This window comes from Gouania willdenowi, chromosome 10 (genome assembly GCF_900634775.1).
Source record: "Gouania willdenowi chromosome 10, fGouWil2.1, whole genome shotgun sequence".
Taxonomy (NCBI): domain Eukaryota; kingdom Metazoa; phylum Chordata; class Actinopteri; order Blenniiformes; family Gobiesocidae; genus Gouania; species Gouania willdenowi.
In genome coordinates, this window is record NC_041053.1 from 15,531,738 (window position 1) to 15,655,995 (window position 124,258).

A 124,258-nucleotide genomic window follows, 5' to 3' on the forward strand; every position below is an offset into this window, starting at 1 on the left:
TTCTTTTCCATAGAGGTTTCTTTTTAGCGTGGCTGAACCGCTCTTCTTCTATTTCCACATCTTGGCTTTCAGTTGGTTCTGTGCTTCTACCAGGGCGTTCTCCAGCAGGGTCACCTTTGCTTTCACCTGCTCCTCCAGACTGCAGTAGGCCTGCTCCTTTGACTTCACCACTTCTAACATGTTGGCGTTCACCTCCAACAGTTGCTCGTGTTTGATCACTTTGATTTTTGAATTTATCCTGCGCCTGCCTGAGATCGGCCCTCAGAACGTCGTTTTCAATTTTCTGCTCATGGAATTCCTTTGTGGAAACATCCAGAGCCAGTTTGAGTTGGGCCAGGGTCCTTCTCTTGTAATTCAAACAGGTACGTGGCAAAGAATTTCTTTTTTCTCCTCTTTGCACATGTGATACACCCTGGTGGTGCTTGGTCAGGTACCAGTGTGCAGCCTGGTTCACAGGGACTCACTGGTACGGTGGCTGGTGGATGGTTCACCTGTTCATCATCACCCTTGTCTCCAGGAGACGATGGTTGGCCTCCCTTCATCTTCTGCGTCTTAACCTTCTTCCTACGAGGTGGCTTTAGCAGGTGGAATGACGCCCCTTTGAATTTGTTAAATAAGGGCTCAGAATCCCCAAAGTCACTAAAAGTAACGTCCATCGCTGGTTTTTGATCCGTCGTCAACGTTTCAAGAAACAAAAGCAAGAGAATGTTCAACAAGAGTGTAGTTTTTAGAACTGTGAGCTTTGAGCTGTGTGTGCTACTCTAGAAGAATCTAGGCACTTTCAAGTCATTTTGCTTTCATCTCCTGTGTTTGTTTTCATTTCTGTTGTCATGGTTACAATCAACACAACATTCTAAATGATGATTTGCTGCTGCTTTGTTAACAAACAATAAAATAATGAAATTAAATAATTCTAAACAGGGTTGAGAACCCCCCCCCCACCCGAGAAAAAATAAATAAATAAAAAAAAACTCAGGTGAATTAAAAGCCAAGGATTTAAAGTGGATTTAAAGCAGGATTTGAAAGTCTTCAGTGCGGTGGCCGGTTAAATGTTACTTTACAGCAGGGTTTCTCAAATGGGGGTACGTGTACCCCTAGGGTTACGCAAAGGCACTACAGGGGGGACTTTAGGGAGAGAGTGGAAAAATAACAAATAAAATGTCAGTCTTTGTCCCCCCCCAGGCATGAGATGACTGGAAATAATAAAAATGATAAATAATAAAAAAATCTATTCAGTAGCCACTAAATCTATTTTTTTAACCTATGTGGGGTCACCTGCAATTTCTGAAAAATTTAATTTGTTTTTTGTAATTATTATTATTATTTATTATTAAAAAAACAACACAATCTTAAACAACTGTATTTCTATACTTTTACTTTGTGAATATAGTTAAACTAAAATGCAGTAAAAATAAATACATATCTGAGCTCAAACATGATTGAAAACTATCAAAATAGGGTCACGATCCAAAAAAGGTTGTTCACCACTGCATTAAATACTGTTTCTTTCCACTTATTTACCAAGTTAGATTCTTTAAAATGTGTGTTATCACTCGTTCATTTCATCATTATGCTATACTGTTTTTTTAAAATAGTTTTCTATGCAAAATGTTGTAGTTGAACAAAGGGGGTACGAGGATTCAGAAATAAGAGAAAGGGGGTACTTGAACCAAAAAATTGTTCTCACACTTTTTACTTTTTTGGGACATGAAAATAGAGGCTCTACTTTTTGTCATCAGAATATGTGTTAAACTAAAGCTACAGAATACACAAACCTTTACAAAAATTATAAAGTACAATTGAATATGCCACAAAACCAATAAATATACAAAACTTTACTCAATGAAAAATGTTTTGGTGTGACTGTGTAGCTACAAGTCTACAGCCCTATGAACTACACGGCCAGTATAAAAGCATCAGATTTCAAAAATAATGTAAAAACTGTTTATTTTAATTAGGGGGTATAATATTTCAATTGCTAAAATTGTCAAACAATGTGTTTTTAAGCAGCATGACTTGTATTTTAATGTAAAATAAGATTACTATACTGTAATATTTATTTAATTTGTGTTTACAAGGAGATTGTTTTGGGGGGACGCACGACCCCTTCATCCCTCACCATGATTTGCGCCCTCGTCCCCTTTGTCCAATTACAACATTTTGCCCAGAATACTGTGAAAAAACAACAATAGAGCACAATGATGGAATGAAAGAGGAATGAAAATTCATGGAGCTAACAGATTTAAACACAAATTTGACATAAATTGTTCATTGAGAGATTACTAAAAAAAGTGGGCAGTGCAATACCAATTCCCTTACGTTGGAATTCTGTGGAAAATCTGAATTCCGAATTTACAGTCAAAAAAATATCAGATTTTTCATGTTAAAGTCAGACTTCTCACTTTAAAGTTGGAATTCTGAGAAAAATGTCAGAATTCTAGATTTAAAGTCAGAATTCTTGAGGAAAAAAGTTATTATACTATGATTTTCATGGTCTGATCAAACTTAATAACTCAGTTCAAAAAAGCAAGTATTTTTATAAACATTTTGTTTATTCAGTTGTTCTTTCAACTTTTTGTTAATAAAACTTTCTTCCTGCATTCAAACGAGAAAAGAATAGAAAGAGCGGAGAGAGGAACGTTTTAAATCATCATGGGGGGGGGTTAGAGATTTAGAGTCAAACTTGAGGTTTATATTGTTCTAATGTTTGGTCTTCCTGGTAAACCACTGGCGGCTTCTTTTCCATAGAGGTTTCTTTTTAGCGTGGCTGAACCGCTCTTCTTCTATTTCCACATCTTTGGCTTTCAGTTGGTTCTGTGCTTCTACCAGGGCGTTCTCCAGCAGGGTCACCTTTGCTTTCACCTGCTCCTCCAGACTGCAGTAGGCCTGCTCCTTTGACTTCACCACTTCTAACATGTTGGCGTTCACCTCCAACAGTTGCTCGTGTTGATCACTTTGATTTTTGAATTTATCCTGCGCCTGCCTGAGATCGGCCCTCAGAACGTCGTTTTCAATTTTCTGCTCATGGAATTCCTTTGTGGAAACATCCAGAGCCAGTTTGAGTTGGGCCAGGTCCTTCTCTTGTAATTCAAACAGGTACGTGGCAAAGAATTTCTTTTTTCTCCTCTTTGCACATGTGATACACCCTGGTGGTGCTTGGTCAGGTACCAGTGTGCAGCCTGGTTCACAGGGACTCACTGGTACGGTGGCTGGTGGATGGTTCACCTGTTCATCATCACCCTTGTCTCCAGGAGACGATGGTTGGCCTCCCTTCATCTTCTGCGTCTTAACCTTCTTCCTACGAGGTGGCTTTAGCAGGTGGAATGACGCCCCTTTGAATTTGTTAAATAAGGGCTCAGAATCCCCAAAGTCACTAAAAGTAACGTCCATCGCTGGTTTTTGATCCGTCGTCAACGTTTCAAGAAACAAAAGCAAGAGAATGTTCAACAAGAGTGTAGTTTTTAGAACTGTGAGCTTTGAGCTGTGTGTGCTACTCTAGAAGAATCTAGGCACTTTCAAGTCATTTTGCTTTCATCTCCTGTGTTTGTTTTCATTTCCGTTGTCATGGTTACAATCAACACAACATTCTAAATGATGATTTGCTGCTGCTTTGTTAACAAACAATAAAATAATGAAATTAAATAATTCTAAACAGGGTTGAGAACCCCCCCCCCACCCGAGAAAAAATAAATAAATAAAAAAAAACTCAGGTGAATTATAAGCCAAGGATTTAAAGTGGATTTAAAGCAGGATTTGAAAGTCTTCAGTGCGGGGGCCGGTTAAATGTTACTTTACAGCAGGGTTTCTCAAATGGGGGTACGTGTACCCCTAGGGTTACGCAAAGGCACTACAGGGGGGACTTTAGGGAGAGAGTGGAAAAATAACAAATAAAATGTCAGTCTTTGTCCCCCCCCAGGCATGAGATGACTGGAAATAATAAAAACGATAAATAATAAAAAAAATCTATTCAGTAGCCACTAAATCTATTTTTTTAACCTATGTGGGGTCACCTGCAATTTCTGAAAAATTTAATTCATTTTTTGTAATTATTATTATTATTTATTATTAAAAAAACAACACAATCTTAAACAACTGTATTTCTATTCTTTTACTTTGTGAATATAGTTAAACTAAAATGCAGTAAAAATAAATACATATCTGAGCTCAAACATGATTGAAAACTATCAAAATAGGGTCACGATCCAAAAAAGGTTGTTCACCACTGCATTAAATACTGTTTCTTTCCACTTATTTACCAAGTTAGATTCTTTAAAATGTGTGTTATCACTCGTTCATTTCATCATTATGCTATACTGTTTTTTTAAAATAGTTTTCTATGCAAAATGTTGTAGTTGAACAAAGGGGGTACTAGGATTCAGAAATAAGAGAAAGGGGGTACTTGAACCAAAAAATTGTTCTCACACTTTTTACTTTTTTGGGACATGAAAATAGAGGCTCTACTTTTTGTCATCAGAATATGTGTTAAACTAAAGCTACAGAATACACAAACCTTTACAAAAATTATAAAATACAATTGAATATGCCACAAAACCAAGAAATATACAAAACTTTACTCAATGAAAAATGTTTTGGTGTGACTGTGTAGCTACAAGTCTACAGCCCTATGAACTACACGGCCAGTATAAAAGCATCAGATTTCAAAAATAATGTAAAAACTGTTTATTTTAATTAGGGGGTATAATATTTCAATTGCTAAAATTGTCAAACAATGTGTTTTTAAGCAGCATGACTTGTATTTTAATGTAAAATAAGATTACTATACTGTAATATTTATTTAATTTGTGTTTACAAGGAGATTGTTTTGGGGGGACGCACGACCCCTTCATCCCTCACCATGATTTGCGCCCTCGTCCCCTTTGTCCAATTACAACATTTTGCCCAGAATACTGTGAAAAAACAACAATAGAGCACAATGATGGAATGAAAGAGGAATGAAAATTCATGGAGCTAACAGATTTAAACACAAATTTGACATAAATTGTTCATTGAGAGATTACTAAAAAAAGTGGGCAGTGCAATACCAATTCCCTTATGTTGGAATTCTGTGGAAAATCTGAATTTCGAATTTACAGTCAAAAAAATATCAGATTTTTCATGTTAAAGTCAGACTTCTCACTTTAAAGTTGGAATTCTGAGAAAAATGTCAGAATTCTAGATTTAAAGTCAGAATTCTTGAGGAAAAAAGTTATTATACTATGATTTTCATGGTCTGATCAAACTTAATAACTCAGTTCAAAACAGCAAGTATTTTTATAAACATTTTGTTTATTCATTTGTTCTTTCATCTTTTTGTTAATAAAACTTTCTTCCTGCATTCAAACGAGAAAAGAATAGAAAGAGCGGAGAGAGGAACGTTTTAAATCATCATGGGGGGGGGGTAGAGATTTAGAGTCAAACTTGAGGTTTATATTGTTCTAATGTTTGGTCTTCCTGGTAAACCACTGGCGGCTTCTTTTTCATAGAGGTTTCTTTTTAGCGTGGCTGAACCGCTCTTCTTCTATTTCCACATCTTTGGCTTTCAGTTGGTTCTGTGCTTCTACCAGGGCGTTCTCCAGCAGGGTCACCTTTGCTTTCACCTGCTCCTCCAGACTGCAGTAGGCCTGCTCCTTTGACTTCACCACTTCTAACATGTTGGCGTTCACCTCCAACAGTTGCTCGTGTTGATCACTTTGATTTTTGAATTTATCCTGCGCCTGCCTGAGATCGGCCCTCAGAACGTCGTTTTCAATTTTCTGCTCATGGAATTCCTTTGTGGAAACATCCAGAGCCAGTTTGAGTTGGGCCAGGTCCTTCTCTTGTAATTCAAACAGGTACGTGGCAAAGAATTTCTTTTTTCTCCTCTTTGCACATGTGATACACCCAGGTGGTGCTTGGTCGGGTACCAGTGTGCAGCCTGGTTCACAGGGACTCACTGGTACGGTGGCTGGTGGATGGTTCACCTGTTCATCATCACCCTTGTCTCCAGGAGACGATGGTTGGCCTCCCTTCATCTTCTGCGTCTTAACCTTCTTCCTACGAGGTGGCTTTAGCAGGTGGAATGACGCCCCTTTGAATTTGTTAAATAAGGGCTCAGAATCCCCAAAGTCACTAAAAGTAACGTCCATCGCTGGTTTTTGATCCGTCGTCAACGTTTCAAGAAACAAAAGCAAGAGAATGTTCAACAAGAGTGTAGTTTTTAGAGCTGTGAGCTTTGAGCTGTGTGTGCTACTCTAGAAGAATCTAGGCACTTTCAAGTCATTTTGCTTTCATCTCCTGTGTTTGTTTTCATTTCCGTTGTCATGGTTACAATCAACACAACATTCTAAATGATGATTTGCTGCTGCTTTGTTAACAAACAATAAAATAATGAAATTAAATAATTCTAAACAGGGTTGAGAACCCCCCCCCACCCGAGAAAAAATAAATAAATAAAAAAAAACTCAGGTGAATTATAAGCCAAGGATTTAAAGTGGATTTAAAGCAGGATTTGAAAGTCTTCAGTGCGGGGGCCGGTTAAATGTTACTTTACAGCAGGGTTTCTCAAATGGGGGTACGTGTACCCCTAGGGTTACGCAAAGGCACTACAGGGGGGACTTTAGGGAGAGAGTGGAAAAATAACAAATAAAATGTCAGTCTTTGTCCCCCCCCAGGCATGAGATGACTGGAAATAATAAAAACGATAAATAATAAAAAAAATCTATTCAGTAGCCACTAAATCTATTTTTTTAACCTATGTGGGGTCACCTGCAATTTCTGAAAAATGTAATTCATTTTTTGTAATTATTATTATTATTTATTATTAAAAAAACAACACAATCTTAAACAACTGTATTTCTATTCTTTTACTTTGTGAATATAGTTAAACTAAAATGCAGTAAAAATAAATACATATCTGAGCTCAAACATGATTGAAAACTATCAAAATAGGGTCACGATCCAAAAAAGGTTGTTCACCACTGCATTAAATACTGTTTCTTTCCACTTATTTACCAAGTTAGATTCTTTAAAATGTGTGTTATCACTCGTTCATTTCATCATTATGCTATACTGTTTTTTTAAAATAGTTTTCTATGCAAAATGTTGTAGTTGAACAAAGGGGGTACTAGGATTCAGAAATAAGAGAAAGGGGGGTACTTGAACCAAAAAATTGTTCTCACACTTTTTACTTTTTTGGGACATGAAAATAGAGGCTCTACTTTTTGTCATCAGAATATGTGTTAAACTAAAGCTACAGAATACACAAACCTTTACAAAAATTATAAAATACAATTGAATATGCCACAAAACCAAGAAATATACAAAACTTTACTCAATGAAAAATGTTTTGGTGTGACTGTGTAGCTACAAGTCTACAGCCCTATGAACTACACGGCCAGTATAAAAGCATCAGATTTCAAAAATAATGTAAAAACTGTTTATTTTAATTAGGGGGTATAATATTTCAATTGCTAAAATTGTCAAACAATGTGTTTTTAAGCAGCATGACTTGTATTTTAATGTAAAATAAGATTACTATACTGTAATATTTATTTAATTTGTGTTTACAAGGAGATTGTTTTGGGGGGACGCACGACCCCTTCATCCCTCACCATGATTTGCGCCCTCGTCCCCTTTGTCCAATTACAACATTTTGCCCAGAATACTGTGAAAAAACAACAATAGAGCACAATGATGGAATGAAAGAGGAATGAAAATTCATGGAGCTAACAGATTTAAACACAAATTTGACATAAATTGTTCATTGAGAGATTACTAAAAAAAGTGGGCAGTGCAATACCAATTCCCTTACGTTGGAATTCTGTGGAAAATCTGAATTTCGAATTTACAGTCAAAAAAATATCAGATTTTTCATGTTAAAGTCAGACTTCTCACTTTAAAGTTGGAATTCTGAGAAAAATGTCAGAATTCTAGATTTAAAGTCAGAATTCTTGAGGAAAAAAGTTATTATACTATGATTTTCATGGTCTGATCAAACTTAATAACTCAGTTCAAAACAGCAAGTATTTTTATAAACATTTTGTTTATTCATTTGTTCTTTCATCTTTTTGTTAATAAAACTTTCTTCCTGCATTCAAACGAGAAAAGAATAGAAAGAGCGGAGAGAGGAACGTTTTAAATCATCATGGGGGGGGGTTAGAGATTTAGAGTCAAACTTGAGGTTTATATTGTTCTAATGTTTGGTCTTCCTGGTAAACCACTGGCGGCTTCTTTTCCATAGAGGTTTCTTTTTAGCGTGGCTGAACCGCTCTTCTTCTATTTCCACATCTTTGGCTTTCAGTTGGTTCTGTGCTTCTACCAGGGCGTTCTCCAGCAGGGTCACCTTTGCTTTCACCTGCTCCTCCAGACTGCAGTAGGCCTGCTCCTTTGACTTCACCACTTCTAACATGTTGGCGTTCACCTCCAACAGTTGCTCGTGTTGATCACTTTGATTTTTGAATTTATCCTGCGCCTGCCTGAGATCGGCCCTCAGAACGTCGTTTTCAATTTTCTGCTCATGGAATTCCTTTGTGGAAACATCCAGAGCCAGTTTGAGTTGGGCCAGGTCCTTCTCTTGTAATTCAAACAGGTACGTGGCAAAGAATTTCTTTTTTCTCCTCTTTGCACATGTGATACACCCTGGTGGTGCTTGGTCAGGTACCAGTGTGCAGCCTGGTTCACAGGGACTCACTGGTACGGTGGCTGGTGGATGGTTCACCTGTTCATCATCACCCTTGTCTCCAGGAGACGATGGTTGGCCTCCCTTCATCTTCTGCGTCTTAACCTTCTTCCTACGAGGTGGCTTTAGCAGGTGGAATGACGCCCCTTTGAATTTGTTAAATAAGGGCTCAGAATCCCCAAAGTCACTAAAAGTAACGTCCATCGCTGGTTTTTGATCCGTCGTCAACGTTTCAAGAAACAAAAGCAAGAGAATGTTCAACAAGAGTGTAGTTTTTAGAGCTGTGAGCTTTGAGCTGTGTGTGCTACTCTAGAAGAATCTAGGCACTTTCAAGTCATTTTGCTTTCATCTCCTGTGTTTGTTTTCATTTCCGTTGTCATGGTTACAATCAACACAACATTCTAAATGATGATTTGCTGCTGCTTTGTTAACAAACAATAAAATAATGAAATTAAATAATTCTAAACAGGGTTGAGAACCCCCCCCCCACCCGAGAAAAAATAAATAAATAAAAAAAAACTCAGGTGAATTAAAAGCCAAGGATTTAAAGTGGATTTAAAGCAGGATTTGAAAGTCTTCAGTGCGGGGGCCGGTTAAATGTTACTTTACAGCAGGGTTTCTCAAATGGGGGTACGTGTACCCCTAGGGTTACGCAAAGGCACTACAGGGGGGACTTTAGGGAGAGAGTGGAAAAATAACAAATAAAATGTCAGTCTTTGTCCCCCCCCAGGCATGAGATGACTGGAAATAATAAAAACGATAAATAATAAAAAAAATCTATTCAGTAGCCACTAAATCTATTTTTTTAACCTATGTGGGGTCACCTGCAATTTCTGAAAAATTTAATTCGTTTTTTGTAATTATTATTATTATTTATTATTAAAAAAACAACACAATCTTAAACAACTGTATTTCTATACTTTTACTTTGTGAATATAGTTAAACTAAAATGCAGTAAAAATAAATACATATCTGAGCTCAAACATGATTGAAAACTATCAAAATAGGGTCACGATCCAAAAAAGGTTGTTCACCACTGCATTAAATACTGTTTCTTTCCACTTATTTACCAAGTTAGATTCTTTAAAATGTGTGTTATCACTCGTTCATTTCATCATTATGCTATACTGTTTTTTTAAAATAGTTTTCTATGCAAAATGTTGTAGTTGAACAAAGGGGGTACGAGGATTCAGAAATAAGAGAAAGGGGGGTACTTGAACCAAAAAATTGTTCTCACACTTTTTACTTTTTTGGGACATGAAAATAGAGGCTCTACTTTTTGTCATCAGAATATGTGTTAAACTAAAGCTACAGAATACACAAACCTTTACAAAAATTATAAAGTACAATTGAATATGCCACAAAACCAATAAATATACAAAACTTTACTCAATGAAAAATGTTTTGGTGTGACTGTGTAGCTACAAGTCTACAGCCCTATGAACTACACGGCCAGTATAAAAGCATCAGATTTCAAAAATAATGTAAAAACTGTTTATTTTAATTAGGGGGTATAATATTTCAATTGCTAAAATTGTCAAACAATGTGTTTTTAAGCAGCATGACTTGTATTTTAATGTAAAATAAGATTACTATACTGTAATATTTATTTAATTTGTGTTTACAAGGAGATTGTTTTGGGGGGACGCACGACCCCTTCATCCCTCACCATGATTTGCGCCCTCGTCCCCTTTGTCCAATTACAACATTTTGCCCAGAATACTGTGAAAAAACAACAATAGAGCACAATGATGGAATGAAAGAGGAATGAAAATTCATGGAGCTAACAGATTTAAACACAAATTTGACATAAATTGTTCATTGAGAGATTACTAAAAAAAGTGAGCAGTGCAATACCAATTCCCTTATGTTGGAATTCTGTGGAAAATCTGAATTTCGAATTTACAGTCAAAAAAATATCAGATTTTTCATGTTAAAGTCAGACTTCTCACTTTAAAGTTGGAATTCTGAGAAAAATGTCAGAATTCTAGATTTAAAGTCAGAATTCTTGAGGAAAAAAGTTATTATATTATGATTTTCATGGTCTGATCAAACTTAATAACTCAGTTCAAAACAGCAAGTATTTTTATAAACATTTTGTTTATTCAGTTGTTCTTTCATCTTTTTGTTAATAAAACTTTCTTCCTGCATTCAAACGAGAAAAGAATAGAAAGAGCGGAGAGAGGAACGTTTTAAATCATCATGGGGGGGGGTTAGAGATTTAGAGTCAAACTTGAGGTTTATATTGTTCTAATGTTTGGTCTTCCTGGTAAACCACTGGCGGCTTCTTTTCCATAGAGGTTTCTTTTTAGCGTGGCTGAACCGCTCTTCTTCTATTTCCACATCTTTGGCTTTCAGTTGGTTCTGTGCTTCTACCAGGGCGTTCTCCAGCAGGGTCACCTTTGCTTTCACCTGCTCCTCCAGACTGCAGTAGGCCTGCTCCTTTGACTTCACCACTTCTAACATGTTGGCGTTCACCTCCAACAGTTGCTCGTGTTGATCACTTTGATTTTTGAATTTATCCTGCGCCTGCCTGAGATCGGCCCTCAGAACGTCGTTTTCAATTTTCTGCTCATGGAATTCCTTTGTGGAAACATCCAGAGCCAGTTTGAGTTGGGCCAGGTCCTTCTCTTGTAATTCAAACAGGTACGTGGCAAAGAATTTCTTTTTTCTCCTCTTTGCACATGTGATACACCCTGGTGGTGCTTGGTCAGGTACCAGTGTGCAGCCTGGTTCACAGGGACTCACTGGTACGGTGGCTGGTGGATGGTTCACCTGTTCATCATCACCCTTGTCTCCAGGAGACGATGGTTGGCCTCCCTTCATCTTCTGCGTCTTAACCTTCTTCCTACGAGGTGGCTTTAGCAGGTGGAATGACGCCCCTTTGAATTTGTTAAATAAGGGCTCAGAATCCCCAAAGTCACTAAAAGTAACGTCCATCGCTGGTTTTTGATCCGTCGTCAACGTTTCAAGAAACAAAAGCAAGAGAATGTTCAACAAGAGTGTAGTTTTTAGAGCTGTGAGCTTTGAGCTGTGTGTGCTACTCTAGAAGAATCTAGGCACTTTCAAGTCATTTTGCTTTCATCTCCTGTGTTTGTTTTCATTTCTGTTGTCATGGTTACAATCAACACAACATTCTAAATGATGATTTGCTGCTGCTTTGTTAACAAACAATAAAATAATGAAATTAAATAATTCTAAACAGGGTTGAGAACCCCCCCCCCCACCCGAGAAAAAATAAATAAATAAAAAAAAACTCAGGTGAATTAAAAGCCAAGGATTTAAAGTGGATTTAAAGCAGGATTTGAAAGTCTTCAGTGCGGGGGCCGGTTAAATGTTACTTTACAGCAGGGTTTCTCAAATGGGGGTACGTGTACCTCTAGGGTTACGCAAAGGCACTACAGGGGGGACTTTAGGGAGAGAGTGGAAAAATAACAAATAAAATGTCAGTCTTTGTCCCCCCCCAGGCATGAGATGACTGGAAATAATAAAAACGATAAATAATAAAAAAAATCTATTCAGTAGCCACTAAATCTATTTTTTTAACCTATGTGGGGTCACCTGCAATTTCTGAAAAATTTAATTCGTTTTTTGTAATTATTATTATTATTTATTATTAAAAAAAACAACACAATCTTAAACAACTGTATTTCTATACTTTTACTTTGTGAATATAGTTAAACTAAAATGCAGTAAAAATAAATACATATCTGAGCTCAAACATGATTGAAAACTATCAAAATAGGGTCACGATCCAAAAAAGGTTGTTCACCACTGCATTAAATACTGTTTCTTTCCACTTATTTACCAAGTTAGATTCTTTAAAATGTGTGTTATCACTCGTTCATTTCATCATTATGCTATACTGTTTTTTTAAAATAGTTTTCTATGCAAAATGTTGTAGTTGAACAAAGGGGGTACGAGGATTCAGAAATAAGAGAAAGGGGGTACTTGAGCCAAAAAATTGTTCTCACACTTTTTACTTTTTTGGGACATGAAAATAGAGGCTCTACTTTTTGTCATCAGAATATGTGTTAAACTAAAGCTACAGAATACACAAACCTTTACAAAAATTATAAAGTACAATTGAATATGCCACAAAACCAAAAAAAACACAAAACTTTACTCAATGAAAAATGTTTTGGTGTGACTGTGTAGCTACAAGTCTACAGCCCTATGAACTACACGGCCAGTATAAAAGCATCAGATTTCAAAAATAATGTAAAAACTGTTTATTTTAATTAGGGGGTATAATATTTCAATTGCTAAAATTGTCAAAAAATGTGTTTTTAAGCAGCATGACTTGTATTTTAATGTAAAATAAGATTACTATACTGTAATATTTATTTAATTTGTGTTTACAAGGAGATTGTTTTGGGGGGACGCACGACCCCTTCATCTCTCACCATGATATGCGCCCTCGTCCCCTTTGTCCAATTACAACATTTTGCCCAGAATACTGTGAAAAAACAACAATAGAGCACAATGATGGAATGAAAGAGGAATGAAAATTCATGGAGCTAACAGATTTAAACACAAATTTGACATAAATTGTTCATTGACAGATTACTAAAAAAAGTGGGCAGTGCAATACCAATTCCCTTACGTTGGAATTCTGTGGAAAATCTGAATTCCGAATTTACAGTCAAAAAAATATCAGATTTTTCATGTTAAAGTCAGACTTCTCACTTTAAAGTTGGAATTCTGAGAAAAATGTCAGAATTCTAGATTTAAAGTCAGAATTCTTGAGGAAAAAAGTTATTATACTATGATTTTCATGGTCTGATCAAACTTAATAACTCAGTTCAAAACAGCAAGTATTTTTATAAACATTTTGTTTATTCATTTGTTCTTTCATCTTTTTGTTAATAAAACTTTCTTCCTGCATTCAAACGAGAAAAGAATAATAAGAGCGGAGAGAGGAACGTTTTAAATCATCATGGGGGGGGGGGGTAGAGATTTAGAGTCAAACTTGAGGTTTATATTGTTCTAATGTTTGGTCTTCCTGGTAAACCACTGGCGGCTTCTTTTCCATAGAGGTTTCTTTTTAGTGTGGCTGAACCGCTCTTCTTCCATTTCCACATCTTTGGCTTTCAGTTGGTTCTGTGCTTCTACCAGGGCGTTCTCCAGCAGGGTCACCTTTGCTTTCACCTGCTCCTCCAGACTGCAGTAGGCCTGCTCCTTTGACTTCACCACTTCTAACATGTTGGCGTTCACCTCCAACAGTTGCTCGTGTTGATCACTTTGATTTTTGAATTTATCCTGTGCTTGCCTGAGATCGGCCCTCAGAACGTCGTTTTCAATTTTCTGCTCATGGAATTCCTTTGTGGAAACATCCAGAGCCAGTTTGAGTTGGGCCAGGTCCTTCTCTTGTAATTCAAACAGGTACGTGGCAAAGAATTTCTTTTTTCTCCTCTTTGCACATGTGATACACCCTGGTGGTGCTCGGTCAGGTACCAGTGTGCAGCCTGGTTCACAGGGACTCACTGGTACGGTGGCTGGTGGATGGTTCACCTGTTCATCATCACCCTTGTCTCCAGGAGACGATGGTTGGCCTCCCTTCATCTTCTGCGTCTTAACCTTCTTCCTACGAGGTGGCTTTAGCAGGTGGAATGACGCCCCTTTGAATTTGTTAAATAAGGGCTCAGAATCCCCAAAGTCACTAAAAGTAACGTCCATCGCTGGTTTTTGATCCGTCGTCAACGTTTCAAGAAACAAAAGCAAGAGAATGTTCAACAAGAGTGTAGTTTTTAGAGCTGTGAGCTTTGAGCTGTGTGTGCTACTCTAGAAGAATCTAGGCACTTTCAAGTCATTTTGCTTTCATCTCCTGTGTTTGTTTTCATTTCCGTTGTCATGGTTACAATCAACACAACATTCTAAATGATGATTTGCTGCTGCTTTGTTAACAAACAATAAAATAATGAAATTAAATAATTCTAAACAGGGTTGAGAACCCCCCCCCCACCCGAGAAAAAATAAATAAATAAAAAAAAACTCAGGTGAATTATAAGCCAAGGATTTAAAGTGGATTTAAAGCAGGATTTGAAAGTCTTCAGTGCGGGGGCCGGTTAAATGTTACTTTACAGCAGGGTTTCTCAAATGGGGGTACGTGTACCCCTAGGGTTACGCAAAGGCACTACAGGGGGGACTTTAGGGAGAGAGTGGAAAAATAACAAATAAAATGTCAGTCTTTGTCCCCCCCCAGGCATGAGATGACTGGAAATAATAAAAATGATAAATAATAAAAAAAATCTATTCAGTAGCCACTAAATCTATTTTTTTAACCTATGTGGGGTCACCTGCAATTTCTGAAAAATTTAATTCGTTTTTTGTAATTATTATTATTATTTATTATTAAAAAAACAACACAATCTTAAACAACTGTATTTCTATACTTTTACTTTGTGAATATAGTTAAACTAAAATGCAGTAAAAATAAATACATATCTGAGCTCAAACATGATTGAAAACTATCAAAATAGGGTCACGATCCAAAAAAGGTTGTTCACCACTGCATTAAATACTGTTTCTTTCCACTTATTTACCAAGTTAGATTCTTTAAAATGTGTGTTATCACTCGTTCATTTCATCATTATGCTATACTGTTTTTTTAAAATAGTTTTCTATGCAAAATGTTGTAGTTGAACAAAGGGGGTACTAGGATTCAGAAATAAGAGAAAGGGGGGTACTTGAACCAAAAAATTGTTCTCACACTTTTTACTTTTTTGGGACATGAAAATAGAGGCTCTACTTTTTGTCATCAGAATATGTGTTAAACTAAAGCTACAGAATACACAAACCTTTACAAAAATTATAAAGTACAATTGAATATGCCACAAAACCAAGAAATATACAAAACTTTACTCAATGAAAAATGTTTTGGTGTGACTGTGTAGCTACAAGTCTACAGCCCTATGAACTACACGGCCAGTATAAAAGCATCAGATTTCAAAAATAATGTTAAAACTGTTTATTTTAATTAGGGGGTATAATATTTCAATTGCTAAAATTGTCAAACAATGTGTTTTTAAGCAGCATGACTTGTATTTTAATGTAAAATAAGATTACTATACTGTAATATTTATTTAATTTGTGTTTACAAGGAGATTGTTTTGGGGGGACGCACGACCCCTTCATCCCTCACCATGATTTGCGCCCTCGTCCCCTTTGTCCAATTACAACATTTTGCCCAGAATACTGTGAAAAAACAACAATAGAGCACAATGATGGAATGAAAGAGGAATGAAAATTCATGGAGCTAACAGATTTAAACACAAATTTGACATAAATTGTTCATTGAGAGATTACTAAAAAAAGTGGGCAGTGCAATACCAATTCCCTTACGTTGGAATTCTGTGGAAAATCTGAATTCCGAATATACAGTCAAAAAAATATCAGATTTTTCATGTTAAAGTCAGACTTCTCACTTTAAAGTTGGAATTCTGAGAAAAATGTCAGAATTCTAGATTTAAAGTCAGAATTCTTGAGGAAAAAAGTTATTATACTATGATTTTCATGGTCTGATCAAACTTAATAACTCAGTTCAAAACAGCAAGTATTTTTATAAACATTTTGTTTATTCATTTGTTCTTTCATCTTTTTGTTAATAAAACTTTCTTCCTGCATTCAAACGAGAAAAGAATAGAAAGAGCGGAGAGAGGAACGTTTTAAATCATCATGGGGGGGGTTAGAGATTTAGAGTCAAACTTGAGGTTTATATTGTTCTAATGTTTGGTCTTCCTGGTTAACCACTGGCGGCTTCTTTTCCATAGAGGTTTCTTTTTAGCGTGGCTGAACCGCTCTTCTTCTATTTCCACATCTTTGGCTTTCAGTTGGTTCTGTGCTTCTACCAGGGCGTTCTCCAGCAGGGTCACCTTTGCTTTCACCTGCTCCTCCAGACTGCAGTAGGCCTGCTCCTTTGACTTCACCACTTCTAACATGTTGGCGTTCACCTCCAACAGTTGCTCGTGTTGATCACTTTGATTTTTGAATTTATCCTGCGCCTGCCTGAGATCGGCCCTCAGAACGTCGTTTTCAATTTTCTGCTCATGGAATTCCATTGTGGAAACATCCAGAGCCAGTTTGAGTTGGGCCATTTCCTTCTCTTGTAATTCAAACAGGTACGTGGCAAAGAATTTCTTTTTTCTCCTCTTTGCACATGTGATACACCCTGGTGGTGCTTGGTCAGGTACCAGTGTGCAGCCTGGTTCACAGGGACTCACTGGTACGGTGGCTGGTGGATGGTTCACCTGTTCATCATCACCCTTGTCTCCAGGAGACGATGGTTGGCCTCCCTTCATCTTCTGCGTCTTAACCTTCTTCCTACGAGGTGGCTTTAGCAGGTGGAATGACGCCCCTTTGAATTTGTTAAATAAGGGCTCAGAATCCCCAAAGTCACTAAAAGTAACGTCCATCGCTGGTTTTTGATCCGTCGTCAACGTTTCAAGAAACAAAAGCAAGAGAATGTTCAACAAGAGTGTAGTTTTTAGAGCTGTGAGCTTTGAGCTGTGTGTGCTACTCTAGAAGAATCTAGGCACTTTCAAGTCATTTTGCTTTCATCTCCTGTGTTTGTTTTCATTTCTGTTGTCATGGTTACAATCAACACAACATTCTAAATGATGATTTGCTGCTGCTTTGTTAACAAACAATAAAATAATGAAATTAAATAATTCTAAACAGGGTTGAGAACCCCCCCCCCCCACCCGAGAAAAAATAAATAAATAAAAAAAAACTCAGGTGAATTAAAAGCCAAGGATTTAAAGTGGATTTAAAGCAGGATTTGAAAGTCTTCAGTGCGGGGGCCGGTTAAATGTTACTTTACAGCAGGGTTTCTCAAATGGGGGTACGTGTACCCCTAGGGTTACGCAAAGGCACTACAGGGGGGACTTTAGGGAGAGAGTGGAAAAATAACAAATAAAATGTCAGTCTTTGTCCCCCCCCAGGCATGAGATGACTGGAAATAATAAAAACTATAAATAATAAAAAAATCTATTCAGTAGCCACTAAATCTATTTTTTTAACCTATGTGGGGTCGCCTGCAATTTCTGAAAAATTTAATTCGTTTTTTGTAATTATTATTATTATTTATTATTAAAAAAACAGCACAATCTTAAACAACTGTATTTCTATACTTTTACTTTGTGAATATAGTTAAACTAAAATGCAGTAAAAATAAATACATATCTGAGCTCAAACATGATTGAAAACTATCAAAATAGGGTCACGATCCAAAAAAGGTTGTTCACCACTGCATTAAATACTGTTTCTTTCCACTTATTTACCAAGTTAGATTCTTTAAAATGTGTGTTATCACTCGTTCATTTCATCATTATGCTATACTGTTTTTTTAAAATAGTTTTCTATGCAAAATGTTGTAGTTGAACAAAGGGGGTACTAGGATTCAGAAATAAGAGAAAGGGGGTACTTGAGCCAAAAAATTGTTCTCACACTTTTTACTTTTTTGGGACATGAAAATAGAGGCTCTACTTTTTGTCATCAGAATATGTGTTAAACTAAAGCTACAGAATACACAAACCTTTACAAAAATTATAAAGTACAATTGAATATGCCACAAAACCAAGAAATATACAAAACTTTACTCAATGAAAAATGTTTTGGTGTGACTGTGTAGCTACAAGTCTACAGCCCTATGAACTACACGGCCAGTATAAAAGCATCAGATTTCAAAAATAATGTAAAAACTGTTTATTTTAATTAGGGGGTATAATATTTCAATTGCTAAAATTGTCAAACAATGTGTTTTTAAGCAGCATGACTTGTATTTTAATGTAAAATAAGATTACTATACTGTAATATTTATTTAATTTGTGTTTACAAGGAGATTGTTTTGGGGGGACGCACGACCCCTTCATCCCTCACCATGATTTGCGCCCTCGTCCCCTTTGTCCAATTACAACATTTTGCCCAGAATACTGTGAAAAAACAACAATAGAGCACAATGATGGAATGAAAGAGGAATGAAAATTCATGGAGCTAACAGATTTAAACACAAATTTGACATAAATTGTTCATTGAGAGATTACTAAAAAAAGTGGGCAGTGCAATACCAATTCCCTTACGTTGGAATTCTGTGAAAAATTTGAATTCCGAATATACAGTCAAAAAAATATCAGATTTTTCATGTTAAAGTCAGACTTCTCACTTTAAAGTTGGAATTCTGAGAAAAATGTCAGAATTCTAGATTTAAAGTCAGAATTCTTGAGGAAAAAAGTTATTATACTATGATTTTCATGGTCTGATCAAACTTAATAACTCAGTTCAAAACAGCAATTATTTTTATAAACATTTTGTTTATTCATTTGTTCTTTCATCTTTTTGTTAATAAAACTTTCTTCCTGCATTCAAACGAGAAAATAATAGAAAGAGCGGAGAGAGGAACGTTTTAAATCATCATGGGGGGGGGGGGTAGAGATTTAGAGTCAAACTTGAGGATTATATTGTTCTAATGTTTGGTCTTCCTGGTAAACCACTGGCGGCTTCTTTTCCATAGAGGTTTCTTTTTAGCGTGGCTGAACCGCTCTTCTTCTATTTCCACATCTTTGGCTTTCAGTTGGTTCTGTGCTTCTACCAGGGCGTTCTCCAGCAGGGTCACCTTTGCTTTCACCTGCTCCTCCAGACTGCAGTAGGCCTGCTCCTTTGACTTCACCACTTCTAACATGTTGGCGTTCACCTCCAACAGTTGCTCGTGTTGATCACTTTGATTTTTGAATTTATCCTGCGCCTGCCTGAGATCGGCCCTCAGAACGTCGTTTTCAATTTTCTGCTCATGGAATTCCTTTGTGGAAACATCCAGAGCCAGTTTGAGTTGGGCCAGGTCCTTCTCTTGTAATTCAAACAGGTACGTGGCAAAGAATTTCTTTTTTCTCCTCTTTGCACATGTGATACACCCTGGTGGTGCTTGGTCAGGTACCAGTGTGCAGCCTGGTTCACAGGGACTCACTGGTACGGTGGCTGGTGGATGGTTCACCTGTTCATCATCACCCTTGTCTCCAGGAGACGATGGTTGGCCTCCCTTCATCTTCTGCGTCTTAACCTTCTTCCTACGAGGTGGCTTTAGCAGGTGGAATGACGCCCCTTTGAATTTGTTAAATAAGGGCTCAGAATCCCCAAAGTCACTAAAAGTAACGTCCATCGCTGGTTTTTGATCCGTCGTCAACGTTTCAAGAAACAAAAGCAAGAGAATGTTCAACAAGAGTGTAGTTTTTAGAGCTGTGAGCTTTGAGCTGTGTGTGCTACTCTAGATGAATCTAGGCACTTTCAAGTCATTTTGCTTTCATCTCCTGTGTTTGTTTTCATTTCTGTTGTCATAGTTACAATCAACACAACATTCTAAATGATGATTTGCTGCTGCTTTGTTAACAAACAATAAAATAATGAAATTAAATAATTCTAAACAGGGTTGAGAACCCCCCCCCCACCCGAGAAAAAATAAATAAATAAAAAAAAACTCAGGTGAATTAAAAGCCAAGGATTTAAAGTGGATTTAAAGCAGGATTTGAAAGTCTTCAGTGCGGGGGCCGGTTAAATGTTACTTTACAGCAGGGTTTCTCAAATGGGGGTACGTGTACCCCTAGAGTTACGCAAAGGCACTACAGGGGGGACTTTAGGGAGAGAGTGGAAAAATAACAAATAAAATGTCAGTCTTTGTCCCCCCCCAGGCATGAGATGACTGGAAATAATAAAAACTATAAATAATAAATAAATCTATTCAGTAGCCACTAAATCTATTTTTTTAACCTATGTGGGGTCGCCTGCAATTTTTGAAAATTTTAATTCGTTTTTTGTAATTATTATTATTATTTATTATTAAAAAAAACAACACAATCTTAAACAACTGTATTTCTATACTTTTACTTTGTGAATATAGTTAAACTAAAATGCAGTAAAAATAAATACATATCTGAGCTCAAACATGATTGAAAACTATCAAAATAGGGTCACGATCCAAAAAAGGTTGTTCACCACTGCATTAATACTGTTTCTTTCCACTTATTTACCAAGTTAGATTCTTTAAAATGTGTGTTATCACTCGTTCATTTCATCATTATGCTATACTGTTTTTTTAAAATAGTTTTCTATGCAAAATGTTGTAGTTGAACAAAGGGGGTACTAGGATTCAGAAATAAGAGAAAGGGGGTACTTGATCCAAAAAAGTGTGAGAACCACTGCTCTGCAGTATTTCTATGTAATTCTGTTGTCATTTTGTGTATTTTACTTTCATTTTGTAAGTATTTGTATCTATTTTGTCTCTTTCCGCTGTTGTTAAATGCATTTTTAAAGATTTTATTTTTATTATTTAATTAAAAAAAAAAAAATCAATCAAACCATCAAAGCGCTGATATTATTAACATATTAAACTTGGTAGTATTATTAATAACTATTAAGCAAGTTTTAATGAAAAAAAAAAAAAAAATAGTTTTAGTCCCGCCCCCCAAATCGACCCATGCAGCTCGGACCGGTTGTTTTCTGTTTACTGCTGCTGCAAGTGGCTTCATGTCTAAACAACCAACATATTAAACATATTAGACGCATACATTTTTAAGAAGAATGTTTATATTTCTAATTTAGACCTTTTTACTTTAAATAACACTGTATTCTATGTGTAAACTTGTGTTTTATTAATATTCTGTCAATCTACTTCATAAATAATAAATAACTTTCATCTACTGCTATTTGCTTTGCGCTTAAATGGATGTGTGTTCATTATTACAATTTCAGTATTGTTATGTTAAATCTGGAAGTTTAGTTGTAAATAGTAAAACATTTTAGTCACAAGTATTTAAATTAAAAATAATACTTGATGAGCCAACCCACCACTATGTGTCTATTTTTATCTGTATCTTGTTTTTGTGCAATGCCTTGCTCTAATAATATTAAAAATGTATATTTTGAACATGTTACTAAGATATTTAAATTAGCATTTATTTACTTGTTTGTAGTCTTTTATATGTGTATGTGAAACCCTTTCATCAAAATTAAATAAAATGTCACAAAAGTACTTTAGCTCATGTTTTCTCCTTATGTAAAGCATCTTTGTGGGTAGGATGAAGCCCACTATGCAAGTGTTGGAAATTATTCTGATATTAGCAATATTGTAAATATCAATTACTTGGTATTAAAAAACGCTGTATAAGGGGGCGCCAAAATAAAATCTCGCCGAGGGCGCCAAAGAGGCTAGTGCCGGCACTGCCGAGGGCCTCCAGTTGTTGTCTGATATTCTTAGTCATCAGCAAAAAATGAAAATGCTTTGCTTTGAACAAAGGTAAACACTTCCTGCCCTCTAGTGGCAAATTATATTTGGTTACTGGAACATTATCTTTAAAAAAAAACCTCGCTTTGGAAAGAACACGTTTTTATTGATCAACGTGAATGAGATTTATCCAAAGAAAAGAAAATATTGTACTACTATTATAATTCTTCAGTAAAACAGTCAGTTCAGGGAAATTATCTGGGAAACAATGCATTGGTTTGAGCTGTTAAAATGATTATCATGTTGTGGGACAATGATTAACTGCATTTAACAATCTTAGCTGCACTGTGATCATCAAGGATGAAGGAAATGTTTGGAGGGTGGTGACACTTTATGGTCTCAGGACAAGGGTAGTTTACAACTCAGATTATTGTGACTTTTATGAGCAGAAGTAAAATGTCCTCCTTGTAATCAGGGATGAGTCTGACTGAGTCAATCCTCCACAACGTGGCAAATACACTGTTATCCAGGTCAGGGGCGTGGGCGGCATCAATAAAGGGGACACTCTGGGGGGCTCGATCGGTGTGCCTGGGGGTAGCTTGCAGCGTCCCCTTGATGCCCTAGGCAGCTGGGGATGTGTTTGTCGTCCTTGGGTGGGCTTCTATTCCGGGTCCAGTCCCTGCTGGCTCTATGTATTCATCGAGGGCTGCCAACAGCCTATCAATAGACAGTGACCTATAGTTTTGGAAAAATTTAAAGCCCATTTTTGCTTATTTTTACCCTTTTTTGCAACTACATCAAACTTGCCATAATTGAACCTTTTTTGTTTTTTTATCACTTTTTCTTTGAATATTTTTGCTCCTTTTAATGCATTTTTTCTACATTACTCCCATTTTTGCCACTTCTCCATCAAATATTTCATGATTATTTTCAACCACATTCATGATTTGTCATGCCCATTATTTGCCAGTTTAAACTAATTGTTCCTACTTTTTAAATTACATTACCCCATTATTTTGGGCGTCACGGGCTGAAAAGGTTGAAAACCACAACTTTAGAGCATTCAATTTGGCCCACAGGAGACAGCAGAAATGATAAAACGTGAATTATTGTGTAAATTACCAAATAATTCAGTTGAGATATCTAAAATTCACAATTTTAGTGAAATGCCGCAATATTTCTAGGAACTCACAGTTTTCCTCATGCTTGTACAGTATAATTAGAATGCAGTAATTTTTGATTGCAAATTGTGGAAATAATTCTCAATTTTTCCATAAATCTTGCAATTTCCCAAAAAAAACAGAAACATAAAAACTACTTAAAATCAGGGAAGGCTCTCTGATAAAAGTATGTTCTAAGAAGTGATTTGAATATTGTTTCAGAGTCAGCAGACCTGATCTCCTTGGGCAGATCATTTCAGAGTTCTGGGGCCCAGACTGAAAAGGCTCTGTTGTGGCCAATTTAGTGAGGGGGGTATGTGTCGATTTTTGCGCAACCTTGTTCTCCTTCCAATTTTCAGATTCCAATATCTCAGGAACTACACCGCGTGGGAAACTGAAATTTGGTAAAGTTGTAGCGCTCTTGCTCTCTCTAATTATTGAGCAAGGCCCTGGGACTCTTTAATAAATGATATTGAATTTTTAATTAGCCTATCCCAACCACAGATCTATAAAGATGAAATAGAAACAGGAAAAACCATGCCCATTAAGAATTTCACCACAAATAATAAATACCAAATATAGATATCAAACTTATTTTCTTTTTGAATTAACCAAACATAAAAAACCACTGTTTAGGCAATCAAAGATTTAGGTAAGGTAAAAACAAAACACTCACAAAATGTGGGCCCACTGTAATAAAATAAAACAAGTTCAGGCCTGTATTTCAGGGTGTTCTCCTCCCCTCACTTCCACGTCGATGGAAAATGGCGAATCTCCGTGGTGCATTCAAGGTCCAGGCTCTCCACGTGGTGTTAGCTCCTCCAACGGTGAAAATCCTCTCTCCGACAGCAGCAGTTTCTCCTCTCGTTTCCCGAGCAGGACAGGTGGATGGCTGATTGACGCTGTAGCACTGAATCACTCTGCTGGACAAGCAAAGCTAAATGCTAACAGGCTAATGTTCATCCGTCTGTCTGACGTACAACTCTCACCAACTCGCTCACAGAGTCCGTTCAGTAGACTGTGTCGGGTTGACAATCTCACGTCCTCTTCTGTGTGGTTGGTCCTCTAAAACATGAACTCTTATCATGGAGTTCCTTTTTACTTTTCTCTGTCAACTTTATCCGCTCTGTCTCATTTTCTTTCTCTCCCGTTTTTTTTTTTCTCTTCTTCTGTCTCATTTTTTCGTGGCTGTTCCCTCCCCTGTTCAATTCTGGTCACCGCACATATACTCTTCAAACCAAACAAAACATATACTTTGCCTTATACAATTGGTTTAGTTTACATACAAAAATAAACATTCCTTTTCAAGTAACAGAAAAATACACATTTGTTTTCAACTGTACAGAGATTAATAAAACAAATAACCTCCTTAATCATTGAACATCTTCTAACATTTACTAACGCCCAAGCTTTTTTTTTCTACTGGGCTACAAAGTAATACAGCTCCACCTACTCGCTTAGAATATACAAAAATATCTGCTTCACATCCTATCTGGTGGACATGCTAGCTCCTCATATTTGTTGGTAAAGTGCCTTGCCCAAGGCAGTCTATGTACATAGCTCAAAGCTGATCAAATTACAGGGAGCTGAGTCATATACAAAGTTGTTTACTGAAGGCCCAAACATGTAGCAGACCCAAACCCCGACAAACTTTTTTCCAAATTTGAGAAGCTGGAATGTCCACCATATAGGATGTATAGCAGATATTTTTGAATATTCTGAGACAGTAGGTGGAGCTGTATTATTACACCAAATTTCAGTTTCCTAAATGGTGTAGTTTTGGAGATATTGGAGGCTGTAAATGGAAGAAAAATAAGGGCACAAAAATTGACACATACCCCTCTCACTAAATTGGCCATATTTCCAACTAAAAATGTACAGTGTGCCAATTAAATAATCATAGAACAATTGATAAATTTGAGACAAAAGTATGTCAGTCAGTCCGAGAATGAAAAGTGGTTTCTGCCAAGGCACCCTTTTTTACTGCCATGGCACTTTTTTGTACTACCATGGGCCACTAACCCTAACCCCTAAATAAAAACAGGACTGGTTCCTGGTCGATTGGAGTCTTTTTCTTCAGCTAGTTTTGTGTGAAAAATCTTTACTGTGATTAGATTATTAATGCTTAAAACTGTATGTGAGGTCATGAATACTAAAGTGTAGTTAAACACTTCCCAAAATTCATCTGTAGTACTATTCAGTCACTAAAGGTCACAATATCCCCACGCTCATTGATCAGAAAACCTCACTAATGCTCTCTAAGGCCATCAGCTCTTGTATGTATTATGATTGGTATCTGCATGTATGAGCATCAGTCTGGGTCACAGCCTGAGTCACAAACAAATAATTCACCTCAGAGTCGTCATCAGAATCAGAATCAGAATCAGAATCAGAATCATCTTTATTCGCCAAGTCTATGTTGTACACACGAGGAATTTGACTTGGTCATGCAGAAAAGGTCTGGTTTAGCTTCAGCTAGAGAATCATTTCATGCTAAATAATGAAACACTGTTCTGTGGGCTTTGATGGATTTGTTGAGCCCGGGCACACAAACAATGTACTCTTGTATGCTGCTGTATTCATCTCCCAACACCGTCAATAATGAAAAGATCAATTAATGCACCTGCACAAGATCTACTGTCAACTGACACTCTACACAGAGACCTCTTCCCAGGTACATCTACATCCTGCAGACCAATACATTTCTTCACCAAATGAATACATCTCAGCCCAATTAACAAAATTTATGCTCCCTGACTGGCCAGGTAATTGAGATCATGGATTAACTTATTGATTTGAATGTTGAGGCCCATGAGAACCCATTGTCTATAAAAAGTTAACTGCAAAATGTTTTTTTTTTTAGTTTTTTTTAATTAATCAACCTGATGGATGGATGTTGAGTAAAATGAATATCAATATATAACCAGTGACGTACTGTGAGCACTAGGGTAGGGTAGGCAGGGAGTTCCAAATTGAGACCACAAATGTCAACACCAATGACAATTTCATATGTTTCTGCTGGCATGTGTTAATTCAATTCAACTTTATTTGTATTGCGTAATTTACAACAAAGTCATCTCAATGCGCTTATCAAAATATACAATTCATAATAAAGAAAAAACCCAACAAGATCGACATTAACAAGTATTTAGCCATCTAACAAAATCAACGTCGTAAAACACCATTAAAGAAACAAACAATTATTTAATATGGTCTCCATACTCTCCCAACAAGATATATCTCATGATATGGCAGCGCATCCATTGTTTGTGTTGGAAACACAGAAACACGGAGAAAATAACAACAACAACAACTCAGAACAGCCTCAGTGAGGAGCATCCACAAAACCAATCCTTCCTTTTGTACCATTCACTGTGGAAAATACCAACAATGTTCTGACCTTACCTTTGCTGAAGGTCTGGTAAGGCAAGGCAAGGCAAGGCAAATTTATTTATATAGCGCATTTCATACTCAAGGCAACTCAATGTGCTTTACATGATAAAACATTCAATTGTTTAAAATCAATAAGAACATTTAAAATCATCAGTAAAATCAATAAGAACATTTAAAATCATCAGTAAAATCAATTAAAATCATCAGTAAAATCATCATTACATCAACAACATGACAAAAAGTCTCTCTCTCAATCATTTGCAGTAGAGAAAAAAAGTGCCTTTAACTTTGATTTAAAAATGTTCACATTGGATGCTGACTTCAGCTCCGCTGGCAGTTTGTTCCACTTCTTTGCAGCATAACAACTAAAAGCAGCATCACCATGTTTACTGTGAACTCTGTGCTCCACTATCTGATCTGTGTCCATAGATCTGAGAGACCTGCTGGGTTCATACCTGACTAACATGTCACTGATGTATTCTGGACCAAACCCATTCACAGATTTATACACCAGCAGCAGAACTTTAAAGTCTATTCTGAGGCTGACTGGGAGCCAGTGTAAAGACTTTAAAACTGGAGTAATGTGCTCTGACCTCTTTGTTCTGGTTAAGACCCGAGCTGCAGCGTTCTGAACCAGCTGTAGCTGTTTGATGCTCTTTTGGGGGATTCCTGTCAGAAGACCATTACAATAGTCCAGTCTGCTGGAGATAAAAGCATGGACCAGTTTCTCCTGATCTTTCTGAGCCATTAAACCTTTCACTCTGGAGATGTTCTTTAGGTGGTAGAAGGCTGTTTTTGTGATAGATTTGATCTGACTGCTGAATGTAAGATCTGAGTCAATCAGAACACCAAGGTTTTTGACTTGGTCTTTAGCTTTTAAAGATCGAGACTCAAGATAATTGCTGACAGCAGTCCTCTTTTCCTTGTTACCAAAGACAATCACCTCCGTCTTGTCATGGTTTAGTTGAAGGAAGTTTTCACTCATCCAGCAGTTTATTTTTTCTAAACAATCACACAACACCTCAATGGGACCATGGTCATCTGGGTTCAGTGATAGATATAGTTGTGTGTCATCTGCATAGCTCTGATAATCAACCTTACAGTTCTGTGAAATTTGTCCTAAAGGAAGCATGTAAAGGTTAAACAGAAGGGGTCCAAGAACAGATCCCTGAGGAACCCCACAGGACATTGGTAATCTGTCAGATTCAAAGTTTCCAATGCTTACAAAATAGCTTCGCTCCTCCAAGTATGACTTAAACCATTGCATTACTTTTCCATTTAGTCCAACCCATGTTTGCAATCTGTGCAACAAAATTGTATGATCTACAGTGTCAAATGCAGCACTTAGATCCAACAGAATGAGAACAGATACTTTTCCTGAATCAGTGTTCAACCTTATGTCATTGATCACTTTGATAAGAGCAGTTTCAGTGCTGTGATGAGAACGAAAACCTGACTGAAATTTATCAAATATTTTGTTGAATGTTAAGAATTGACTGAGTTGGTTGAAGACCCCCTTCTCAATGATCTTGGCCATGAATGGAAGGTTGCTGATTGGTCTATAGTTAGCCAGTATAGAGGCATCCAGTGTTCTCTTTTTTAACAGCGGTTTCACAGCAGCTACTTTCAGGGATTTTGGTACGGTGCCTGATTGGAATGAGCAGTTAATTATCTGACACAAATCAGTGACAATTGACTTTACAACAGTTTTAAAGAAGTTTGAGGGTATTGTGTCAAGGCAACACGTTGATGGATTCAGCTGCTGAACAGTCTCCTCTATTGTTTTTGGGTTCACTGTAATAAACTCTAACATTGTAGTTGACTCATCCCTCAGTGGTTGAAGCTGTTCAAGCTTTTTGTAATTTTGCTGGTTTGTTCTGATGTTTGACCTTATTGATTGTATTTTTTCATTGAAATATACAGCAAATTCATTGCATTTTCCAGCTGACAGTAATTCAGGGGCTATCTGATCTGGGGGGGTTGTGAGCTTTTCAATTACAGAAAACAACGTGCGAGAGTTGTTGACATTTTTGGCAATAATTTCAGAAAAGTATTGCTGCCTTGCTTTGAACAAGCCATCATTGAATTTTCGCAGACTTATTTTGTACAGTTCTAGATGAATTTGGAGTTTTGTTGATCTCCATTTACGCTCAGCTCTTCTACAGTCAGATTTCAAATTCTGCATTATCTCAGTCCTCCTCCAAGGTGTTTTCTGTGTGTTTGGTTTTCTCTTAGTTTTGATTGGAGCCACCACATCTATGACATTACAGACGTTTCTATTATACTCATCCAGAAGATCATCAACTGTCTCAGCACTCAATGTTGGTGTCATTGCTATGGCTTCCATAAACTGTGCACTTGTGTTCTCATTTATGTACCTTTTCTTTAAACACACATAACTAGGGGGAACAGATGTTACAGTCTCTAGGTCAAAAAAGACACAGAAATGATCAGATAGAGCTAAGTCTCTTACATCAACAGCAGAGATATCAACACCTTTAGAGATAACCAGATCCAAAGTGTGACCTTGAGTGTGTGTCGGACCAGTCACATGTTGTGTAAGACCAAAAGTATCCATTAAAGCATACAGTTCTTTGGCAGTATTGTCCATGTTATTGTCTACATGAATATTTAAGTCACCTGTTATTATTAAAAAGTTGTATTCAGTGCATACAACTGACAGCAGTTCAGCAAACTCATCCATGAATTCTCCAGAATATTTTGGGGGTCTATAAACGACTAAAAACAGAACTCTTGAATCACCCTTCAGTAAGAATGACATATATTCAAAGGAGATAAAATCACCAAATGTTATTTCTTTGCACTGAAATATTGATTTAAAAATGGCAGCAACTCCACCATCTTTCCTGCAAGTACGACACTTATTTAAATAAATAAAGTCTTGTGGTGCACTTTCATTGAGAATAGTATTACTGATACCATCATTCAACCATGTTTCATTAAGAAATAAAAAGTCCAAGTGATGTGTCAAAATAAAATCATTAATTATTAGTGACTTGTTAACAAGAGATCTAACATTAAGAAGAGCTAATTTTAAAGACTTTACTGGAGACACTGGTGGACTTTTTGGATGACATGTTATAGGAGTCAAATTTTTATCTCTATAAAGCTTTTTGCTTTTCTTTAATTTCACAATTTTACTTGTGTTACCTGTCACCACAGGAATTAAAGAAGCTGCATTAACTTCATAGGGCCCTGACTTTTTCTGGTTGTTCCTAAAAATAGAGCTATTGCAGTCCGGACCCAGCACACATCAGACCTGTGTCGCTCTAAGATGAACACAGCTGGCCTGAGGAGAAGAGTGATCCTGAGCCTGGTATCGTCGAGGAGGGATGGGTGGTGCAGATTGACCATGGTGGGGTAAAGGGTGGGGTGTCAGTCTTGTGCCAGCCAGAACCAGCTCATTCATCTGGGCAGTTAAATCCAAGAAGGCAGGGGTAGGAGAGAAGCTGGATGAGGTGGAAGTAGGTGAATTTTGGGGTGAAGCAGGTGGGTCCTGAGATGCGGGGGTTGGGTTGACCTCTTCATTTTGGCAATTTTTATTTCTTGCTGGAAGCTCATTGACTCCATGTTCTTTCCTTGTTGTTTTGTTCTCCGATGGTACATGTTGTCCTCTGTCTTTATCAGAACTGATAGCAGTGTGACTGGTGAAGTAAAACAAGTTGGATGTGAAGAGTTTTACTCCAGCCTTGTTTAGACACAGTCCATCTGCTCTAAAAAGATGACGACGTTCCCAAAAAATAGGAAAATTTTCTATAAAATTTAGTGAAAGGGCAGCACAAGCCGAAGACAGAAATTTATTCAAAGAGTAAATCCTTGAGAATTTCAGATCTCCTTTGCGGACTGGAGGTATCGGGCCACTGATGAACACTTTAGGCTGTAAACAGCTCACAGTTTTTAGCAGATGGGTGAAATCCTGCTTTAACACCTCAGACTCCTCCTTGGCTAAATCATTTAACCCAAAATGAATCACAACATTTTTCAAATGTGGGTAATCTGCAACGATATGCAAGATTTTGTCAGCCAGGTCTGATACTGTGTCATTAGGTAAGCAGATCACTTTCACGTTGCTGCTAAACATCTTCTGAGCATCTTTAACAGAAACGTCTCCCACTATCAGTGTGTGAGGTTGTTGCTTTGGCCTACCATGTCGCTTTTGTTTTCCTGAAGCACTTTCAGTCTTCGCAGTTCCAGAAGGTTGTGTGTTGACCTCATTAGAGCCAGATCCTAGGTCATTCAGCAGTGGGGCGAATCGATTACCCAGTTCTACATGAAACTGGGTTTGTGACTTGGTGATACTCCTGCCTTTAGCAGATGTCCACTTTTGTGCCTGGGCAGACAAGGGAGTTGATGTTGAGGCTGCAGTCTGCGAAGCCAGTGCAGGCCAGTCCGTCTCATTATTGATATCAGGGCGCTTTGCTCGGCCCGTTAGCCTTTGAAGTGGATATGACTTTTTCTTAGGCTTATCTCCCAGAGTATTCCAGGGAGGACTCGCACCTGTTGGCTTATCAACGGGAACAGGATCCTCCCTAGGCCTGATAGCTTTGTTAGCATGGGCTGGTAGCGAGTTAGCTTTATCCACTCCGCTGTTTTGAAACAGCGGCACAGTCGTATCATTATCATATCCACAGTGTCCATTAACCTCAATGTTTACTTGTATTCCTCGCACTGTAGTCTCCAGTTCAGTAATCTTTTGGAGGAGACTGCTGTATTCTGTTATGGAAAGAGCCATTCTTCTGCTAGTTAGCTTGCTACTTGTAGCTAGCTAGCTTGCTACTTAGCTTTCCAGTTGAGCCAGCAAATAAAAAAGCAGTAGATGATTACCTCAGAGCCAGAGTCAGATGGTAAATGATAGAGTTTGATGTTGAGGTATCGTATCATTTCTCAGAAGAAAAAGTTCATGTTTAGTAAATAAATTCCTCTGTGAGCTCCGCTCTGCTCTTTTGCTGCTGTCAGCTCAGCTGCCGGAAGCTCAGGTGTTGGTCTCCCATCTTTTAAAAGCTGTTGTTTTTCCTCAAAAAAAAGTTTCTTTATCATCTCTAGCGCTGTCATCCTGACTGTAGTGTTATCCCGCCCACTAGCGAGAGAAAGTAGCAGCAGCGGTCACGTGATACCGATTCACTAATGCACTGTGAACTTAGGTATAGCATGTAGCATAGCGCGGTTACGTAAAAAGGCAGCGTAGAGAGCTGCCTTTTTAGTTATTAATTAATTAATTACTTACTTACTTACTGCAGTAAGTCTGTTTTATTCTGTGTAACAGGCTGTTGCCAGGAACGCTAAATTCATAACATCAATGGTTATGTCCGTCCTGTCGGTATTTATTTCACTATAGCTATAACAACCTGCTCACAATATATTATCCCTTACATACCTCTTACCTGTGAAAAGTGATCCCACGAGATCACAACAGCGCTCATTAGAGCATCCATACGTTGAACTGAAGTTCGGCATCTTTTTCAGAGGCAGAGAGGGTGTGGAGCTTAAGTGTTGAGTAAGAAAACCAGCATTTTGAATATATTCAAGCACCTTGTATCGTAGCTACATGTGTGACGTTTTTAAAAAATCAAACAGTTTGGAAATTGGTTCAAAATTCAACAAATAATTCTACTCAGACATTGAGGAGTACCTCTTTTCGTTGTAGATGTCCATGCACCACTGCCTCCACCAGCACAGTTCCAAGATGGCGGCGCTACAAGAGCGTCTCTTCACATGCTGCGTCTACGTATATAATGTCTATGGTTAAAACACTCCGTATTCTTTTGTTGTTTCACACCTAATGTGGCAGTAATGTATAACGCTAGGAAATAGCTGGGTCTCCGCATTTGTCTACACGTACCGCGTCATGTGTACTCGGAGAGAACTGGTCATGTGACCTGGTACGTCACATCTTGTGATGTTTCTATCACACTATTGCGACACATTTCAATATGGAAACGTCTGAAATACCTCTTCATCAAAGCTTACAAACTTTTTTGCAATAATTGAGTGTTTTTTTCGAAATTTGCGCGTTTCCATTACCAGTTTTTATTGCGCTATTTAGATTTTGTGCATTTTCTAGGGTAATGGAAAAGCAGTTATTGATGTGAACAGTAAGACATTAGGATTTAAAGGTTCACATTAAGTTAAAATTTACCAGTACATGAACCATAAAATGTGAATACAATCGGACAAACATGGTACACGCTGGCATCAACACAGGATCCATGTATTCCGACGCACAGCAGTGTCTGAATGTGGGCATAACCCATCATACTGCTCACAATGCATCACACCATTTACACTGATGTCCACCCGATATATCATTACATGTGACCAGTACAAGACAAAACCTCGTCTGTAGTGATAGCATTTCAGAGCATGGTGGAGGCCGCAAGACGTTTAATGTTAGCCTAACCACTAGGAACAAGTGTATCATACTGTATCATATTTTTCCTGCAGTCTGTGCCTTCTCTTGATGCTGGAGCTGGTGGTTCCTGATTGATGGCCCATGGCTCAACTAGTCTGGAGCACTCGGATGGACTGATCAATGGTTCGCGGCTCAACTTGTCTGAAAAACTCGGCTGGACTATCCTTCTATCCTATTCTGTTTGCCCCTCTGTTCAATAACCCCAACCAGTCAAAGCAGATGGCTGCCACCTCTGAACCTGGTTCTGCTGCAGATTTCTTCCTATAAAAAAGAGGGAGTTGTTTCTTCCCACTGTCGCTAAGTGCTTGTTCATGTGGATCTTGTCGGGTTCTTTATTTCTTACTATGGACTTTATATTTTGTTCAGTGCTTACTTTGTTGTAATTTGCGCTATATAAATAAAGTTGAATTGAATTGAAAAAGTGGGCTGTGATTTATTAAGGGAAAAGTGCGTGCAGGTGAGCTATGCACGGTTTTATGAATCCGATTTTTTTTTTTGCCGTAGCACATTTTTTGATTTTTGATGTACGTTCACTTTTAGTGTAGATTCTACTCAATGTTTTATAAATGAAGCTCCTGGCCTTTCTACAATAAAAAAATGGATTTTGGTTGTGCATATGTTGTGTTGGCAATGGCTCCCTGACTGTGGTAACAGCCATCATAAATTACCGGTCTGTAGGTCTTGATAGGTCCTGATAGGGTTAATCAGCAGTTATATTCCTTCTCAGGATGCCACAAGCACTTACAAATGATTGTTTCAGCAGGGTGAGTAGCTTTGTGTGTCCACACACACACACACACACACACACACACACACACACACACACACACACACACACACACACACACACACACACACACACACACACACACACACACACACACACACACACGCGGTGATGCGGTGCAGCTCTTCCACATGCAGAGTAATGACTGTAATGTTTCTGAACATGGCGTGTTACCCTTGACCTTCACATGCTCAAAGCAGCAGTGTGTGCAATGTCACCGTCTCTCAATGACAGTTGAAATAATTACTTCTTCTGTTTTTTTTTTTTAGCTTATTTCTACATTCTTCATACTGCATAAGTGTCTTAATCTAATTTATAAGCTGACAATATAAGCAGAGTATCGAAGCACATACTGTGCTGTACTGATTGAATCCCCTCTTATTTGCATTGATTTTAAGCCGATTTAGGTATTCAGCAGAAAAAAAGTGGTTTTAGGGTGCACTTACAATTTTAAGTAAACTAAATTTATCATCTGTATCACAATAACTCTAAATCATTAGAAAGGTTAGCTTTATTTGTTGAAGTTTTACTGTTGTTAAACTTTAAACCTTCAGGGGTGGATTCACTAAAGGTTTAGTGCTATTAAAACGTGTGCAAACGTCACTCCATGCGCTAATAAGAAGTAGAAAGCCCAGGCAATCAGGTGTGCACCACCGCTGCTCTTCCCATTCTATTTAGCGCGTTTCCCTCTGATGAATATGCATAGTAGGTGGATCTCACAGGGGTAGCAAAAATATGGGAGGGGAAAATGCAAATCAATTTATGCAGGGAGAGCAATGCGATTCGTGAAATCTGGAACTGTTTGCTGTCATTGTTTTAGAACCAAAAATTACTTCAACTGAGAAGCAGGTGCAAACACACACGCAGAGATCGTCGCTGTGGTAAATGAGGACAGAAAATACAGCGGAGATTAACAAAAGGCTCCAGTTGTGTGTGTGTGTGTGTGTGAGAGAGAGAGAGAGAGAAAAAAAAAGCTGGATCTCTCCTCCACGGGTCCCTGTCTCACACACACACGCACGCGATCAGCTGCGCACATGCACCCATATGTCACTCACAGTGACATCCATGCACATTTGTCCTTGCGGGATGAATAAAGAATATCTATCTATCTATCTATCTATCTATCTATCTATCTATCTATCTATCTATCTATCTATCTATCTATCTATCTATCTATCTAGCTAGCTAACTAGCTATCTATCTATCTAGCTATCTATCTGCTGTAATACATCCATTTTTTAATTCATTTTCTCTACTCACACCTCCAATTCTGCTGCTTCACATTTTTATTTTCACTTCAGTGCACTCATGTTCACCCTTCATGTTCAACACGCTCATTTAAACAAGGGCGGTCTGCACCAGTTCTGCATATGCACTAATGATTGCTGCAATCTTAGTGAATTCCGTGCAGCAGGTGAGGAAACTGCATCACTAAAGGATTTAGAGAAGCAACTGGATTACCACCCTTTATTTCAGATCTTTGTGATTCTGCTCCTTAGTTTTTTTGGGCAATTTATTTTTATTTTTTATTTTATCAGTTTGCAATATGAATTGTTTTTAATGCGAAAGGCAGTATATGTATGCATACGATGGATGATAATTGTCTCATGAAAGATAAACAATAACATTCCTATTTAAAATGCCACTCTGCAAATAGAAGACAAAAACAGAGACCACCAGTTCATGCTAATAATCAAACCAAGTTATTTCATCATGACATTCTTCAAAAAAATATTTCTATCTGTTAATGAACTTTAAGATGTGTACATGTTGTTTTTCAAAAATATTGGTGTAGTATGCTGGATTAGTATTCTCTCTGCATCAGTTTACACTCCTGGCTTTCACATTGGTTAACTGAGCACAGACGTGCTTGATGCTCCTGCAGTAAAACTAATGAGCAGACAAACCAACATTGGACATGTTTAGCTGGCTTCACAATACTTTACGCACATATTTTTCTTCCAGCCGTTATGAAGGCGATGGTCACATGAAGGCTAAGGTTTCACATTTTATTTATATTAAGAAAATCACCAACAATTGGTTTGTCCATGATGGAATGAAAGTGCATGACATATATTTGAGTACAGAATTGCCACTGAATGTGTGAACAGTTCTAATTGCAATTGTTTATAGATGTAATTCATCACAGTGAGTGGTAGCAAACTCTCCCACTCATTGGATGAATGTGCATTCAGCGACTCTGTCTTCATCTTCATTAGGGCAGTGATTAGGAAATGAAGCCTGGGGGTGTCATTGGTTATACTGATGCGTCTCTCTGATGTACGTCACTCGCTTGATGCGCTTTCATCCTCTCTGCTGAACCATACTGTATCTGCTACATGCTACAGTGTGTGATGTCTGAGAAACACTGAAGTCCAATTAAACCTTCCCGACTAAAAGCATTACTGGGACAGATGTGTGGGCAGGGAGACAGGGTTCTGCTTGCACTGGATTTTCTATTAGTGTGAATGTGCTGCAAACATCCTGAGCTGGAACACTGTACGTACTGTATGTTCCTGTGTGTTATGGGCAGGCGAGTGTTTGGCCTATAGTAGCTTTGATATATATGACTTGATTACTTTGTACAACGTATTTCTTTTTCATGTTGTGAACTTTTTGTCCTTGTATCAGAAAATAGGCCTAAAAAAGCGACCTGACTGGTCTGCACTATTTTATGTAAGAATATGTTTAATTTAGTATAAGGATAATTAACATTAAGCTATTTAATATAAGGACATGCAGGGTTGGGGTCAATTAAATTTTTCATTTACCGTTACATTTTCAATTACCCATGTTAACTTACAATTCAATTAAGATTACAGTAAACAACGTTTTTTCCAATTACAGTTAAATTAAAATCATTTTTTTATGCTCAATGACTGAAGTTCATTTACAATTAATCACTATTACTGAGCCTGAAATAAATAATCTAATAAAAGTTAACCTTCCTCTTGTGTTAGCTTTCTGTTAGCATCTCTTAGGATAACAGGTCCTAAATTGGCTGTAAAATACACTGTCAACAATTTCCTATCCATTGGTTTCCTTGTTAAGCTTGCTAATCAATGAAAATACATATAGGTTTTAATCTTTTTGGTGTGTTTGTCTGAGCCTTTTTTGTGTCGTCAGTATACCCCTTGATTTTTATTTTTTTCTAAATGGTAAAATGTGGGAAAGCTTGATGTGAAACATATTTTAATAGCAATTAATTACACATGTGTAGAACTGTAACATAAACTGTAACATGGTTCTCCAGTTTTGCGTTAAATTATAATTGCCAATTTATACAGTATCTCACAAAAGTGAGAAGACCCCTCTCATTTCTGCAAATATTTAATGATATCTTTTCATGTGACGACACTGAAGAACTTAAACTTTGGTACAATGTAAAGTAGTCAGTGTACAGCTTGTATAACAGTGTAAATGTACTGTCCCCTCACAATAACTTAACACAGCCATTAGTGTCTAAACCACTGACAACAAAAGTGAGGACACCCCTAAGTGAAAATGTCCACCCTGGGACCAAAGTGTCAATATTTTGTGTGGCCACCATTACTTTCCAGCACTGCCTTAACCCTCTTGGGCATGGAGTTGATTAAAACTTCACAGGTTGCCACTGGAATCCTCTTCCACTCCTCCATGACGACATCACGGAGCTGGTGGACGTTAGGGACCTTGCTGTACACTGACTACTTTACATGTTATCAAAGTGTAATTTCTTCAGTGTTGTCCCATGAAAAGATAAAATTAAATATTTGCAAAAATGGGAGGGGTGTACTCACTTTTGTAAGATACTGTGTATAATCGTAATCATATAATACAATTGTCATGGCAATAACAATTCAACAAAGTCAATCATCTAAACTCAATTACAAATAATTTACGATTACGACAGCAACAGATTTTTAAAATTACAATTACGCCATGATTGTATTCATTCAATTACACAATTATAATTATAACTGACCCTAACCATGAGGACATTTAGTGTAAGGATAATTAATTATAGGGCTGAATACAAGGATATTGACAAATCATAAAGAAACATCACAATCCCGAGGAACTCCCAAACCAGCACTCTACTGTACATCCTATTTAAGATATTATAGGAGATCGAATAGCTCAATGATGAATCTAACAGGAAAATGTATAATAGATCAGTATTTAGGTCATTGTTTTTAGTGAATTCATCTTTAATGACATTATTTTAGGAGTGCAGGTGTTATAGATGTAAAGGAAAAATAATTCATTCAGACGATAATACAGTTTTTCGTATTTCTCATTGTCAAAATGGAGATATAGCCTACGTCAAGCAGAAAGCCAATCAGACAACAGCTTTAATTACCTGTTTATATCAACTGACCGCTTATCTTTTTTACATTGTGATTCGGTGTCACCTTTCTCTCATCCCCTCATCAATATAAGAGCTATAAAGAATATAATTTACAACAAGAACACATTGTTTGTTAATTTGCTTTGCACTAACCCAATCGTATCTGACATCAGTAAAAGGATGAAGGAAATTATTGGGTTGGAAGCTGCATGCAAAACACGTGTATTCACCAGAGTTGTCAGATGAAGTCCCACAACTATTGAAGCAAATTATGGTAAAAGTTCAGGCTAATACAATTAAAATATGTGTTGAGTATACATAATACTTGTTATTCTTTAAATATATATATATTTATATAAATACTGTATACACAGAAAATAAACAACTATACGTTATGCAATAACCTGGTTTATAAATAGGTATATTTCTAGAACTAATGCAACCTTTGCAAGTTACAGAATTGCTGTTTTTTCATTCTCGGACTATTACCCTTTGACAGTTGTGTCGGGTAATATTTGGACTTTGCTTTATTTATTTTTACTTATTGACAGAATAAAAAAGAAGCTGATTTTTCTGATAAAAAGTGAAGCCATTATTTTATGTATTTATTTACTGATAGTTAAAAAAAACTGGACAATACATTTAAAAAACAAAAAACAATAATTGGACGTAAACATGTGAAATCGGCACGGATTAGTTTATTTTCATCTTGATCTCTTTTGCAGGTTGATATCATTTACATTATTAGGAAAGCAGTATTAATGAAAGGTAGGTCACATCCTATGATCGTTCACAAAAGTGCAAGATCATAGTAAATAATGACAACTGCATATTTTAAAGTGCATTCAGAAAAATGCACAAAGCTCACATCATATTTTTCATTATTGTTTATGTTTAGCTAGACAAAAATCTCCATATTTACCCACAAATTTTTGTTTTAAGTTCATACAAAATTCTAACAAAATCAACATGAACTACAAAGTCTTTTTATTAAAGTGCATTTATTGAGTTTTTTTCTTCACTTTGCACCAAAAGCATTTGATGTTAAAACTTCTCCCTCCTGTGACTTCGACTTCATTGTTCAATAGTGTGAAAAGGGAAATCTAGCAGCAACTTCTTTCTCGCAGGATCTCTTTCAAGCATAGATTTCCCATGGCTGTCAGAACTGCGTGAGAGTGTGAGATGAAGTGATTCGCCACAGAAACCTGAGGTGTAACAAGCAACTTAGAAAGATCGTGTGGGTTGACCACAGACATTGGGGCAGCTTTGTTACAAAGTGCTTTACAGTTCATGGAAGAGACATTTATATATTTATATTTTCTCTGAGGCAAAGTTTTGAATTCATTTTCTTTCACTTTTGAAAAAAACATTCCCCATCTAAATCTCCCTTTTGTCATATGTTTGTAATGTCAAGTTTGAAAACAGCTTCTATTTCAATGAGTTGGATTCATTTAGTTTTTTTTTTTATCGCTTCTGGCCAAGCTGTTGTTTGGATTTGTCTTTGTCCTTGCTGCTGTGATAACTTCAATAACTCCTCTGTGGGACAAATAGGCACAGCTTATCTTATCTCTTATTCTCAAAAGGTGACTTTTGCTATTGCTTTTCTGAACATTTCTGTGTGTGTGCGTTTGTGTACTCACGTGGCTGGATACACAATGGAACAGGCATTGGAGCCGTGTTGAGTTTTTGGTTTGTTATTCTAATTTTTTTCTCATGGATTACCTGAGAACAGCTGTGAAACTAACACAGAAAGGGGAAAGACAAAAGAATCTTCTCTGTATCTTGTAATTTATGCATATAATGTAAAAGGTACAAATAGTAGCCTTTTGGATGGGTTGAATTTTACTTCCTTGGCTTATTTTGAACTTTTTTCTGTTCTTCCTCCACACAGTGTGCAGAGGTAATGGAGGTCGGAGGAGAAGCTTAAAGTGTTTGCAATTCAAACCAATAGAAACAGCTTCGGGCGAGGTGGGGCTGGTGGCTTGGGGCCTGCTGTCCTCCTGTGCTGGTGTAGGGGGGCGTCTCGTGTTATGGTGTGGGTGATCGTTGGCAGTCTCTGTGGGGGGAAGCTATGCTGGTGGCATTAGTGTGGGGTAGCGGGGCCCAGTTGGTGGTGCTTGTGGCTGGCGGGGTGGCGCTGCTTAGGCGGTTGGTGGCATCCTCTCTTGTCGGGGGGGAGGCGGTGCCCCCTTCCTGTGGACAGTGTTCTATCATTGGGCCATAGGGGCCTGTATTGGCCCTGGTGTGGATGGTGGTGCCTCTGTTGCGGGGTCGCTCCTCATTACGGTGGGTCAAACATTTGACCATTTAACAAAAATTAAATTGAGGGGTATACTGACAGAAAACCTACATTATATTTTCATTGATTACGAAGCCTAACAAACGTAAAGAGGATTTTCTGTTGTTTTTTGCTTTTTTAATCGGTACCGTCATTATAATTGTTGCACACTTGGACACAAAAGGGACTTCCAGGTGTGCATGGGTTTTTTTAACTCTCTTTTTAATCTGAATAACCCAGAAACACATTTGTCAGCCGCACCTATTTAATACAGGCCATTGGCTCGGACGCTCCCGTCTTTACCTGAGGACCCCTGCAGCCCTTTAGCTGCCCTCAATGCTGCCTGTGTGCATCCTCTGCGTACGTAACCATAATGCTGCATTCACACTGAATGCGTCTTCTGCAGCACCAGATGCATCTGCCGTACGAAACGTACGGCAGGATCCGCAGGATCAAAAAATGTCCCCATTCACTTCATACGCACTCCTGAAGCGAAACCCCGCCCACCAGCGACACATCCAACTCGGTGAGTTTCACTGCCTGCTTAAAGCGAGAAGCTGCGCTCCTTTTTCACCTCTCACAAACATAAACCATCAGTGAAAAAAAGCCGGTGTGATTAGCGGCTGATGCTATCCTAGCTCAGTGCCGACTTTCAAAGAGGAAAACACTACAGTGAGAACTTTTACCTGCTACTACCACCTCCTCGCTAATTCTCCTCTACGCCAAATCTTTCCTAGTCCCGTCCCGGTTATAAAGGGCGTGTCATACAGCTGCAGGTGGTCACCACAGCTTCTACTTCCATGGTTGAATGGGTGAACAGACCGGTGTCCATGTTGACGACCTGACGTCACCATCAACAAATACTCTGATTGGCTTTCGTCATGCAAAACAGTCGCATATTTTCAACTTTTGCAAATGTGCGGATGTGCAAATATGCGTAAAGTCGGGAGTGCGCTCGCACGGCCAACGCACTCGACGTGCGGATCGCACCGCACCGCCACACAGGAAAGATTTTGCATCTGGGATGCATCTATCCATTGACTTTGTATGTAATCTGGAAATACGGACATTTTGTGACGCATCTGGTGTGAACGCAGTATAATACTCATCCATGTTTTTAAGCTCCTAGGAGTGCGGACAGTCTAGATTTTGCTGTGCGCGGAGGCTAACATACCATGGCATGGAAGGGCTCAGCGGCGAAGGCACTTCCCTGCTCCCAACTTGCTGATATTGTAGGTTTTACATGTTGATTTGATTGTGCACAACAAAATGTTTTGTTTTTGTGTGATTTATGCTGCTCATTTAAGTTTTGTTTGGAAGTCTAAGCTTTTGTGTTCAATCAGACTGAATTAGCTGAACAAGCTAATATTTTAGTTATTTTTTATATGTATGTATTTCTTTTGTAATATGATTACTGTTGGATTTGGTGATTTGATATGAATAAAGATATTAGTGATACATTTGTTTGGTTACTTTAATGAATAGATACAGATGCATATACAACACCTTGTTTAAAAGTATGCAGTAGCCACAAAGTGAGGAAAAAAAACAAAGATGCATTAAAAATATGTGATAATCGTTAATTTCGTAATAATCGTTGATTAATCGAATCGTAGCACCCTGAATCGAAATTGAATCATGAGGTCCCTTAGATGGCACACCCCAAAAAGTAAGGCAATGTTCCGCGTCGGCATCGCTCACTTCACATTGTAATTGAACTTTAGTAATTGATTAAGTAATTGTAATAAACTTTCTGAGGATAAAAAATAATTGTAATTTATTTGTAACTGGAAATTATGCTGGTCACTCTAATCGTAATTTAATTGCATTTGAACATGGGTAATTTAAAACGAAATTATAACTGAAAAAAGTAATTGACCTCAACCCTGGTGGCTGGCACCACACTGTGCTTGGGGGGTGGAGGGTGCCGCCCTACGCTGGGGGGGCGGTAAAGTTTTGGGTGTGCTGTAGGGGTGGGTTCACACCGGACAGGCTTCCCACATGACACCTCTCCTCCCTCTCAGCTGGTCTGGCACACACATAACATACACCACACTATATTCCAACTCTTGGGGGGCTGAGGGAAGGTGGGGTTGTCGCCTGTGCTGCCATGTAATGGCACAGGGGAGGCACTCCCTCCTTAAACTGCCCTGCCAATCGCTCCAATTCTAAACACACCACAACAACAAAAAATAGTGCCAGATCAAATTATGAAACATTTAAACAACAGTCAATTTATCCTTAAACCAAATGCAATTTGGCTTTAGAAAACACCACTTCACCAAGTTTGCTTCTTGCTTCCTACAGGATAATATTAAATCTAAACTAGACACAGGTGGAGTTGAGGGTGATGTCATCATTGATCTGAGAAAAGTGTTTGATACTGTCAATCATCATATTTTATTATCAAAGTGGTAGTATTTTAACTGTTCTATGAATGCAAAGAGGTGATTTGAATCATACCTCTCATCAAGGTCTCAGTGTCTGATGATTCATGACCAGAAATCAGCATGACGCGATAACAATGGAGTTTCACAAGGATCAGTGTTGGGCCCTTTCCTTTTTAGTATGTTTGTCAATGATCTTCCGAGTTGTCGCCCCTTGAAAGTAATCTGTAAGTTCTATATATTCATGCAAAAAACAGTGAACAAGCTGTCCAAGAATTAGCTTCAGCCATGCAATGTGCATCACTGGCTAGAGAGCTCTCAGCTACACCTTAACACCTCAAAAACTGTTTGTATGTACGGTATTTCTCTAAACGAAAGAACAGCAACAGTGATCCAAATTTTTTTGAGATGGGTAAAAAGATCAAAGTGGTTAAACAATTTAGGTATCTAGGTGTCACTCTGGAATCTTAACTTAATTTCAAACATTAGGTTAAAAGGATTTTAAATAGAATTCAATCTGTCCAATTTTAGAGGTGTTGGTTTGCAAGGAGGGTCCAGCTTTGAAGGTACACAGCTACAGAAGCAGACACAGACGGAGACACACAGACATGGAGAGGCATAGGTTTCTTCATTAGTTTTCAATGACAGCCCTCTCACTCCTTCGGTGTCGTGTGTTTCAGGGAAAGTTCCTTAAATGTCTCCTGTGTCTATAGACACGATTAGAAATTCAACATTAATCCAAGTGTCCTTAATGTTCTTACTCCTTGATAATATATTTTCTGTGAGCCAGTTGGAGCCATCTGTGGGCTCTAGAAATGCTAAGGTAGAAAATGTTCACTAATCCCAGAGGGGCAAATGAATGACAGCAGGGCTTGAGCTCACAATCTCTGTTCTGAGAGGCAGCGCTGCTGACCTTTATGATACTGGCTGTCCCCATGATTTATGAAGAACTTGATGAAAGCAAAGATGTTCTTATCAAACTAACAAAAGGAGAAACATAAAATGACAGTAACATTAGGAATTCACCGAAAAGTAAAACACCTCCTCAGACAGCAGAATTGTGACTCTCCTTTTTTTCTCCCAACACCACAATAGCTCCAGGCTTCATGAACTTTCAGCCCCCGATGATTTCTGTTCCTTTTCCATTTTGTAAAGGCAAACACTTGCCAAAGGCTGGCCTGCCACCAAAATTGAAACTATTGATTTTAAAAGACTGGACTGAGATGGGGGTTGATTGAAGTCTCTAAATTGCCCGTAGGAGTAAATGTGTGTGAGTGGTTGTTTGTGTCTGTGTTGCCCTGCGATGGACCGGCGCCCTGTTAAGGGTGTACCCCCGCCTATCGCCCAGTGTGAGCCGGAGATAGGCACTGGCAGACCCCCGCGACCCTGAAAAACATAAACAAGCGCTTGGGTCTGAAAATGGATGGATGGACTGAGATGTAGAGTAGCACATCTGCTGTTGTCACTAAAAGATGCCACCCCTCAACCGCTACCTCCACTCCTCATGACATGCTGTCCAGCATCATGGGCTAACGTAGCTACCAGAGGGCGTTTATAATTGGTTTTCTATAAAATTCTGAAAGCAGCAATCTGTTTTCACTGATGATTTTAAATGTTTTGTTGCCGACTTGAATGTTCTTATTGATTTTAAGATGTTGTCTGTTTCACTTTTTCATCATGTAAAGCACATTGATTTGCCTTGTGTATGAAATGCGCTATACAAATAAATCAACTTTGCCTTGCCTTGCCTTGATGGTGGTACATGGTAGAAGGAGATAGAAACAGGGCTCTGTTTGTCTTTTTTTCTCTCTCTCATTTTTTTCATATAGAGGATGATGTGGATCAATGAGTGTATGGGTTTTTGACTGATATGGTAAAGGCAGTTGCCACCCTGTAATGGTTATGATAAGGAGTGTTTGTGTTTTTAAAGGAGAATTGGACAGGTGCCTTTTATCATCAAACGTGCTCTGTTTCAATGTCTAATTTAATTAAACTGTCCACTGCTGTCTTTGTTCCTTTTATCTGTTTTTGTGAACACACAGTTAAGAATGTGACGCTAAACAGCAGACTCCTAACAAGAGATGTTAAGAGGGAAGCTGTGGTTTTACACTGACATCAAAGATTATCAGCACATGCACCAAGCCCCTTCAGAAAATTGTCAATCAGTGATTTCACAGCAGGAGTCCTTACTGAGACTGACAGCTGAAAACACAAACTGTGTCACCGAGATTGTTAAAAAAACAGAACATTTCAAACATCTGTCGAAACGTTTTGTTATCATACTGATTTAGCATTGTGAAATCCCAACCAAGATATTTGTTTTAATAAGATTATTTGTGTGCAGAAATGGTATTTCTTAGGTGTTACTATACTTTGTTTAACACATACTTGGTTGTGTGTAATTCTGGAGGGTGTTTTTAAACAGGGTTCCGGGACTTCTCCTGTAAAGCACATTGAATTCCCTTGTGTATGAAATGCTTTATACAAATACATTTTCCTTGCCTTGCTTAATCAATATCCCTGGTATATGTCGTAATCAGTAACCCTGTGTCGTAGCAAATTATCTAATAATGTTCAATGATACATTTATATTTGTCATGTGTGTATGATTAAGGGGATAATTGGCTTTTTAACTCTGTGCCTGTTTTCTCTTCTTCTTCTTCTTCGTCTTCTTGGGGGTAGCCATTCTCCTTCACACATCTTATCTTATACATATCAAAAGACTCAAAACACACACACACACACACAACCACACACACAACCACATACACATACAACCACACACACACACACAAACACACACACACACAACCACACACACACACACACACACGCAACCACACACACACAACACACACACACACACACACACACACACACACACACACACACACACACAACACACACACACACACACCACACACACACGCACACACACACACACAACCACACACACACACACACACACACACACACACACTCATCCACACACACACACACACACACACACACGCACGCACACGCACACACACACACACACACACACACACACACACACACATCTAACTTTCACTGACCCCCCCCCCTGGTCCCTTCTTTTGTTGTCTGTGGAAGGAGGAAGGTGGGTGGGACGGTGGGGTATAAATGTGTGGGAAAAGGAACTTTTGACCCCTTCTTCTTCTCCTGCTCTTCGCGCCCTTTCCCCTGGCCAGGGGAGACCAATGCTTCGTCCAACCCGCTTTGTACCTTTTCATTTAGTTTAGATTAAATCATTTTTTATTACTTCATCATCTCTCCTGTCTGGTCTTCATCATTTATCACCACAGAGTGTGTTTCCAAGTCAAAGATGAGGTAACCGTAAATTTCACCGTAACACCCTGATACATGTGAAGCAACAAGCTCAATCAAGGTTCTCTGCTTCTTTTACAGCAGGACTGCTGTGGATGCGAAAAACATATGACTATCTGATTCCGTCTTCTTTTATTGACAGTGTTTCCACTCCTTTTTACAATGCTGTGTGTTTATTTACTATAGAGTTCCCTCAAAAATGATTCTACGCAAGCATTCAGGTTTCAACATTCTGACCACACTCGTAGAATCAGTGTACAGAATCTGCGAGAACCCATGTGTCTAACCTTGGGCTTGAACCCAGGGTTCTGCTGTGAGGCAGACATGGTAACAACTACACCACCAAATGTTCATGCTTCGATGGACAATCAGACCAATATTGGTATTAGTTTATTGTGTTAGCTTAGTTGCTCAGCTACAAATCAGATTCATCTGCAGATTAGTCAGAGGGAATGTCTGCTGATTACACAAAAATGGAACAAAGCACTGGGTCAGGACTGGTTATTGTCTGTGTGAGGGTGCAGGAAGTCTCCCTTATGACTAATAGGTCTGTGCTTTAAATTATTAGACTAAACACACAGCCAGGCACAGAACAAGATCCTTCCTCTTCATTAACAGGGTTTTCTAAAGGTACATTTTCCAAAGCAGGCTCTTATTGCTCTAAACAAAGGACAATTGTGCTCCTTTTTCTTAAAAGCACCAATGATAAAGCGCCGACAAAGCAGCAGCAACAGGTGAAGTGGTGATTGACATTTTATAAATAAAAAAATATTTAAAAAATATATAATTTTCTTACCGGTGTTTGGTTATAAAAGCGTTAAACACTGCGCCTGCACACACTGGTACTTCATCTCAAGGTGTTATCATATCCAAACACATTAAAAGTACTTTCAAAATGCACCCTTGTTTTGTTTGTAGTGACAGGTACACAAGATATTTCAGCAAATGTAGAGAAAATTGCATTTTCAGTTGTATGAGCATTGCTTTTATTTATTGGAAATACATGAAAGATTATCAATGCTCTTCTTACTACTCCTTTCCTTGTGAAAGCGCAAACGCTGGAACTCTTAGACTAGTGTCAAATGTAGGGACTTTATCTTGTTTTATTGGAGAGTTTTATGATGTTTTAGAGACTCTGACGTGAATGCATGTACCACTCTGTAGTTACTGCTCTGAACACCAGCTGCTGCCTGCAGCTCCTCCCCGGCCACAAGGTCACAGAGGCAGCTGCATTCATCTCAGCTGTCCCTCAGAGCTGAATGACAACCACCACTCCACATCCAAAATGCAAAATGCATTGCGTCTGTTCTTTTCGCCTTGGATAAGCTTCTCGTAGGTTTACATGGAATTTATCCCATCTGTTCTGACTCTCCCTCTGACACCAATATGTGGGGCGGACCCTATGCAGTCACGGGGATCCGCGAGGGCTCAAAGCGGACGGTCCGTTCCACCCGAGTATGTTTGGGACTTTAGACGGTTGCTTCTCTATGTCGGTCTTCATTTTTCCACTTGCTTTGGCGTGTAACCGTTGTGCCTAATGCTGTGATAGATGCTTCTCCTGCTGGAATGTCCGCCATTGTAATTTACTACAGAGGACGAGAACGTGCATTGAATTTAATCAGGCAGCCAATAGTAACACCCCAAAACAGCTCATGGAGCACTTTGTAAAAAGATCTCTGATTGGCTGAAAAAATGGATTTTCTGAATTTTTAAACCTCTTACAGAGCCAAGAGAAGGAGAAGAGGTTTAATGTCCACTGAGAACACTTTGAATTACAACATGCTCAAAGGTGTTTATGGATTTTTGACCAAATGAAGTAAAAAAAAAACAAAACAAAAACAAACAAAAACAAACAAAACTTACATACTGCAGCTTTAAGACCATTGTAGAAATGTACCTAAAGCAATTGCACCTGTACCAGCCTTGTATGTAACATCAAATGTGTTTAATAAATTATCAATAAATAAAATATGTTCCCATTTATTTGGGAAAAAAACGAAGCATATATAGCAATTGAGACATGCAGATATCGCAATTCACAGTGATATGGAAGTGCCATGTACAGAATGTTTGCTTTATTTGTGCATTGGTCCCCATATGTAGTTATACACCTTTGTAATAATACTACATGAATAATTGTTTTTAAAGAAGAAAAAAAAACATTTCACTGAACCACAAACAAGAGCGCAAAGACCCCTTGGGGTCCTCGGAAACCCAATTGAGAATCACTGTTATACAATTTTGGCAAATTGGTTATGCACCACTTGACATTTGTGTATTGGGTGGAGAAAATTGGGTGTTTTATCCACTGATGACTTAGTGACGTGTGTTATTGTTTCTAAGGCGGTGTTACTTATTCCTGTGCTTCCATTTTGTTCTGGGCTGGTTTCATGCGCGCGCACCCCCGGTGCTCTTTAATTAAAGCGCGCACAGCACCTGCGTGAAGGTACAGGCTCGGTGCGTGGCTGCTCCGTGGCTCTGGGAAAACTTTAACAAACCAGTGCTATAATGCCACATTAGCTCTATGATTTCCAAACACACAGGGCTTCATTGCTGCAATTGTCCTGATGTGTGACGAAGGAGAAGAAAGCGACAGCGGCGGGAGGACGCAGGTCTCCGGGTCTCCCTCCCCGCCTCTGTCCGTCAGTCTTCCCCGAGGATATCCCTCCTCTCAGCGGCCCTCGGAACTCTTCTCCTCCGCCTGTCCGCTACTTGGGGAGACTGACCCTCCTTACCTCGCCTCTACCGACTGTCTTCACGCGTCTTCGGACATTTGCGGGGACTCCACGCAGTTCTCCCCGCAAAAGTTCGGTTCCCGCACCGGTGAGACTGACTCTATGTTTCAATCGCGGTCGGAGGTGAAGCTGGACGCGTCTCACGACCACTACGATGACCCGTTCCCAAAGTGGAGAAGAGGCGTTCAGCACCGCGGACAGCGACTGTACCGGGCCGAGGACCATGAAGACCACGGAAACCACTGCGTGGAGCTCATAGACACTAATATTAGCTCAGAAACCCGGCAAACGTAAGTCCTCTATTAACAAATGAAATGTGCTTATCACATGACCCGTTCTGAGGGATTCTGTAAAATGTGTGTAAATTGATGAAGTTTATTTCTGTGAATGAAAGCAAAGCTATTTTGGGAGTAGTGCATTGTGCATTTGATCAAATGCTCCTAATCCCCCTGGAATGTCAACACGAACAGGTTGTTTCAGGCTGTGGGACAGAGATTATATTTTACGTGGATTACATCTCTTGTAGATTATTAAAATGTGTCTTTTTAGTTGTGTGGGTCTGCTTTTAAACAATGTGTAATGATGTTGTTTTAGTATCTGTATAATGATGCAGTTTGTCAATCTTTCTTCTCTCGAGTTCCACTTCTATGACATTCAAATGAGGTGTGCGTGTGCGCGTGCGTGTCTCCTCGGTGCCTAATTTCTTGCTCCTCGGGTTGAGAGAGCGTATCTTGATTGGTTCCACCGCTTCAATATAAGCACCCTGTCAGTATGGACTCAAAGTGCGTGCGTGCGCGCACTATGAATATATGAAGGTAGATATGTTGCAAAATGTGAGAGCTTGTGTATTAAAAAAATCTACACACGTGAAATACATTTCATATCACAAATGATGGGAAAGTGTTATTTATGTCATTATTTGCATGTTTTTTTTTTTTTTTTTTTTTTTTTTAATTACTCATCAAATATCAAATTACGCATCAAATGTCATTTACAACCACAACTCTCCGGTTACAACTTCTCGAATCTGCCGCTACAGAAACACAAACGACTTTTCTCACGTGAATCTGCGTTGCTCGAGTTTTGCAACACATTTTGCGAGATGGCTGTATAGCGAAACAGATTTGTGCTTGTACAAAATCTCTCTTTATTCTTATAAGACAGTTTGCATACATGTTCACTGTTTTATTGCTTCAGATTGTAGATTTTGTAAAATACATTAACCGCTTGGCCACTGCATCAGCTGTCAGCTCTCGATCCTCATCGCCACATAGGTTTACCTACATTTAAACGAGGAGAAGCACTCTCCATGACTCTTTTTGTTCAGAAATGACTCCTCCTTCAAACAATCTGTGGAGGCAAATTTCAGCATGTTGCCTTTACAGTGTTTCGGTCATATAACTCCTGTGCCCTTATTCACAAAGCATAAGGCTAAAAGTAGCTCTTAGTGATGTCACTCTTAGAAAAATCTTAAAATTCGAGGAATTCTAACATTTTTCTTAGAATTTCTCCTTGTTAGGATAAAAGTATTTCATAAAGCATCTTAGGCGCTAAGAGAGCTCCTACTGTGAAAAACTGTTAGGAGTAGTGAGGAGGACTTTTAATGATCCTATAAGTGTCTTAGACAGAAAACTAATAGGACTGAGAGATATTCTCAGCAATAGTGATTTAATAAGACACTAGCGGCTTATATTCATAATAATTATTATTATTATCATTCTAGTGTTTGTGGTTGTTTTTTGTTTTTCCGCACCATCCACCAAGTCACATTCCTTGTATTGTTTTAAAATCAAATTGGCAGTAAAACTATTCTGATACCAGCTTTTCTCACACAATAGCATAACATAGCATAACATAATAGCAGCCTTGTACTGCTGTAGGATTTGTTCGCTCCCTTTTTACAGATTATAGGCAAATTTGACAAGACAGTCGCACAGAAAATAGCAGACAATCCAAAAAATGCAAAGTACAGACATCATGATATACAAATGAAATTCTGGACGTAATGTCAAATTTGATCAGGGATCAGATAAGTAGTGAAATACAAGATGCTGAAATATTTGCTTTGATGGTAGATGTGAGTAAGGACCTTAGCAAAACGGAACAAGTGACTGTGGTGGTGCGCTACATGAAAAATGTTAGTGTTGTAGAAGAATTTCTCCATTTTACACAAGCTGACGGTTTAGATGCAGAGTCACTTTTCGCTACGATCAAAGACAAGCTGAGTAAATGTAACATTGTTCACACCGCCTGCATTGCTCAGTGCTATGACGGGGCTGCGGTGATGTCCGGTGTTCACGATGGGGTCCAGGAGAAAGTCAGAGAACAGGTCCCTCAAGCTATCTACATTCATTGCCGTGCACACCGCCTCAATCTTGTTTTGGTGGACTGTGTCAGAAATGTAAAGCCAGTGGGGGATTTTTTTTTTGTTGTTATAATGCATGACCTCTACAAGTTTTTCACGGGGTCATTTGTCCATGCCCACTTTACTAATAAAAGGAGCTATAGCCTACTTAGCAGCCCATTGAACTTCATAAACTGTCCAATATGTGCTGGTCCTGCCAGTACAACTCACTGTGGGCAAGGCAAAAAACACTCCCTTCCATTATTGCAACTTTAAATGGCATTAAAGCGCAGCCAAATCCACGCAGATCAACTGACGCTCTCATTAATCTTACTCATTGATGCTGAAAAATATCCTCCATTTTCTCTTATTTGAGGATCTTTTTCACACAGCAAAGTTCATGTCAGACACGCTGCAGTCCCCTGAGTTATTGCTGGAGATCGCGCATTTGGTCATCATGAGCCTAACTGAAAAGTGCACTGAGGAATCTTGGAGAGCCTTATGGAGCAAGGCAGAGGCTGTGTACGCAAAAGTCACTGTTGTAAAAACCGCCGCAGCTCCCACAAGAAAAGAGACAGCCTCGTCATCTACAGGACTATGTAGTTGAAACTCTACGGCAATCATCCATGGTATTTGCAGACGGACTCCGAACATCATCATTCTACCCTGTCATTGACCGACTAGTGAATAAAATGACACGGTGGTTTTCAACAGAAGCAGGTGCAGTTCTCATTGGCACGTCAGTCCTCAACCCTAATAATGCCACATTCCTTCAAAAGGAGAGCCTTGAGCCCATGGCGCAGTTTTATGGGCTTAAAAAAGACAATATACTGGCTGAAGTGCACCAAATGCTCAGACTCTTGGAATGTAAAAAAGAACAAGGTGAAATTGTCAGCAGCACGCAGGATTTTTTGTCCATGGCTAAACTGTACAAAGACTAATTTGAGGACCTCAACTAACTTTTACAGATTTCTGTCACACTGCCTGTAACCTCTGCTTCACGTGAGCGCAGTTTTTCCACCATGCGGCGCGTTAAAACGTACCTGAGGGACAGAATGGCAAACCCTCGACTCAGCAATCTTGCTTGCCTGTCAATACATGCAGAAAGAACCAAGGCCTTGGATGTACAGAAGATTATCGATTAATTTGCACTAAACCACAACAGACGCATTGTTCTCATATAAAACAAGGGTGAGTAAATGTTTCTATGATGTTGCACATTTTGGATTTATTGTCTGATTATTGCAAGGTGCACGAGTGGCTGTCTGGTCACATTTGCACATGATTTTTAGGTTTATATTTTTTGCCTTTCCCTGTGGTCACAAAATGCTTTAGTATTTTGTTAAATATTATTCAAGCAAATTCAGTTAAAACTGCATTTATACCTAACATGCTGTGTTGCATACCTTCTTTTATTGAAGAAAAAAATTAAAACCTCCTTATAAAAGTAATAGTATTGAAAAAAAATAATCTCATCACTCCCACATATTAATCCCGCACCCCCTTAGCACCGGGAGAGAAAAATCCTGGCGCCGTGCCTGTCACTAGAATTATAACTACCTGCTAACAATATAGTATCCCTTACATGTCCATGCACCACTGCCTCCACCAGCACCATTCCAAGATGGCAGCGCTGTAGACGCCTCCCTCCACAGTCGATTCGGCGTCTACGCATATAATGTGTTGCAAAACTCAAGCAACGCAGATTAACGCGAGAAAAGTAGTTTGTGTTTCTGTAGCGGCAGATTCGAGAAGTTGTAACCGGAGAGTTGTGGTTGTAAATGGTTTTTGACGCAAGTAAGTAAAAAAAACATGTGAATAATAACAAATAATATATTTTCCCATCATTTGTGACATCAGTTTTTTCACGTGTGTAGATTTTTTTTTTATACAAAAGCACACATCACATTCTACAAGCTCTCACATTTTGCCACTTATCTACCTTCATAAGAATACTCCAGCCAGAGAAATTGGCTTGCACAGCACAGACACACTGTCATGCTTATTAGTCAGATACAGTTTGTGAGAGAGGGTTTTTTTTTCCCCTCTAAAGTGAATTGCTTCACTCTGAGATGAAACAAACGGGCCACAGTTTTCATTGTGGAATAATTTAAAGCAGTGGGACACGCATTATGACCCTAATATCCGCACCAAGTGGTACTAGCTTGTAGAATGCCAGATGTGATTTCTTTTTTTTCTTCTGTGTAATCACAAAAAACAGACAAAGAATTAAGGCACATCCTGCAACAGAAAAGGCAATATTATTTTTATTATTTTAAATCCATTTTTCCCTCCCATCAAGAGCCAGTTGTCCAAGCTCTTCCTGCACAACAAGTCAAGCTAAATCAACCCATCACCCCAACCGCAATCCCGCTCATGCAACAAGCCTCATCCATTCAAGTTTCTAACACTCAAGCCTTTTCAACCTTGAGTGAGGCTTCCAAGAACCTTGTGAAAGCTCTTGCAGAAGAAGAACATGAGGTCTTAAAGGAAGACCCCCTCAACTACAATGATTGGAAACTTTTTTTCTGTGCTCTGATGGATAAAAAAAAAAACAACTTGAGAAAATCGCTTTTTTTTATGAAAGTATGTTGTTGGCTCAGCCAACAGAGCTATTGATGGGCATTTTCTTGTAGGAACAGAAACATCTTATCGAGCTGCCAGGGACATACTTAAAGATTGATTTGATAATTAATTCATAGTTGCTAACAGCTGTTTCATCAAAGCATAGCTTGGTTTACCAGGCTTGGTTTGCCACCAAGATTACGTGGCTTGGCACCTGTGTCATAATTTTAAAAGATGTGATTTAAAAAAAAAAAAAAAACAATCCTAATTGGTGGTGCATTAAAACAGTGGTTCCCAACCTTTTTCCTGTGTACCCCCTTTGCATTTTTGTCAAATCAGGTCCTCCATTGCTTCATATGTGGTTTCATATGTGCATTGGTAAACAGAGGTGGCAAAAGTACTAGGTGCTTAATACTCAAGTAAAAGTATCGATACTTGAACAAAAAAATTAGTCTGGTAAAAGTATTGAAGTTGCTCCCTTACTTGAGTAAATGGAAAGTACAAGCTACTAAATGTACTTAAGTTTAAAAAATAAAAAGTACAGAGAGTTCTTGAATGCCAAAATTTCATGATTTTTTGGCTTGCAAAGATCGCACCGCATCCGCCATGAGTCATTCTTAATGCCAACAAATTTGAAAAGTTTTCTGGGATTGGTCAGATATGAATGACTCATTAATCACTCATGAGCAAATGTGCAATCACATTTGCACCCTCTACATTACAACCTCCTACAGCCCTCTCGTGGCTTGGTGGCAAAATTGTGGAGCAACTTTACATTCCCTTGACAAAGAACTCTTGTTGGTCAACCTCTGCATCACGTCAATGCCATAGCTACGGCGTACCTCCTGATGCAGTAGAATTATTCAGGCTTTAGGCTGAATGGAGGGAGTTACTTAGTATGAATCATGGCTTGGTCTGCAATAACGATTGCCTCACACTGTTTTCAACTAGTGGCTAACTATCAACAGTTGCTGGTGCGAGGAATAGATGTACGATTAGAGATTTTTGCAAAAATATTCAGACACCTTTTGTGAGGGCAGTAAACAAATAGATTTTCATTTTAATACCTAGAGCTACCAACGACAGCCGTCAACACAGACAGAAGTTGTTCACAAGAAACAAGGAGCACCAATGCACCAGTAGATACATGACACCAACTGTTATGGCCCCCTCTAGGATGTCTTATCAAATGGCTTAAGGGGGAGCAACTTAAATGACGCGAAACACAAATAAAGATGATCAAAGTATTTATTTATATAAAGTTCTTAAAGTAGCAATAATCAAAAATAACTCAAAGAAACAAAGGGACTGGAGATCCTGGCCAAATTGAACAAAAGTAGGGAGGACACTGGGCCAACCCTATACAGGGCCGTCACACCCAGCCTCCACCCTCTAAACTACAAAAAGTTACAAAAACACTAAATCTATAGCAAGTAGTATGAAAACAGGACTACCAGTAATCGTCAGTCCAAACTGAAATGACAGACTTACAAAATGTCAAGTGGGGAGCTGAATGGACTCTCCCCACGTCTGCTGATGGTCGAATGCTGGTCCTTTCAGCCCTATTGTACAGCTCTTCCTCTCTCTCCCCACCTGCTTACTGGTGTGAATCAGGTGTGTTAGGCGATAGGGATGAAGGGCAGGCTGGGAGGCCAGGAGGCACCAGCCATAACGCCAACTCTGGTTCATTTAATTAGATTAGTTCAAGTGTTTTTTGCAATCTCCAAATTTATGTTGATTTATTTATGTATTCATAATGTTATATTCCACCAGTACACCAGCCATGTGACTTAATGCATTGCTCCTATCGGCCAGCGAGCTGTTCTCCAACATGAATCCATCTGGAGTCCTGACAAAACAGACCAGGACGCTCTGTGTGTGATGGGCTTTTTGGTGTCTTTTGTCAGGATATCAATTCTCCTGCCTATAACTGTTAGCCAGAAGGCACCTGACAAACATATTCAAACCTTAACCAGAATCTGTTTAAGTATAAAGATTTATTACCAGTTTGGACACAGGATGGTTTCGTTCTGGTCACAGCTGTAGCCCCCACCTCTCATGCAAACAGGATAAGAGGCCTAGTTTCACACAACACATACTTAAATAACGGGAGGGCGGTCCTCTGTCTCTTACAATGATATCATCATTTGGTGATCTGAAGCTGTTATCTTCACAGTCAATGGGGGGCTGCTTCCAGTCCCTCTTGATTTAGTCAGCAATACAAGCAACAGACTTAATTTGAAACACCTCTGTCACTTTGGTCTTAAAACTTTAAGAAAAAGCTGGCAAAAAAAAAAGTTATTTTTGCTCGAGTAAGATGTTTGTGTATTTATTGGTGCATGTGATGGTTGCATGGATGGATACATAGTTTCTGTTGAACATGCCTGCTGTGTTTAATCAATTGTCCACTGCAAACTTGAGTTTGACTTGCTTTTAAGGCTGGTAGCTAGTAAATATTAAACTTGGGTTTTCTCCTAGCTTCTAGCTCTGTACACTCTTTCATTATTTACTCCATCCTCTGACTAAGCACCCCTTTCATTGTCTAACTTATCTACTGCAGTTTGTTTGACATCATTCATAGTTTTTCAACCTTTTTACTGTTTCCAGGGTGGAAGCCATGCATCGCCGGCACACCACCCTGAGGGAGAAGGGGCGTCGCCAGGCAGTGCGAGGCCCAGCCTACATGTTCAATGAGCGTGGCTCACCCCTCACTGCAGAGGAGGAGAGGTTTCTCGATGCTGCAGAATATGGAAATATACCTGTGGTCCGTAAAATGCTGGAGGAGTCTAAAACTTTAAATTTCAACTGTGTTGACTACATGGGGCAGAATGCCCTGCAGCTAGCTGTGGGTAATGAGCACCTGGAAGTGACCGAACTCCTACTAAAGAAGGACGGTCTGGCTAGGATTGGAGACGGCCTTCTTTTGGCCATCTCTAAAGGATACGTACGAATAGTCGAAGCCATTCTTGCTCACCCAGCCTTTGGTGGAGGCCTCCGGCTTGCTTTGAGTCCATTGGAGCAGGAGATGCGCGATGATGATTTTTATGCATACGATGAGGATGGGACGCGTTTTTCTCATGACGTTACGCCCGTCATCCTGGCGGCTCACTGCCAGGAGTATGAGATCGTCCACATACTTTTGACAAAAGGAGCCCGCATTGAAAGGCCCCACGACTATTTCTGTAAATGTACTGAATGTGTGGAAAATCAGAAGAAAGATGCTTTTAGTCACTCTCGCTCCAGGATGAATGCCTATAAGGGTTTGGCTAGTGCGGCGTATCTGGCCCTCAGCAGTGAGGACCCTGTGCTCACTGCCCTCGAGCTCAGCAATGAGCTGGCAAGATTGGCCAACATCGAGACGGAGTTTAAGGTAAGAGTCTGTTTTTTGTTTGGTTTTTCGACCTAACTGTATTTTACTTTTTTACTGATTACCACAATTTAGAACCAAAAACTATCAGTCTCTGAAACAACTTTGCTGGTATTGATAGTGATATTCATGCATCTGAGATTTTACTACAATGAACAAATGTGCATGAAGTTACTTTTACTGTATGTGATTATGGATAGGGGTGTCCTGATCCAATATTGATATCGGATATTGGTCCTTTATCAGCCAGAAAACGAATATCAGATTTTATCGGACTGCATCTAAAATCTCTATAATATATATTGGTTTTTTGGATTTATTTTTTCAATATTTTCTATTTTTTTGAAATTTATTTTATTCAATCATAGAATATTTTTATTCGAAAAGGTAAATTAAATGTAATACATTGGTTTATAATAAATAGGTCTGTTTTTTTAATAATCAAGCTTTTTCTTACATTCCGCACTACAAAATAAGTAATAAAAGTATATACGATTCGTGCTGATATCGTATCTGATCGATATTGGTATCAGTCAATACTCAAGGCCGCAATATCGGTCTCTGTATCGGAAATGAAAAAGTTGTATCTGGACCTCCCTAATTATGGAGGAACCTGGAATGAAAGAGAAAAGCAGAGAGTGACGCCACAGCAACAAGTTTTCTCCATTTATACATTTAAAGGAAAATTTAGACTATATGGTGTCAGCGTAGAACTTTTAACGCTGCTTTTTCCAATCACCTGTATATCAGTCAATTTTTTTCTATAATCACTGGATTCATTAATGTAATAAAGACCCTGATAGATGTTGTAAATAAATAATCCTGATACATGTAAAGCTACAAGCTCAATCGAGGTTCTCTGCTTCCTTCACAGCAGTACTGCTCTGGATGCAAAAATACATCAATACTTAACCTTAGCTCCTAAAATTTGTGTCAATCTGACAATGGCTTTGACATGTGATGCACTTTTAATGGCAACCAACCCAGGGATTTTGATAACATTTTCCTTTTACTTCCCATCACAGTTAATTGTTTGGTAGCAACATTTAAAAAAAACAGCAACTGAACTCCAAATAAGGCATGATGACTAAAAGTAATTGTAACAAAACTAAGTTGTGTGTGCGTAATACAATCTGTGTGTCTGTACCTTGGTTTGTGTGTGCGTTTCAATCAGTGTGTAGAATTTCGATTTGTAAACAAAGTTGTCCCTGCGTAATACAGTCTTTGTCTGTATTGACATCCATATGCATGTGTCATTGAACCGGGACACTCTATTGGCTGTCTCTGTACATGTGACTTTTGGAACACATCCAATCTGTAACTTTTTGAAACTTGTAACTCGCGCAATATCGCTAGAAACCAACAGTTGTCGCTAGTACCAAGTGATAGACCTTCCAATCGGAGGCCTTTCTCTTATATTATCTTCCCTGGTCACAAGTGTTCTCTTATCACAGGCTTGCAGAGTGGACTTAAAACAATATATTAGAAAGAAAAACCATAAAGAAACATCGTTCATCATATCATTACTGACACAATCACGGACTTTTCTGATCTCATCCAGTTACACTTTGTTGCTTATTTGGCTTCCTGTACTATTTCTTTAGTTTTGACTTTGTTAATGTAAGCATGCTCATATAATTACACTAACAAGGTAAGAATGATGCGAAAATGTTCCCATTTAAAGTCTTCTCTTCCTCTTTTTGCCTTTGTCTGGTGATGTCTTCTGAAATGTTTTTCTCCCACTAATTTATTTCTTTTGGTCCTTGGTTTCTTCACATTAGGTCTTCTGCTTGGCATTCTGTTTACCTGAGGGACCCGGGATGTGTTGAAGCTCATCTGTTTCATTAGCATCTCAATATCACACTCTAGTCTTCTCTCTTTAGTTGTCCATTCTTTTTCACATCAACTTTTCATTACATTAGATCATTAATTATTGTTTAGGCGGTCTGCCAATGTCCTCAGTATGTGTTGTTTTATTCAAGAAAATACCACAAGGGAAATCAAAATTAAACGGCAGCTCTTTAGAGACAAAAATCTGCATATTAGACAACTATTTATGCACTTAAAAAGACATAATACATTAGTTTAACTGTGCGCAAGCAGGTGTGAAAAAACACCACTAGTTGTGCAAGAAGAGGGGTGGAAGTGGCTTCCAGATAATGTGACAAAAATGGTCTGTTGTTTTGTGTTTAACAAGCAGACATGAGAGCTTGGTCTACTTTCTCAAACTCATAAGAAAGTGAAAACAAATACAGTTCTGTACATCAGAAAAATAAAAATCCACTTTGTTGAAGTTTTAAAGAAGCCACAACCTTATCTTGACACTAAAATGAACACTTTTACAGCAAATGCATATTGGTTCTAAATATCGGTTTTCTTGATTTGTAATAATTAATATCATCCCTGAAAAACACAATATAGATCATCCTTACCATAAATAGTTCTAAAATGTTAAATGCTTGTCATTGGAGGCAGTTTGTTTCAGTTCAATGCTCTTCAGCTCAGTCTTGTTTTGTCTTGTTCGACTCATGTTGACCCACAACAGCCCAGTCTTGTCTAGGTATGTGGATTAAAATAGGACGGCACGGTGGTGCCGAGTTTATATTGTACAATAGTTTATCTCAACAAGCTACATCCTAAGCTTGCTGCAATACAGTACCAGAGCATTTATTTTTTATTTTTTGTAATTTTTCTGTCCATCATTCATGCCGTTTAAACAGAAGCTATGCCTGTATGCTCTTATACAGAGCATATACTCTTACACATTTTTAATTTTTAACTTTAAAGGAACTGCACACCAGGTGTTAGAGTGGTTGTATCCTTGTTTTAATTAATTCAGCTTCAGCAGAACAGCAGGGTCTCTGTGTGTCTAAAGAACAATCATGAGCTTTATAACTTTGTTTAGTGTCTAAACGATCCCATCAGGTAAATGTATGCTGCGCTTCGTCAAACTTCAGGCTATGAGATGTCATCTATCAAAGATTATTACCCTCGGTGTAAAACCTTTTTTTTTTTTAGTTCAGTCATGTTGGCTGGTTTGAAGCTGATGCTAGTTCAAAGGCAGGTTTTATGTTCAGACTGGCAGTAGTTATTACGTTTACAGTAACTCAATGTGTGTTTACAGACAATATATCTGAAATACATATACACACAATCAAAGATGGGCTTTTATTTTATTTACGTCAAAAGTATCAGTGAGCTCTTACCATTTTTTTTATCTTCCTACCCAGTTTGCCTCATGTTTTGCACAGATCACCCATGAGTAACCATTCTCACCGCTTTGTCTAACTGCATCGTTCACTTTATATAATCTCATTTCCTGAGGCAAATACCTTACACCTTCAACTATGATTGAATTTTCCTGTGTGTTTGAATTACTCTGTGCATGGATTTGCTTGTTTGTTTTAAGTATCATATCATGTGATTACTGGAGAGAAAAAAAAAAAAAAATACATATACAGTACAATGCCCTGCTGTTTTTCCTTACTGTGAAAAGATTTTAAGTGAATTAATTTTTTCTATAAGCTTAGAGCAAAATACAGCAATTGTTGTTCCTCAATATTTTAAAATTATTTTGGAGTATTCCTTTTTCGGGTTTTCTTTTTTCCTTGGGTAGATTCAAGTTCTATACACAGGAGAATAAGAATTTATTTTTCTATTTTTTATTTTTCAAGTTTCTATCTCTCTAAAAAAGAAAAGTTCTTTTGGGGATTATAACATTGAAACTCAGCAAAAATGCCATAGATTTTATCCAGGACCATGATATTATGACATTATTTTATTTTAGAATTGAAAACAATAAATAAGGTTTTAAGAAAAATTAAATAAATAAATATCGTGTACTGTATATCAAGGCTGTGTGAGTAATCGCACTGGTTCTTTAAACACTGATTTGTATTCCAGAAGGACGATGTCCAAGACATGAAGATATCCTAGGAAAAGGGTCATATGCTCGTCGAATATAAAACAAGCACATTATCTAGTACAAGCTATCGTAAGGGTTCGCACAAACGCAAAGTCTTGATTCAAGATGAACAACATGTTTAACAGTAGGTGAGACCAGAGAGGATAATTTATAAGCTGGGGTGAAATCTCCATTTTACCAGTAGCCCTGTGTGAAGTTTTCACTTTTACACATTATAATGGTCACAGGCTTGAACACAGCACAAACATGGTTAGGAATGCATAATAGGAGTCATACCTCTGGGAAACCAATGCAAGCTCCAGTCCAATAAAAGCATCTCTACTCAGCCAAGTGTCTTCAAACAGAACAAGGCAGGGGGATGTGGAGAGGTGAAAAGACTCACTAGATCTGTGAAACATGATCTCAGTTGCTAGTATATAGGACTATTGCTAAGGCAGGTAGCCATATAAGCAGCAGTTGGGTAATATTGATGCAGCTGTTCTTTTATAGCTTAGCCTTTGTAAAAAGAGCAATTTTAACTATAGGAAATTTTTGTAATCAAGTTTTCTACTGAAAATTCCATTGACATAATTTTGTTAAAAGAGTGAGATATATATTGGTTTCCTTTTTTAGAAAATAAACATTTTTATTTTTAAATGCACATTGTGCAAAGCAGCAACCGGCAATTACATCTCAGGAAATGTGACCATTTTTTTCTTTAGTATCAAAAACACAAGGCATTAATTAAAAATATGGGTAGGAAAAAAGAAAAAAAAAAAGATACTTTTGGTGATATGTTTTAAGTGCAACTGTAATGGGGGTGGGGTGTTGCTGGGGAAGTTTGAATAACAGTGAATTGACCAAATGTTTATGGAGGGAGAGTAAAGCGACCGGGTGTGAGCACCTCTTAGTTACCAAGGAGGACAGCAACTGCAGAAGTCACAAATTTATTAAAAAGATTAAGGTAAAACAGATTAAAATGCCCACAAATTAAAATCAATGTATGCTAAAATCCATTAACGATGTGGGCTAAGGAACGAATAAAATAGGGGAAAAAGTCACTGTCCACAATAAAGTGCAATGTGCAGCTACGCCCAGGTCCTCCGCTCTCCCTTGTCCCAAGGCGGTAGATCCCACTGGTCACAGGCTCAGGGTCCCCTGAAAATGCAAAACATAGGCCAGCACGGGGGTCCGAGACTACGTCCGAAGGAGGGGTGTTGCCACGTCACTTACAGGGCAAGGCAGAGTTCCTCTCTGCCTCTGCGTGTATGTGGCTCTTAACACTCCAATCAGTCTCGATACTTCCCGCTGGCTCCAGCCCTCCACACGCTGGGACACCTACACAGAACTACCGCAGTCAAACATCCCACAACAATAGCCCCGATCTGTCCAACAAGTGTTACTACGTTCCCATAGGGTACTCACACGGAAGGCAGAGTCCTCCTCTGCCCCTGCGTGTATATCGCCTCGCAACACTTGTGATCCCGGCGTGCTTGTGGTCCCCGATGCGTGTGCCGTCCTGTGCCCTGGGAACCTGGAGGGCAGAGTCCTCCTCTGCCCCTGGGGAGGACCCACAGCTTCCCTGCTGCTCCTTCTCCTGTCTGTGTCATTTTTCCTCCCCCTGCTCCTTCTCCTGTCTGCCCCTTTTATTGTGCTCCAGCCACAGGTGCTGATTAACCTCAGGTGTGTTGATTGGCCTCAGGGGTTGGACATAGTCATGTGATGGGGTTGATCAAATTACAGCATGTGACTGGCAAGGTTCATAAAACAAAAGCTAAAATGCACTGCAAAAATAAAACCAATACAAAACACACTAAAAACACAGCACACAATACAAAATAAAATACCATTTCACAGCAGGATCACATAACAAGATCTGACTTGAGTCTCTGCAGGGTTCGAACTACAATTATGATGTCTGCTGTATTGGAGCACATTAGGAACCAGAGCTTGTTGATATTTTATCATCAATGACTTGTGAGCTAAATTGCTCAACTGCCCAGCTAGCTTTAATATGTTAACATTTTTTGTCTTCTTAATCCTAAAGCACTGTGGTTTTACAGATTGAATAAACCCTGTATGACTAACGTGCAGTTCTAAGCATAATTACAGAGCCACGCATCAAGGAGTCGTAATTAACAGAAACCTGGTCCTCCAGTTAATGTTAGCAAGGTACATTAATGTTAATCTCATTAATTTGCGCTGCCACTACATGAACTTATGACAAACTTACTTACCACTATTAACTGCTGTAGCACTGTCTGTGTCCTGGTTGAGAGATACCACATCACGCCTCTTTAGGAGGAGACCTCCAAACACTTGTAATCTAACTTATGCTAATCTTTCTTTCTTTCTTCCTTCTATTAAGCTTTGTCCTTTGATTTTATGTACTCGAGCATTATACTTTATTGAGCGTAGCGCTTTCTAGTGTCATTTGTGTAGATTTAACTTGTTTGTTAATAAAAGTTTTTACTCAACTAATTGTCTGTAGTTCATGTATCAATATTGTTTTGCTATAGAAAAGTAGATAGATTGACATGAATTCATACCCTGAGCTATTATGAATAACTGCTAAAAAGCAATTTGCTACTAGGAGTGTCACCTAAAATAAACATCTAAATTCATAATACAACCTACTAAACCTTCTGCATTGCTGATGTTGGAGTAAACCGAGTGTCTTCAGTGGAGATGCTGCAGCATTGAAGAAATACTGTTGGGGTATAAAAGGGCTGTTTTAGTGAACACACAATGGTGTTCACCTTGATGTCCAACGTAAAATGCTTCCACGCTTTCGACATTTTCAGTCTTTTCTTAGTGCCTTTATTAAGGGTTAAACCCATTGTAGCATATATCTAAAATGTTTTTCCTATCACCCACTCCTACTTGAAAGAATTACTAACAGATAACAAATCGATGTCAGCTGAGTTGACAAACCACTACAAGCTTTTGTGAAATTATATTGTAAGGAAATAGAAACAAAGGTGATTTTTAATTAGATTTAGGCAACAAGCATTACGATGTATAATGTGATAACATCTGAAGTGATGGAAGTGACTGGGGCAGGTGAAGAACATAAAGACAGAAGGCAAAAGTAAATAAAGAGAATGTGACATCCAGGTTGAGATATACACACAGAGGAATGTAACAATTCCACTGAAGGAAATATGAATTGAAATTACATTTAAGTTTTACTGGTCTTATCATTTCAAACTAATACCTCTTGTCCATTTTCATGCAGAATGACTACCGTAAGCTGTCCATGCAATGCAAGGACTTTGTGGTGGGCGTGCTGGATCTTTGTCGAAACACTGAGGAAGTTGAGGCCATACTGAATGGGGACGTAGATCAGTGTCCACCCAGTCCCTACAACCGACCCTGCCTCAGCCGAGTCAAACTAGCCATCAAGTATGAAGTCAAAAAGGTAAGAATAGCAAGACACTCCTGTTTCATAGGAGGGGCGGGGTCAACAGTGACGGTTAGTGACGTCACTGATCCAAAGAGATGTCACTGATCTAATCTCAGCCAATAGCAAAATGAAATTGCAATAGCCAGTGTTCAACCCATAGAGAGCATTCACACTGACATTTTACAATTAAAATGCTACATTTAAATACTTTGACTAAAATGGGAGTTGGGCCTAGGATTAATAAACTACATTACTTCATACCTAATCATATATGTATTCAGCAGAAAAAAGGGGCTTTAGGGTGTACTCACACCTTAAGTCATAACCTTAGTCTCTTTTTCTGGACTCCTTCAATTTAAACCTTCATGTCCATGATGACAATTTTTCAGTAAGCAAATTAAAAAGCTCAGTTATGCCACCTTTTCTTTCCATATACCAGGTCATTTTCAGTATTTTAAAACTCCAAAATGTGTTTTCGAGGGCCCTGCCCTTGCAACAGCTTAGACAGTACAGAATATATGTAGATTTTTGTTCTACCATATACAGTATTAGGAAAGCATGTCACTCTGGATTACAAAGTAAACAGTTCTACAGTTCACTTTGTTCTGAGCTTAATTTTTGAAAATATCTTTCCTCAGTTTGTTGCACATCCGAACTGCCAGCAGCAGCTGCTCACTATCTGGTATGAGAACCTGCCAGGCCTCAGGCAGCAGTCCGTTGGCGTGAAGTGCTGGACTGTGTTGGGGGTAGCTGTAGGACTTCCTTTCCTTGCCATCGGCTACTGGATAATGCCATGCTGCAAGGTACAGAAACACGTTTGTATTTATATTAACATTTGTTAGTATACAATTACATCATCTTGAAGTTCAGACGAGGTGTTGCAATGCCTGATCTTGGGAAGGCTTGGGTTCACTTTTAGTTGGGGGTATTTATGAAAATGTGCATGTTCTGACCGTGTTTTGGTGAGTTTTCTGAAGTAATTGTTTAAAATTTAATTGAAGCTTTTTACCAATTCATGTGATAAACTCGACTACACTGTGTCACTTAGTAAGTAACTACAGAGAACCATTGTGTAGTGATGTTATGAGATGTGCCAAGGCTACCAAGCTTGTGTCAAGTAATGGAGGGGGCGTTTCTGCAAAGCGTGCTTCGAGGCTTGCTTCATTTTGGGGAGGAGCCAAGCTGATGACAAATGAAGCTTCGGTGCACTGTTATTTCTGAATAAAATTTCCCCTGTTCTGTACATAATTGTCCAAGTTACACATGCATAATCAGTGACTTCTTCCTAGTTCAACAAGTGCTTTCAACAAGTGTTTGCCATCTTCCTAAGGTAAGTAAGAAACATTACACAATGTATTAGTATGTTGAAATACTCATGGCCTAGCAGTCAGAACAGGGCTGGAAGAATTTTTGTAGTACCAAGGGGCTGTGTTCAAATCCTGTGTAAACAACTTTTGGGAAAATTTACACCGATAATACATCGAAAAATATTTATATTACATATGTGATTATTTATGTAGAGAAATATATTATTCAGACATTTTTGTGATTCATTGTCATTCACAAGAGCCACAAAACTTCCCAACAGACACAAAAATTCAATGGATCACAATTTATGTGGTGAAGATACAGCTGCCTGTGATTAAAAACCTGGCCAGGAGGTGGAATTATGTGCACATGAAGCGTCGAGAAATTAACTACTCCAGCTATTTTTATACTATGTTGTTTGTCTTCTGGGATGAGTAGGACCACTTCCAGTGGAGCAACATAGAATCCAAGATTCTCTTCGCAGTGTCTATCATTCTTTCCCAAAGCCACACCAGTGGGAAACATGAGGTGGGTTGAACTCCCAGACACATCTTTGTTCACTGAGATACCTTTGTATACCCAGGCCCTGTTGGCTGTTGTTTCTCCCATGTTCCTTACTTGCGTCAACGAAGTTAGCGTCAGAGTCAGACCACAACTTCTTGGCTGGGCCTCTCATGGTAAAGACACGCCTGAGTGCGTTTATGCAACTTGATGCATTGATAGATTTGGTGAGCTCAACATGAACCGCTCTTGAGCTCATACAAGAAAACATGATAGCCCATCTCTTACTTTCCATCTGTCCTCCGTGGCTCTGCCTGGCTGCAACTGACCAAAGACCAAATACGTCCAGGCCCACATATGTAAATGAGGGGCATACCTGTAGGCGTTTGGAAGGTATATCTCCCATGTGTTGTTCTCGAACTTCCGTCTGCGCTTCCTGCACATTACGCAGTTGTGGAATACTGAGTTTATGAGTCTCTTGCCACCCAAGATGCATAGTTCTGCTGCCCTTACAGCTCCCTCTGTCATGTGACAACCTTGGTGCTTTGTTTGTTCATGATGGTGGCGTGTCAGCAGGAGAGATACATGACTGTCTTTGGGCAAGATTACGGAATGTCTTTCACCAATTTGAAGTGAAGGTGTCGCAGTCGGCCTTCAACACGGATCATGTCATTATCGATGATCTGGTTGAGCTGTTGGAGACAGCTGTCTCTAGGAATTGGTTTTTGTGCTTGAAGAGCTGCAATTTCCTTGGCAAAGGCTGACATTTGTCATGCTTGTAGAACAATGTGCATTGCTTGATCCAGTTCATCTGGGATGCGAGGACCTTTACACATGTGCCATCCAGAACACTCATTGGTTTTGCTCATCTGTTTGCAGGATCTTGCAATATCAACAAGAAAGGCTATGCCTCTAAGGAGTGAGCAGAGGCTGGAAAAGCGATGGAAATGGTCTGGGTTGAGCTTTTACTCATTCAGGTAGGTTTTATAGGTTTTTACTCCTGGTTTCAGTGTCATTTTCAGGTTCAATCAGATCAAATCTTTCACTTGCTTGTACCATTTCTGCGGGTGGTAATCTCAGGAAAGATGGTCCAAAGAAATAAATGGTCTGTGCTAGGCAAGATGCAGGAAGGGACTTCAACGCATGGTCGGCAGGGTTTTCCTCAGACTGAACATAATGCCATTGCTCTGGCTTTGAAGATTGGTCTATATGTCAAATCCTGTTGTAGATGTCAATCTAAAACCTCTTGGTTGCATTATGAATATGACCAAGGACCTTACTATCACTATGGAAATGTATAGCGTCAAGCTTGATGTGTAACTCATCCTGTATGAGATCTGCCATTTCGATGGCTAACAGCCACACACAGTTCCAACCATGGGATGGTTGGCTCTGATTGGGGTGCTAGCCTCCCATTTCCCATGACAAATCCAATCTTGTTTTGTCCATCATTTTGAAAAGTTCTCAAGTATGTAACCGCACCAATTGCTCTTATTGATGCATCTGAAAGCACAGTTTGATCAGTATGCTCAGCCTTGAGAAGGGACATGTTTGAGTAAGTATGTGGCACATGAAGCTGTTTGAGTTATTGGAGTGATTCTCTCAAAGTGTCCCACTTTGCATGTTTTTCCTCTGGGAGAGGAGTGTCCCGGCCTGAGAGTTGAGAGCAAAGCTCTCTTAGGAGAGACCTTCCCTGGATGGTAACTGGCGCCAACAGACCCAAGGGATTGAAGTTACTATGCACCACTGACAGGACCCTGTGTGAATGGCTTGGGTTCTGTCGACACAAGGTAGGTGAACGTATCAGCGAATATCTCCCAGAGGAGACCCAAGCTGCACTGTGTGGCTGGTTTCTCTCCGGTGAGGTCCAAGTCCTTGATGATTGTTGCACAATTCTCAGGAGGAAAGGCCCTCAAGACGGTTTGGCAGTTGGATGCAAACTTGTGGAGACGAAGGTTTGATTCCTCCAGAGAGGCCTGTGTTCTTTTCATTAAGTCGATCTCTTTGTGGGCAGTTGATACAGAGATTAAGCCATCGTCAACATAAAAGTGTCTTTTTACAAACGCAACAGTGTCAGCACCATACTGTGCACCCTCCAACTAACCGAGTTAAATTCCTTGTACTGTTTTTAAACTGTACTTGGCGAATAAAATCTATTCTGATTTAATCTTCTCAACCAATAATTGCCACTGCTGGAGAAGGGCTGTTACCGAATACGTGAACTCTCATCCGGTATTCAATGACCTTCTTAGTGGCATCGTTGTCCTGGTTCCAGAGGAAAAGGAGAAAATTGCGATGTTCTTCACTCACTTCAAAGCAGTGGAATATCTGTTGGATGTCTGCTAACACTGCTACCATCTCTTTTCGTAAGCAGAGAAGAACCTCGATTAGGGTGTTATTCAAATCTGGGCCAGTCCACAACACATCATTAAGAGCGACACCACAATACTGAGCGCTGGAGTCAAATTCTACCCTGATCTGGTTGGGCTTGCAAAGATGGTATACTCCAAACGTAGGAAGATGTCAGCATTCCTCATCATCCTTCAGTGGTGGTGCCACCTCAGCGTGCCTGTTTTGGAGGATCTTACCCATAAATACCTAATACTGCTCTTGCATCTCTGGTTTTCTTCTCAGTGTTCTCTAAAGAGATGAGAACCTGCTGAAAGACTGCTCCCGGTTTTTGGGAAGATGCTGTCTCGGTTCTCTGAAAGGGAGTGGGGCAACCCAGGTCTTTTCTTCATTTCTGTACATGCTAACATTCATTTTTTCCAAGAAGATTGTATCCTTGATTGATGGAGCAGGTCTGTTGTCATATTTTGTTCAGTTAAACGCCGTTTTTCCTAGTGTCTCTGTCACTTCGGTTGCTCGGTCAACACTATCCTGCTTTCCCTTGACGTGCATGTAGCTTGTACAGGGTTGGAAACGAGTATGACGACCGCCTTCCAGCACATTTGTCTTAAAGCTGTTCATTATCAGCTTACAAACACTTCCCAGGCACACCTCCCCCACTACCACCCAGCCAAGGTCCAAGCGTTGAGCGAGCGGATCATTGTGTGGGCCGTTCACCTGCTGTCTGACCTTGTGCACTCTAAAAACATCTCTCCTGAGTAGCAGCAGAGTCTTTGCCTTTGGATTGAATTCCGGGAGGTGTTAAGTGATATGCTGGAGATGGGGTTGATGTTGCATAGCACTTGGTGTTGGAATCTCTGACCAATTGTTCGGGATCTCCGTACACCCAGTGAGTGGTGGGAAAGAAATGATCACCCGGCCGTCCAGCGACTCTACTTGGATTCCTTCAGCACGTCTTCCTGACGTTTCTACTAAACCAGAACACATTCTCAGCTGATATGGGAATGGCTCTGATCGTCCATTATCACATAGGCATTGACAGCCTTGTGCCTAGCATCCTTTGAATATACCTTTGCAAGGCAGATCTTTCACAGGAGTGGTTCCATTGGCTCTCGCCACAAACTTCTGTGCAGCTGGAGTCCATAACAGCCTGGCTAACAGCCTCTTCTCCCTTGCCGCCATCCTCTTGTGGTTTGTGTTTGTGTTTTGCTTGAGGAAACATCAGTTTTGTGTACTGAGAGTTCTGTCATTATTGAATTTCCATGAGGCACGTCTCTCTGGTTTGGTCAGGGTTGCAGCGCTTCCTCGATGCATTAAGCTAGGGTTGTTTCTCTTTTAAGCTTCATGACACACAGATCTGCAGAAGTACTCAAAAGGAGGGAACCGACCATTGTTTTCTTCCTGGTATATTGACCCGGCACACAGCCACTTCTCTTTAAGTGGGAAAGGTTGTTTTTTCTGAGATTGGTGAGATGCCTCGTGAAGTGTCCAAATAGGACAGACCCGTAAGATAGCCATCTTCTTTGGCACCAAAGATCTCGGTCTACAAGTCGCCAAGCTTATGTCACTTGACATGGCCTCTGTTGATGAGCCTTGGGAACCTTTCCAATTGCTGAAAGAGCAATCTCTGGTGCAGCATAACAGTCATAGAGACGTTCCCACGCTTTGTGCAGTGAACATATGGTGATGTGTGCACGTTCATTGGTTCAGGGATGTAAGGTTGAATGATTTTGTTATCGTGTTGAGGTAAGTATGTTTTCCTGTTTCCATCTGGGTTGTTTATTGTTCATTGGTGTTCTGTTTTGACTTGATTTTTTGTTGGTCGAGGTAACTACACATCATTCTTTGCTTTAAGTTCTGTTTTGGTGTTACTTGATAACGGTTGTGGGCTGTCCACTACAAGAGATTGCTACATTAAGAAGCTCTCAAATGGCTTCCCAAGGGGTGGTCCCTCAGCAGGTGAGTGTGGTGGCGTGCCAATGCACCGTACAGGATGAGCCAGCAACCACTAAGTATGCAGAATTAACTATTACTTTCAGGGCAATTTGAGAACGAACAGTCATTGGTGTGTTTCATTTTAGTTTGTCGTCAAAGTCTATTACATTTGTGGCTTCTGCTGCCTTTTCTAAAACCTGTGCTTCCACTGCTGTAGCTTCTGCTTCATGCTTCAATTCAATTCAACTTTTTTTATGTAGTGCAGTCATCTCAAAGCGCTTAACAAAAAAAACCCCCAAAAAAGTCCATTACACTGTAGTTGCAACACTTCCAGCTTTGCATGTAGTCTTATTTTTTTTTTCAAACTGTATTTCAGTATCTCTTCTCTTCTCTGCCTCTGTAGCACTTGCTTCCAAATCCTTACTAGCCGACTCTATCTTCAGCTTTGATTTATTGGCTGCTTACGCTGCTCTTATCTTAGCTGCCCTGGACTTGGCTCTGGCATGTCCTGCTGTGCCTGCTGAAGAGGCTGTTGATCTGAAACCTGAGGCTGATGGATTTTTCACTTTTGGAAGCCATTTGTTATTTTAATAATACTGATCTCAATGTCTTTTCACTTTATTCTCATCAAAGTGTAAAAGCTGCAGACTAAACACCAAGCTAAACTCAATTCAAAATGAAGAGGTGAGTCGTCGTTGTAATTGAAGACTGATTTACTGATGACTCCTTCACAGTGACATGGAGTGAAAACTGCAATAATAAATGCAGAACAAATCTTGTATCATTATTTTACAAACTTATCATTGCACTGTATACAAAGCCATTAACTAGCATGAACTATCCTGTAATTAGTAGGCTTGTAAAAGTGTTTTTTTAACCTTAACTTATTAGCTATGTTTTAAACAAATAATCTTTATATATATATTAACTTAAACAAGTACACAATCAAATTAAACAACTTACGACATTGGTTTATCAGTCATTTCCTGAGGATGGAACTGGATTCACATGCTGATCTGACATGTTGGTGCCTTGCATTTCCTGATCTGACTCACAGGATATCATGTGACCTTCAACTAACACAAAATACCTTTCAAATAAAAATAATTGTAAAACAGTAGCTGTTAATACAAAATAAACTTATGTCTTGTGGACATCACTATTTCTGAATGCAGCTATGCTTTCATTGACAGACTACGCGCTTTTGGTCTACTTGTGCACAGGAACGTGTCAGGAACCTGGACCGGAGAATTCGTGTAGGAGAGAAGCGCGTATCTCCAGGCGTGCAAAAAATTGCTTAAGTCCAGATGGGAGAATAGACCCCTTAAAGAGTAACTAAACCCCTGTTTTCTCCTAACCTGCCACTGGGAGCGAAATTCAAACAATATGCAATTACTGCTCCTGGAGCAGTTAAGACACGCCCAGTCGATACTAAAAAAAATCTCCAACGAACAATCCATGCTTTAACGAACTACTCATTATTCAATGTACCTCTCTGTTCACTTTTCTACCACCTATTCACTACAGATTGTAGAGCCCACAGGTGATTTTTTATAAAAGGGGCAGGGCTAACGGTGCTTGTTTGAGATGCAAGATGGCCCCAAAACGTCACATGATCTTGTTCTTAGCCAGTAGCAAAAATCAATTATAATAGCCACGTTTCAACCCATAGAGTGCAGTTACTGACATTTTACAACTATGTATGATAAATTGAAATATTTTCACTAAAATGTTGAGAGTTGGCCCAGGATCAATCAACAGCACTACTTCATACTCAAATACATTTGGGTGGTTTTGGGGTTTAGTTACTCCTTAATCTCTGTGTGTTACCTGTTATGTGTAGCTCCTGGTGCTGCCGACCAAACCAGATGTGGGAGGGTTCCATTACCCAAGTAAAGACGGCTAAATTAAAATAAGTGTGTCGAGATTATATGTAAAAATATAGTTGATGTTAACATACTTTCCAAATAAGATACATATTATAGTTATTTTGTTACTGATGAACATTTGGTTTGTCTTGCAGGAGGAGCTTCCAGTATATAAGTAGTGAATGAAGCTCCTCTGATGAACAGTACAGTTTAAGCCTGGAGAGAGCTGTATGCTCCAGAGCTTCTTTGCAGAGGCCTGCTAAATGGTTTTGCTAAGCAAGTTTACCTAAATTTGGGTTTCTTTTTGATAGCTTGTCCAATTCAACATTAGTTTTGGCTTATTTTTGTATTTTTTGTATCCATTTAATTTTTCTGCATCTACAAGCACTTATTGCACCAGCACTCTGGGGTTCCTGGAAAATAAAAGGGTTGAATGAGAAGACTGATTCTGACTCCTGCTTTCATCACAAGCCTCCAAATCTTATAGTTGCAGTTTTACCTTGTACTTTGTAACTTCGGGCACTGCGGCCCTGACATGGATAGATTAGGGGCAGAGGATAAATTCAGTGGGATAGAAATGTTTTTTTTTCATGGCTCACAAAAATTAAATAAGATAAACATACTGCATTACTGCCTCTTTGAATTTTGCAAATCCTCCAACTTCTTAAGCTGGCTTGACTGATTTCTCGAGAGACTATAAACATGTCAAAAAACCAAATCCATTCATCATAGCAGTTGCTAATATTCTGCACAACTCTAAAGTGATAGTCTAAAAAAAAACAAAGATTCCCACTTTGTGAAGTTTTGTCTAATCATTGTTTGATTATTGAGCTTGAGGCAATCAATTGTAAGGAAATCGTAATTTGTAAAATGACATACCGCTAGACCGCCACCCGGATAATCCTCTACCTTGTACCTAGTAATGTGTGGCAGTCTGTTGGTGTGTTATGCAAGCATGTGCAAAAACTCAGTCATTTGGAAGTACGTTTTCAGGACCCTAGGAGTGACTCGTGCTGAGTGTGACTGATTTTGAAATTTGCAACTGATGACAAGTGTGAAGATGAAGAGTGACATGCTGAGAGAGCTCCTCCATAGCTGAGGGACAAACTCAATCAGGAGGACACATCTCAGTGCGCCCTCAAACAAACTCCTAATGCTATAGTCAGTTTTTGTTTTTTGAATGTGTTGCTCGGTGGTGCATTGTTTTGCTTTAATGCCTGTTATATGAGAATGTGAGAATAAGCATGTATAGAAAATGTCACAAGATAAGGAAAAAATACTTTTTCCAATCTGCACTGTGAATGTTTACATTACATTAAAATATATATCTTTTTTTTGTGGTATTAGATTAGAACACATTTTATGACTAATTTATGCAGAAAAAAAACTAATCCTAAAGGGTTCACATGCTTTTTCTTTCTGATTATAGGCAGTGTTGGTCAAGTTTCTTGGAAATAGTAATTAGTGATTACTACTCCAAGGAAATAATCAAGTTACTTTACCTATTACTTATTTTCAAAAGTAACTAGGTACTTTAATTACTTTGCTTTATATAATTAACAGTAGATCTTTCAGCCTAATTCTATTTTTTTGGCATGTTCCACATTAAAAATGTAATCAAATTAAACAGTCTCTTTTTAAATCTAGTTTTATTCAATATTTTAACACATTACATCAAGCAAAAATGAAATTTAATGCAACAGTTTCTGACTTGAAGAAAATTGGTAAACATTTAAACTTATTTACTGCATATTCCACCATATTTGTATAAAATAAAACAACTTTTCCTTCTATTAACTTATATATCTGACTTTCTCTGTAGCAGCTTGACTCCATTTTTGGCCGGTATTTCTTTCTATGATGCGTCAGAATGATTCACAGTTCACGGTGGAAATTGGCAACATGTCCACAACAATTAAATCAGTGACTAGCTTCAAGAGTTCAGCAGCACTATTTTCATTTGTTTAGCAGGAGATTGGCCCTCGGTGTTTGGCTTGGTGAAAGTGGATGTTGTAGCAGCAGTGGGATTTGGGACTGCTAAGTAAAACTCAATGACTAACATTCCTTGCCAGGTGCTTGCTCAGATTTGTTCATGTGGATCTTGTTGGGTTTTTTATTTATTATTATGAATTTTATATTTTGATAAGCACATTGAGATGACTTTGTTGTAATTTGCACTATACACATAAAGTTGAATTGAATTTGAGGTGGAATTCTTTGAAGTAGATACATATTTTCTTGTTTTTGTCATCTTTTACGGAGTCAATCTCAAATAATTTTTGGTACTTCCAAGGTGCTTGGACATGCTCTCTCTCACTCTCCAGTTTCGTGTGTGTTGTTTACCAGTGATGTTGTGCCGCTTACGTCATTGGCTTAAGACTGGATTATAATGCGCTATAAAACACGACACGCCCAATAAACAGTAGTTAGAAGGTTTTTATTTGGTAACGCAGCCTGCTTGCTGGAAAATACCTGTAATCTAATCATTGTTTCTTCAATTATAATTCCTTTCTTTACTTGGTAAAGGCAAGGTAGGTGATTTTCAAAAGCTAGCATGATTTTGAATGTAGCGTCATTGACTGCCCCCTCCCCCCTCCCCTCTGTGCTCTCTCACTCACATGCACGAGCACCGCTGCTCCAGAAGCAGACCTCAGCTCATCACTTGTATTGTGTAGAAACTTTGTTGTCTCATGTCTCATTCAGCAGTAAGTAAACACTAAACTTAATCATTATATATGTTAAAAACTCAGGTTTAAGTCCGTCACCGGTGATGCGCTTTGTGGGCTCGTGCACACGAGGGGTTGAGAACGAGCAGAGAGACAGGGAGACGTGATTGGTTAGAAAAATATGAACCGTCTTTTTTCATTGGTCAAACTTATTACAGGTTTACAGCTGCTACAGATGACAGATTTTCTTTGTTCCTTTTTCAGAGCACATAAGATCTTAATTTCTGTCAGGACATAAAGACAATTTCAACCAAAAACTTTTTTAAATGTATCTGGAGAAAATCACCTACCCTACCTTTAATTGGGAAAAGTAGTCAGATTACAGTAACGTCTTACTTCTAACGCGTTACTGCCCATCACTGATTAGAGGACGAGTGGACACGGCAGACACAGTTTGACCTTGTGAGATGTCATTCCACACCCCATTTCCTACTTGAAGCTCCATCTTACTACCAGCAGACATTATGGTGAGAAACCCACAGCGTGAGCGGACGTCACACAGCAGAATGGCCTCATGTAAAATGGCTATTAGTTTGTGGTGGGTTTTGTTCAGGGTTTGTGTTCTCCAGCTGCTTTGTGATGATTGCATCAGAGGAACATACAGATGGTTAGAAACACTCAAAGGAGGGTTTTATGAGTTTATCACCAAACCTTTTGTGCATTTTTTTAACCTGGTGGTTTGTAATGTATATGGCTCTTTGGATCACTGGTTCTAATGTGACACTATGCTTGTAGAGAGGAGCGATATCCTGTTGGTTGTTAATAATGAACTCAGCATGTTCAGAGAGCAGCATGGCCAATGGGGTTGGAACTGCACTGTGCATGCATGTGAGTGGGTCTTGGCTTTAATTTCATGTATAGCCTTCAGATGCATTCTTCACCCTGTATATAGAAAATCCTAACTCTGCTTCTTGCCGAGTGTGCACTGAAAGTTATCAGTGCTCAGGCAATCCCATTATTTTCAACAGCTGCTGTTTTCTTGCTTTGATTGTTGCTCACGGTGCATTTCAGCTTCTGCTCTCTGAGGATAAAATTCCATTCAGACAGTATGTATGGCCTCACAAATAAAGAAAAAAACTGTTTTCATTTACTAACTTTTCAAAAATAGTTTACATTGTGTGTATGTTATTTTTAGATGATGCTGAAATATATTTTTCCAACTGTATTTAAAATCCCTGTTAAGGGTCAACCTTCAATTGTTGTAAATACCCTGTTCATTCACATTGTAAAGTTTTCAACTATTTAAAATTACTCCCATTTTCAGGTTAATTCCAATAAAAAAAATCCTTTAAAAGTTTATATTTTTGAATTTCCAGTACATTTGGGAATGTACTGGAAATTTCCCACCTCTTTACAACCCTAGTGTTGATTCTGTTGATTTTTAGCCAAACCAATATTGACTAGTTTTCATGCTAACTTATGCCTGTAAAACGTTTAAACAAGTGTCTCCTCTCTATTGAAATGTTCACAATAATATGCTTAAAAATGCTATTTAAGTATTATCTGTGAATTTTGGTGAATATTTAAAACCCAAATACCTAAAAGAAGCTATACATTTTTAAAATATCACTGTATTCTCACCAACAGCTTGGTCAAATCCTGCGAAGCCCGTTCATGAAGTTTGTGGCTCACGCCGTCTCCTTCACCCTCTTTCTGGGTCTTTTGATTCTCAATGCTTCAGACCGCTTCGAGGGCGTCAAGAACCTGCCCAACGAAACCATCATAGACCACCCGAGGCAGGTCTTCAGGGTCAAAACCACCCAGTTTTCTTGGACGGAGATGTTGATTATGAAGTGGGTGTTGGGTAAGTCGCCTTCCAATTCCCTCCTTAGTCCTACTAGATGCATCTGTAAAAGGTCAATGTGCATGTTTAGTTCTATTTGTCACTCAGATTTGTTTATTCTTTTTAATTTAAGTTTGACTTTTTTACATTTTATATTCAGTTGACGTTTTTAATCATATAGCCTCCAAACTACTTACTATACTTACAGTACATTTGTTAATACTAATAAGGTTTGTCAAGTTATATGCATATACAGTAATTTTGTAATTAGGATTAAATAAAGTAAATTGGAGCAGTAGACATTAGTCGTCATCTGTCATCAATGTTTCTCTTGTTATTTGCTCTGAAGTGTGATCAAACTGTGGCTTTACATTGGGCACAGTGTTAAAATAGTTGACCAGCGTGGACATCATTCTGAGGTCTGTCCGTTTCATTTCACAAGCTGCAGCTGCCGTGCGCACCGTGGCACACAGCTGATTTGCTCCGTGACACCGCAGCCACCGCCCTCCAAGAAAAGGAGTGGACAGCAAGGAAAGAATATAAATAAATGTAACACAATTTGTCACATCGAGAACTTGTAAATTTGAACTTATTAGAAATGCTGATGGTCAGTCTTTTGGCGTGCATGTGTAGCTTGGACTGGAGGAGGTGTGTGTGTAACAGGGCTATGATGGGCAGGGTTGGGTTCGCCTGATCTGACATAACGCACGTAGCCACCATGACTGGCTTCATTACCTGGATTAGTTTATTCAATATCCCATTCAAGGTCCGTTGGTAATGCTTGTCCGGAGCAGCATTGGTCATGTCTAAATCCGTTCGCCATGGAGGTAAATTGTACAGGTGCAGGTTTAATCACGGTTGTTGGGTTTGTTTGCTAAAGGGAAATTCCAGCTGCTGCAACTCTTTGTGCTGCAAGTCTTTCTCGTGTTTGTACTCACTTGTTAGTGCATTACCGCCACCCAGTGGTCACCCACGAAATTTTGAAAAATACAAAAAAAAAAAAAAGCAGGGAAGCAGAATCGATTATTAAAATTGGCACCCAAAAGATTGAAAAATTGTAAAATAGATTTTTTTCACCACTCTTACTCATTGATAGTTTGTATTGTTTGTAATTGTAATTTTTAAAATGATCAATAAATATATATAAAGGTCACACCCTCGATGGGCCGTAACAGAGTTTTTGTAGACGTAAACAGGAGTTGCATTAATCAGTGATTGATTGCTCAAAAATGTCTGTGTAGTGAAATAACAAATTTGAGAAGCAGAAATATATTTACTTTTTGGAATGCACTGAGATGATTTTTTCTGTAAAAGGAAAAAATAAAATTTCAAGTTACTAATTGAGTTTCAAAAACAGTAAATTAAATTTCAAGTTGTTACTTTCAAATTTAATACCAACTATTCAAAATTAGTTTCTAGTGGCACAAATCTCAGCGCATAGAAGCACAAAAAGCAAAGTAAAAGGATCAAAGGAGTGAGAAACTCTGTGGATTGTTTCCTGGAGTCGCAACCTGTCAGACCTCAGCTGCTTCCCATGTATTAATGTTATTGCGTTAATGCACACATAACTTCATTATGTGTGGGTTGTTTATGTTGTGCACATGTGGTCCCGTTTTTTACTCACGGACATGGAATAGAATCCTCCTCCATCACCACCCCCGCATTTCCACCTCATACATGCAGATTGTTTGGCAGCAGGTGCATGTATTTGGCTGCTCATGTGCACAGTATTAGCTTGAGGTAGACAGAGTAATTGTAATCTCAGCGCCATGCTTTGAAGACCCAGTAATTGTTACAGAGATGATACTGGTCATGGTGCCTTTTCACTGATCAATGTTCCCCTTGTTTTTGTTCCAGATAGAGAAAAACAGGGGCTGCATTGAGGAAATGAGGTTTTGTGTGGATGCACCTGTGCTATAAAAGGCATGTCTGTCCGATTCACCCATTTAGAAGTTACTCAGACATGTGCATCAGTATTTTTCACCACTCAATTCAACCAGTAATATCATGAGTTTACAAAGTGTTTTTTACACATTTTTTGTAGCATCTATTTATATAAAATTATTATTACTATAAACACTAATAGACATTTTCGTATTCATCAATCTTTTTAACACAAATTATTTTACCAATATTCTAGAGATGTACCGAAATATGACTTCTTGGCCAAAACCGAAAAAACTGAAAATGAGGAAACCAAGCCTGAAAACCGAAACACAGAAGTAAATTATACCAATTGTTTTGCATTTACAGCTGTGATTATGTACTAATTACACTAAAATTAAAGCATTGCAATTGTATAAAGTAATGGTAATGCTTCAAAGAATAAATCAATACAAATTAAACGCTGCACAATACAAAATACAATGTTCAACTTGACTCCACTCATGAGTACATTAATTAATGATGTACAGGCCTAAAATTGACTGGAATGCTGAACAATAGTAAAATAAAATATATGCTCTCATAAAAGCACAAAGTATTAAAGTTCTTGATGAAGAGTAGCTCCAAAGCAGCAGCTCCAAAATCAACTTCCGTTCATTCTGCAACAAGAGGACCAAGACCAGGAGGAGATGCACACATTACTCCTATTCTAAAATCTTTGCACTGGTTTCCTGTTAGTTTCCGCATTGATTTTAAAATTATTTTATTAGTTTATAGGGCACAACACGACCTTGCCCCCGACTACGTATCAGAGATGGTTTTAGTTTATCAACCCAGCTGGACCCTCGGATCCTCTGGTACAACTCATAACTTTTCCAAAGAGTAGAACTAAAATGTTTGGAGACTCCTCCTTCAGTTTTTGTTTTTAAACGCAAGCTAAAAACCTATTCATTCAGTCTGGCTTTTATGTACTGCTTTATGATTTTTATCATTTTAGGGTTGTTAATTTAAAGAAAAAAAAAAGGTTATAATTTTAATGTATTTTGCTTTGCTTTGTTTTTTTCTGACTCTTTCTTAATTATTTTATTAAATTTCTTCTGTGTGCATTAGTCTCTAATCCTTTTTATCATTTTAAACTCTTGTCAATAAGAGTAATAAGCACATTTCTGTGAAGCACTTTGATCTACAATTCAATTGTAAGAAAGATACTATATAAATAAAGTCTGATTGATTTTTTTGCTTTATCACAGTGAAATCTGTTCCTCTTCATTTTTCTCCTTGTTTGGTGCACGTCTCCATCAATCTTCGTGCGCACTGCTTTATTACCACATCCAAGTGATGGTCTTTTTAACTTAGATCAAGTACACTCGTGATGAAATGCAGTGAATCTGAAAAGATCTTGGTGTGCGGACAGACTCTTTAGCATAATGTATGCATATGACGCGTACATTGGATTATTTGGAGGCACTATGTGCACGTCAGGCCACAGTGTACGGCTCAGCATGGACACCGGACACAGAAACATAAATCCCACTAGTGCTCAGATATGTTGAGATACATATATGTTGGATATACATATATATCCAGGAACCGCGCTTACCTCTGTGTATGCTTGCTTCATCACATCTTGTTTCAGTCGTGTTGTTTCTGTAAAAAACATTTTTTTGGCGTCTGAATTTTTGGTCCATCACTACAATAATCCCACTTGAGTCCTTTAAACGAAGTGGTGTACATCATCACTGAAAGCATCACTGATCAAGCAGATTGTTCATGAAGTCATAAAACAGCCAGAAACATGACCCAATGGCCTTCGTCTCATATCCATCCTTCAGCTCATGATCATAGAGATGATCATAGTGATGCATAGTGTAGGCTTCATAAATAAATAAACCAGATATAATCTACTTGTTCAAAAATGACGAAACGAAAGTCTGTTTTGATTGCCACTGGGAAACACTTTGTTTGCTGACATTATGGGAAAAGTTTTGCACATTGCATCGTGGGATGTGGAGTCCTGTAGACGGATGCATAGAAGGATTTTTACTTCATTTTTACAATTATGATTGTGTTTGCCCCCAATATCTCTGCCAAAGTGACTACCCAACACATTTCTGGTGTTTTTTAATTGACCGAAAGTTGTGGTAAACAAATAGTGGATGTTTATTATGGGGCTTACATTCCAAGCGAATTTGAATGTCTCACGGAGTGAGGTCATATCACGGGTAATTCAAGAAATCACAGGAGAAATGAAGTAAAAACACTTCTATGCACGTATTTACGGGACTCCACATCCCACAGTGCATAGTGCCAACCTTTTTTGACAATGCCAACAAACCCAATGTTTACAGTAAAGATCAAAACAGACTTTTGAACAGCAATTTCAACCTTTCACATTTGTTTGAGTAAATTATTTTAAATTTCTTGATCTATGAGGCCTACACTATGCTTAATCTGTTAAAATTATGGTTTCCATCAGGTTTAATGGAATTTACCCGTTTGATCTTCAAAGGTTGGGTTTTCAAACAGCGTGCGGTGAATTGTTTACTGAAAATGTCCCTGCTTTATTCTCCTTTGTTTTGTGCATAATTCAGACATGCAGGCATGTTTATCTGAATGACTGAGAGCAGGTCTGACTTTAAGTGCTTTTATCATTAGGCCCGAGTGCCACGAGCTGGCGAAGGGCCTCTTGCTCTCGTAGTGGCCACACTACGAGGGAAGGGGCGGAGCCTATGCGAAAGCCCATCAGTGATCAGGGACCCTTGTCATGTCGTAGGCATGTCCCTGCGCTTTCCGAAAATGTATAGTTCATGGTGCTCAAAAAGGGGCAATCATTGGGTTGGATTATTTTTTTTTTCTTTGTTTCCCGGTGTCTGAACCAACTCACCTACTTTTTACCAACTGAACCATTATGTAGTCTCAAAAATTCCAACAAAATTCAGCTTCTCTACTTTCTGTCTATTTCCGAATTACCAGCGTCGTAGTATAGGCCCCATTAAATGTAATTCATTGTAGAATCATGAAAAATGACACAGAAGTAAAAAAAAAAAAATATCAAGACCACACCAAAAAATACACAGTAAGTTCAGAATCTTGAATTGAAAATTGCCAAATTGCTGTTTTTGCTCACATTGTATTTTAACGCATTTCTCCTAGGGCGTTTCACTGACGGGATTCAAAATTGCTGAAGATCATCTAGAGAAGTGGGACATCAAAAGTTAGCCATGGATTTTTGATAACTTTCACGGTGTTTGCAGGGCGGAGCTGTGAATCTTGGCCTAATGTTTTTTCTTAAAAAAAAATGCTCCCATTTGTACATAAGAAGTTGGATTTGCATCAAATGTGACTCAGTTGTTAAAATCCCAGCCCTAAACCAGCTCAATGTGGAAAAATAGACATTGGCGCGTTATCGCCCCCTACAGAGTGAAGAGAATTTAGCTTGGGCGAACGTATTTTAACGCACTTTTCCTAGGGTGTTTCACTGACGGGATTCAAAATCGCAGGAGATCAAAAGTTTTGATAACTTGCATTTTGGCCAAAACCTTTTGAAAATTTTAATATTTTGAAATTGCTCCCATTTGCACATGCAAACTTTGATTTGCGTCAAATGTAAATCAGTTGTTAAACTCTCGGCCCTTAACCAGCTCAATGTAGAAATACGGAAATTGGCGCGTTAGCGGCCCCGACAGATTGAAGACAATTTAATATGGGGAGAAAAAAAATCTAAAACGTTTGGAACTTCTGTTTTAGCCTCTCGATCAAAAAAGTCAATGATGCTTTATTTTTTATCGTGTTATTGTATATCGAGATACTCTCCATTTTGTGTTAATAGGATATTGGCCAAATGCGGCAAAGGCAGCATGGCAAATGCGGCGCAGATTGCAGCGGTGAAGGCGGCACAGGAAAATGTGTCGTGGCAAAGCCGGCGCCGCAAAGGCGGCATGGCAAAGCTGCGCGGCGAAAGCGGCGCAGGAAAAGGCGTCGCGGCAAAGGCAGCACGGAGAAGGCGGCGCGGCAAAGGCGAAGGCTGTTGATCGCCTTTTGTGGCTATATTTTCACCTTTTTTTTCCATGATTCTACATGTTTTAGGGATGATTTGGTTGGAGTGCAAGGAGATCTGGAGTGATGGGCCCAGGGAGTATCTCATGCACCTTTGGAACGTCCTGGACTTTGGCATGTTGTCCATCTTTGTGGCCTCTTTTACTGCGCGCTTCATGGCTTTCCTCAAGGCATCCAAAGCTCAACAGTATGTGGATATGCATGTTCCTGATGAAGATCTCAGCAATGCGTCTCTGCCGGATGAAGTGGCGTACTTTACTTATGGTAAGTACTAACCAATGGTAGCAGGGGTTGAATATTATCATGATCCATTTGACAAGTTTTTGTATTAAATTAGCCATCTTTAAATGTTTATTTACACAGAAACATTTTGACAAATGTTAGTGTAGCAAATTTGGTTTCTGGGTTGTGATATGTTTAAAAAAGAAAAAACCGCAGAGGGGATATTTGTAAAATATTGATAAAAATTGCTATTGCTTATGTCTTTTGATTAGTTAAAAGTAGTTAATTATTGCTATTTTTCTTTCATTATGTCAGCCTCTAATCAAATCGTAGTCTGCAGTATTTAGTCCTTTTGAAGCAGCTAATTTGCAGCTGTTTTTTGTGCTGTTTTATCATCAAAACAGAAGGTGAAACCTAATTGTGCTTTCACGCCGGATGCTTTTTGGGCATCAAAATCGCGCCCAACTCCCCCTAGTTGACGCTTGTGCTCATTGAATCAGGTTAGGAAGAGAGGGCGTTTTGGGAAGGGGCTTCTCTTTTGCCAGATAAAAGTTTAAATAACTTACCTGAGACACCGACCTCACTAATGCTCCTCCAAACAAGGTCCTTTCTATTCCTGTCTTGATAGCAATAGTCCGCTGGGTTATACAGCTCATAGCGAGCACAGCATAGTTGTGTTGGCTTCCTGTTGTCATCGGGGTCCTACAGTCCTGTCACGAAATGCGTCACTACTGTTCAGTTGGAGGAAGCTCCTAATTGGTCTATGTGCCGCGATTCCAGCCAAAAGTTCAACAATCTCAACTCTAGCGTCGACAGCGTTGAGGCACCAGACGCATGTCAAAAGCTTCAAAACGCGCCACACAGGAGGCGGGGGACGGGCAGCTGGACCTCTTGACGCTCCTAGAAGCGTGTCCACCATATATTGTGTATGTAAACCTGACGCTGTTGACGCTTTTGGCTGTGAACGTACCATAACTATTGCACAAGTAATGCACAAAGTCACTAGCAGGAGGTGTTGTGAACTAGGTTAAACAGCTGAACATAGGGATTTTTCTATTTTTAAAACTGATCCATATTCAGTAGGGATGTAACAATTCACTCAACTCCCGATACGATTCGATTCACGATACTGGGTTCACGATACGATTCTCTCACGATTTTTTCATTTACAAAATGGGACTGTAGACAATTTTTTTTTTTGGGAAAAAAACTAGAAAATACTGTATTATTTTCCTTTTATTTTTCATTGTCAAAAGAATTCCTTGATAAACTATTCAAAACAATGCAATTTAACTAAAAATAAATCTTGAATTAAATAAATAAAGGAATAATACAAATGAAAATGAAGCCTATTAATTTAAATTCTGGTTCTATAATAAACTATGCAAAACTGCATAATAGTTCTTTTTCTTTTAAAAGTGCAACTGAAAATGTATTTTGTGCCTTAACAATTGGACTTTAAAAAAAAAAAAAAAAAACGTGATTACACTGATTTACGTCATATTTGTTTGGACCAGCAGAGGGCGCTGGTAACACAGTGGTCGGTTGGCATGCAGATATCTTGCAGTGAAGAAGAGAAGCTATGCTAGCAGACATAGCTAATAGAAAACCGTGACTTTTACAGATATTCAAGTAATATTACAGATTTTCTTTCGGTGCTAAAGGGGTAATGAATCATTTATTAACATATTTAAGAGTAGAAGGCGGCCAGAAAGAAAGTATTAGCAGACTCCGCCCGCCGCCAACACTTCCGGATAGCGCCCTCTGCTGGTTAAAAAAAGTACTGCGATTCAATTGTCAGAAAATCGATATCAACCGTGACCCCTATGAATCGATTTTTAACTGCCTTACGATTAATCGTTAAATCCCTAATATTCAGGATATTGATCTGGATCATCCATAGAAACTATTTTTCGAGTTGGATAGTTCTCAGACAAATAAATGAATAAATAAGATAATGCCGGCAAAAACATAACTTCTATGATGCTATGTGCAAAAAGTAATCACCTGAATTTGTCGGGAGGGGTTTGTTGTAAATGTATAGCTTCTGATTATTTGATTTGATAATAAGCTGCCATTTTTACAGTTCTGGTAGCTGTGGAAAAAGCTTATCTCCAGAGAGTTCTCCACAGCTTTGTGCTAAACATTGATGTAGCTTGAAGACCATTTAGTTAGCTCATGTTATTGATGCTTATTGACTCTACTCCTTCAGGGCCAGCAGAGAATCCCGACCTCCTGAAAACAGCTGATATAATTTACAATGCAGATGTTTATAGATGGAAACTATTGGCGCTATAAGTAATTGTCAACTGGCACAAAGCAGCAGTTTAGTGACAAGAAATTCAATTCTTTTCAAATTCAATCTGCCTAATTACGTTTGCAGTCAAAGTGCATTTGACAAGCTCCAATAAATAGGAAGTTTCTAAAATGTGGCCGAATGATAACAGAGCTTCATCAATCACTAGCAAAGATTTCTAAAGTAAAATAATGTTTGTTTAAAACTGTAAATGCGTTCACTTTAATCTAACAGGATCTAGTTGTCATTTTGTAACAGTCACACTGATATAACTGTAAAGTTTGACCAATGCTTGTGCACATACATTAGTATGATTAATCAGAGTTGCGGTCAATTACATTTTTCAAATACATTTACGTCTTAAAATATTATTATTATTAAATTGTTCAATTACAACTCAGTTACGATTAGGGTGACCGCCATTTTTTCCAATTACAACTAAAATTACAATTATTATTTTCCCCTGAAAGTCAATTGCAACTATGTTCTCAATTACTAAAGTTAAATTGCAATTAATTACAATTACAACCTGAAATAAATAACCCCATAAAACATATTCTTCCTCTTGTGTTAGCTTTTTGTTAGCGTCTCTTATGATAACTGGTCACTTTGACTCATGTCTGTAATTAGCTGTAAAATACACTAAAAAATATTATCTATCATCTAATTTGTTTTTATCTCTTGGTTACCTTGTTAGGTTTCCTAATCTTATTATTATTAATATTGGTATTAATGTTTTTGGTGTGGGCATCTGAGCCTTTCTTCTGTCAGTATACGCCTAGATTTCATCTAGGAACTGACGGGCAGTGGAAAAACTTGATATGAAACATATTTTAATAATTGTTAACTATGTATATGTAAACCATAGAACTTCAATATGGTTCCCCAGGTTTTTGTTGAATTAACTCATAAAAGACAGTTTTTATAGAATATCCGTGCCAATTACAATTAAAAAGTTAATTATCTGAATTCAATTACATTAAAAAAAGAAAATGTGATCATTATATTAGCAATGATTTTTATCAATAACAATTACAACTATGCCATAATTGTAATCAATTGCGCAATTCCAATTATAATTGACCCCAACCCTGTGATTAGTACATCAGTAGCAACACGACTGTAGTATTTGATCCTAGTAATACTGGAAAGCCCAACCATGAGTTCATGTGCTGAACAAAATGACAATATTTCCCTGACTAATGGATGCAGACAAACCCAAAAGCATGAGTTAATAAAAGCATCTGAAACACTCTCAGTCCAAATTCAGGCCTCATTGTCCTGGTGTTAATTCCTCTCAGTAGCTTGGAATGGAATATTCTTCAGTGCTGCCATCTGGTGGTTTGACTTTCCCATGATGCAACAGTAAATTAGATGGGAGAGGCAGCTTTTGTAGTGTCAGCGGTAATGCCTTTCTCAGGCTTGCAGAAAAAGTGGTGTGTGTTTTTTTTTTTTTTTTTTTAATCTCAGGTTTTTAATCATAATCATACGCGTTAAACAGTTTTCTGTTTTCCATCGACCTCCCGTTTTCTGTCATCCAAATAATCTGCTATTTCATCCAGTCACATATTCCAAACACCTGAGTTTGCACTTCTAAAATACATCTACTGCTGACAAATGATGTTTACTTGGTTAGTGAGCAATTTAATCAAAAAGTGTTCTGTGTTAGCAGAGAGAACTGATGATTTGGGGCCTATACTATGATGCTAGATTTCCTCTTACCACGCTAACTTCCGGGATTTAATCAGTGTGTGCTGGACTACAAAGTTGGCTAACGTCTAACGGAGCTTAATCACCATGGTAACCTAGACTGAACACCCAACCTGGTCGGTACTAGGTTTTGTCCTGGATAAGATCTGAGCAAGTACTAAAGTCCCGCCTCTTGACCAATCAGTTCTCTGAGAAAATGACCTGTCAAGTAAAAGGTGATTTGTGAACACGTCTCTGTTTGGATCTGATGTGACACTGACAGAAGAGAGAATATTTATCATTTCATTTATCGATGACATCTGATATAGATTTTTATCTGATGGACTGATAAAGTAAAATAAGTAAAATATGTCTGCTGATAAAGCCTGCGTGCATTGGGCACTTTTAGACTGGTTCATTAATTAATTAATTCATGTATACTGGGTTGATGCAAAGAGCCTCAGTCCTGTAAGATAATATAAATAAATACAATTTAGGCTGATCTGTATGAAGGCAGCATCAGAACCACAGACACGGTAAAAGAGAAAGTGAAACTGATCAGAGTGTCTGTTTATTCTCCATTTACAATCTCACTAATGGAAGTATTAACACTCATTAATTCCTGCATTCCTTCCTTCCTGCTTTTACTGCAGCAACAATGTTGTTTTTGGTGTGAATTATAGATTTTAGTTCTTCATATTTTTAAAAAATCTTTCCACAATTGTGACATAAATTGTTCTCCACAGTTTCTCTGGGATTATGATTGGTCTGATGCTGTAATCTCCTCCTCTTTCACAAGAGTGCGCACGTAGCCTGGCTAAAATCAACTCGCTTAACTTAGTGAGTTTTAATCTAGATTCATAGGACAGCTGGTTAGGTTAGTTTGGTTAGGTGAAGCCCGCTCAAGGAGCTATATTCAGGATTATATTATCTAGCGTCGTAGCATAGGCCCTTCATGCCCAATCACTGTTCGCAAACTGCAAAGCCTGGCTTTTTCGTATTACTACCATAGAAATATAGCAGCTGTTTACTTGACTTGGTCACTTCTTTTCATGCCGAACAGCAATGCCAGATTTTGCTTGGTCCCATCTGTGCAATTTGCAGTATTATGCTCCGTTTTAAACCATAAAAATTGCTATTTAGTAGCCATCTGTTGTTCATGTTGGCAATAACATCTCATTTTTATTCATTTCTTTATTAAAGAATTGAAACAATATAAATGGACTATACCTGCTGTAGATTGAACAGTTCCTACGCTGCTATATCTTAAACCAGTGTTTTTCAAATGGGGGTACGATGTGTATACCTAGGGGTATGTGATGGCACTACAGGGGGTACTTGAGAGAGAAAGCGAGAGAGGAAAATAAACAAATGACAGCATTTCAAATATAGGGTTGTTTAAAGTTTATTTTTAGTTAAAAATGCTAATACTGAATATTACCCAGCAACTCACAAAAGCACACAAAATAAGAAAAAATATGCAAAATAATAAAAAGAACAGACAAACAAAAAAAACCACACACAAAATGATGATAGAAATTATCTGGATTTGAACATGAAGTGAAAATACAAAAGTCTTAGAAATAAATCTAATCAGGAAGCACTAAATAACTAAATACCCTTTCATTCCTTATTTAGAAAACTCATTAATTCCATCATTATGTCCATCAAAATGTTGTAGTTGGACTTGCATTCAAAAGTAATAGAAAGGAGGTATTTGAGCAAAACAAGTTTGAGAACCACTGTCTTAAACCATATTGGTCACCTGTTTGACACAAACAGGTGACCAATATGGTTGATTTCTTTAAAATGCCTGTATTATATCTTAAAGACCCTTGTTTATCTTAATTATTTTTTTTAGTTTGTTTTTCTTTTATTTAAAGTAGGGACAATACATATTAATGTACATATACTGTACATGTAAATATGCAAGATTTTAGCCAACAGCTAATTTCCATCTTTAGTCCTTTTTCTAATACATCTTTCCTCACCCCTCAGCCAGGATCAAGTGGCGACCGTCTGACCCTCAGATTATCTCTGAGGGACTTTACGCCATCGCCGTCGTCCTCAGTTTCTCACGCATCGCCTACATCCTGCCAGCTAATGAGAGCTTCGGCCCACTGCAGATCTCACTGGGACGTACCGTCAAAGATATCTTCAAGTTCATGGTCATCTTCATCATGGTGTTCGTGGCCTTCATGATTGGCATGTTCAACCTGTACTCGTACTACCTGGGAGCAAAGTACAATCCTGCTTTCACCACGTGAGTTCACAAGGGCACGTGTGTACATGAGTACGAGTGATCACTTTTTACCATCATACGCACCGTGCTGTAGGTAGTAGTAGTTAGCACACACTGTAATTGTATGAATAGCTCTACAACTGAAAATTGGTCTGCAAATGCAGCAGAATTCCACCTTTTCTAAAGTATAAGCTCTTATACCCTGCCTTCCTATTGCTGCTATGTTATAGATCAGGGGTGTCAAACTCAATTTAACTCAAGGGCCAAATACGGACCAGTTCAATTTCAAATGGACCGCAGGTTTTAGGTGGGAAAACAAACACTTTCAAAATTAATGTGCCCAAGTTTGCACTTCCAGTTATAAATTAGACAAAGTATGGAAGACATCAACAGTATATGAGCAATAAGTGACAGATACTTACATGTATTTTGATATGTTTATTTTTTGACCAATTTGTATTTGATTTAGGGAGATTTTGTGGAGTAGTTTAAGAAAAAAATGCATAGATTTGGGAAAATTCTTTCAGCCCTGCCCTCTCTTTTTCTATCCTCCCTAAAATAAAGTGATTCTTACCCTTCCTTAGGGAGGGCTGGTGATGGTCACAATGATCCAATAAAATAAATAAAACATGCACTGCTTTCTTAAAAAGATTGCACTTCTTGTAGTGTTGACCTTTGACAGCATATGACGAGAGAGAGAGAAAAAAACAAAAACAAAAATTTACAACTGAATTATTTATTAATTTACACAATGATTCATGTTTTCTCTTGTAATTTTCACTTTCTCCAGTGCATGGCCGAATCGGATCAAATCAAACTTTATTTATAGAGTGCTTTTCATATATACAATATAATTCCAAGTTCTTTACAACATTAAAACCTTACATGCAACAAAAATATCCCACGCAAACAATCCATAAGAAACCCCAACAACACTAACACAAACCCACACACACACACATAGAATTAAGATGAGGACAATGACACATGACAGTGGCACATGATACCTGGCTGCTACAGAGGATCTTGGAGGGAGGGATGCACTGAAGGGCTGGATTTGGCCCCCGGGCCTCGAGTTTGACACGTGTTATAGATAAATCCTCAGATGGTCATAAACCATCTCTTGATCACTTCAGTGATGTCGTTTTCTGGGTTCATTAAAAGATTAGATCCTGACAATCAGGCTGTTGAATAATAGTGATGAAATTAAAAACTGAGATTGAAATTTCAACAATTATTAGGGAAGGGGATTTTTCTATTATTGAAACTAATCCAGAATCATTATATTCAACCAGATCCCCTTTAAATTTTGATGCAGTCTTCCAAAGCATAAGGTTTTCTTTGATGAAGATTTAGTTAAAATCTGTTGAATACTTTTGGCATAATCCAGAACAGAAATAGAAACAAAAAAACAAACTGGTGAAAATATTATCCTCTTGGCAGAGGTAATGACAACAAAAAAAAACATAAAAATATGCAAAACAAGAATAGTAATAAGTAAAATGACTCCATAAAACATACAAGATGACAAGCAAAAAATTGCAAAATGAATCCAAAACAAGAAGCGCCCACAAAATAGGAAGAAAATAAATAAATAAATATGCGGGCAACCTACTGATTAAAATGCATATAGGCCTAAGTATGCAGTTATTGATTAATACACTTTTTTTGAGTCTGAAAGTAAAATGTCAGGTTGCAACAGAAGGGAGCACAAAAGATTCCTCTGAAACTACCAAAGACCAGCACTACAGGGGTGAAATGCATCGACTGAATAAACAGGTCCAGATAAAAAGGGGTAATTGAGGAACCAACTTCACATAACTGAGTCATATTTAATAAAGATTGGTCAAATACAAACAGATATGAAATTTAGAAAATTCCCCAATGATGAAAGAGAGTGATTTTTAAATTCTTGAAACTGATCTAGAATCATTTTATTCATACCATCCAAAATGTGATGGAATCTTACGGCGTACGGTCTATCTTTGGTTCTAATTTTATTAAAATCCATTCATATTTTTTTGGTGTAATCCTGCTAACAGACGATCAAACAAATAATTGATCGCCGGTGAAAATATTACCTGCTTGGTGGAAATAAATAAAAGGTCCAGGATGATTGCATTCATACACACAAAATTAGATAATAATGTATCCTTTTTAATCACGGTAGTGAGATTCTTTCTCTGTATTTAACCCATTTTCCCCGAGGGGTAGCAGTGGGGCTGCCACAGTGTAGCGCTTGTGCAACATCCCACAGTGATGGCCCAGGTGAGATTCAAACAGGTGACCCTCCAATTACAAGCCTGCTTCCTTAACCACTAGGCAACCACTGCCATGGTTTTGAGGCCATTTGTCATAGTGTGTTCAATGTGATTGAATGACTTTGTTTTCATTGATTGGTCATTCCCTCTGTTCATTGGCAGTTCATTTGGTTTTATGTGATGTGTTTTTATTTAGTTTCACATTGAGCTTCCACTTGTGTGTGCGTAGGTGGCTTTTTAATGTAATATTTATAATTAAAGTGAAGGAGACCCCAGGCAGAATAGCTCCTGCAATAATTCAGGAGCTAATGGCTCAATAAAATTAAATGAAAACTTTAAAAGCTTATTCAGTGAGTGTAAATACAGAGGTTAAAGATTGACGTGTCCTAATGAATGTCATGAATCATTTGAAGGTTTTAGAATAGCAAATAAAAGTTGCAGAAATTAGAAAGTTATCCCTAAAGCGAGAATGACTCCCGTAGGCAGAGCATCATTCCACATATTACAAACTGGCACTACTCAGAACTCAATATCAGCATCTGTTAGCCCCAGACAAGAGGGGTTTTTTTTAGGTTGGAGGGTGGAGAATAGATAGCACAGCCTCCAATATCAAAAGAGTTCATGGTGGCTGGTTTTCAATATTGAAATTGAAGTGTTGCATGGTGTGTGAAGATAAAAGTCAGCAGCGTCAACTCGTCTCAGCCAAACATTTATTTGCTCTGCCTCTACTCTTGGGGGGTATGCTACGAATCTAGATATTTATATCCTGGATTAATCTCCGCTTCCCCTTCAGAGAGAAGCTGTCCTACGGATCTCGATCACAACACGCTAATTTAAGCCAGTGTTTTCATCCTGAGTACGTGTACGTTCACATAAAAGGGGTGGAGATGGCAGCGTCTGACCAATCAATGGAGAACCTGGCAGAGCGAGCGTCTTTACAGGAGGAACAGCTTATGATCTTAAACAAATATAATGAATTTAAAACCATGATGAAAGCAAAGATCCAATCCACTTCATCACTTGCTCCCGACCAGGTTAGGAGTTGCTTAAGTTTCAAATTATGAATAATTAAAATCTATAATTCAGAGCAAATACAACACTGTTGTTACAGAAAAGGCAGGAATGAAAGAACACAGGCAGGAAGCTGTGACACTGTTAATGAGTAAAAGCATGAGATTATTTATGATATTGATCCATTGGATGATAAGCACATTTTTCTATTCAAGTAGACCTATTTATCACACACACTGGGATGAGAGCACATTGTTTCACAGTCTGTAGTATGTTCCTGCTGATGCGGTCAGCCTCACTATAGCGTATAAATTAATTAATTAATTACTTCACCCGTCCGCTCATACGAAGACAGGCTTCATCAGCTGATATAGATCAGTTCTATCTGATCTATATCTTTCCTATAGGATGTCATCGGTAAATGAAAGGATTTCCATCAATGTCTAAATATTCTCTTTCCTGTCAGCGTCAGATCAGATCCACACAGTGACATGTTCACACATTACCTTTTATTGGACAAAAAAACAAGAATTTGTTTTTTATTTGCTTATTTGAAAAGCATAAGCCTCAATAAATGATGAACAGTTAAATATATGTTGTCACTTTAAAAAAAAAAAAAAAAAATGGGAAAATGGATAATTGCTCAAGAAAAGCAGTAATTTGATGTTATCTACTGATCTGCAGGCATGTGTCATTAATGATGCACACTGAGTCTATTAAAGCTTTCATTTCCTCACATTTTTATAATTGTATCACATGCAGCACAATGCCATTACCTTTATCTTACCCTCTGGAAATCCTTAATGTCCCCGGTTATGTGATACACATAACCATGTTTGAGAACCACTGCATCAAAGGAACTGAAAATCATTAATCATTAACATGTTGCCCTAAAGGAATAATACATTTTCTAGAATAAATGTGATTCAACTCATTCACATCACATGTTTGGTTAATTTCCAAGTTCCAAATTCACACACGTTTCATGAATAACGGTGTTTGATCAGACTTCCAGCGCAACTGCTCTGCTTTCCCCACACATTTTTGCAATGCATACAATAGCTTCTCTGCTGAGCCTCAGCACTGGGGTCTTAGTGAGTTAAAGCCACAATTAGGCAATCTGATGAGCAGGCTTACATGGTGGAGAGTTCAGAAAAGGGGGTGGAATGTGCAAAAGATGGTTGTCACATTCTGACATTCTTTTTTGCACATTTATTTTTACTGCTATTTAGGAAATGAAAAGTAATTTAATGTTTGCACCAAAGTGAAATCTGCCACTCTAATAGAGCATCTGCGACCACCAGGGGGCACTATGGTGATAAATGAGACAGAATTACAGTAAGTTGTGTTTGTATGAAGCCAATGCCAGACGTCTAAAAGCCAGTGGAAACCAGAGATCAAGCCTGAGTGCCAGCAGGATCAGGAAAGCTAGACTGAGCAAGAGTAGACCAGATAAATAATCTATCCCTATCCTGTATCACTGAAAAATAATAATGCATTGGATTTTATATAGCATTTTATCATAGACACTCAAAGCACTTTGCAGAATTAAGGCATTATTCTTTCACTCCACACTTAGTGGTGGTAAGCTACTATTGTTGCCACAGCTGCCATGTGGCAGACTGATAGATGTGAGGCTGCCATGGTGCGCCATCGGCCCCTCCGGCCACCACCAACACTCACTCACACACTACATTCATACTAAGCAATCTGGGTGAAGTGTCTTGCCCAAGGACACAGATATCACAAGGGCGACTGCAACCCCACTACCGACCGTGGCTCAGGTGGTAGTGGGTCGTCTTTTGATCGAGAGGTTGGGGGTTCGATCCCAGTACCTGACTATGTGTCGAAGTGTCCTTGGGCAAGACATTGAACCCTAAGTTGCTCCCAGTGGTCGACTAGCGCCTTGCATGGCAGTCCTGTCCCACTGGTGTGTGAACGTGAGAGTGATTGGGTGAATGAGCTGATATGTAAAGCGCTTTGAGACTGCTTCAGTGTGGTGATAAAGCGCTATATAAAATCAAGTCCATTTACCATTTACCACTATGGCCCCTGGAATTTCTCAGTGGTCTCCCATCCAACTACTAACCAGGTTCAGACCAGCTTAGCTTCTGAGATCTATTGGGTATGCTTAATTCAGGATGTGAAAAAATGTGTAAACCCCCCCCCCCCCCCCCCCCCCCCAAAAAAAAACAAACAAAAAACAATGGCAAGTACCAAGTTTAACTCAGTCTAAACCTCTCTAAATTCCTGCTCCAGGCAATCCAAAGTTAAACAAACCTCAGGCACTTCTGCCTCTGGAAGGATGGTGAGGAAGCGGGTATCTGAGGAGCATCCATCTGCTGGGTCTCTGCATGGCTGTTTCATTCTGTCAGGGGCTGGCTAGGTGTGTGTTGGAGGACCCAGCTGCAGAGAAGGAGGCAGAGGCAGGAGTATGACAGTGATTGTCCATTTAATTAAACTAAAAAATTCCCCCAAAAACCTGATTAATTCAGAAAGTATACAGGCATGGGGAAAACTGGAAACAGCGAAAATAAAACTGGATGGGGGCAAGAGTGAAGAGATGAGACAGCACTGAAACAGCAGCCATTCTGTGTCTAAACAATTAGCTAAATAATGAGGGAGGCTTGATTAGGAATTTTGGCCACACCTAAGTGCCAAACAGGAGTGAGCTAATCACTCACAACCCAAACACACTGACATCACTGGGAGGTGGGGAAGTCGAAACATGCTCGTTGGCTGGTGAAACCAGAAGCAGTGATATAGACTGGACTTTTATAAAAGGGTAAACATGACAAATTCAGAATAACTTCATTGTCTATTTTTTGTTTTGCAAAACACAGAAACATGTCTTTAGCTTGCATGTGCAGAAATCTGTAAAAAGTGGTCATTAAAAAACAAATTACATCCAGACGGAACACATTGAAAACATGTTTATTATGTTCGGGGAATTTCTGTCAGAAGACCATTACAATAGTCCAGTCTGCTGGAGATAAAAGCATGGACCAGTTTCTCCCGATCTTTCTGAGTCATGGAACCTTTCACTCTGGAGATGTTCTTTAGGTGGTAGAAGGCTGTTTTTGTGATAGATTTGATCTGACTGCCGAATGTAAGATCTGAGTCAATCAGAACACCAAGGTTTTGACTTGAGTTTCTAACTTTAAAAGCTAAAGACCAAGATACTTGCTAACAGCATTCCTCTTTTCCCAGTTACCAAAGACAATCGATTGTCCAGTTCAACATGAAACTAGGCTTTTGATTTGGTGTTACTTTTGCCTTTAACAGATGTCTACTTGTGCGTCTGGACAGACGAGGGAGTTGAAGTCGAGGCTGCGCTGTGAGAAATGGATTATAGGCCAGTCCGTCTCATTACTGATATCAGAGCGCTTTGCTCTGCTCGTGAGCCTTTCCAGCAGACATGACTCATACTGCACTCATTGATGAAACTAAAAAAAAACACAATTTTGTTGTTTCAGCTCATTTATTTTGTTTGATTCAGTCATATAACAAAATGAATTCAAATTGAAAAACTGCTTCTCGTGTCAAATATTGTGTGGCAATTAATTGAGATTAATTTATTACAAAGTCTCGAATTAAATAGATTTTTTAATCTAGTCCCACCACTAACTAAAACAGACACTTAACAGTATGGATGAGGGTTAGGGTTAGATGCAGGAGGCATCCTCACTGTTAAAACTTACAGGAAGTTGTTGTTTATGTTAACTGATCATTTACAAGTCTTTTTCATATTTGTCTTATTGACTCATCATGTATTTCAGTGTTTCATAAACTGCCATGAAAATAAGTCTGTCCATGTGTTTGCATATGTATGAATGAGGAAACTCTATAGCTACTGTCATCTATCATCTTCTTCACTACAGGGTGGAGGAAAGTTTTAAGACTCTCTTCTGGTCGATCTTTGGCCTTTCTGAGGTGATCTCCGTGGTGCTGAAGTATGACCACAAGTTCATTGAGAACATCGGATATGTGCTGTACGGCGTCTACAACGTCACCATGGTCGTGGTTCTGCTCAACATGCTTATTGCCATGATTAACAGCTCATACCAGGAAATTGAGGTAAACACAGAGACAGTCTATAAATGAAGGAAGGACTTAAACTTGTGTTCTGTTTCATGTCTTTTTCCATCAAACGGGTTAATTCCATCTTACTTGTTGATCTTTAGAAAGCGTAAGTGTTATAGTGTATTTTGCTATTCGACCTTTGTTGTCAACGGTTCGTTTGAAGTCAAGACATTGTTGCCATTAAAGAAACCTCCCCTTCAATACTCATCGGTTTTCCCTTAACAGGTTCCAAAATGTGTTAACTGCATGCCATATTCTAACAAAGCCTTTGTCCACATTGTTAACTGAACTCATTCTAAGGAAATAATGTTTGAAACAAAAACCTTCAGAACCCTAACCTCTGCCAAGCAACAAATATTCCCTTTGCCAGATATTGGCAGTTATCTGAATCAGTGATGCTGATCATGGTACAATGATCATTCACACTTTCAAGACTTGGAAGTAATTTGCATCCTTTTTAATAACGATATGAGAGGCTTGGGCGCTGTGTGGTAAATGATCGGTCAGTTGATATGTTTCGATTAGCACAAGAAAGAAGTGCAAATGGATGCTGAAGATGACAATTGAAGGCTGGTCTGGCAAATCGTATAAAGGACTCGTTCTTGAAAAAAGGCGTGAAGAGCTGTGTGCATGTACAGATTTGAATAGTGGTGGGCCGTAATGGTTTCTGGCTTATTAAAAAAATATGCTTCATTTCGGTTCGGGACGTAGACAAAGAAATAACCTACATTAAGGGAGGACACTCAAATCCCTCCTAAAAACAGCAAAGGTTGAATTTTTTTTTGACATCTTTCTTGTCATAATAGTGTTCTCTAGTGCTTTTGAGTTTGCCCATTAATACCACATTTGGTTTGTCCATAAGCTAAAGGTCAGCTGGGAACTGTGTTTTACAGGATTCTGTGTGAATTCTTGGTCCTCATTGGTGAGCAGATCCACTTTGTGTTTGCAGGAGGATGCTGATGTAGAGTGGAAGTTTGCTCGAGCGAAGCTGTGGCTCTCGTACTTTGATGAGGGACGGACATTACCTGCCCCCTTCAACCTGGTTCCCAGCCCCAAGTCATTCTACTATCTGGTCATTCGCATCAAAACCAGCTTATTATGCCTCTGCAAGTCCAATGCCCATCCCCTCAACAATGAGGTGGAGCTGGGCATGGTCAGCTCACAAGTCAAGGTTAGTGTCAGAAACTCTTATTTAGTTTATTGGGTATTGTGCTGGGGTTACACAGAGCCCAGACATGTTACGAATGCCAGGAATTTTTATTCATGACAGAGTTCCTCACATTTCAATGCCATGTATGACGCAGTTTGAAAAATGGCACAAGTCAGTGAAAAATTGTCACGCTCAATGACGCTCGGTCACAGACGAGGGCGTGCTGTGGCGAATAGGCATATTTAGCTTGCCACACACCCAAATTCATCCCATCATCGCATCTTGGACAGTTCTCTGTTGGAACTCTGGGTAACCCCAGCAATTTGATTACAAATTTGGTTGCCACCCTCATGCACAATTTAATCAAAACCTGAATCATTTTGACAAGGTTGAGATTGTCTTTATAACTACTTTTTCAAAGTAAGTAGCCAGTCAAAACAATAAATACAGTTTCCTCTTTGGAAGGTTGATTTCTCTTTTGTGAAACTGATGAAAAAAATAAGCCCCTAATGGTTGCAACAGGCAGTCACTTAACAATTTCTACCCATGCAAAATGGAGTTTTCTTAAGTAAGATTTTTTCAAACTCATCCAACATAGATGTGAAAGTTTTGAAATTAGTGGGATGTCTTGTCTTTCGAACACACCCACACCTAGCCAAAAACGGGATGTAAAAAAAAAATCATATCAGGCCAATTTCTCCTAATTCTCTGTGGTTGACTTCAGATGGTCTCATTGCCACTATTGGTAGATTTGGTGGAGCTGCACAGATGCCCTGGCTGCTCCTTTGGAATTTTACAAATTAATTAGAAAGCCATTGGTAGGCACGCTCAAATCTTTACACTTGTTTGTCCCATTTTTCTTCTACCATCAACTTCCTGTATATAAACCTTACTTGATGGTTGGTACATACCAGGTATGGGCAACTCTTATCACAGCAGGGCCACAAAAATGTGATTATCTGATCTAAGGGCTACATTGTCAACAGTCGTGCCAGTATAAAGAATAATGACCTATCTGAGCATTGATACAGGAAAAAAACAGAGGATTTTGTCTTTGTTGCCTTTTTGTTTAGTTTTGTTCATGTTATTTGCGTTTTTAGTCATTTTATGTGCTTTTGGAGTCATTTTGTGTATTTATCTGTCATTTTGGGAATTTCTGCTCACATTTTTTGTATTTTATGAGTCTTTGTGTTTTTATTTTTTGTGTGTTGGCATTTTGGGTATTTTTCCGAATTTTAGTTTTCTCTATTCATGAGTATTTCTGTATTTTTGATGTCTTGGGCATTTTTTCTGTTATTTGGGCCTGCACTACGAAGTTGGATTTTCTCTTATTGCACTAACTTCTATTTATTCCATGTGTGCTGGGCTATGACGTTGGTAAACTTCTTATCGGGGTAAATCACCATGGTAACAGGCTGCTCGGCTAACCAGGTCGGCAGCAGGTTAAGATGTGGATAAGATCTGAGTCCTTCCTCCTGACCTATCAGTTCTCTTGCAAAAACAACTTGCCCATTCTTAGTGGATCCTTGTTGGTGATCAGATCTGACTCCTGTGTTTAAGAAATAAAAAAAAAATTGAGGCCCACTCAGTGAATAATAACCCGACTGTGCTGCATTTCCAATGTTAAAAATTCTGATGTCAGAGTTCAATGGCAGCATATCGAAATATCTCAAGCATGGTAAATCATTTTTAATATTGGCCCCTTTGCTGCCGAGATCTATATTAATTATTTTAAAGATCCTTAAAAAAAGAAACAAAAAACACTTATTTTTTAGTAAAGTAAGTTTAAATCGAAAACTAAACACACAAAAACATGATGGTATTCTTTATACAACAATGAAATGTATTATATTACATTATTGTATTATTATATGAGTTTTACAAGTTGTTCCTGAATCCATCATCATCCCCAACAAGCCTTTACCGTTCATGCTAGAATAGATGCGCAGCATTATTTTGAAGCTCGGATAGTGCGACCAAGGAAATGGGAAGCCTGGATGGCGTTACCGTAGTTAACAATCAGTCTTCTGTTTATGGTCCACTTGTGTGTATTCAGTGGTTAACTGATGCTGAGGTTTCCCATGGCCGAGAGGGCATCATGGTTACATGCAGCTTTCTCTGCCAATGTGTGTCTTTGTTTACATGTGTTCTGAGTGTTGATTGGCTGGGAGGCTGGGGAAAGGGCGGGCGTAAGCGGTGAAAAGAGTGAACAATTCTGTTCCCACGGTAGTGTGAGTGTATGACGGTGTAAGACGATTCTTTGTGTGTTTGGTTATTTTTGGCGTGTTACTACGACCTCCATTAAAGCCTTTAAACCTGTGATAACGGCTTGAGTCACATCATTATAATACCTTTTGGGCAGAGCTGCAGTGCGTGTGTGCGCCGCGCTACTAATTATCTGGCAGCAATACGTTCAATAAAAAAATAATTTACGGCTGGTTTGCTTCGGGCTCGGGCCTACAATTTAATTTAATGGGTCAAGCGCGGGTTGGGTAGGGCTTTATGCCCATGGGCCCGGGTCGGTTCGGGCTGGATTTTTTGGACCTGATCTAACTTCTTGTCCTCTGGTGGATACTGGCACAAACACTTTCTACTTGCGTGTGCCATCTTAAATCAATGTTAATGTGAACCCCTAGATGTTTGTAGGTGTTCACCTGCTCATTGTTACAGCCATGTGTAGCTACTGGGCTGTGGTCCCCATATAGGCCTGGGATCCACCAGCATCTCTATTTTTTCACTCCAGTTGATCTGCAGTTGGTGAGCGTCGCACCAGTTCACAAACCTGTCCACTCCCAATTTGTGGCTGGTTCAATCGGTCTTAGTTTTTAACAGACTTAAAATAGCTGTGTCATCTGAGAATTTAACAATGTACTGGTCTGGCTATGAACTAACATACCCATTTGTGTACAATGTGAAAAAAATGGTGAACTGACACTTCCCTGGGGGGCTCCAGTACTGCTTAGAACAGTAAAATTGAAAATGCTGGAGAAATTTCATTTGATGCCATTGAATTGGAGGTGACAGTGCAATGAAGCAGCTGGTGCATGTTCTCTCTCTGCTCTGAGCCGATAACTGCATGAACATGCATTTGAATAATTTGATTTTTTTCATTCATGTAGGTTACAAAATAAAGGTGAACAAATGTGTTGTGAAGAACCAAAGACGTCTCAATTCTTTTTGGTTTTGAACACTTCATCACCCATTAGTATTTAAAGACTTACAATTAATGTTTTGTTTTTTCACAAATCCTGCACCTATGCTCCTTTAAATAGGAGATTTAGGTACCACATTTTCTGGGCAATAGAGTGCACCGCTGTTCTGATGTTCCGTCTGTTAGTTCTCCTTACGTGAGCTTCTCCATCAGCCTCAGAGTCCTGAACAAACCTAACGTGGTGATTTGACAACTTTATGCAGTTTATTATTTACTACTATTAAAAACTGGCTAAGATATCTTACATTTAAAAGCTTATTGTACGTTTTATACGCTCTTCCTACCATAAATGCGTACGAGCCAGCACCGCTTCCTTGTCCAGAAAATTGCATTTATTACCGGTATTTGCTTATCTATTAATTTAAATATATTATTTAATGTATGAGTGGGACAAGTTAAATGCTTTATTTGTTTTAACTGTATATTGTGCATTGTTGGAATGTCAGTGCTAAATAAATGTTTTGAATATTTTGAAATATATTCTTTGAAGCATTAATATGAATTCATACAATTGCAACGTTTTAATTTTTGTGAGGTTAATACTCACTCAGAGCCATAAATGCAATGTGGATAATAATTTGCATAATCAGTCATTTATTTTGGTGTTTCTATTTTTGGCCAAGAATTTTCATTTTGGTACATCCCTAATAGATAGACAGATTTTAAATATTAATGCACCTTTTGATATGCTATTGTCAGATAACTGTCCGATATGTAGTGTTTGGATTACAATTACGGTATAAAGCAGGTTCTTTAACGAAATGTCTAAACAGATGATGTGTTTCAAAGAGGAAATAACTATTTCTGTACTGCCCTAGTTGTTTTATGTCTTTTGTGACAGCCTGAGTCAGAATAAACCACAATGATCTTATTCTAAAAGTCCAAAAAATGTCATTCCAATAAATTGTTTTTCCTGTAGTGTTTCTGCATTTGCTTGTTTCTTGTTAAATACCCTTGTGTTGGTTTGATTCTTCAGAGGTTTTAAACTGGTCATTTCTAAAGTGTTACTGAGTTTTCAAAGCACTGGCGTAGCAGCAAGTTTCCATGACTCCTCACCTAAATGTGAGCTCATTTTTACACCCCAGTGTTGAAACGGCACACATGCAATAAAGCAAGGTCATGGACGTGGTAGGCGTTCAGAAATCAGCTAAAGAGGATTCGGTTAGGTCAAATGATGCCATCCACGCTTGTTGCCGTCTTTCAGATGTGTGAGCTCCTGTTCAAACGCTTAAATCTCTTAATTTTGTTGTCGTGGTTGCATCTTGTCTCCTTTACAATTGAGATTCAGATGTTTTCATTGAGCAAAATCACTCAAATCTTAAATACCGATCAACTGTTGTCTTTCCTGTTGATTCAGGGTGATTGCTTCAGGTCTATTGCCCGACCAGGAGAGGAGTTCATGCGTAAGAAATCAAGAAAGCATCCAACACGCTATCAGGTAAGATGGGCAATATCAAAGACAGATAACTTGGTACCTGGTTTTAAGTTGGCAAAAACAATATTTACAATGCAATCCTTGCGACGTGCGGGCTTAGGGCGGCCTGCCACGGGTCCGCACATCGGCTGGCCTGGCTGCATCTACGGGTCCGGTGCAGCGCTTGGGTTTGCAGTAGCGGTTCTTGCACAAACATTGGTCTACGATGCACTGGCATGCCTTGAACTGTGGGATAAAACTCGTAGTGGGCTTAACTTTAGACACGTTGATCCCAAATACCTGTTTTAGGTATTACCACTCACTCCTTCCCTCTGTCCACAGCCACCACTATTATACCTAAGCTTCACGCTTATCACCAGACTGGCTTAACACAATATGCACAACTACAACTTCACATCTCACTCTCACTTTAAAATAATCAACTCTTCCTCACCCTTCCATTTTCTACCATGAATCTCTCCTCCCTGCTTCCTTCCCCCTCCCCCACCCCACCCCCTCACCTAGGTGTAACACTGCCCTCTATTTTTATATCCTCCCTTTAATAAAGTGTTTCTTACCTTTCCTTAGAGAGGGCTGGTGATGGTCACAATTATGCAATAAAATAAATTCATTTATTTAACTGCAATACCAAAACATGCATTGCTGTAAAAGATTGCACTTCTTGTAGTGTTGACCTTTGACAGCATGTGCAGACAAGGTAAAAAAAAAAAAAAGAACTCAAAACTAAGACTGTCTGTCCCATAAGGCGGTGGCCCACTGCTCCGCAAATAAAGCAATTTAAGCTTTATTTGTGGGGTAACTTGAGGGCTGCTGATCAAAAACAAGGTTACAGTTCAATTAAAAATGCCTACATGAACCAAGATTGCCGGAATATGCCTGCGGAATAGGAACAAAGGGTTCTTGTGAAGATGCAGAAACAACTGAGGCAGAAACATTACTCACAGGCTGAGAGAGGGCACGCCCAGCTGCTCTGGCAGCAGCCTTGGGGACCTGAGAGCCTATTTCTTGTACCTGTATGCGCCTCCAACAGGTTGCATAACAGCTCGTCATGTTTGTGCAGGAGGACTCCTTGTGAGTTGAGGACGTCCTTCACGGCGTTCACATTTGCTGGGTCCATGTTTGGCCATTAGTTCATTCTGTCACAGACACTAGTTCCAAAAATTGAGAGCTTGTGAGAAAGACAGCAGGTAATAAATACCACTCAGGTAGACGAAACGAACTGGCGCTGATGAAGAGTTACAGCAGGGCTTAAAGGTCCCATGTCATGCTATTTTTCACCCATCTCCATTTGTTCCAAGAACCCCAAAAACATAGTATTTGAGGTTTATTTCCCCAAACTCACTTGTTTTCCAGAGTTTTAGCCTCAGAAAAGTCACTTTCTGAGCAACTCTACACAAACAGGCTGATTTGTGGCCTACTTATGCATATTCATGAGTGGGCGTGTCTATAGACGGGACACTGACTTCCTCCTCCCCGCACGGTGACGTAGGGCCAGAGGACGGCCCGCCCTCCTCCCACCCACTCCGTAGCCGAGCTCATGCTGCTTTATAAACACGAGACAGAGCGTGGGGCGGGGCGTTCACCGGTACATACATAGCACTGCACAAAGGACGCTGAAATGCTCACCTTCGTGGGCGTGTTTGTTTACATGTAAATCACGGCAGAGAGCTTCCTGGAGGTGCGGCTTCTCCAGCTCAGTGCCAAGTCAAATTTGTCATCAAAGTGGGAATTCGTCATCAAATAGGAGCGAGGTGTTTGGGCTCACCCTGCAGTAAGAAAGGAGCAAATCACCCTCTAACTAACGATTGCGGGAACCAATGAAAGAAACACTTTAGGCATGTGTATGAAGCCCTAATAACACTTTTATGATGTTTAAAGCACAGAAAGGTTGATTTAGCTTAACATGGACCCTTTAAATATCTATCATGTAATTTCTTTCCTATCTATTGGTTACCTTGTTAGGCTTCCTAATCAATGAAAATATAGGTTTTGATATTTTTGGTGTGGGCATCTGAGCCTTTTTTGTGTCAGTATACCCCTCAATTTTATTTATTTTTTTAAAAGGTAAAATGTGGGAAAGTTTGATATATATTTTCACAATTGTTAACTCCATATATTTAGAGCTGTACATTAAACTGTAAAACATGTTTTGCGTTAAATTGTATGACAATTCATATAGAATTTTCATGGCAATTACAATTACAAAGTCGTTACTATTTAAGCAAGGTCGAACATGCTCAGAGCAGGCCCAATGGTGAAGCGGTGTGCTCATGGCTTGTACAAGTCAGATACCAGGTACCCCAAGAGTTTGGCTGGGGGAGCTGTGTTCTATCTGCTCTCAAAGCCCAAAACACAACTGGAGCGATGTCTACAATGAACTATAAAACTATGAAAACATCTCAGGGATGTGTGTGTGTCAGTATGTGTAGTATGGGAGATGTGTTTGTTTTGAATGGTATCTCATCTTGTCTGTGCTAATGTGTATGTTCAGCAAAATGACAATGAAGAATGACTGGAGTGTGATGACAGGAGTAGAGAAAAGGAGACATTTAGAGACACTGGTGTAGACATGGAGCAAGAGAGGGTGAAAACGTAGACCCAACAGAGAGAAAGAAATGGCACAAGTTTTAATTGCAGGGATTAAAATGAAGCATTCAAATGGAAAAAAAATGAAAAGGCTGAAAAGTTTGCTAATGAGCTGTTTGGGAGACATCGAAGGCAAGTACTCAGCGATTGAGAGGAGGCAAATTTGTCTCAGTCCACACCGAGGGAAATAGGACTTAAGTTTCAAGACTCAAATTTTGCCCCCCAGCAGAAAAATAACTCGTTTCCATGTTTGCCACGTGAGCTGTGACAGGGATCAATCCCAGTTCAGGGACTGGATAGCTGCAGGACATCACAGTCGGCAATAGATTAATGCCATGACGACACCTCAACTCAGACGCTGCTTGGCACTTCAGCCTTAAGGCTCAAACATACTCGGGCGGACAGCCGCAAAACGGAGTCCTCACGGAGTCTGCGAGGAGTCCGACAGGCAAATTAAATGCAAAGCTCAGATTTTGTGACCATGCTGACTTCTCCGCGTAGTTGGTGTCACACAAAACACTTTTTGTGTGTTTCTGAGGATTTTTTGTGTCTATATACCCCTCCATTTCATTTTATTAAAAGGTAAAATGTGGGAAACCTTGATATGAAACCTAGTTTAATAATTGTTAACTACATATGTGTATAATTACACAGAACTGTAACATGGTTCCCCAGTTTTAAATTATAATTGAATTTTTTTTAGGATTTTCATGGCAATGACAATTACAAAGTCAATTATCTAAACTCAATTACAATTTAATTACAATAACAACAGCAAAACATTTTATAAATTACAATTACAATTATAATTATATCATAATTTTAATTATCAATTCCACGATTACAATTATAATTGACTTCAACCCTGGAATGTATGTAAATGTGTATATACTGTATGTGTGTATGTATGTGTTTAGAACACCACACTTTTTCCAGTTTTTTACTGAAAATGATTCAGTTTATTGTGTCATTGCACTCTGAAATGAAAGCATAGAACAAATAAGCAATTTGAGAGGAAAAAGAAATCATGGAATCAATGTATAGACCAAAATGTATTCAACACTTTTGACTTATCAAAGTACCGTGTTCCAACGCTGCTTTTATGCAGACAGAGGGGTTTGTACAGTAAGTACTCTAGAGAATCCTGTTTTGTTTAGTTTTTGTGATCGGGTAGGTATGTACAGTGTAAGCTTTTGCTTCAACCTACACCCTTTCAGATGAAGAATCAGACAATTGAGTGTTTGTTAGTTTTTTTGTTTTTCTGAAGACTGTCGAAATAAAAGTCAAAGTCAAATACGATACGAAATATCCCAATATTAAAGTATAAAGCCATTATTGCTATTTTTTTTTTTTTTTTTTTTTAATATATGACTTAAGAAACAACTAATCTGTAAATGTGCACACCTTCATGAGAACATTATGTATGAAATATATTTTATTGGCATATTTTACACTCAAAACATTGGCTTTAACATGCCATGTGCCAACAACTTAAAATAAAAAAATAACGTACAATCTGCCTGTGACTTTTACACCAACTTTGACTTTAGTGCAACATGACTGAAGTGAAACTTCACTGAGGTATATGCTTAGAACAACAAATAAATGCAGGATGTTAGGACTTTCTTTTTAGATTTTATTGAAAAAACACAAGCTGGTCAACATGATCAGGTTTCAACGCTCTTCTTTGTGCAGTTACAATGTCTCCTGCAGTGGAAAAGACTTTCCTGGTTAAATAAAGATTAGAAAATTGATTTGGATGTATTTTGAATCGATCCGAGAATCGTGCGACGTAATATTGAATATATATATATGTATATACAGTATATATTTATATTTTTTTTTTCAACCCTACACACAAAGTGCAATGCTTAAAAGTAATATCAAACAAGATGTGTAGACTGTGTTCCCTGTGTCCTATCCTCTGCATCTAACTTTCTTTCTTCCTCCTCCTCATGCAGAACATCATGAAGCGTCTGATTAAGCGCTATGTGCTGAAAGCCCAAGTGGACAGAGAGAGCGATGAAGTCAATGAAGGTAAAAAAAAAAAAAAATCACTCTTCATTAAAGCCTACCTCAAGTATGCTTGAAATTTATCGATTTTCTGATGAGAATGTCTGTCATTGGTCCCTAGATATTAATGTCCAATATGACACTAGCACATGTAAACCTGTGTGACTGTCTAGATAAAAACCAGAGGTGAAAGTAATGGATTACAAGTACTCACGTTACTGTGATTGAGTTGCTTTTATGGGTACTGGTACTTTTTTGAGTACACTTCTAAATCAGTAATTTTACTTGTAATTAAGTACATTTTAAAATAAGTAATTTCATACATTTCTACACCCAACCATTACTGAGTAAATATTTATTTTAAAATGATCAATGGACATTGAGAAACTAGAAAAAATGAAAGGACCAGACAACAATCAAATGCATCACATCATAGCCGACCAATCAGATTAAACGTAATGCACCGCTTCAAAACAGCATTGAATGGAGGTTATTTTCTCAGTTTTAGAGTTCATAAATGTATCTATACTTGGTGTCTGATAATGTTTTTTATTTTAAGTTGAATTTATTGGTGTTATTTTTATTTTTTAATAGTTGTACATTTTGACAAACTTTTTATTTCATACAGATGCCTTTGTGGAATATAAATTAAAATTGGGTCTCTTCCATTTTAAGTTTATACACGAGTTGTTTATGTTATGAAAAGGAACTGTGGCAAGATTTATTACCAACAATAAACTTGGGGGTGAAACTAACTAGTAACTTTTATTTTGAGTACTATTTAATTGAGCTACTTTTCACTTGTACTTGAGTATTTTATGTAGGATTTACTTGTACTTGAGTACAATTTCAATCAAGTAACAGTACTTCTACTTGAGTAGAATACATCAGTACTCTTTACACCTCTGATAAAAACATTGCTCTATATGTGTCTGTGTTTGCTCACGTGCCTCGGCTGTCGTAAACTCACATCACTGTTTCTCTCTGTGAACGCAGGCGAGCTGAAGGAAATCAAGCAAGACATTTCCAGCCTCCGCTACGAGCTCCTGGAGGAGAAGTCCCAGGCTGCTGGAGAGCTGTCTTTGCTCATACAGGAACTAAGCGACAAGTTTGGCAAGAACACAATGCGACACTGACGGGGGTTTGGTAGAAACAATGGGCTGAGGCAGGTATTACCAGGCTTACGGAAAAGGTTAAAGAAGATGTTGACATGAGGCGCCGCAGAGCTAGGAGGGCCTCTCTGCACACCGCTAGCAGGAAGATATCTGTTAAAACTGTTGTTGTTTATCTGGAACCAATCACACAGATGCATGTGTGTTTTCACTTTTGAAGGACAAGCAGCAACGCCTGTCAGGACACTGCACCCACCTTCAGCAACAGGCTAGCTAATTAAAAACATTTCCGTCTGTAATGCACAACCTGTGATCAGGACACCAAGGATTCAGGGAAACACTAACAAAGTAAGATGTGTGCCCATTTGTGCTTATTCAAGAAAACTTCAACCATTCATTTTTAATTTTACCAAATTTTGATTTAATTATAGGCGAGGTGAGGCAAATTTATTTGTATTGCGCATTTCATACACAAGGCAAATACATAAAACTGCAACATTTAGAAAACATTGAACAGGGTTTAAGTGTTTAAAAATATACAACAAAAATAATTTAAAAAAAATCCCACTTTAAGTCACAGGCAGTAGACAAAAAGATAAGCTTTTAATTAAAAAAAAAAAAATGTTTGTTTCTTTTCATCATAACATAGATTGTCATATATGTACAGTTAGAAGGGAGTCGGGTTTGGCATCCCAATGCTCACCCTCTTCACTTATGTGTTTGGCCACTGAAAGGCCCAAATTATTACTGAATGCCAGAGCGCAGTCCACTAAGCTACAATATGCTAACAGGTGAAATTTGTTTGTGGAGTGGTGCCAAAATCATGGGGAGAACCCAGTGCTTTGCTCGGTACCCACGGTTCTAAAGTTCCTCCAGTCTCTCCTAGAACAAGATCGGACTCCATCTACTCTTAATGTCTATGTGGCTGCAATATCAGACCGACAAGGTAGAATCAACAATCGCACAGTGCCGTTGTTTTTCAAGGGGGCTCCACAAGTTCCTGCATGGGACCTGCACTTAGTGCTGAATGGTTTATGTCTCCATTTCAGCCATTGGCAAAAACAGAGCCACAGTGGGTGTTTAATTAAAACTGAGTTTTTACTCGCCATCACCTCGGCAAAACGTGTCGTGAGTTGCATGTATCAGCCCATCGTATCTGAAGTGGCACCGAATGGTAAAATTATGGCTAAACGCTGCTTTTATTCCTAAGGTTCTGTCAAGTTCACATTTTAATCAGCCTATAAGGCTTGCACAATATGATCCCCCATCAGAAGAGAGTGGGGACAGACCAAAACCAATGTGTCCAGTCAGGGCTCTGAGATCTTATTTTGAAAGGACTGCAGCCATTTGTACGTCTGCACAGCTTTTTGTTTGTTATGGGGGTCCCAACAAAGGATCTGCTCTGTCCAAGCAGTGCTCCTTTCACTGGATTGTAGATATTATTCACCATTTGTATCTGGTGTCAAGCCACCCTATACCATCGGGTGTACGTTGTCATTCTACCAGGAGTGTGTCTACATCTTTGGCTGCCCTTAAGGGAGTGCCTCTGGAGGAAATATGTGCCTCTGCCTCATGGACGACGCCTTGCACTTTCTCTAGATTCTACAATGTGGATGTCGCTACTACCCATCCAATGGGCGTGGTCCTTCAATCTTCGGAGGTTTTTCAGTAAGGTTGCTGTCTGGGATTCCTCGTGACTACGCTGGAATAAGTCATTCAGTGCTTTAGCACCACCTCTGGTGGTCAGCAGGGATGAAATAGAACGAAAGTTATGAATGTAACTACGGGTTCTATGAATCCAAAATGACCGCCAAAGCGTCATGTCACTCAGAATTCTTGTGTATCCGCGAGAAGATTCTGTAGGAAACGAACCTCTGGTCACACCGGAGCTTATTACTTTTCTCGGGTCATCCAGGGGTCACAGGCGACCTTGTTGGAATGCATACTCGAACTGTGCATGCACCAAGGTAACATTCAGTGCTATCAGCACCACCTCTGGCGATCATTCAGGATTCATAGAACCTTAGTTACATTCATATTATTCATTTTAACAGCAGTAATAACCATAAGGTCCGATTATCAAGGCCCCTAAAACTGCTTTCTCTAATGAACATGAGAACGTCCCAGAGCTACACAGAATATTGATCTGTGCGTCATTTAACCATAACATAAGAAAGCTGTTGCAGATGCATTTTATTGTTTCACACTCTCATGTTTTTCTATTTAACATGCCTGACACACTCAAGCATAAGTGTGTAATGTTGAGGAAGGATTATACATTTGTTAAGAGACAATTAGGAATGTGTACCCATTTACTCATACAGTAAATAGCAGTATTTTGTGGTGCAGATGGAATACTGTACTTGTGGGCTGATTGATACATAATGAGCCAAACAAGTGGGAAATCAAATATAATGTGTATTTTCAGTCATATTGTGAATCCCTCCTGTGACACCAGTTTTACATCAGTTCTTTAATAAATGCTCAGCATTTCCCAGTGGTGGCTCAATAATGCTGCTTCTGTAGGGAAGCTAGTTTGTCATTACGAGCCCACACTATACAGTGGGTACGGAAAGTATTCAGACCCCTTTAAATTTTTCACACTTCGTTTCATTGCAGCCATTTGCTAAAATCAAAAAAGTTCATTTTATTTTTCATTAATGTACACTCAGCACCCCATCTTGACAGAAAAACCCAGAAATGTAGAAATGTTTGCAAATTTATTACAAAATAAAAACTGAAATATCACATGGTTATAAGTATTCAGACCCTTTGCTGTGACACTCATATTTAACTCACATGCTGTCTATTTCTTCTGATCCTCCTTGAGATGGTTCTGCTCCTTCATTGGAGTCCAGCTGTGTTTAATTAAACTGATTGGACTTGATAAGGAAAGGCACAGACCTGTCGATATAAGACCTTACAGCTCACAGTGCATGTCAGAGCAAATGAGAATCATGAGGTCGAAGGAACTGCCCAAGAGCTCAGAGATAGAATTGTGGCAAGGCACAGATCTGGCCAAGGTTACAAAATAATTTCTGCAGCACTCAAGGTTCCTAAGAGCACAGTGGCCTCTATAATCCTTAAATGAAAGAAGTTTGGGATGACAAGAACTCTTCCTAGACCTGGCCGTCCAGCCAAACTGAGTAATCAGAAGAACCTTGGTGAGAGAGGTGAAGAGGAACCCAAAGATCACTGTGGCTGAGCTCTAGAGATGCAGTAGGGAGATGGGAGAAAGTTCCACAAAATCAACCATCACTGCAGCCCTCCACCAGTCGGGGCTTTATGGCAGAGTGGCCCTACGGAAGCCTCTCCTCAGTGCAAGACATAAGAAAGCCCGCATAGAGTTTGCCAAAAAAAACACACAAAGATCTCCCAGACTATGAGAAATAAGATTCTCTGGTCTGATTAGACCAAGATTGAATTTTTTGGCATTAATTCTTAGCGGTCTGTGTGGAGAAAACCAGGCACTGATCATCACCTGCCCAATACAATCCCAACAGTGAAACATGGTGGTGGCAGCATCATGCTAGGGGGGTGTTTTTCAGCTGTAGGGACAGGACGACTGGTTGCAATTGAAGGAAATATGAATGCAGCCAAGTACAGAGATATCCTGGAAGAAAACCTCTTCCAGAGTGCTCAGGACCTCAGACTGGGCCAAAGGATCACCTTCCAACAAGACAATGACCCTAAGCACGCAGCTAAAATAACAAAGGAGTGGCTTTGAAACAACTCTGTGGCCATGTTTGTCTGGCCCAGCCAGAGCCCTGACCTAAACCCAATTGAGCATCTCTGGAGAGACCTGAAAAGGGCTGGGGAGGATGGGGTGCTGAGTGTACAATAATGAGAAAAAAATGAACTTTTTTGATTTTAGCAAATCACTGAATCAAAAAGGAAAATTTTTAAAGGGGTCTGAATACTTTCCGTACCCACTGTACATTTGTAAACAACACATAATCATACCTACAGTAGTAAATCCAACAATGAGATAAACATAAATAATGTTCATCCATGTTTGTTTTCTCATGCATAAGATACTGCTGCTATTCATCTCTAATCAGTCAGATTCCTGTCTACCTCATTGTGAAAACACACAGTCATACGGTCAATTTTGACTCTGCAATGAACCTCGCATAAATATTTTTGGATTGTGGCAGGAAACTGAGTGTCCATAAAAATGTTATCAATAAATCCATGCATTAATTATACTGTAAGACAGAGATCTGATGGTATATTTTAATTTGAAGGGGACGTATCATGCTACATCCACTTTTTTTTAGCCCTTAAATGTATTTTGATGTATATTTAGATTGTTTAGAAGCACAGAAAAGTTCAAATTAATCTCTTCAGGTGCTATGTTGATATCTTTATATTCTGTTTTAGTCATATTTTTTCAATCTGTTTCGATTTTTCGATTCTCTATTACGTTTTTTGAACAATAACGTCAGCGGAACTGCCAAATTAGGACATCGACTCCAGGCCCAACACTTCGAGCAATCCGCCATTTTTATTTCTCGCTTTTATTTTGTAGTCCATGCTCCAGGATGCAGAAGTTACGAGAGGAGAAATAAAAATGTTCAGTTGCTGGATGTTGTAACCCACACGCTTCATTACAACGTCTCCCAGCATCAGAACCTTTTCAAAGTGCCTGGTTGAGTTTTATTTTTTACGGAAATGTACCCACATCTGTGGGTAAGGTCATTTTTGTGTCCGCACCAAAACGAGTTGCTTTTAGAAGCACATCAGAAAAGGGGTAGAAAAGGGGTCTGGGGAGCTATAATAATGAGGAATTCAGACCCAAGCAGTGCAGTTCCGCTTTATATAGACCACAACTGTATGATTTATATCTAAAAAGGAAGGATTTAAAACCATGATATGTCCCCTTTAATATTTAATTTCCAGGCAGTACTACATGTCACACAAGAATATAGGACAATTTCCAAGATAAGTAAGCTTTTGTGGAGGGGGAAACACTAAACAAGTGTCAAATGGATATAAGTCGGATATCCAACTATTATACAAGTAAAACCTTGTTTGATTTCTGTTAAGCCATTTAACTTTTTTCTCACTCGATAGCACTAATGACATAAAAACTGTATAAGTTTTTATGTCATTAAGTACAAGTCCAATTAGAACTGAAAAATGTTGTTACTTTTAGGTTGGAAATTTCAGAAATGTATTTCTTTAATGGAACTTGTAAAAAAATTTTTTATTCGTCTTTGTCCAAATAACAAGTATTTATATTGTATAATATTTGTTATTACTGTCAGTTTAAGGTTTAGGTTATTGAGCAAAGTTTAAATAATAGTTGTAATGTTTTGTAGACAAAACACATTTATCAATCATTCAAATATATATGCATCCATTGTTAGTTTTATTGAGTGTAAAATATATGAAGTTGGAACAACTTATATTTGTCTAGTCAGCATTTTTAATTTGCTTCTATCAGAATCATTAACTGCTCTGGGCTTTCAGCTTTGGTCCTTACAGATTTTTATTAGACAGAGTTCGTTGTATACAACGTAAGATAATCACATTTGAAGTACAATGTTCTTCTATAACACAGCGTAAATCTCAATGAGGTTTGCTCCATCTTAGAATTTAAAACAATTATATTTATTCCCACTTATTTAAAGGTTATTTCTAACAGAGATGTACTTTGAATATCAAACCTCAATATACAAATGGTAGGTAAAGAGTTAATCCTTATTCTGTCAATCACTGGAATGTAACCATTTATTTCAATGCCTTTAATCTAAATTTGTCTTTAAGCAGATAAACCTAACATTCAAGTTGTGTTCTTGTTGGTTTATTTGCACAGTATTTATTTCCTGTGCGCACACATTAGCAAATATTAAAATCATGCCGCGTGAGATTTTTTTGTGATTCAGACTGCAGAAAATAAAAAGACCAGTAATACTGTGTTTTTGACATGTACAAGAGATACTGAGTAAAATCAAAAGCTGAAATTGTATATGGTGATATTTTTGATCCAACAAATAAACAGAAGAATCTATAAACATGTTCATTGGTTATTGATGTGCATGGTTTGCTTTTTCTGAAGGTGAAACTGAGTTTGTGCGGAAAGTTTTGCTGTTTCACCGTTTGCCAGCTGTGTGTGTGTCAGAGGGAAAGCAAGCTTACACACACATGAATTGGCACATTGAGAATAAACATTTGAGCAGCTGTGGGAACCCATCTAGGATGCAGACACATGTACACAGGGTGAGTGTTTCACTTTCCTCTGATTAAAGCAGCCGTGTGTTGCTGTTCTTCCAGCAGAACAGCAACAACTTCCAGTTATCACGATGCAGACTCGAGCCAATGCAGGATGACCCGTGATCACTGTTTGCCGGGATCCTCCTTTGAAGTGTGTATTGGCGGAGTATACTGCACAACCCAGGCTGACTCAGTGTTGTGAGGCTCATTGGTCAGTTTCATAAACGAAACAACACCAGGGTTTCATCCAAATAGTCCCTCCTTTCGCCTTTCCTGTACAATAACATAAAACAGAGCACTCTGTCGTTCAAGAAAAAAGGATTCAAGACATTTTTAGCCACAATTACTGTTTACCGCCTCGAGGCCGCATATCGGTGTGATGGTCTGGCGGGGGCCCCGGGGGTGGGTCCTGACTTTGACAATAACTAAGGCTCATCGCGCTGGTAGCGTCGATGGGGGGTGATCTGCGGGGGGTGCGGCCGGCATCCTTGGGCTGGCTGCTGCTGCTTCTGTTCCTGGCCCTTACTTGCCTGGGGTCCAGTCTCTGCTGGCTCCGGGCCTGCAGGCGGGCGCCCGCTGGCTGCCAGTTCGGCACGGTTCTGGCCGTCACCTGGGCATGGTACTTTGCTTTTCCGCCGGATTCTCGGGCGGGAGGGCTCTCTGGGCCCTCCCCTTGGGGAAGTTTGGTGCTGGGTGTGGGGGGGGGTCCGCCTCGTGGAAGACCTCCATGAAGGCTACCTAGAAGCAGCCCAATGCAAGTCAGGTAAAGGGCATGCAAGTTGATAGAGGTGCTTCCACGAGGAGGACCTTAAAATGCTCCTCTTGGAATCTTTTTTTTTTTTTTTTTGGAAAAAATTCCTGGTGGCAGGCGCTCTTGGAATTGGCTTCAGACTCCACTGCCCAAATTTCATTTTAATCGAAAGACGTCCACCAAGTGGAAAAAAAAGTACCCCAATCGGATAATGAACTGCCCCTCCCCCACACTGAGCAGTAACTGAACTGTCTTTTTCTTCATAATTCAAAATTGGCTTATGCTGCAAGGCTCAAAATTCACTCAGTTCGTCGGGGGTGGGGGCTGAATTAGTGATCCAAGTTTCACGGTGTTACTCCAAAGTCAAAGGGGGTTAGCTACAAATTTTGCGTGGCAATCAGCTGTTTAACAGGCTGATGAGGAGGTGAGGAAGCTGGATCACACATGATTTGATTTGTCTCAGCTTGTACTTTTGGGAATGAGGACCCTTGTCGCTGTGTACCATTGCGTTGCAAAGATAGGCCCAGGAAGGTCCAAGGGGGTGGAGTTTCAGTATGTTGTAAAACTCCCCAGGAGCTTTTGAAAGATGCCCCAATGTAGTCTTTGTGACTTAGGGTACTCAAATTAGAACGCTTGTAGAGATGGAACCTCACACCAAAGCAAACTTCTACTTACCATCCCCAGACCATTCTCACAGAAAGAATTAACCCACTATAATGGATCAAACTGTGCAGACTGTTTTCCATGACCGGCTAGAAACAGTAATCCTCCCCAGCAGACCCAGGTAGGAGTCGACAGCTCTGCTTGGGAGGGCAGGGGTCCAAGTAGCGTCAGGTTTTTCAACCTTGCCACTCAACAGGAGTCGGAAGATTGGGAAAAGTTCAGTAAAGCTACTGTTCCCAACCTACGAACAGAGAGAGGACCCTACTGACCCGTTGCAGTACTGGGAACACTGTGAAGACTATTTTGCCCTGAATTCATTAATGGATGAGGAGCTTATGGCTATGTTAAAGCTGATATCCACAGTTTCTGAGGGAACGTCTCGATGTCCTGCCCTCAACAGCTCCACTTCCTCCTCCTGACTCTTCAATGTACCAGAAGCCACACCTCTACTTTTCTGCACGCGCATCACATAGCATAACAAGGTTGCATCGGGTCGCATTGATATACAGTAGGTCTATGGGTCAGGTAAGAGCCAAAATCATATTTACCTGTTTGCTGTTTACCTTGATTTACCGTGCACAGTTCCGCATTCACTTTGATGGAGAGTCTCAAAAGCAGGAAGTCGAAGCCTACTGGCTGGGCGCACTCGGCGATCGTTTCCATTCGTATAGGGGTCTATAGGACGAAGGAGGGACTTGTATACCTTAATGTATATGAATGACCACTGGCAGTAGAACATAGTAAAAGACAAGACTAGGTATTTTTTCGCATTTCAAAAGAATCATACAACATAGATTTCTCAGAAACTCTGGATACGGAAAACTATGTTTTACATGGTAAACACTGCTTTCAGTCATTACAGATAAGAGCAATGCTGAATTTGATATTTATTCATGAAATTAATCTCTGTTGATTTAAATAAAATGGACATCTCATTGTGTTTACATTCACCAGTCATCTTTTTTCCTTGCCACCCAAATTGTTTCATATCTTAAGGGTTTAGAGCAGTGATTCTCAATTGGTGGGTCAAGACCCAAAAGTGGGTCACGGACTTGTACTGGGTGGGTCGTGGACAGCTGGTCAAATATAAATAAATACTTAATGTCTCTCATGTTGGACTTGTTATTTTTATTTTATTTTGAAATAACCTTTTCTTTTCACAGGCATCCTGTTATAACCCAGTCTCGCTCCCATTTCGTCCCATATGGTCGCTCCGGAACGAGGCCAACGGTACCCCTTTGACGTCACTGTGACGCTAAGGTCCTGTATGTGTTATCCTGTGGAATGCATGTTGCACAGGAAAATATATAGATTTATGTTTTTAAAAAGATTATAAATGTGTGTTTTCAACAGCTATTTTTGAAAAACTGAGTGGGTCGCGATTTAATGACCGTGGCAAAATGTGGGTCCCAGGGTGAGACTATGTTGAGAACCCCTGGTTTAGAGGAGGGCTGCACAGTTCATCAAATTTTAATCGTGATCACGAGTTTGGTTGCCTCGATTAAATTAACCTGATCGTCTGCATTGTTTACATTTAAAATACGGCCTCTGCTCTCTATAATAGTTCATTTATTTATAGCCTTTGGTACATTATAAATTCTTGGCTTAATTCTATAAAAAATGTTTTCATTATAATAACTTTTTAAACCTTAATTTGTAAGCTGTACACATATTGTTTGTTTAAAAGTAATGCAATAAAAACAGATTTTTCCTTAATATAATAAAAAAAATTATGATTACAATTGTGACTACAATATTGATCAAAATAATCGTGATTTTATTTTGGCCATAATCATGCAGCCTTCAATCAGAGTACAGTTAAACAATGTTTGGCTCTCTATGGAAGAGACAGAAGATGAATTAGTGGTAAAATCAATCATCCTAACTGTTGCCAGTTGTTACATCCTGAGGATAGTAAGATTATTGAAGAAGGTGATAATCTCTCAAGATTAAAGAACATATTTTAGCTCTTTCATTGACTATTGTATATGTAAATTACTTTTATACCAGTAGAGGTCTCTGCTCCCCTATTTTGTGGCTCAGACCAATCAGAAGAAATGTTGTTTAAGTGTCTGCTGCCTGCCTATGCTTACACCTAAGCCTGGGCCATTTATCAAGATTCAAGATATATTGAATTTTCTATTATGGCGATATAGAAAATTACAATATCGATATTACGCTGTCTTCTAGGATTTAATCAGTGTGTGCTGGACCACGAAGCACACTAACGTCTTACAAAGCTAAATCACCATGGTAACTAGCCTCAACGACTAGCCTGGTCAGCACCAGGTTTTGCTCTGGCTAGTGTGTGATAAAAGGTCTACTTGAATAGAAAAACGTGTGTGCTGTGAAGGAAACGGATCAGAGCGTTGTCCGTTATCATCCCGCGCAATTGCTCTTGCAGCAGCCTGTGCAGATCTTTGTTGTCTTTTTATATGTGCAGTTTTTGATCCAGCACGCTGTTTTAGGCCCGGGATGTGCATCTATCCTCGCCAATTTTGCTTTTCGTTTATCATCCTATCCAATGGAATATCATAAATAATGTCACGCTTTTTTAGCGCATGGAGATCTGGAGTGATGGGCCCAGGGAGTATCTCATGCATCTTTGGAACGTCCTGGAGTTTGGCACGTTGTCCATCTTTGTGGCCTCTTTTACTGCATGCTTCATGGCTTTCCTCAACAGTATGTGGGTATGCATGTTCCTGATGAAGATCTCAGTGATGCATCTCTGCCCGATGAAGTGGTGTACTTTACTTATGGTAAGTACCAACCAGTAGTAGCAGGGGTTGAAATCTATCATGATCCAAGGAACCATTTATGCATTTGTTTATTTGTTTAACATGTTAACAGATGCTTGTTGTGGAATTCCAGTCAGGGTCTTTAGTAACTACATGCAGACATCAATATTTATGACAAGATAACAGGTCAACAAAACACCAACTCGGGTAGATCAAAAGATCAGATCGACAATTCCTTCTTGGGAACATATTGGTGTTTGTTCCACAATGATAAAATCCACGTGTGATTTGTCCTCAATATGAGTGATAGCTCACAAAGGACTTATTCTTACCAAGGACTGGTTTAAAGTAGGCAGTGGCCATCCGTACGGTTGCCATATAAATATACCGTTATTCTATCTACACGCATCACCCCTATCGCCCCTAGTTTAGGTCATGTGATAGGCCAGTCATTGGTCAGTTTTTGGTCGCGTGACTAAGACTAAATCTTACCCTAACCCTAAAAATTGTTGTGATCTTGGGTTATAACCTAACCCTAATCCTAAGACACTACGTATGTGTACTTCTGTAACCGTACTAATAGCACCAGGGCTTGTCCATATGGCAACCGTATAAATAGACACTTCCTTTAAAGCATTTTATCGAGGCTTTTAAAGATTTGTGGGTGCTTTATTTTTTCAAGAATTTAAGAGCTTAACAGAATCTTCTTCGAATCGTACTTAGCTCTCTTTGTGAATAGCATAAGCAGTTACGTTGTGAAGGAAAGCCGAGACGCCATTAAACTTTTTTGAGCTACTAGTACTAACCCCTACATTGGTAGAATTTCCAGTGGGAAAGATACATAAGTTTGTGGCGTAGCTGGGCTGCGTAACTCATCAGGGCAGTATGCTAAATGGGGTGGGGGTGGGGGGGAGCGTGTTACCAGGGCTCCTCTCGCCGAACTCTACTGCGCAGAATCTCGCTCCAAATGATGTTAAATTTGCAAGATGGAAGCACCTCTAAGTGCTGTATTTTGGCTTCAAGAACGTTGAGTGGGAACAGCTACAATGCACGCCCAAGGGTGTGAACGAACCCATACGCAACAACAATGTGCTGAACAGAATGTCTTAAAACCTATCAGAATATTTCCCTGACTAACGGACGCAGACGGACTCAAAAGCATGAGTTTATAAAAGCACCTGAAACACTCTCAGTCCAACCTCAGGCCTCATTATCCTGGTGTCAATTCCTCTCATCAGCTTGGAATGGAATATTCTTCAGTGCTGCCATCTGGTGGTTTGACTTTGCCATGACGTAACCGGACAGCTTTTGCAGTGTCATCTGTAATGTCTATAAACATGCAGAAAAAGTGTTATGTTTTGTATCTTTGGTTTTTAATCATAATCATACACATTACGCAAGATTGGTGTTTTCTGTTTTTCATGTGTAATCCACATTATTTCCTATTTCATCCAAGCACACATTCCAAACAGCTGTGTTGGCACTTCTAAAATACATCTACTGCGTCTATAGATTCTGCTGACAAATAATGTTTTCTTGGTTAGTGAGCGATTTAATCAGAAAGTGTTCTGTGTTAGCAGAGAGAACTGATGATTCCCAATCACTGTGCACAAACTGCAAATATGGCCAAAAGTTTGTTTTTTTCTTGTAACTACCATATAAATATAGCAGCTGTTTACTTGACTTGGTCACTTATTTCCATGCTGAACAGCAATGCCGGATTTTGCTTTGTCCCGTCTGTGCAATCTACATTCTTAGCTCAGTTTCAAACTATATAAGTAGCCTTTTAGTAGCCATCTTTTATCCATTGTGGCAATAACATCTCGTTATTAAATTATTTATTAAGTTGATACATGATAAATGCACCATCATATTTGCTGGAGATTGAACATTTGCTAGGCTGCAGTATCTTAAACCGCATTGAAAATGTGGGGTTTTATGATTATTTTTTAGTTAAAATTGATAATCATACTAAATATTACCACCAACTTACAAGACAACAACAAAAACACACAAATTAAGAAAAAAACACACCGAATTTTAAATAGAACAAACAACAAAATACATATGACACCAAAAACACACACACTAAGAAAAATACTATCACCAGCAACACACAAAACAACAACAGAGACACTAAATGAGAGAAAAATACACGAGGTCACTACAAAATACACAAAAATAACAGAGAAACCAACAAAACATAATAAACACACACACACACACACACACACACACACACACACACACACACACACACACACACACACACACACACAGAGAGAGAGAGGATAATTTAAATTATACAAAAACACACAAAATGTGAGAAAAATATACTGGATAATAAAAAGAACAGACAAACAACAACAAAATGACACCAAAAATACATAAAATGATGGTAGAAATGATCTGGATTTACCGTAAAAATGACACATTTTCCCGTAAGCTGATTTTATTAAAATGTCTGTAATACACCTTACAGACCCCTGTTTGTTATCTGAATTATTTTGGAAACAATCAGTGAATTTCCTTTACTGATGCCCGTTCTTGTCATACATCTTTCCTCGCCCCTCAGCCAGGAACAAGAAGCGACCGTCTGACTCCCAGATTATCTCTGAAGGACTTTACGTCCTCAGTTTCTCACGCATCGCCTACATCCTGCCAGCTAATGAGAGCTTTGGCCCACTGCAGATCTCACTGGGACGTACCGTCAAAGATATCTTCAAGTTCATGGTCATCTTCATCATGGTGTTTGTGGCCTTCATGATTGGCATGTTCAACCATGTACTCGTACTACCTGGGAGCAAAGTACAATCCTGCACGTGTGTACATGAGTACGTGTGATCACTCTTTACCATCATACGCACCGTGCTGTAGGTAGTAGTTAGTCCAACAGTTGAACAGTGAAATGTATGTTGTCACTTTTTTAAAAATGGGAAAATGGATCATTGCTAAAAAAAAGCAGTAATTTGATGTTATCTACTGATCCCCACAGGCATGTGTCATTAATGATGCACACTGAGTCTATTAAAGCTTTGATTTCTTCACTTTTTTATTGATGTATCACATGCAGCACAATGCCATTACCTTTATCTTACCCTCTGGAAATCCTTAATGTCCCCGATTATGCGATACACATAACCATGTTTGAGAACCACTGCATTAACACTAGAAGTCCCAGGGATTTCTATATCCCCCCAGAAGTCCCAGAGCAGGGTCAAATGAACTCTAGGACCAAACTGACGACTCTGATGGCTACAATTTGCATCTATTCATTTGTAAATGAATCACCTGAGAAATCAGCAGGGGGGAGAGCCTGACTCTAACAATGGAAGTCTGGAATGTTAGGGGGAAGTGCCCTGGAAGCTAAAGTCACAATGCCCCGTTTATTAACTCGTTCTGCTTGATGCTGGGGGAGAACAAACACAGACTACAAACATTGAAAGAAACAGAGTCACCTCTTCCAACACACCTGATTCAAATGATTATCAGGCTTCTGCAGAGCTGGATGATCATTTGAATAAGGTGTGCTGATTAGTGGCCCTCGAGGACCGGAATTGGACACCACTGGAATACCATGTTGTCATGCAGCCTTTTGTGCTGTGGGGAATAAATAGCTGGCTGCTTCCACCTGCTGACACTCCACACTTATTCTACTCAAAATGCAGAGAAGGTTTACCACTCAAGAAGCGTTGGAATTGATCCTGAACAATGCAAACCCTTGTGACTCAGATGGGGAGGACATAAACCTTCAGCCAAATTCGGATTCGGACTCTGAGCTGTCTTCAGGTTAGATTTCCCAAACATCCTATTTTCATTTCCTGACTTTATTTTTATTTAAAACCGAAGAAAAGAATAATTTGAATTTGTTCACATTGCAGATGACGCGACTGCTCCTCATCTGGAAAAGAGAGCTCGGTTGGAGAGTGAGCCCACAGAGACGGCGAAAGAGGGCACAGTGTGGCATGAAGAACATGTGGGTACAATTCTCCGTTTCACTCCAATGGAACCGTACGCTGCAGATGGAGAGCCAACAGCAAAGGCCAGAAGAAGAATCAGGAGTCGCCTTCAGAGCTTCCTCTGTTTCATTACTGTTGGCATGCTCCGTCCCATTCAAGAATGGACTATTCAGCATGCACGGCAAACGGAGCAGACGGACTGGTTCATGATCCTCCATGAACTAATGGCATTTATTTCTGTTATTATTTTGAGGGGGGTGACCAAGGTTCCATCTCTGCGTGACAGCTGGTCAGCATGCCTGGGAAACCCACTTATCACTGGAATTATGTCACGAAACCGTTTCCAAGACATCATGCGTCACCTACGATTTGATGACATGTTTACGCGCAGTGAGGGAGTGCAGACAGATAATTTTGCTGCAATTTCGGATGTGTGGGGATCGTTTGTTACCAACTGCATCACATGCTACAACCCTGGTCGACACATCACAATTGATGAACAGCTTTTCCCATCGAAGACTCGCTGCTGTTTCCTGCAGTACATTGCAACAAAACCCGACAAATTTGGCATAAAGTTTTGGGTGGCTTGTGATTTGAAAACAAAGTACATCTGCAATGTCCTCCCATATCTTGGAAAGGACCCCAGTCGTCCCAGTGAGGAGAGACTTTCTGAGAGTGTGGTGATGAAGCTGATGGAACCATTTATGGACAAAGGCAGGACGGTCACCACGGACAATTTCTTTACATCACTGACACTTGCACGACGACTGCTCAGCCGGAAAACCACCATCCTCGGGACAGTCAACAAGATTCGCCGGGAAATTCCTCAGTCAACTAGAAAGATGGACCGCAAGGAATTCACCACTCAGGTATGTTGTTGGTCTTTTTTATTCCATCAACACCTCTGAGTGTGTCATTGTGTTTAAAACCGCTATAATAACAACAATTTCTTCTTTTTTAGGTGTTTTCCACCACTGGTGCCACGCTGACGGTGTATGCGCCCAAACGAAAAAAGACCGTCTACATTCTCAGCAGCATGCACAGCGTGGTTGAGACTGAGGAAACCATCAAAAGGAAGCCAAACACCATCACCCAATACAACACCACAAAGTGCGGAGTGGATGTGATGGACCAGATGGTGCGGGAGTACAGTGTGCGCACAGGAACACGGCGATGGCCAGTCGCCGTGTTCTACAACATGATCGACATGGCGGCACTCAATGCACATCTGCTTTATCAAGCATGCACCGGGGTGCAGGAGAGACGGGTGGACTTCCTGGTTCAGCTAGCAAGAGAGTTGGCTAACTCTCATGTGAGTGAAAAGAAGGCACTCAAAGAGCAACTGCGCCAACAACAACCGCCTACACCTGGCCCTGGGAAAAGGGCTAAGTGTCAGATCAACCATTGCTGCAAGAGCAATCGCGCAACTGTGCGATGTGTTCATTGCCACAAATACACATGTGGCAAATGTAGGAGAGAGATACCGTGGCAGTGCCAAGTATGTCACGAGTCTCAATAAGAGGATGAAGGAGATTCTTCTAAATAAAAACCATTGAAAACAAATCACAGTTGTTCTTTTGCACATTTCTCACACCACACTGTCATTAAAAATAAATAATTTTCGTGTTCTCTTTGGGTCAAATGACACCTCTCTGGGTTTTATAGGTAAAAAGTTCATTTGACACCTCTGTGGGACTTCTAGTGTTAAAGGAACTGAAGATCATTAACATGTTGCCCTAAAGGAATAATACATTTTTCTAGATTAAATATGATTCAACTCATTCACATCACATATTTGGTTAATTTCCAAGTTCCAAATTCACACAAAATATTTCATGAATAACGGTGTTTGATCAGACTTCCAGTGCAACTGCTCTGCTTTCCCCACACATTTTTGCAATGCATAC

The 124,258-nt window shown here is 39.0% G+C and overlaps 1 protein-coding gene across 1 annotated transcript; it reads left to right on the forward strand.

The window, feature by feature from the left end:
* The first annotated feature begins 48,467 nt into the window (after positions 1 to 48,467).
* LOC114470965 (short transient receptor potential channel 7-like) lies at positions 48,468 to 108,914 on the forward strand. The gene is made up of 12 exons (XM_028459418.1): positions 48,468 to 49,004; positions 56,231 to 56,993; positions 64,133 to 64,315; positions 64,939 to 65,103; positions 76,575 to 76,791; positions 82,741 to 82,974; positions 88,916 to 89,180; positions 96,313 to 96,508; positions 97,464 to 97,685; positions 102,233 to 102,313; positions 106,858 to 106,933; positions 107,906 to 108,914. The coding sequence occupies exons 1-12, from the start codon at positions 48,547 to 48,549 to the stop codon at positions 108,043 to 108,045; spliced, it is 3,000 nt and encodes a 999-aa protein (XP_028315219.1). The 5' UTR covers positions 48,468 to 48,546; the 3' UTR covers positions 108,046 to 108,914.
* Positions 108,915 to 124,258: the final 15,344 nt, after the last annotated feature.

Excerpts from the sequence above, each read along its gene's own strand:
- LOC114470965 (XM_028459418.1), top strand. The coding sequence starts at position 48,547 with ATGTGTGACGAAGGAGAAGAAAGCGACAGCGGCGGGAGGACGCAGGTC. Across the intron at positions 49,005-56,230 it reads AGCTCAGAAACCCGGCAAAC|GGTGGAAGCCATGCATCGCC; the intron begins GTAAGTCCTCTA and ends TACTGTTTCCAG. Across the intron at positions 82,975-88,915 it reads AGTGGCGTACTTTACTTATG|CCAGGATCAAGTGGCGACCG; the intron begins GTAAGTACTAAC and ends CTCACCCCTCAG.